The following is a 142,789-nucleotide window of genomic DNA, read 5'->3' as shown; positions in this document are numbered from 1 at the left end:
TACAATTCAGTGGTGTAAGTCCTTTTAGTTTTGGCAGCCTATCATGGCATTGCGGCTGTAGACTCCTACTCCAGAGTATGCACGGGTGTGCACGGATGCACATTTCAGGCGTATGTACACTGTGGCATAGTGTGATATCGGCGATATCAACAGTTCATGCACTCAAAGTCTCTCTCTCTAAACTACGATCACAATCAATGCTACGACACAGTCGCAGACTTTCACAGTTGAACTCGGGGTCGAGAGAGCCTAACTCTCGGGAACGTACTTCTCTTGGTCTGAATCACGGAAAGGCAAAGAATGATTGTGAACACTAGCAATTTATAGAGGAAGTTAGCTATCGGGGAGATCGATAAAACAGCGCAGCGGAGCAGGGAGAAGGATCGCTAGATCGACATGGACAGCGTAGAGTACGGAATAGCTAGCCGGAGAACAGCGGGCTTTGCGGCAGAAAGATCGAGACTACGGGAAAAGACAGCGAGAACTAGCGGAAAGAATATCGAAGAGAAACAATGGAAACGTTATGTTTAGGTAGCGAATGAAGAAAGAGAAAGAGACGCCAGCGGTGTAACGGAATCCATAACTAATTGCTAAAGCAAGGGAGACAGTGTAGGAAAAGTGATATCTATTATTATGTGTGTGGACCAGACAGAGTGGCGGCAGGAGGAAGAATAAAATCTGTGAAGCATTCAGGCTATTGACTGTGGTGTGCAAAAAGCGTGTCTATCAGGCCGGCGTACAGGTTTCTATAGATGACAGGTCATGCATGCAAAGTGTCACGTGCTCCTACGCTACGGTGCGCCAATACTACACCACACCTTGTTTTCTTGAGAACACGCCCTCGTGTTCAAAGTATACAGGTAGTAAACATGAAAGAAAAATGAAGCAGGGAAAACAATATAGATAAGGGTGTCTTACGATGACGTTTAAAATGATCTTACAATTTATGGTTGTCTATAGCGGTGAGGTCGCTGGAGTGCATTCCGAGGCCGGAGGTTATAGCGAGGCGGCGGGCCAGCCAGCGGTACGGGTAGGTCGTCATCGCAGGTCGGGTTAATCTGGGCCGTATACTGTGCAGGAGCGACTGGCACTTCAGGCGGCCGAATATACGGCTTGAGGCGGTTTACGTGGACCGTCAGCCGTTGGCCCTTGCTGGCGTCTTCGATGGTGGCAGTGACAGAGTCCAGCACCTTACGGACAACGAACGGGCCGGACCAGTAGCTGTGTAGTTTGGGCGACTTTCCTTTCGGGACGACGGGCGAGAAGACGGACACTTCAGCACCGACCTGGAGACGTGGCTTTGTGTGGACGGTGCCGTCATAACCAATGTGGGTAGCATGAACAGGCAGGGCATCCGCCGGGGCAGATGACTCGGGATCAACAGAGCAAGGGCTAACAGTAGCTACCCAAGTGCCTTTCTTAAGAGTGACAGAGGCCTGGTGTGTACTAGCAGCACGGAGCGGAACAGGCTCAGCGAGGGGACCCGAAACAACACTGTAAGTAGCGGATATGTCAAACACCTCATGAAGGTCAGGGCGGGGCTCAAGAAGAAAGTCACCGGTGGGAAGTGGTGCATCACAAGCAACAGGAAGAATGACTTGGGAAAAGGGCTGAATGCAAATACTCTCCGTTAAGCGGACACGACAGTTAGCGGGGAAGGGAGGTGGGGTATTGTTATCAAGGCGACAGGCATTGTTTGAAGCAGGCACAGGCTCAAAGGTAAGTCGACGGTTACTAGTGTCCAAGATACAGGCATGCAAATCAAGGAAATCCAACCCTAGGACAAGTTCTGGCTGGATATCAGCAACAAGGACGTCATGACGGAATGCACGGCCACCAACAGTAACAGACACAGACAGCTTACCCAACACAGAGACAGGGGAGCCATTAACGGATTGAAGTCGTGGAAGGGAAGACTTGCTCAAGGATAGGTGATCCGGCAGCCGAGAATACAACTGCATACTGACCATGGATACCGCAGAACCTGTGTCAATAAGAGCTACAGCAGACACATCCTCTGCAGAGGCAGGTACAGAGAATGAGGAGGCAGCATTGACAGAGGTAACAGGCACAGGTGGTTGTACAGTCGGCAAGGAACACAAACCAGAAATCTCAGAGACAAGAGTAGAAAAGGGAAGGCGGAAGGCCTGAGGATTCGACCGGTACACACACCACAGAACGGGAGGACAACACAACAGCCAAGGAAACAAAATGCAGAAATGGATGTAACCCAGTGCAAACAGAGCGATGGCAACGAAGTCAAGAATATATACAAAATCACATTGGTCACTAACCGGAGCCCAAAAGGAGAAGACGGCTGGCGAACGTGGGCTCACCGTCGCAGCTGGCGCCAGTTTAACGGCTGGGAAGCCTGGCGTTGAGGAGCAGAGCGGCAGTCCCGGGCCAAATGACCGTCTCGCCCGCAGTTCCAGCACGATGTAGAAGGGCGAGGGCTGGGCGGCATGCGGCGGGGTGATGGCTCGTCACGCCGATGGTAGCCCGTGTCCCTGGTAGATCGGCGGGCAAGCTCCGTCTGGACAGACTGCAGTGCGGCCACGGTCTCCGCCAGGGCCTTCACTTGGTCGGCTAGAGCGTCCCTGGTCGAAGATGGCTGCGCGGAACACGCGGGCAACGTTGGCGGGCGCTCCTCCGGGGCAGTCTCCGCGCGTTGGATTGCCTGATGTTGCATCGCGGCCCGAAGAGCGTCGTCTAGCGTGGCGGGGTTCAGCTCGCGGACCCGGATCCGCATGGCACGCGAATCCAGGCCCTGGACGAACTGGTCCTTTGCGAGGACATCCAAATCAGCAGGCTGCATGGCCGGGTAGGCAAGGCGTGCAGAGTGTCTTACGTTCTCGCAGAAGGAGCCCAGTGGTTGCTCCTTGGACTGGTGTGAGCCCTTGAAATTGGCGCGGTGTAGGTCCACGCGCTGGGCAGGCGCGAAACGGTCCTGGAGCGCCTGAATGAGAGCAGCGACTGGGCCCTGTCGGGTGGCCTGGGGCAGCGACTGGTAATAAAGCTGAGCCTCGTCGTTCAATGATATTGCCATGAACTGACTCTGCTCGGCGGGCGTCCAGGCATTGATGGTAGCCACTTGCTGAAAGTGGTTGAGCCACGTCGGCCAGCTGTCCGACAGCGAACCAGCAAATTTGTTTGGCATAATAGCGTGAGGAGGCACACGCGGGACGGCGGCAGGCGCAGCAGCAGCAGCACCAGCAGGAGCAGGTTGAGCCATGGTGACCGGAGCGCAGGTGGTGAACGAGATTCAGGACAAGAGGAACGAGGACCGCTAAGTGGACAGAGAAGCAAGCAAGTAGCGACCGAGACAGCAAGAGGACTAAAGAAGAAAGCACGTAGAGGACGAACCACCGCTGCCACCAGTGTGATATCGGCGATATCAACAGTTCATGCACTCAAAGTCTCTCTCTCTAAACTACGATCACAATCAATGCTACGACACAGTCGCAGACTTTCACAGTTGAACTCGGGGTCGAGAGAGCCTAACTCTCGGGAACGTACTTCTCTTGGTCTGAATCACGGAAAGGCAAAGAATGATTGTGAACACTAGCAATTTATAGAGGAAGTTAGCTATCGGGGAGATCGATAAAACAGCGCAGCGGAGCAGGGAGAAGGATCGCTAGATCGACATGGACAGCGTAGAGTACGGAATAGCTAGCCGGAGAACAGCGGGCTTTGCGGCAGAAAGATCGAGACTACGGGAAAAGACAGCGAGAACTAGCGGAAAGAATATCGAAGAGAAACAATGGAAACGTTATGTTTAGGTAGCGAATGAAGAAAGAGAAAGAGACGCCAGCGGTGTAACGGAATCCATAACTAATTGCTAAAGCAAGGGAGACAGTGTAGGAAAAGTGATATCTATTATTATGTGTGTGGACCAGACAGAGTGGCGGCAGGAGGAAGAATAAAATCTGTGAAGCATTCAGGCTATTGACTGTGGTGTGCAAAAAGCGTGTCTATCAGGCCGGCGTACAGGTTTCTATAGATGACAGGTCATGCATGCAAAGTGTCACGTGCTCCTACGCTACGGTGCGCCAATACTACAATAGTACTGGTTGTGGACCGTCAGACTCAAGGCTTGCAAGGTTTATAGTCACAGTAATAGAGAGATGTCAGATACACATAGCGTATCATGATTGGTAGTCGCGCGGTCGAGTGTAATTTTTGCGGGGAAATGCGATGACTACTCCCGGATTCCGGGATACGCCGTATTTTACCGGTTATAAGTCGACCTCGGTTAAACTTCAACTTTATCAAGACCACCAATGTTACCTCAATTCACAGGTTCAAGAGCAAAATGATCAATAGCAGTTGAATCCCAGTTGTAAGTCAACTACCCGGGTGCCCACTTTTAGACTCCCCTCAGTGTACAGTGTGAGTGTGTGTGTGGGGGGGGGGGGGGGGCGGGGCGGCCGGGGCCCAGTATACTTGGTGCATGACTGAGTACGATAAGGCTCATGCTCCTTCTCAATTCTTGGCTTTCAAGTCTTTGTATCATTTTAATTTATCAAGACAGTTCCCATGATCCCGTCTCTCGATCTCCCATCACTGACATCAGGGCCAGGGGAGTCGTGACGGACTCGTACTCCCTGATGCATCGATGTCTGATGATCATTCTACATGCATACGTCATGTTTGTTTCCAAAATCATTAATATTATTTTTACTTCTGACAAAAATGGATAAATCGGCAATATTTTGCCGCGAAATTCCGTGCCGTGAGTTCTTCAAATGTGTAGGAAAACACCGATCTTGAAACGTAACACATTGTGATCGTGAGAATATTACTTCTGCTTCGTTTGCCAAGACATTCGTTTCATGCAGTGCATTTCATATAACTGCAAGTAGCATAGTCTACCAGTTTTGGAGATGAGAGACGATGGATCTTGAATGCCACACGTGCAAGCAGCTGACTCCAGTCAGCGAAGTTCAGCATCTGTATGAGCCAAGTGACCATGGTTTGCTCAGTTTTCACCCTTATTTCACCAGAGGATTTCTGTTACTGTTTTCTGTTTCAACTAATTTGGTTGGTGTAGGTTCGTCAACTGGTCTTTCATTACTTATATGTCCAATTACCAGTTCCAATGCTCTGCGTGTGGCGGCGGTCTACCTAATGTTCGTCGATGTCCAGCTGGTATGTGTGTTATCATACATGTGGTGTGTGTATGGTACATAGTCAGGGTGCCCCGATGTTCGGTGTACTGTAGAACCTCTCTATTGCGGACACCCTGATAACCAGACATGCATTAAGTTAACATGTACAATTGTGGCCAAAGAAGTCCTACCCATGAGTCCAAAGTAGCGCCGCGTTTCCATGTCTATTACGTTATTGTAGTGTTCACGTGTACCTACACGCTGTGGCATTCCTTGGCCACTCCAGACATTCATGATGCATGTAGTAGTAGTAATACATCGTGATTTGTTATGCATGTAGCATGTGCCGTTTCCCGCGCGCGCGCGTGAAACGGACTTCGCGGCTTTTTGTCGCTGTGCATGTTTTGACTCGGGACTCTTGTTGTTTTGGACTGAAGAAGAAACAATACTACAGTTATGCACCGTCCAAAAGCCCAGCCTTGGGCCGCATGAGCCGCAGCACTGCTTTCGGCTCACAGGTCGCATTTCTTTGGCCACGACAGTACATAATCCTAGGAGGGGAGGTGTTCTGATTACCCAATGCCTTTTTACTCGAATGGGAATAGTAGCAACTCTTCCTCTCTACTGCATTTTTGACAGTTGTATTTTTCATCTTTTCTCCGAAGCTGCTAGAGGCACGGAAGTAAATTCTTTCCATGTTTTGTGTTACCAACAGTATGGGATGGTATTTTACTGACCACCGTAGCTAACTTGACAGCGGCTCAGCGGTCTGAGGATGAACCGAAGCAATTCTTTGACTTGAATCAGGTCAGTGTGAATGCTTTGGTGACCAGGTGCGAGCTTGTGCAATGCATCCGTGAATGTGTGTGTGTGTGTGTGTGTGTGTGTGTGTGTGTGTGTGTGTGTGTGTGTGTGTGTGTGTGTGTGTGCAAGCGTGTGTGTGTGTGTGTGTGAGGTGTGTGTGTGTGCGCGCAAGGGTGTGTGTGTGTGTGTGTGTGTGTGTGGCGTTACATACATGGTGTGTATGTGTGTGTATTTTGTGTCTTTCTGTCTCCCAGACTGCTACCGGTATGTGTATGTTCCTAATTTCACAGCTTAGAGCCAAGCCAGCTTCTTGTGGATGTCCTGATAAAGCACGAGGGACGAAAATTGATTCAAATATATCGAAACTTTCAGCAGCGTCAACCAGGAACACTATGGCAGTTGGTGCGTTTGGGAATGCTTTACGGCTTAAATTGATATAACATTGATACGTTTAAGGGGAAGTATACCCTATAATCAAATTTTCATCGGTTGTAGTCTTCGGGGTGCTGAGCCGAATGGTCTTGGTCCGGGGAAGCTGAGATGCTCCCTTCCTCCTTTATTCCCAATCGAACTCGCGCACTTCCACCGAAACTGGGTGACTGCGCCCTACTATATGGGGATTTGTATGCAAAATGTCACTAAAAGCGTCTCAGCTTCCTCGGACCAAGACCATTTCAACTCAGCACCCCGAAGACTACAACTGGTGAAAATTTGCTTTTATGCTTAACTTCCCCTTTAATGGGCACTGCTTGACAGGTGTATTCTCGTGTTGAACACTGCAGGATATCATTCCATTTATTCTAACCAACTGGGACTCTATCTGTACGAACCGCTCGCGTTCAAGTCACTGGTCGGCGCGTCTTGACATGCGCTTTGTAAGTTTGAAACTGTCACATTGTATTTGTCGTTGTATTTGTCGTTATATTTGTTGTTGTTGCTGTTGCTGTTGCTGTTGCTGTTGCTGTTGCTGTTGCTGTTGCTGTTGCTGTTGCTGTTGTTGTTGTTGTTGTTGTTGTTGTTGTTGTTGTTGTTGTTGTTGTTGTTGTTGTTGTTGTTGTTGTTGTTGTTGTTGTTGTTGTTGTTGTTGTTGTTGTTTGAAATCTTTTATTCTCACGATGGCCTGTGGCCAATATTGTTGTTGTTGTTGTTGTTGTTGTTGTTGTTGTTGTTGTTGTTGTTGTTGTTGTTGTTGTTGTTGTTGTTGTTGTTGTTGTTGTTGTTGTTGTTGTTGTTGTTGTTGTTGTTTTTGTTGTGGTTGTGGTTGTGGTTGTGGTTGTGGTTATTCCCATTGTTGCTGTTCTTGGAGCTGCTGTTGTTGCTGTGCATTGTTCAATTTCCCATTGCTCATACATGTATAATGTTTCTGGATACTCAAGCTCATTGTCAAAGTGTGTCATTTTTCAATGCCTGTACATGTATTTCTTTTTGTTGGTCGCTATTCCTTATGCAATTGTTGGGTTGTTCTTGACGAATTACCCTTCTGCAGAAGCAATATCCTGACATTTATGATATTGATGATTCAACGCCACCGCAATACTCCTTGACTGAGAAGGTAAGCTCTTCTTCAGGTGGTGATGATATGAGTACCTCTCATTGTGGACATTCACAGTGCGACTACCTTTGCTCCCTCTTCCTTCTATTGCCAGATGGCACTCCAGGAAAACACGTTTGAAATTCGGCCTGTGACTGGCATCATCTGTATTTACTATTTTTCATTTTTTCCGTCATTTAATTAATGATGGTGGTGTTTCAATTCTTAGTTCCCATTTTCTCACTACATGTATGATCTTGTAGGGCAAAGCTGGGTTATTCTCGTAGTGCTAACCAGCTCGTGTTGAATGCCATTAACCTCGTCACCAAGTCTGGCGGCTCACTTGTTAAGTTGTTATTAATTCAGTACATTGTAGTACTGTAAGACATGTATATATAACGAGGAAGCAAATCTAACGTTTTAACGGATGACATTTCTCCGTTATAATAAGATCCGTGGAGGCCGTACTGCTTCATTATGCTGTGTGTGGATATGGCAGAATACTGCAAGATCGTTAACATATCTTCTCGTTAACCTATGAATTTTGGACAATCGTTAAATTTGCGACTCGTTATAATAACATGTCTTACAGTACGTTGTGCACCGTAATCCTTATCACTATCTTGCGGTACATGTGCCACACAATACGCGTAAGGTACTGCGCACATAGATACATGTAATTCTGTAGTGTAGGCGCGAAAGATCATTGCGAACATAGAGTAACAGGTATACCTGATATTCCATGTCTGCAGTACCTTACGCGTACCTTATGCCGGTAGCTGCTATAACTCGGAGTTGTGTTGCTGGTGGGGTGAACAAGGTCGACAAGGTCGACCGGAGAGCGCATGTGTTGGGCAGTTTGGAGACTTCTAGTATCCAATTCTGTATCACTGTCGTGTAAATTAACCATTTGTGCATGTGTATGTTCTGTGCAGTATCAAGATTTGTCTGTATTGACACCATCGTTTGTTGACAACCTATTTAAAATTGAGAGAAAGGTTGTTGACCCCACACCCAAGCCTCTTCCACCGCAGGCTACCGTAAAGCTCCCAGGAACACGAGGACCGAAACGGAAAGGTGAAACTTTCCCCACTGCATCCAAGCGCACCAGAACGTAAGCACCATCCAATATACTACTTACCGACTATTTGCGCACGTGTGTGTGTGTGTACTGTTGTTTTCTGCTGCTGCTATCTATTGGTACGTATGTCGTGTTTCCGTGCCTTATGGTGACATAACGGGGTCTGCGGAAGTTGTGCGACTACTGCAGTTAGTAGTGGTGTCTAATATACCGACGTTGGTCTTGACTTGTATTCACCATGGTGGTGCTGTTGCTGCTACTCTGATCAATCAAAACAGTCTTGATGGTATTGCTGTAAAGTGTTGTGATGCTTTCGTTCCTTTCTCCATTGTCCTCCTGTTGTACTAGCACTACACCAAAGCTTCCCGTACACGGATACCCAACAGAGCATCCTCATAACAAGGTGGGTATGTCTGGTTTACAGAATGCCACGAGATGCAGTGTCAACGAATAAATACGGTGCCGTCCGTAAAATTCGAAAATCTGAATACAGTAGCGGTCAAATTTAGTCTGACCCACCCCCCCCCCCCCCCCCTATTTCTAACACTATAATTTTCGTCTTTCAACCATGACATGTAATATAATAACATGGTTATGATGTAATGTTAGACCATTTTCTCCTCTCATCAGCATGTGTGTATACATGGACACTTGACTAAAACTGTCTTATCCAAGATACCCCCAAACAAAGTCCTCGGTGCCATGGCCAAATCTGGATCCACTGCAGTATGTGACGAATGATTCAAGTACTGAAGAGGTTAAAAGGCTTGTGTGACCAACCCAAGAAATGTGAAGGTCTGCACCGCCATGCGCTCAACTTTGACGACTCCCTGCATGTCGACACGTCAGGCACCGAGAAGTCAAGTGTTGGTACGCGGCACCTGCGCGCGTACATAGTAGTGGGTGTTATACTGGCTTCTATGTTATGTCGCCTAAGTTAGATCATATTTTGTGTTTTTTTTGGTGATGGTTTCGTTGCAGGATGGGTATCGGTATATTTTGGCTGAGGTGGACCCGAGGACAACGGAGAAAGATCTTGATGCTTATGCCGGCAAGGCCGTACCAGGATTCCTGTACCGCGTTGTTGCTCCTCCACTCTCATTGCTAGCGTTGCATGATCGAGGTACAGTGTTCCTTGTGTCGATACAGCTACCACAATCGTTACACACGTACTCTGCCTACTGTCATCTCCGACACTAATCTGGTGATACAGTGCAACCTGTCTAAGCCGACCACTCGAGGGACCTTACGAATGCGACCACCGTGTACAGGTGGTCTTTTTATCCTGGGTCAGTTGACTGGAATTGCCATCCCTTGGTCCTAGTGTAGTGGTCACCTTGACTGGTTTTACTGGAGTTGTCAGCTCTGTATCTATAGTAATGTACTGCTGTACTGTTGCTACTGTTGCTACGGGGCCACACTGGTATAATCAGGCATGGTGTTGGCGTGGCATGAGCGAAACTTCTCTAAGCCGGTTGTGTTTCTCAACACAATTGTAAGCCGGTGGTAACGCGGATGTGCGAACTTTACTCTCTTTTTTTTACTGTACTGTTGGTGTTCTGTGCTCTGTGCTGTGCAGCTCCTCAATTGAAAGTGTCTGAAGACCGTCTCAATGTCACAGGGGACAAAGGTTATTGCATGATACGTGGCACTGTTGGTAAGGCTTGATTCGCATTCTCTTTTTTCTGCTTTCCTTTGCATTCTTCAATATTTAAAATAATAAACACAGTTCGCATGTAGCCCAAGTGAAACGTACGGGGTTAATGCATCTGTCTGCAGGAATAAGTCGAATCTGACGTACAATTGATAGTAGCTAGTAGTAGGGGCTAGCTGGACAGATTCAGGGGACATGGGAAGGTTAAGATCCAGTAAAATCAAAATTAAATTTCATGCGGAGTCAGTACATCTGTTTGCAATATCCAGCCAAACTTTCCGATCCCTGCCTAACTGTTCTACTTCTTGCGGGGACATGTTGATCAATTTTAGATTGCATGATTTTTTGCTTGTGTCTATATGCAGGCGTTTCACATGGACAGTGGTACTTTGAGGTTAGTCAAGCATCTAGATCTACCTTGTACATTGCATAGCAGTGTATCTCCATGTACATGTACATCGTACATGTATAGCAGGTTCTAAACAGTAAACAGCATGATTTATGGTTTACAGGCACTGGTCTGTGCCCAGTTATCACGGCTGTTAGCTGCACTTGGATCGCGGCAACTTAGTTTTCTGCACGTGAACCATGAAAAATCAATGCATGCTCATGCATGTTCATGCATAACCAGTCAGCTGGCCTGCTCGCCCACGCATTTGACAGGTAACAATTCCATCAAATTTTAGATATCGCTTCGTTCTAAGTCTCAAAACAGTCTGAAGTCACCAAACCACGCTGGTAATCGATGGCTATTCAATGTTAACATCTTCAGGAAGACTTCAGCCGTTTCCCGAGAGTTTGGGCATCGTTGCCGTTATTTTTGACGGTGTTCTTCTTCCTCCTGTCTGGAGCTGCAATTGCATCCTGGAATTATTTGAAAGGTATTTCGTGCGGGCTGTGGGGGGTTCCAACAGGCATAAACTGACATCGCTATAGGATAACTGGTAACTTTCACCCTTCAAGGAGGTAGAGCAATGAGAATTTTTTTGTGGCGGTCGTCCAATTTTTGTGGCGGTCGTGGCTGTATTTGTGCACTTCCAAGGCTTTCATTCTGCCTGATACTACTCTCTACTGTATGGAAATCGTTGTTTAGGCACATGTAGCTGTCTTATTTGGTAGATCTGCTGTTTTCAATCGCTTGGGACACTTTGTCTAGCCTATTTGTCTTTCGTTCGTGCCATCTATCAGTTTTGTGGGGTGCCTTGACCTGTATTTGTGAAGTTCTCGAGTAAAGACCCTAATTCTTGACTGGAGTCACGTCTTGAATTGAATTTGCTGGGCGAGCCCTCGTTCACGCAGGTGTCCTTATCGTAATAGTCAATATCTGCTTGCTGGACGGACTAGCGGCTAGAACAGGGATGACCAAATGGTCCAAGTGTGTACTAGTACACGATTATTGTTTCCATCATCGTGAAATGAGCGTTGTGGAATTGCAGTCGTCTGCCTTTGGCACTGAGGACATGAGGAGAGTTGATTGTTACTTCTGCTCAGCAATGAAGCGATCATCAGCTCTCTTTGTTCTAATTATTGAGAGGACATACCGGCATCGCAATCAAGTAAAATAGTCAAACCTCGCCAACCTCCAAAGAGAGTCGAAGGTATTTTCTCCAAATGCAAAGACGATCTTTGTGAGTTTGTGACTTGCATTTGCGTGCATACATGAGCAAGTCACGGACCACGGCACGTGCGCGGTTACCATGCCATCTCGAACCGACGCCATCTTTCTAAGTTGCCGCTTCTTGACAGCCGTGTTATGTGTATGTGGACCTTGGCTCATTTGTGGAATTTTTTTATTATTTCTGTGTACTGTAATGAAGTATGTTCAATTGTTGACACATTAGGGAGGTTCCGGAGTACGATTTTTCGTGCCAAAATCCGTAGAGGCGCTACGGATTTTTTATACGTCGTTTTCGAGCAGTGAAATGTTCCGGAGTACGGAACTTATGTGTTTGCCGTCATTGCCTAGGTTACGATCGCAAACACGTCACATTCCGGCGCTATGCCTTTTTATTTTGAAAATTTGTACCGAAATCAAAACTTCCCGCGGAAAATCGATGTTTCTCGTACCAAATTTGTACGCGAAAAATCTTTCTGCACCCGATGACGCAAAATCTCCATACGAAACATGGTTCGTATGAAAGCCAGTCCACACGGATTCTCCGTGCCGAAAAATCGTATGGAGCACGCCTCGAAAAAATCCGTGGCGCCCATACGGATTTTGGCACGGAAAATCGTACCCCGGAACCTCTCTATTATCTTAGTGTTACTGGCAACTTACTGCCCTACTCTTGTTTCAAATCTTTATTCTTACGATGACTGTTGTTGTTGTTGCTGTTGTTGTTGCTGTTGTTGTTGTTGTTGTTGTTGTTGTTGTTGTTGTTGTTGTTGTTGTTGTTGTTGTTGTTGTTGTTGTTGTTGTTGTTGTTGTTGTTGTTGTTGTTGTTGTTGTTTGACTGGCCTTGGTTCAGGTTCGTGTTGACAGTATGCCAGAGCCGTCAGCGTGTCGCATTGGTTGGGCGCAAAGCCTGGGTGAGTACAGCAGTGAGCAGTGAGCAGAGAGCAGTATTGCATGTACTGTAGAACCTGTCTTTACCCGACATACTTGGTGCAGCGGAGTCTTTCCGGAGATGACAGGATTCCTGTGGATACAGGTCTGTTGTCCAACCTTCAGTATGCATATCAAATTGGTCAGTACAGTCAGACCTCTTTAATCCGGCACCCTTGACTTTCGGCAGGACTTCTCAAGAAGCAGATCGTTGCCAGTTATTTTTACCACGTATATCTGGCACTTGTTATCCGTCTCTGACAGGACTTTCCCCCAAAAAATGGTCACAAGTGTGTGCGGTTGAGCTTGTTTGTCCAACATCAATGCATGTGCAATGTACAAGTTCACAACTTCACACCAGGGTGCCAACTTGTCCACTCTCTTTGACTGGTAGTAAGAGAACTCGTGCTGGTGGACTACTGCAGGGGCATAGTTGTGTGAGACTAGCACCCTCTCTGATAGTAGGAGCACGGAAAAATGATATGCATGTTAGGAAAAGTCATGAGTTGATATGCATGTTGTGATACTTTTCTAAGGGTGCTAAACTCTCCACTGTAACTTCTTCATCTTGCTGACATAATCATACCCAGTGCCATCATGGCGGATACCACCCAAAACGGTCTCTCGGCTACCATTGTTTTAAAATCATAACAAAACAGTGGACTCGCACTTTGACTGGGCTGGACTGTCCCTTCAAGTCTCTGTCAGGACCATTGCTGCTGGAAATGTTGTGTTTAGCCAAAGCAGAGAGCACTGTTGTGTATTTACCTACCTCATTTCTTGTTCAGGCCAGCTACAAGCTCCATGTGGTTATGATAAGTTCAGCTACTCATGGCGAAGTCGCAAAGGCACTTTCTTTCATCAGAGTGTTGGAAAGCACTACAGGTAAGAAGGTTGATACTGGTGTACTACACTACCTCTTGGCACTAGATTAGGGATGTGACAGGGCTCTCATGCTTTCTTGTGACTGCCGATGCATGTATATGTAGTCAAGCACGCTCTGGAGGTCATCTTGCCGGAGGATGCAGCCCAAGGGCCGCAGACCCCGATGGATGCGTTCAAGAGCAAGATAAGCCATCGTGACCGACAAAGAGCGTGCTTGATTTGATTCCTCACATGACTTGATGGTCAAAGGCCGAAAGGTCCAATTGTCGACCTCCCAAAGGCAGCACATTTTCCAAAGTGAAGTCAATCGGGCATGATCCACTGCTTATGCTCTTGGCGGTAAAAGCCGAGTACAGTATTGCCTATTGGTCATGGCTTGGGCAATGATGACATGTCATGTCAGAATGAGTTCCTATGTGCACTGTATACTGCATTTGTTCTATGCGTGCAGCGCTGGTGGCTTTGGAACTGGTGATGTTCTAGGGTTTCTCATTGACCTCCCAGACAACGCTGACTCCAGTAAGTGCAGCAAGGAAGTTCTGAGTCGAAGCAGGAATACCTGATTATACCAAGGAACTACAAACAGGTGTTGTTGGCCATTGCCATGCCTCCATGAACTACTGGCATAAATCGTGTGTGCAATGTGGCATGTTGTATTGGCCATGTACACTGTTGTATTGGCTGGGTGTACACTCGACGTTCGCGACAGGCTTCTATGTCTTGGCCAATCGGCCAAAGGAAATTAGTTATCACTGTAAATTAGACAATTTAGACCCTTTTCAGTAGTTCTGCAGGAATACCTTTGTTGTCCTGGTATCGTGTATGCCTTTCATGTGTTCTGTATGCTTGTTCTGCGTACCAGGTAAACATTTGCCACCTACACACAAGGACAAGGTCAGTGCATTGTACTCCTGTTGAAATGAACCTGCACTTGTAAACGAGGGCAAGGGCCGAGATGTTATTGGGTTGCCTCCTTTTTTAAACATGATCACGAAAAAAATTCTTGGGGAGGCTTTGACTATAATTATGATACTGCATCAAATGCTGCGTGGTGGTGACTGTGGGTGTGGTGTTGGGTTCTGTCAGTGCATGGAAGTAGAATTTTGCTTGCCATAGCTATAGCTTGTAATTTTTGTAAATATGGTGTGTCTGTCTCTCTGCAGGCTCTTATCCGCTTCAAAAACTTCCTCTACTATGAGGAGAAAGATTATGTCGAAAGAGAAGAAAAGGTTAGTGCTATGGTTGTGATAATGCTTGGTATCATCGGCGATCATTTCATGAGCAGTGCTTCTACGGCGTGGGTTTTCGTCGCAATAAAAGTGTTATTTTCCAAGCTGCGTGTGCTGCATTGGGCCTGGCCTCTGCAATACTAATATGTATGTGGAAGGTACCATTAGTTGTACTTTGGGGTGTATTTTGCAAGAACTGTGGCAATTGCTCAGGCAAATACTACCACCATCGCTAGTCGGTCACAGATGCTGCAAGAATTTGAAGAAGATACCTCAACGTTGTCTTATACATATGTAGTGTCTTATCTGTGTGGGGTTGGCTTGTATGAATTCGGTGATGTGTATGTATGTATGTATGTGTGTATGTGTGTATGTATGTATGATGAATTGGCCAGTAAAGCCTCTACAATGTGCTATGACATGTTTGGTAATTTCTAATTGTGTGCGTGCATATGCGTCTTTACCTCTGTACACTATCCAGGCCTTGATGAAGCTTCCTAGCAGCAGGGTAAGCTGATTGCAATGACTATGTGTTCTAGATTTCTCCTAAATGCTCTCTCTCTCTCTCTCTCTCTCTCTCTCTCTCTCTCTCTCTCTCTCTCTCTCTCTCTCTTTCTCTCTCTCTCTCTCTCTTAAGTTTCTTCTAGATTCCAGTGCCATGATGTAGATGTACTGTGCATGCTGTATGGAGGAGTGCTGTCATCCACAGACTGTGTTCTTTGCTGTGTACTTTTCAATGTAGCTGGTATGTTTCAAGAATGGAGTAAGCCAGGTAAGTCCAGCTCTCTGTGTTCCCTTTGCTTGTTCGGCCCACACAGGCTCCAACAGCTGAATAGAACTCGAGAAGTTGCTGGCTACCATTGTTGTCAAGACCAGGGTTGAAAATCCTGTTTTGACTGTTGTAAAGTGTGTCTGTGGGCATACATGCAGTCTTTGAACTTTGATGTGTCAATGATGACAAAATAGTTTGTTTTAGCTGACTGTGATGCGGTTGTGTGCTCTTCCAGGGAGTAGCATGTGAAGGTGTGTATGAAGGGCGCTATTACCCAGCAGTCTCCTTGTTCAAGAATGCAACCGTGAGTCCTGGTTACTGGTAGCTGATATCTGCTCGCCACACTCATACCCAAATTTTGGAGCTGAAGACTTCTCATGCTCCTCTTCCCATATACATGTAGTATTTTAACACCGTCTCCTTTGTATACTCTTGTCTGTTTAGCATTGCCATCATGGATGTTGCTATTATCCCGTCCCATCTCGGGTTTGGGGTCTTACATGCGATGTTGAAGCAGGTGTAGACCGCACGGCTTGTTTCAGTTGCCGTTCCTCATGGCATATTTACTATTGCCTGTTGACTGGTTCTGTGAACGCTCATCCATGTGTGTATGTTCTTTCTCTTTCTAGATAACGTGTAACTTTGGTCCCACGTTTGAATGTCCACCTGATGATGATACGCAGTACAGGCCGGTAAGTGTACGGCTAGTTGCACACTCTTGGGAGCTTTTAAAATACTCTTGCTGATAGCTCATACTGTGCTAATTTTCAACTACAGTCAAACCTCGTTAGGACGAACACTGATAAAGCGAACTTTCCATTAGTACAAACTAAAGCCAATCCTATGCTTGACCAGGCATCATATCAAGTCAAAATTATTTGTTTACGACGAACTCTGTTGGGTGAACTAATTCAAGCGTGATTTGAACAAAATCAGCACGTAGTACGAACTTTCGGTCCACTTGCGTGTACTGGCTGTAGTTTTTTTTCCGATAGTCGAGGCCTCTTGTACGGGCAAAACGAATTGACAGCATGGTACAAGGCGGAGGATATGCTATCATGAATTCATTGCACACGGTACTTACCTGTTGCTGGCTAATGCTAGGAATAAAATGCTTTACATGTGCCACAACATGTACCTTCACGTAAATACAATCCATATGATATGCATATCATTTTTTTGTCGGATCTGGATAAGAAGAACTCCGGATAAGACAAACAAATTTGTTCAGTCCCTTGAAGTTCGTCCTAACGAGGTTTGACTGTACTTACTACACTAGTATACAAACTGCTGAGTTGAACCACTGGGCGAATTGAAAGTACACATGCTGCTTGACAATGCTGCTTGGCAAAGGAACTTTCTGAGTGTAGTGTTCGACCGGTGGGTTCCACTCTTGAAGTTACTGATTGTGCAGGCTGCATTTCCACTGTGCGTGCGTGTGTGTTTGCGCAGATGAGTGAAGCTGCTGACCATAACATGATTGAGCAGGCAATGGCTGACATGCTCTTTCACGTGGAGAAGGACGTTGATGGAGAAGCTGAGATCTTGAAGAGAGCCGAGGAGGAGAATGGCACAACTACCAAATTACCTGCTGCTGGAAAGAGGTAGCACATACAGGCTTGTTTCTGTTGAATCGATTCGTGTTGCTTGAAAATCTCTCATGAAAATTTCTCATCAAATGCTCGTTTTACTATGAAATATTATGATAATCCATTGGCCACAGTGCAAGTGCCGAAGCCTGCATGAAGACATACCTCACATGAAACACATGTCAATGCAACATCACCATGGTAACTGGTCATATCTCATATTCCATGTCTACAGTACAGAGTACTACTGGTTGTGACCTCGGTGCACACGCTACAGATAATTATCATATCACACATCATCATCATTATGCTCTTTTCTTAGTCTTGTGCTCTTAGTTGCTTTCTGTTAGAAGTTTGTTAGGATGTGGCATGTGGATAGTGGACACCTGCTTAGTTTCTCGCGTACTTGCTTTTTGTATATTGCATCGCTGTCAGAAAACGAACACGGACGGTCTTCCGTGTCTTGAAATGCTTTCGGATCGATTGCAGCAGAAGTAGTCATCCCACCCTCTGCAACTACAAGTAGTTGGTGCTATTTGCTTTCGTTTTTCAGACGGCACCTTGGGACTATCCAGGAGTTGAAGTGAGAGAGGCCAAGTACTCATAGCCATGCAAATTAATTTTGGTAAAGTCAGAGACAAAGCAGGGCTGTAGCATCAGGATTTCAGGTGGTCCGACCAAATGGGATCAGTACTTGCAAGAGTACATAACCTGGGGGTTATGTATAATCCCAGGTTATGTATAATGTACTCTTGGTACTTGCTGCGGCCCTAGGATATCAATCCGCAGTTACTACTGTCGTCAGCAGATACAGAAGTGTAGACTAGTCCAGTGGCAAGTGAAATCCAGCCTCACCACACATACCAACTGAACTGAAGAATACCGGTATGTGACGTCTTGAAGCAGCAGAATTTCCGTAGCAGAAAAATGAAATGGTGCCTGGTTATAAAGGGGCCACTGTACCGCTATTGAGTGTGCATGGCCAGTTTGAGTTTCGAATATCAGACATAATCACATTGCTATGTGGTCCATTGTATTGAGTACTATTGACTGAAATTGGTCCCAGAAGAAAGTTGAAATTAAACCGTATTTATTATTAGGATTCCGCCTGTATTGATTGTGTCCACTGACTAACCTCGTAGGCACACCCATATCCATACACGCCTATCGCCGAAGCAATGGCGGTGCAAACATAGCAACTTCGGCTGGGTTTACACAGCTTACAAGGCTGAGGAATTCACCACCCTTGCTTTGGCCAGGTCTTACGCAGACACTACTTGTTGAAATGGTACATCCACCCACATGGATTCACACGTGTGCGCGCGTGCATAATAATAATTATACACATGCGCGCGCGTGAGCGCACACACATACACATACACAAGTAGAACATCACCGCACATAACCAACAGGCCCAGTACAACATAAATTGCCTAAATAAATTCCGGTTGAAGCAAAGGCTGTTACATGGCAACAGAAATAATAGGAAGCTAGTTTGACTACTAAAATGTAATAATTTCAAGAATAAAAACTAAAATCATAGCACAACACCTGTGGCAATATGACACTGATCGGATTTGGATCTCGGAAACCATCACCCGTTACAGAAAGTTACTGATAGACTGCTTGCTATCTGCTACAACTGGATGCAGAGCAAGGAGAAAGCTGATGGCCCCCATCACAATAAACAGGCACACTCATCAGCTAGCTAACTTTGTACTGCTGCTGCTGTACTTCGCTGGATGTAGCGAGAGTCGGGTGTAAAGTTTAGTTCACGAAAATGATTCTCCCATTTCTTACGAGTCAGTGAGGCCATGCGTCTTGATCAGGGCGTTGGCCTTTTCGATGTACGCCTGTTGAGCAGCTTCTTTGCTCATGCCCTTCCTGGAGTCCCAAGCATCCCATTTAGCTTTGCCAGTGAAGTCCAGAAATCCTGGTCGCTCCGTGTTGCAGTCACCGATCGTGGCTTGCTTGAAGTGCGAGTAAATGAATAACACGTCCTCGTCAGCTGGACGGCCAGCCAATTTCTTGACGTCCGCAGCTGCCTTCTCAAATGCCTCAGCCATTGTGAAGTCGAACAGAAGTGAAAGGTGAGCTACTTGGAAGGACAGTGGCAGGGGATTGACTAAACCGTGGATGAGACAAGTAAAGTTAGTTCAGAAACGAGTTACGTAAGTCGTTGATGCAACACGTAGATCTACACCGAAATAAAAGAGTGGAGGGAACTTTTTAGTTGTAGACGTGTGCACTGTAGTTCGCCGTATCGATCGACGGCGTATAGTCATGAATTCTTGACGTGACGCGACTTTTTCGATTTTTTTAGTACAAAACTGAAGTCCGGCGTGCACGTTCGGGCTCTCCGCCTAGCGCCTTCTCCGTGAAATAATAGACACCAGGGAGGTTCTGCTCTACGTTTTGGGAACGCGATGCAAAGAATCACGCGAACTTTCTTCGCGTTCCCGTACCGTAAAGAAATGCTGTTCTGCTCTACGTTTCACCTAGAGAAGGCACGTGGAATGTGTACTGGGAATTTACCCTTCCATATTTGGCAGTTTTCAGCATGCAGTTGATCGATACCCAGCAAATCCGTACGCATTTTCTCTGCGTGTGCCACAACGTAGAGAACCTCATCTCCGCGTAGAAATCTGGAGCCAAAACACGCGAAGCCGTAGACTCTAACCCAGGCACCTGCTCTCTATGTAATTTCTCTACGTTTCACGTTTAGCAGAACCTCTCTACCCTTAGCAAAAAACGTTATGTTGTAACGCCTACTAATGGTATTAGGCTGTGTTAACATGAGAAATTTCAACCCGGGTCGAGTTCAGCCCGGGTTGAAAGTTTGTACGATAGACAAAAGAGGTGAGCGTTTACATGAAGACAGTTGACCCGGGTCAAATACTGATATGCCGCCAAAAGTCCTCTTCTACAGTCCTGTATGGTCACGTGAATCCGTTCGCGCGAAATTTGCATCTGCAGTGCTGTTCAAACCTGGCGCGAGATACGCACAGAAGTACGTTTGTACGATTTTCTTGACCCGGGTTGATTTCAACCCTCCCCTTGGGGGGAGGGTTGAAATCAACCCCGGGGCGAAATTTCAACCCGGGTCAAGCGCAATGCGTTATGTAAACGTGCCATTCATTTTGTGCACATGGCGGGTTGAAATCTGACCCGGGTCGAACTCAACCCGGGTTGAAACGCTTCATGTAAACACAGCCTTAGGGGGTTTTGCTCTACGTAATTACGTATGAAAATCCGTATGTCGTACAGGGGGAAAATACCGTGATTTAGGTTCGACCTTTAGCAAGATGCACGCTGTTGCTACGAGAATAGCCGCTTTTTTATTTTGCGCTGTACAACCATTTATGTCACCATATACGCGATACAAGGTAGTAGAAGTAGTAGTAGTAGTAGTAGAATTTATTATTTTGATAGGGAAGACCCTACAGAAGGTGAAATGCATACGGACCGTATGCAATATTTGGCCAAAACCCGTACCGTTGGTCACAACGATAAATCAGCCCCCATAACGTTTTTCAAGTACGCCGCAGCTTCAACGCTATTTGGGTGATCAAGGTACGAGTACCGTAAAAAATAGCGTTACCGTTGTTTGCTAAGGGTGTCTAATATTTTTTTTTAAAGAAAAAAAGTTTTGCGTTCCGACTCTCCGCCTTCTCCGCGAACATCAGAAAACTAGAGGAAAACAAACAAACACAAGAAGCGAGAATGACAAGCTGAAAAGCAGATTTTTTTATTGTCTCAGGCTGTGTTTACATGAGAGGTTTCAACCCGGGTTGAGTTCGACCCAGGTCAGATTTCAACCCGCCTTGTACACACGAATGGCGCGTTTACAGGACGCATTGCGCTTGACCCGGGTTGAAATTTCGACCCGGGTTGATTTCAACCCTCCCCTGGGGGGGGGGGGGGGGGGGGGGTTTAAATCAACCCTGGGCGAGAAATCGTACTTCTGTGCGAATCTCGTGCCAGGTTTGAACTGCACCGCATATGCAAATTTCGCGCGAAAATATTCACGTGACCAAACAGGGCTCTAGAAGTGGACTCAGTTTTGGCGGCATATCAGTATTTGACCCGGGTCAACTGTCTTCATGTAAACGCTCACCTCTTTTGTTTGTCGTACAGACTTTCAACCCGGGCTGAACTCGACCCGGGTTGAAATTTCTCATGTAAACACAGCCTCGGTGTTGCCAACACATGGCACACTCTACAGTCATGGTCTACACCGTCTAGTCTATGGCGGCCCGGGAACAGTAAAAAAATGAAGAACATGAATAACCGTCACTGGTTTTGAGGGAAAGACGCCGCTGAAACGGGAAAATCTGAAGAAAAACTTACTGTCGCCACCAGGACTCGAACCAGGGACCCTCGCATGGGTACAACTAACTCTGTTCAGGGGTGTCGGAAGGTGTTTTAGTGTGGTGCGGTCAGCCATGCGAAGTACACTTTACTCGCGGGGGAGGGGCTCTGCTGAGCCGGCGACATTTTTGGAAATTTAGAATTAGAGTCCAGATCAGTGTATTGTATTGATTCACTGGGTAACTGGGGGCAACAAGTGGGGGTGTCAGCGTGTGTGTGTGTGTGTGTGTGTGTGTGTGTGTGTGTGTGTGTGTGTGTGTGTGTGTGTGTGTGTGTGTGTGTGTGTGTGTGTTGACGCCCGGTGGATGCCACAGTGCCACCTGGAGCTACCGGAACGTCGGCACCGGCGGAGGGATGTTGTGCCGCGCATTGTGGCAGGTGTGGTCACTGCTTTCGCGGTGTCCGGGGACGGGGCAGGCATCGCTGTTCAAGGGTGGCGCATAGACCAACAGCAGAGGAGTGCTCAGCCTTCCAGCACGTGTGCATATGCGGCAAGCGGATGCGACTACCCGTGCACCTGGAGCGTCATCGGGCGTCGTGTCCTCTCTCTCTCTTCTCAAGTTTCCCAGTGATGGGATCACGTGACCCTTTTGCGGCAGTGACTCTACAGGACAGGACAGGTATGTGTGTGTGTGTGTGGTGTATGTGTGTGTGTGTGTGTGTGTTTGTGTGTGTGTGTGTGTTTGTGTGTGTGTGTGTGTGTATGTGTGTGTGTGGGGGGGGGGAGCGTGTGTGTGCGTGTGTGGAACATTTCTTCCCATGCACATAGATTTCTACCAGGCAAGTTCTGGTGAAGAGCAATAACTTTGATTTTGGAAGGTACCATGGATGAATATCATCGTCATGCTTGATATTTGGAGAAAAAGTTAGAATTGTATTGAATGACTGAGAAACCAAAGAGAAAATTACAATGTCCATGAAGAGTCTATCCGCAATGCTCCAATAGTGAATTATATGTACCAAAATAACAAAATAACAAGCTGGGCCACATGTTGCATTCAAAAATTTGAGGAAAGAATATGCAAAGAAAACATATGACCGCGGCATGAAAAATCGATGACCTGTGAATAAAAATTAATGAGGTGATCACGCGGCAAAGCTGAATACAATGCAAAATATGCAGAATCGTCCTGTGTTAATTCACCCGCTGTGGCTGCCATGCTCAGGAGCGGCTCGGGAGTTAGAAAAACTCTGGGAAACGTTCTCGGGCAATTGCACTTCCAGCCACTGGTGGTTCATTCAAGTTGATCGCCAAGTTCAGTGTGGCGGTAGTTGCACTAACTTGCATGTGAACATGGCTATCGACTGGTGTGTTGAAATTCAAGTGATGCAGCTTCGCATGGCACTCCACACGGTGAATCTGGATATCACTTATCAGCACACCGGAAATAGCGCTCAGCCTGTTCTTGCGACCGAGCAGGTCATTGGCAAGGCCTGTTGTTGACTTACCAGCTACTTGGGCTGCCTCGCGCAGTGCTTCTTCAGCCGTCTTGACGGCCTCTTGCAAGCGCTGCTGGGCTGAATTCAACACTTTAAGAACCTCCTCTTCCAGTCTACTCAGGACAACCTGATCAAGAGAAGCATGTACTTTGAGATGTCTCCAGTTAATTACACGCCTCCCGTAGCTGTTGTATATATAGTTGGTCTGCAGGGTAAAAGTTGAAGCTGTAAAGAGCATGTTACCATTTCCGTTGGCATAGAAACCAGTTGAATTGAGATGTGCCATTGTAGAGTTTGAAGTGATCTTGTTAGTGATTTCCATAGCACCATGAAGATCAATAGGAACATCAGTTTGCTGGAGACTGGCAGAGATTCTGACAAGGAGCTGTCCCTGTGACATGGTGTCCGGTGCTTGCGGTGGGCTGAATGTCATCGGCCCAAGTCTGAAAGATCTTGTGTCCAATTCTGTTTGAACACCGGATGGCACACCATTTACTAGCGTTATGTCTGAAGAACTGTGTGCCATGTTCCCAAGGAGCCTCATATCTCCAGATGCTTTGATAAACATCGGGGCCTGGTCCAGGGCAGACACATTGAATGTTGGGCAGCTCTGATTTGCACTTGTATTGTAGTTGAGATTGAAGTTAAAGACAACAGTGTCTTCAATGTGTCCTATGCCCTTGCCAGAATTGATGCCAAATGAGCTCAGAACAACAGAATATGGCAGGAAGAGGGACAGCGGAACGTTAAATCCCAGCACTTCAGCACTTCCTGGCAGCAAATGCAACTGTGCGAAGCCAGACAAGCATGGCTGAAGGGAGTCCTTGCACCCACTGCCGATGCCCAGCTGTGTTTTGACCTTGAGTTCTTGTAGAACGCAATCTGGACATCTGTTGTCGACTAGAAGTTTGCCACTGATATCTCTGAGTTGTACGTCCTGGATGCCAAGGAAATCCTGTACAGTGTCGACGGTGTTGAAAACAACTGTGGAGCGCGGCATACCCCCGGTAATACGTTGTACTCCATGCAGCTGCAGAGGGGTCCTCCTACATGGTAAATGGAGAGCTGTGAGCATGTGCCCAATGTCCACATCATTGGCATCGGTGATTGGTACTTGCACATCACTCACCAGAATACCACCGAGGCGCTGACTGCTATTCATGTGACACCAGTGCTGTCAGGTCTATGGATTGATTGGGTAGCAACTGGCTGTGCAGCATTACATTCTTACCCGTGACCAGCTAGCTTGGACAGGAAGTGACAAGCATAGTTTGCAGCACAATCCTCCGGAAGTTGAGTTGTTACTACCAGATTACGGCCGTCATCAAATGGAGCACCTGCTGGATACGGTTGAGATACAGCAGCCGGTACACTATCCAATGAATCCACGGACGAAACAATAGTTGTCATAGAACATGGCCTTGTGCTTGTGCACAGCATGTCAGCCATTGGTGGTGGTCCACGTGCATTCGCTCCAAGCAAGTTTGCCAGACTGTAGTTCTGGTTCATTATCATTGCAATCACCTTCCTCTCATTGTTCTTGTTGCTTACGAATGCTCTCAGATGATGTGCACCTTCATCGGGATAGGCAGTTTGGCCAGAGATCTCTAGCTCAGTACCAGTAGTGTATCTATCAGTTATGGCTGCATCCTCCACAACCACTGCTGTACGTTGCCGTCTTCCCTGGAATTGAGAGCAACGACCACCTCGTCGTCCACCCTCCACCCCATTGCAGGCAGCCTGCAGAGAGAATTGCTGGACACGGGACTCAACCTTGAACGAGTAGCGCTGGTGTTCTTCACTATATGTTTGAGCAGCGGCTACAGGCCGGCCAAACATGGTTCCTTCCATTTCCAGAAAGATGTGAAGTTCCTCATTTCCAGAGTCGTGGTAGTTGTACAGAGTGGCAATGGCTTCACCACTACGCATGTTAAAGTGACGACCAGTGTACGTTTCATCATTCTGTAGCCTTGCAACAACAACATATCGGTTCAGCGTCTCCTCGTAGGCGATGTGCTTCAAGTCAGATGACATGACATCTGGGAAACGTGCCCGGAATGCTCTGAACTCGCCACTTTGGAGAGTCTTGGGCCCCGGAAACAAAGATGTGATAAAGGAACCAAAGCTTGGCCAATGATAGCTCTTTCGGCCACGGAAGCGGTCGTCGAGAATGAGGAAGAATGCAGATGGGTGGCCAGTGGATAGATGCACTGGGTGTTGTGGTTGCGCAGTGGATGATCCCAGGACACGAAGTAAAGTATTTAAAATGCAAACAATCCACCCGCAGTGCGAGGCGAGCTAGGAGTGTTTAAGACAAACTTTACGTCACCTGAAAGACCTTGATTTGTTCGCACTGGGAGATGAATACCATTGACCCTGTCCAATCGAGAACCTGCTAGTGACCCGGACACCTCAATATGGGCAATTGAAGTTGAAGAGCGTCTCTTCTCTGGAGCATCTGCATTGTCCTCAACCTTGACCACTACTCTTACTCCATTGCGATTTGTCCTGCGGTCAAACAACCTCACAACACGCATTATTCCAGTGTCGGGCTCAATGGAGAAGTAGACCCTGTCATGTCGCCGTGGTAATGAGAATGTCATCCATCCTGCATTGCCACCATCACCGTCCGTAGCGACGAACTTGTGAACAATGCGACCACGCGTGTCGCTATCGGTTAGGTCAATCTCATAACGAGACTCGTCGAAAGTGGGAGTGCGCCGATTGGCAGGAACAATGGTGACTGACACCAATGCTGGTTCTGATTGTAGTGAAGGTGACCCAGAGTCACTGGCTGTTATCACAAAGTTTATTGACTGGAGATTTCCCCACATGATCGTCCGTGAAGTGCGCATTACTCCTGTATCTTCTTCCAATTCAAAGTTCTGTGCCATGGCATCCACATTGTCTGCCGGTGAAACATGACTGCTCCAGTTTTCCCATCACTATTTCTGGAATGCAGTATTCAGCAACGTCCATGCTATACGTCACACTGCCACCACCACTTTCCAGTGAGTCTTTGTCAGTTGCCAGAACAGAACCAACTGTCAGCTCACGCTCACTGACGTGTCAATCTGATTGGGATTGGAGTGTTTGGGACAGTTGTCTACATTGTCGGGGTGACCATCACCATCCATATCACCTGCGCAGAGATGAAAAACAACAGTGATATCATATCACATAGTCAGAGAATCAAACCGTGCAACGCCTAGCAGTATACTGTAAGACATGTATATATAACGAGGAAGTAAATCTAACGTTTTAACGGATGACATTTCTTCGTTATAATAAGATCCGTTGAGGCCATACTGCTTCATATATGCTGTGTGGATATGGCAGAATACTGCAAGATCGTTAACATATCGTCGCAAATTTTGGACAATCGTTAAAATTGCGACTCGTTATAATAACATGTCTTACAGTATATATATACCGTATTTCCGCAAATAAAAGGCCGTCCTCGTATACAACGCCTTCCTCGTATACAAGGCCAGGGCAGGGGGCGATTGAAAAAATAAAAGACCGTCTCCGATTAGAAGACCGGGCCTACTAAATGAGTCTCAAACTTGTGTTAAAAATAGAAGACCGTGCTCAAACTGTGGGTAAAAGTAGAAGACCGTGCTCAAACTGTGTAGATGAAAATGGAAGAATGGGGGTAAAACTGCGTGGCGAAAAATAGAAGACCGGGGTCAAACTGGGTTGAAAGAATAAAAGACCGTCCTTGAATACAAGACCGTCCTCGATTACAAGGCCGGGTTAGGACGAGGTTGAAAAAATAGTAGACCGGCCTACTATTTGTGGAAATACGGTAATAACGTATTACAGTAAAACGTCCACACCTGGATTCAAGCTAGTAGTAGTATGACCTGTGTTTCAGGCCTGCCACCGCAGTCCAAGGGATGCAAGCTCCCTAGAGGTGTGGTAAGGCCTTCATAGCGATCACATGCTGAATCCTATGCATGATTGCATTTAAACATGCCTTCCTGGGTGTCAACAACGGCCAGGGACATGGTTACTAATCCTGTGAGAAATAATAGCCATATTGAGCCTTCTTCTGTCCCTACAGACAGGTGCCTTTCCGCGTTATAACTTTTCATCCACTCATAAAACCGTTGTAGTCCAAGAGAGTGTACAAGATTAAAATACTTGAAGATGAAAATGCAATACAATTTGTTTTACAGGTGGAATCCTGCTAATTCGAACATGGCTTGATTCGAACATACCGCTTAATTAGAAGTTTCTTCCAAGACCGATTTCCATCAATACAATTCCCGCACAACAATATCCAATAATTCAAATCTCGAACTGGGGATGTCCGGTTAGTTAGAATTTAGAAGTCCCATGGCAACTACTCACATAGAAAATGTGTGGGATTTGTGCTGATAATTCCATGTTGGCAGAGCATAATTCGAAGTTGGCTGCACATTATAGAAGTCAGTTCAGCGTGCATCACGGTCTGGGCTCTACTGTCCAGTTCAGTGTCTGCAAAATCTGTGTCTAAGGTACATAGCGCAACTCTGTGTGAAAATGCGGCTCCCTGCCAAGAATCCAGTTTGCCTGGTGGAAGGGCTGAAAATGAGAAGATGGTGTGTGAGATCTTCGGTGGTGGGTTTTGCAGTTGTAACCACAAGGAACCCTCTCCGCCATTGTCCGCGTGTCCCGTTAGTGTTTCTGAAGCCGCTCCAACAGCCCGCTCCCAATGATGCCCTCCTCGGTGAAAACTTGGATGAAATCGATTTTAATATTTTTGTTCATTGGTTTGAGGAAAAGAAGGAAACGGGGAAAGTCTGAAGAAAAAGGCAACCGCCTCCTGACGCACGCGCATGTGCGCGCGCACACACACACACACCGTTTGACCGTTAGACGCCCATCGCCAGAGGCGATGGTAGCGGCCATGGCAACTTATGCTGTGATTACACCATTCAACAGCTTGCAAGGCTGATGAATGGACCGCCACTAATTTTAGCCTGGTATCCACCACACAGCTGTTTGAAGTGGCTTTTTCTGGCCAGTGAATCCCTATTTTTTCATTTTTTTCACACACAAACACACACACACACACACACACACACACTATGTTACTAGTACATACACAAATAGGAGATCCCCCAGATAGGCGTTAGCCTTTGGGTAATCCTGAAACGAGAGAGCTTGGAAGCTCAGGGCCCTGCGCTATGCTTTGTTGTCTAGCTCCTCGTGCATGTTGTTAGAACTGATGGAAATGCTTTTTCCTTTGATTAGCTACATCATTGTATTACAAAAACGTTGAGATACTGAAGTAACGTCTTCTGCATAGCTATGGGACCGGCGCTGACTCTGCCGATCACGGGCGTTCTGGAGTCGACGGGATGTCTGTACTGACGTTTCCTGGGACCGGCGCTGACTCTGCCGATAAGGGCGTTCTTCTTCTCTTATTATTATACTGACGGCAACTAACATCCATTCTGATCGTCTCCCTACTTCGTATTTCTTTCCAGAAAATCTCCCCATACAGCAGGGAGTCGTTTACATAATATGACTCCCTGCTATACATCTATATGACTGTATAAACGTTATAATTATTATGCTATCCGCCTACATGCGATTCCTGGGCTGGTCGACAGGCGGCCCAGCCAGCCTGCTAGTGGGATCTCGGCCTCGCACACAAATCCACACAAAATGTTACTGCACTGAATGCATTCCCCCGATACACTTCGCATATATATACTCATTCTCTTGATGGTACCGTACTCTTGATGGTACGGGACATATACGGGATAGCGCCAGGCATGTCGATGGCACAAACAAACAAAAATATTGTGGCCAGCTGTCTTTGCTGGTACGGTACAGTACGGGACAGATACGGGATAGCGCCAGGCGTGACACAAACAAACAAACAAACAAACAAACACCAAATTAAAGCTGTGTGGACCCTGGCTAGCGCCAGACGTTACTGAAGTAACGTCTTCTGCATAGCTACGGGAATAAAGATTATTATACACACACACGCACACACAAAGATACGAAATAAAGCACCGTGGACCCTGGCTTGCACCAGACGCTACTAACCGCACCGTCTTTTGAATAGCTTCGGGGGAAAAAAGTAGGGCTGAAACGATCATTCAATAACTCCTAACGATCGACCAATATCATTAACGATCGATATATTGGTTTTATCGACTCTTGTCGGCTCTACCCGTGTACTTCGAACACCAGTTTATGAAGAAATTCCACGATACCTTTTGCTACAGTACAAATGTGTGGCTCCGCACTGTTGACATCTGGCTGGTTTATCAACATGAACTAGAAAATTTCATGTTGTTTCTAGAGCGAAGAATCTTGTCATCACTCGCTGGCAACTGCTCTCATCTCGGACCTCTCCAACAAATGAACCGAAAAGACAAAGTCTCCTCTCCCGATCTCTTTCAAAGCCACAAATCAATTTTACTGCGCTTAAAAGTACATGATTGTACTCGTCTTCACTATCGGATGGAGTGCAATGGCTAGAATACTGTCAGTGTCACTGATGTGCATGCATAAAAAAACCGTTAGCACTCGTTTTGAACATTAACGATTATCGATTGCACATTTAACGATCGATATGCGAGTTATGAAGTCGAAGACACCACTGCAGCTGTACTTATGGTTGATAAATATGGTGGTAAAGACACACCTGGCCTGGCAATATTATATGGCCGGCGGTAAACACACGCCTGCCCACACACGCTCTCTAGGCTGCAAAGTTCTGGCACAGAGCTCTCCTTCTCACCACCACCACCATCAGTTCGCGCCTGGTCGATGCATGGCTGGCGGTATCCGGCATAGCAGGCTGGTACATCAAGTAGCGCATGGCACATAGATGATGACACAGCAACGACATAGCTCGATTGCGACGTACGTTTTCTCAACGGAAGTGTCCTTGCTGGTGTCTGTATGGTTCGGCTGAAGAGCGCGTGGTTGTGATGAGTTGGGAATGCTATGAATGGTAATGGTGAAACATTTGGGTTGAAAACGGTGTTCCGTGCTATTTATGAATTCTCACAAAGCAGGTATGTAAAAAGAGTTTTAAAGGTGCGATGTTGGCATCATGTTGCTATGGAAATATTTGCAATACAAAAGAGCAAATACCAAGAAGTACCAATGGCAATGTGGGTCTTGGTCACAACTAGGTAATGCAAACAAATTGAATGTAGTGCAATTATCAATGTGGTAGTACCGTAATACTAGTTTCATAGTGTAATCTAGACCGAATTCCACATCCAGAATGCCAAAATTGGCAAAAATGTATCGGATGCCGGTAAAAACTGCTGTTTATGCTAGCATCGTGTGGAGTCACAAAAAGGCCCTTTTATGCTACTTTGGGTGCTAGCATTTGCCGCTTGGGCCTAGAGCTCACACATGTAAGCAGCTCAGGATGTCCACCCATGATGTGTGCAATAAGTAGAGCCGTAGTGAGGTAGTAGAGGTAGTACATGGTAATAGCAAGAGTATATACTTTGAAGTTTGAACTCTAGTAGTCCTCAAGTACATGTCATGTACATGTTGTTGCGAATACCATGTACATAGATCTATGTGGGTGTTGTCCTGTGTTTTATGACCTCCTGCCATTCCTCCATTGCAATGTCCTTTCTCCTCCCCCAAGGGACCAAAGGTCCATTTTTGGTTCTTTTATCACATGCGTTTAGATACTGTTGCTATGCCTTCATAGGCTTCACCAAGTTCTGTTTGGACGGACACAACATGCTGATGCCCTTTTTCCTGACTCATGCAGAACATCCTTCTTCCTTTTCTCGCCCTATGTCACTATGCATGGTCACAATTACATACAATTACAACTGTACATACACGTACAATCATTTACACTTTGTACATGTACATGTACCGGCATATGTAGGAGTGTGGGCTCGGGGGGGGGGGGGGGGGCATCGAGGTCGGATCTTGCCGGACCAACCAAAATGGGGCTGCTACGGGCCTGTGGCGGTAAACACACGCCTGCCCACACACGCTCTCTAGGCTGCAAAGTTCTGGCACAGAGCTCTCCTTCTCACCACCACCACCATCAGTTCGCGCCTGGTCGATGCATGGCTGGCGGTATCCGGCATAGCAGGCTGGTACATCAAGTAGCGCATGGCACATAGATGATGACACAGCAACGACATAGCTCGATTGCGACGTACGTTTCGTCCCCTCGACTTCATTCTCCCGAGTCAAGCTCCGTATGAAGACATCCAAGAAGAAGATTGCCTGATGAGTCCAGCGGGGACGAAACGTACGTCGCAATCGAGCTATGTCGTTGCTGTGTCATCGTCTATGTGCCATGCGCTACTTGATGTACCAGCCTGCTATGCCGGATACCGCCAGCCATGCATCGACCAGGCGCCAGGCGCGAACTGATGGTAGTGGTGGTGAGAAGGAGAGCTCTGTGCCAGAACTTTGCAGCCTAGAGAGCGTGTGTGGGCAGGCGTGTGTTTACCGCCATATTGCCAGGTGTGTCTTTACTACCATATTTATCAACCATAAGTACAGCTGCAGTGGTGTCTTCGACTTCATTCTCCCGAGTCAAGCTCCGTATGAAGACATCCAAGAAGAAGATTGCCTGATGAGTCCAGCGGGGACGAAACGTACGTCGCAATCGAGCTATGTCGTTGCTGTGTCATCATCTATGTGCCATGCGCTACTTGATGTACCAGCCTGCTATGCCGGATACCGCCAGCCATGCATCGACCAGGCGCCAGGCGCGAACTGATGGTGGTGGTGGTGAGAAGGAGAGCTCTGTGCCAGACCTTTGCAGCCTAGAGAGCGTGTGTGGGCAGGCGTGTGTTTACCGCCATATTGCCAGGGGTGTCTTTACCACCATATTTATCAACGATATGCGAGTTATCGGTATAATTGTTTCATCCCTAGAAAAAAGCATATTTACTACAGTCAACTTCGCTAATAACGACTGCGGATATAACGGCAATTTGCGAATAACGACAGAATGTCCATGCCCAGAGCAAAGTCCCATCCAACTGTAATACATAATAATGAGACTTCGGGTATAACGACACTTAGCGAATAAGGACACTTTTCTGATGCCCGGCCGAGTGTCGTTATAAGCGAAGTTGACTGTATTCATGTTGTTTGCAACTAACTGTGCAATACGATCCTGTATAAATATCAAGTTTTTCGCATCTATGCAGATTACCGGTATGAATAAAAAAGACAAGTTCACAAACTCCTCTTGCCAGGTGGGAATCCCAGTATAGCCTACTATCCTATAGCCTATCAATAGTATCTAGAGCGACACCTAGCGGTAGAGCTTTGGACAGGCAGGATACTTTAATGAAGAATGATAATTGTGGGTACTCTGCAATGTAAAATCACCAATACCACCCTCCCTGTGTAATGTCCTTTTTTCTTCAGTTGCAGGACCTTTCTCCTCTCTGAAAATGCCACTGCCTGAGTTTAATATCCTGTAGAGGTGAAGCTCAGGAGTTCCAGGCCAAACGGGAAATTTAGCTCCATGTGGGCTGGCCCTAGGGTTGACCTGAAGACACCTACAGGATAGACAGGCTTGTCAGAGTAGTCCACAGCAGCAGCACCTAATTGTTTTCTCCCAGGAATCGGTTTCCAGTATCAGGCTGCTAAGCCCGGGTGGTTCCCGCATATGTAGGCTCTACATGCCTATTTGGTATCAACCCACAGTGGTATAATTATCATTGTCAGGGTGTTGGTTGTGAATCTACAGAAGCAAGACTCATTGCGGTGGAAAAGTAAGCATGAATTGCTGCAAACACAATACGAGTTACAATCACTGAGCCTTGATGTGTCTGGGTATATAATAAATATCAACGCAGTACTGAATAAACGTCATTAAACGTCATTATAAAATACTTTGGGATCGTGTGACATTTTGTACCTCAAGTACGGACAAGTGACCTGCTCACATACACCATTTCAGGACACCAGGAGGTATTTCCATCTCCAGGGTTTGCTCAGATCAAGTTTGAGACTCACTTCATGGCCTTGCTCACTAACCACGACAGTATGTGTCTGTTGACAATGTCTGGCTCATCCTGCTGAACCCAGTGACTCGAGTTGGCTATCACATGCACGTTGACATCGTCAAACAATCCACTGTTCTTGTGCTCACCAGCCATGCGTGAGTCCAGGACGCCGTCATTCTCACCCCAGAGAATCAGCGTGGGCATTGGGTAGCAGTCCACGGCCCTTCTGTGAAATGGCTGAATGGGCGCGATCAATGACAGCACGTTGCGGTAGTAGTTGAGGGATCCATTCAGGGCTTCTGGCCTACTTATAGCCCACTTGTACACATGCATGTCTTCATCTGAGATACGATCAGCATTAGTAACGCCCAGTGCTTTCCCTCTGAACACGGCGTTTACCGCTTCATAGTCATAGATAGAAAACATGAACTCCGGTAGCACGGGCAACTGAAAGAATGCTATGTACAGACTTCTGATTATCTGCGATGGGTTGAACAGAATGAACGGCAGCATGACTCGTTCCTCCGGCAAGTCGAGAACGATCAGTCTGTCCACGCTCTCTGGGAAATGCCGCGCCAGTGAGTATGCAACATGCCCGCCCCAGTCATGTGCGGCGACAACGCATGAGTCGTATCCCAGTGCTCTGATGAAATGGTGCATGTCTTCGGCAACCAGCTGGCTGTGATAGGCTCCTGGGAAATAGCTGGGCTTACTGCTACGCCCGTAGCCGCGCATGTCCACCGCCACAAGGCGGTACTTAGCTTGAAGCTCTGGACACTGCAGCTGATGCCTCCACGAGTACCAGCACTCCGGGAAACCATGCAATAGCAGCATCAGTGGCTTGTCTGCATCGCCCGACCACACGTAGTAGATCTCCACGCCATTGACCGTGGCTGTAGCATGCTTACCAAGGGAAGGGTCGAAGTACACAGAAGGTGGATCAGACCGTGCACGCCGCCTGCTAGGTAGCAGAGCAGCCCTTGGTTGTCGTCTGAATCCGGCTAGGAATATTGACAGGGACAGTGGTACGATGGAGATCAGAGCAAGGACTAGCGCAATAGCCGTCACCAAAGCCCTCAAGAATAGGCGAGTAGGCAAACTGTACGACAGAATCATTGCGAATAGAGCGGGCGAAAACAGCGCGGAATTTCGACACTTGAAAGGAGCTTCTGTGCTCAGGTCAGAGATTCACGAACGGTACCGACTACGTAGTCCGGAATGTCAACAGCTACCTTGGCGCGCCAGCCCCACCAGCGGAACACCGGAGAAGACAGAGGGACAACAGATTGCGTCGACCTCATCAGCTCAGCGATCGATCGTCGGAATATTTCACCTTTTTTCGATCAAAGGATTCATGGTACCGGTAGCTACAGTAGTACTAAAAAAGTCCCACTTCTTGAACCAGCATCCTCCTGCAAAGTCTACTGGCGCCATAGCCATGGTGGCTGCATGCACACCTCCACTGCCACTGGACCACCTGGCCTGGTCTAGCTAGCACATACACATAATCATTACAATCATGTACATACCGTAAACCCGTCAAAACGTGACAACTGGGCCAGTTATCCGGAGATTTAGGCTGCGTTTACACGACAACGCACGGCCAGTTTTCCGTTTTCAGTCCCGCATTTCTTTTTTCGTTTTCGTACGTTTACACGATCAAAGCCGATCCGAGGTGGTCTCCGTTTGTACCGTTTTCAAGCGTCTACATGTATACACGAGAGCAAAGGATCCGCCAAAGTTCGTCATGTGCCAAGTGTTGCCGTGGAAGCACCAATCACACTCAAGTAATGGTTGAAAACAGGCACACGACAACACACGTCACATGACGAAAATTGTAAAAACAATTTTTTGGATTGTCGGATCCGTGTAAACGGCCGAAAACGAAACAAACGTGACGGAAAACGAGGCCAGCACACCGTTTCGACTGTTTACACACCCAAATTTATCCGGCAGAACATTTCCGTTTTCAAATTCTTCCACCTTGGCCAGCGTTTTGGTTTTCTTCCGTTTTGGTGTACAACTTTTACGTTTTGCTCCGCGTACCGATGAACCATGGATCCGAAAGGATTTCGTTGCGTTTTCGCCCCCAGCGTTGTCGTGTAAACGCAGCCTTAGCATCTAGTGTTACTGACTGCATGTACAAAAAGATCTACTACAGTACTACTACATGTAGTACATTTGTACTCCTTCCATGAACACTCAGAACAGTCCCTGAATAATCGCCTTTGATTCTTTTGATGGTGGAACATGCGTTGAAAGAGGAATCATGGAAAAATACTGACATTTCAACAACTAGGCACAAAACTGGTAGAGTACTGAAGTCGTATCGATATGTTCTTTTCCGGCTTTCTCTATTAATTTCGGTTCAACATCTGAGTGTCATATTGTTTCCTGAAAAACCGAGGAAAATCCAGGAATTTTGCCCTGCTGGTCCAGGAAAAGAACTCTCAGTACTTGGCAGGCATAACGTTAGTACAGGTAATATCATGAAGGCGGCGCGGGAATTAGCAAAAGAACGACACCAGACTCAAAGAAACAAAACAAAAACATGGGAAAAACAATTCCTTTTGCATCAATCTGCTTTCAAATGCATCCGAACACATTTCTCCGCTTTGAGATTCTAGCATGAAACACCGATTGTACTAGTAACCATAAAGGCATACATGTACTTCAAGAAGTAGTAATTTAGGAATTTGTAGTAGGTTAGTAAATCTTCCTGATGATAGTTATTTTATGACCGAAACGTTGAGTTGAAATATTTTTCTGAAATGAATTTGTGAAAAGCAGTGATTGAGTGCGAGCCAGTGTTGCTCACAAGCCAAATTTTACTTATGAAGCTGCGTGATGCGTCCTACAAGATTTTAAATGGTTAGTAAATCGTTGACGGGAAACTGTTGAACTGCTGAGCTGAGTCTTAGTTTGTAAAACATGCTCTGTGAAACATTCTGAAAGACAAGGCGACTCAGGACATGTATTCCATGTAAGGGTTGTCAACGTGCACCCATTGCTGCCAGGAAGGCTGTCATTATCGAAGACCACACGCTATCTTGCTGACCTCCCAGAGCCGACCTGCCACATCATCATTATACGCAGCCGGAGCACACCTTTTCGGTCTACAGTCACTGAAGTAGTCGCCACTGTTCAAGCCCTCATGTGGCTTCAGTGCGAGGTGGATGCTGGTCTGTGCAGCGTACCAGGGCGACTTGAACAGAAGCAGAGCGAGCGGTACGACAACAAAAATCCAGTACAACATGCTGAAGTCCTTTTGCATGTGCCTGCCCAGCTCAGTGCAGGCGACACCCGGGTGAAGACTGTATGCCACAACAGCACGGTCCCTGCAGCGCAGCGCAAGCTCACGTGTGAACAGGATGTTCATTAGCTTGGAGTTGCAGTATGCCTGCCGCGGTGTGTACGCTCTGTCACAGTTGAGATCATCAAAGTCGATTAAACCAGACTTATGGCCAAGTGATGACACGTTGATGACTCGACTTGGCTTTTCCTTGCTCGCACTTCTCTCCAAAACGGGCAGCAGCAAGTAAGTTAGAAGGAAATGACCAAGATGATTAACAGCATAGTGGGTTTCATAGCCCTGCTTTGTCTGTGACTTTGGGCAGCGCATAACGCCAGCATTGTTAATGAGAATGTCCAGCCGCTCTTCAGTGTCTATGATGTACTGGGCAAACTTACGCACACTGTCCATGTCGGCCAAATCCAACTTCTTGACCACCAGTTGAGCAGTGTTAGCTCCGGGGCAACCAATTTGACGGATCCAATCAACTGCTTTGTGTCCGGCCTCAACATTGCGGCAAGCCAGGATAATGCGTGCGCCACGGGACGCAAGTAGGCGCGCCGTGATCTTTCCAATTCCAGTATTAGCACCAGTCACAATGACTGTCCTGCCATCTAGACGTCCCCGACAGTAGCACACGCCACCGTTCATGTATATGCGTAGCAGCACCTGACCAATTGCAAGAAGGGGCGTTATAATAAATATTAATACTAAACTAGACACCAACATGGTTCACAGACCTAGCTCAAGCCAGCTATTCGCCTCCCTGACGCTGTGAAGCAGAGGTGGGCTACACGTAGAATATACGCACTGCTCTACTAGAAAGACTTATCCCGTACACATAGTGTACAACAACAGTACTCTCATAGTCTTCAACTTGTTTCTCAAACACTCCGAGGTCTGGCTTCCTGAACTGAATATCACCGATTCACGGTACTGCACTCGTACCTACCAACTACTCAGTAGATACGAGTCTGAGCTAGCTACTTGTACTTGCGTCTCACTAGCTGCACTGGAAGTCACAACCAAGGAAACACTTTTCACTATGTTCATCAACTTTACTTCACGGTACGTTTTCCGAGACAGTCCAGCAAAATAAAGATTATACGTTCGGTTTACGTCGCGACGACCACGCAAGCGGTTTCTTTCCCAGCAAGACAAAACAGGAATATGGCACTTTCATAATCTCGCTACAACTGTGTAGGTAATTCACGATCAATCCCATTCTATCACTTTACTTGAATAATAATAATTATTATTATGGGATAGGGGCAAAGAATGCCAAAGAATTATTTGAAAGATGTTTACCACACACCATGCATATGCATGTGCATCAGGGAGTCGTCAAATATATTTGACGACTCCCTGATGTGCATGCATGTGCCAGATCAGAATAATCTGATTTTTTCGCGGGTCTACGCGCGTCATGTGTAGATCTACGTACTAACGTAGGTCTAGACGTCTACGTGTCGTCATGTCACAGCCCAGGACCAGGTCATAAAAAAATGATGATAATCAATCACCTTGGAAACACGTCGACATGGCAGCTGTTTACTGTTGTTCCTCCAAACAAACCAAACAAACTAGCAACCAGGGAGTCATAGTCTATGACTCCCTGCTAGCAACCCACTACTGTAGTGTTGCACTGGCAGTGGCACTGGTCCGTACAGGATAGTGACAATGGTACAGTCGACTAGTTCGTAGTTGTGCCTAGTCTGGTCCGAAATCAAGGCAAAATACATGTACAATGTACATTGTAAAAGGCTCCAGGGTATCAAAAGTCATCAGTCGAGTCCATTCAAACGCATCTGGCCTGCCTGTTCAAACAACTGGTTACTCAATACAATCATAGTACTCCTCTTGTTCATTCCAGTAAATTTTAGTTCAGACTGAGACACATGACGTCATGACGTTAGTTGTAACCTTGTTACAGTACTTGTGTCTTCACTGCTCTTTTCGCGCACTGGGAGTGGGACAGCGCTCTCTCGTCCGCTGCTTCACGATTCAGCAAAGTAGACCACTGCACTGCCCCCGAGTTACCTAAGTCCTTGATAAGTTGATTACTAGCTGCACTGGGTGTGGTACCACAGGACTTGGCGTACGACGATTGACGGTGTGTAGACGTGGTGTGTGTGTGTGTGTGTGTGTGTTACGGCCCTAGTTTCGTCCCCGTTTGCCAGTCGCAACATCATTCTACAGTGTGTGTAAAGACTTTTTAGTCTAAACAAAAGGAAGGGCACATTCCACACATGGTGACGAAGGGTTACCGCTCACATTTTGGCTCAGTATCGGTATACGACACCTGGCCGGTGTCACATTATTGCCGACTGGGTGTAGTATTTGCTGCAGTTGTATCAATGAATGCTAGCTGCTACGTCTTTACCCAGTAACAGTGGCCTATCCAGGCAAGCATGTTCCAAGACGCTGATGGCGACTCTGTCCACATCAACTCCACGTGGAAAATTGAAGAGTAAGCGTTTTGAAAAGGCAACTATTCATATTCGAATGTGAACTGTAACTGTGTAATAAGGGAAATTAGGTGTAAGAGAAGTGTTGCTTGGTGAATATCAAGGCCCTCCTGACTCAGTCCTTGGTAGAAGTTTGGACTGGTTTTATTTCCGTTGCAGTTGACTTCCGTCAAAGTTTACATTCATGCATAAGAAAGAGTTTTGCCAATTGCACACACACTGAGTCATGTACACGTACATGCACTCATCAGAACAGGATCTACATGTCATTGCGTAATTCCGAGTCTGCTCTAGGATTTCAAACCAACCGTGTACACAACGTGTGCCTGGCACAACTCTTGCAACCGGGTCAGTCCCGGGTACATTTAAACATCCGGGAGTCTTAGGATTCCCTGATTGAGTCCAACCGAGTCACAAGTGACCCGTGTTCTTTTTCCAAGCGGGTCCAAGTACCCCCCCCCCCCCCCCCCACCACGACCCGGCTAACCCGGCTCTGGAGCAGACACTGTAATTATGATACATGTACAAATGTAGATGTCTAGTAAGCTGCCCAGTGTAATGAGTTATACCATCCACTTTCTCAGACTGGCCCTGGGATTGATGTCATGTGTGCAATGTGCATGAGTCATCCTGGTTTTAACCATGCACCTACATACACCTACATGCGGAAAGTTGGGTGTGGTGTGGTGTGTGGTGTGGTGTGGTGTGGTGTGGTGTGGTGTGGTGTGGTGTGGTGTGGTGTGGTCACAGCCAACCAAGCTCCGTATCCCATTCTTTTTTGTTTTTTTATACATGTACATGTATGCTCAGAGACTATGATGCCGGGCCGGCTGGCCAGCCCCATGAGTGGTGTCATAGTGCCTATGTGCGTATCTTGTGTATCACTGGCATGGCCTTGCTGGCCGGAAAGTGTCGATATGTATCTCGTGTCTCCGGCATCACTGGTATTGCAGGCTGAAAAGTGTCTATGTGTGTATGACTGACATCATTGGTTTGCATCGCAGGCCGGAAAGTTGCAGTGCCGGTACTCAGACTAGTGTGATCTTGGCTGATGACAAGGCCACGGAGCCTGTCGAGAAGAAGCATGTGGAGGTGCAGACTGATGATGCGGCCGATGTGCAGCTGAATGTGAATGAGCAGCCGTTCGACAAACAGGTAATGTTCTGCAAATCGTTTTGAAGATGGACCCAGCTAGCCTGGCTGATATTACGGTTAATAGTAGAGCCAGTCACACACCAATACTACAGCCAGTCACACACCAGACGATTATGTTTTCCTATCTTTACCCTATCGCTCTCAACGCCCTGGTCTGTCAGAGCGACACTGAGGAGTGTGTGACACTAGTACTAGAGGTTCTCCTGTTGCATTTCAACATTGAACTTACTTAGTTATGAGCCATGGTAAGACTTTCAACAGTACCCCTCTCATCTGACATTGTCCCACTTGGACCGGGATAGGATCATCAAAATCATCTCTTTATGTATTTTTTTTAGATAATTGGATTCCAAAACAGACAGATGCCTAGTTACAACGGACAGTGACACGTTTTCCGTCTCTCACCTGCCGGCTGTGTATACGTCTCTCACCTGCCGGCTGTGTATACGTCTCTCACCTGCCGGCTGTGTATACTATGTACTTCATTGTATACATGTATGTGTATGTGTGTATGCGCAGAAAGTTCTTGCATTCCTGAAGCGTGTCTATCCACTTGTCAGGTCACAGTTGACGGAAAATATCAGCAGCCATGCCTTTCATGGTTAGTCAGTTTATGCAATGGCATAGCAGTTTGTCAAAGTACGGAGGTTGCAGTAAATCACACTTTGAAACACTCATGACCACTTACAATGCAGTGCATTAGTGTAATTGTCTGAGCTTTGGAATTCATACAGCTACTACCCACAATGCGATAATATCCCACTGTACAATCATCTGCGTATGGATCCCTGTATAGGGGGCAGATCCCTGTGTACGGGTAGATCCCCATAGCCAGTCAGCTCCCTATATCAGGGCAGGTGTTCGAATACACTACTTGTATGCAGCTTGTACCTGTCAGCCTTTCTCTATGGACTATCTTGCTGTACAAGTATGCGGGTGTGACTACCGGTATGCCTATGCTATCCACTCCAGGCTATGATGTGGACTGGAGCGAAGACTACGGCGGACTGGATTGTATGCATACACTGACTGAACCATATCTCTCATCGGAGGTAAGTGTTCCTTATATGCCAGGGACTGACATTGGCATTGAACACAGGCTATGTCGAGCATGTTGCAGGTAGTTGAAGCGCACACAGATTTGCTGGTACAGTTCGAAAGGATAGGTCATGGCTGAAGTCAATGTGTGTGCCTGTGCTTGTGTGTGCGTGTGTGGTGGTGTGTGGGTATGTGTGTGTGTGTGTATGTGTGTGTGCGCATGTGTGTATGTGTGTGTGTGTATGTGTGTGTGTGTGTGTGTGTGTGTGTGTGTGTGTGTGTGTGTGTGTGTGTGTGTGTGTGTGTGTACATGCATGTGTGTGTGTGTGTGTGTGTGTGTGTGTGTGTGTGTGTGTGTGTGTGTGTGTACATTATGTGTGTATGTGTGTGTGCATCTGTGCATGATTTGTTAGATTGGAGTTAGTGGCGTCAGCTGGAGTGCAACCGGATCTACTGTTGCAGTTTCGTATCCTCCAATTCCTCAGCTATATATTGTTTGTACAGCACAGGGTCGGGTCTGTAGCACTGATAACTCTCAAGTGAATAGTTGAATTATATACTTGAATGCAAAAACAATGTAGCCCAGGACCGCAGAAGCAATTTTTTGATTGGTTCGGTCCTACCACAGTCTTTCATTATTTGTGCATGATATGGTGGGTAAGCATGACCTCCTCAGCAGTAAACATGCGTTGGTTCGGTTATGACCTGACTAACCGGACCGGTTTCGGCGGGCCTGTCACGTATTACCAACATCACATTGTCAACAGAATATTGAAGTGAAGGCTCTGTTCTGGGAAATTTAATGACGGGTGTGAGAAAGGGATCCTGTGTTGATAAGGTGCAATATGCCACCATTATTCCTATTCCCTAACTTGGCGTGTTGATAGGTTTGGTAGACTGGACCATGAACACTTATGCACACACAAGGTAAGTTGACGCATGGTATCAGCAGTGTGCCCGATGCTCTCATGCATGCAGATAGGAAGGCGTATGCCCTTTAAAAAGGCACTGGCAGGACAAGCATCCTGCGTTGACAAGGGGTACCAGTACTGGGAATAGTTGCCTTTTGTATCCTCCTAGGCTAGGCCTCTCTCTCTACTACACAGAGAGCTCCCCCCCCCCCCCCCCCCGCTGCGAGAAAACAGCTCGTACACGCCAAGATGTAGTAACAATGTCAGTGTATGACTAATTGCACTACACGCAGTACACAGTCACAAGGCTCAAGGTCGCCTCTGGTCAAGCGGGGCCCAGCTTCTGTAAAATAGTTCGAACAGACACTGACTGGCCCTCTGCAATGTTGGTTTTGCCTTGCACAGAATAGGTTTCAGCAATGCACCCATAAATTTGTTTGTGTTGTTACCATTGGTAACACTCCATTTTGATCATTTTCTGAACACTGCTTGTTTCATCAAAGTAATCCTTGGTCGAATGCATGCTGTGGCAATGTTGCTTTATTGTGTTTGACTTTAGGCAGGTGTTTGTACCTGGAATATTGATCGCCAGTCGTTAGACGCCAACAAAGCTGATGTCATGCTCGACTGTATGGTAAGTAAACTGTAACCTTGACTTTTGCAGTACCCCTTCGATGAACACATGTTGTTGTTGTTGTTGTTGTTGTTGTTGTTGTTGTTGTTGTTGTTGTTGTTGTTGTTGTTGTTGTTGTTGTTGTTGTTGTTGTTTCAAATCTTTATTCTCGCGATAGCCAGAGGCCAATAAGAGATAATAGTGTGAGAGAGGAGAAATGGTGAGGAAGAATTGGGTGTTGTTGTTGTTGTTGTTGTTGTTGTTGTTGTTGTTGTTGTTGTTGTTGTTGTTGTTGTTGTTGTTGTTGTTGTTGTTGTTGTTGTTGTTGTTGTTGTTGTTGTTGAACAACCATGTACTTCCAAGTATCTGTGTTCCTTTTGATCAGAGGTGGTACGAGTCGTCGTATTCTGGCTACTGATGCACCGCTAGACTGATATCCTGTTTGTAGATTGAACCTTTCTACTCTCCGTTGGTCTGTTTGAACGTTTCTCTTCTCCAGTCATGTGTGATGTGTGTGGCTTTCCATCCCAGTACCCCAGGCGTACTTTGCGCGGGAACCTACAATGGTAAGCTTCTCATGCAGTTGCACCCATCCCTTCTAAGAGGAGTTCGTTTTTGGGAACTCAATGTACATGGACCATGTTGCTATTGTACCGTAGCATTTCTATATTTGCATGCTTTGATGACCTTGTCCATACTGTAGCTCTTATGCCATCGTGGGCCACAGTAATGGAGAACGAGTCTCAAGCAGTATGATGGAGTACTATCGCTTGCAGGGGCGTCGGAAGGTATTTTAGTGTGGTACGGTCAGCCATCTGAAGTACAATTGACTCGTGGGGGAGTGGTGGCTGAGCCGAAAATTTTGGAATTTTAGATCCCAGATCAGTGTATTTTGTTGACTCACGGGTATCTGGGGCAAAAAGTGGTACGGTCAATACTGTAGTGACCGTACCGTGTGCGACGCCTCTGACTTGTGCAATGCATGGTGGTAGCTGGCACCAGCCAGTGATGCTTCTCATCCATACAACTGTTTCAACAGTGACTGTACATGTACGTTCTATGGACCTTTCTTCGTCTTCTTAGGTGACGTGCTTGTGTGGGATTTATCCAAGACTGATGCAAAGCCAATACATGCCAGCCCTTCAGAAAACTCACACCAAGATCCAGTAACAAGTGTAAGCCAGTTTTGTTTGAAACTTGCGTTTAACTTTTGAGCTTACAAACTGAACTGTATGCCTTCACATGGGCCACCATTGGCCAACATGTATAATATACATACTTGTGGCTAATTTGATGTCCACATAATGTTAGCTGCATGCTCCACACATACATAATTGAAATACTTGTAGACCATAACAACTGCCTGGGTACGTGGTTGACAACATGATTACCTTTTGAAGGCAAAGTTGCCGCTTCATTCCCAACATGGAGAAATCCTCCTTCCCCGTCTGGGCCAGGTACTAGCCCCAAAGCTCAGCTAAGAAGGCAGAGGTGGCGAGGGATAATTATAAGACAAGCAGTACTTCCACACCCTCACTGTGAACATCTCATTGACTTGAAAGAGCAGCCTCTTACACTCCCTCACTGTCCGTGCATCAACTGTACAGTAATCATGCCTTGTAAAGTGCAGTGTGTGCCAATCGTGATCACAATGTCACGGTACTACATGTATATGCTATATGCCTGTACAGGTTGTCTGGACTATAGATGTTGCTAGTCGTGGCAAGAAGTATCAGGTAAGATAGGCAAACTCCAGGTTCTACCGTGACATTTTTTGATCAACCATGTACTCTCGCACTGAGGGACGGTTGCATTTTGCTTCATAAAAGGTACTAGATGCCAGATTTGATAGATTAAGAAGGCAGTTAACTGCCAGATCTGCCTAACAAATTGAGCTATCCAATCATCGGTCAGCTCCTACAAGATTAGTGTTGTTGTGCAATAGCTGACCCTAGATCCATAAGTTTGGTGGTATCACTATGGCACTCTGAGTCGGCATTGGTCAGTGGACTTTCCATGCTGCAGTATCTGCATGGGTTCCTGGTTCTCTTTCCTCCCTCTGTGCCATGGCTGATGTGGATATTTAAAACCCCCATGGTGACCTCACCTCCTCACTCCTACTCTCAACTTTGAGATCTTGGTGAACTCCCATGGGACCCCCCCCCCCCCCCAAGTGCTCTCATCCACTATTTCCTATGACCAGCTCAAGCTCTAGAGATGATTTGACTTACCTCCCGAAACGCTGTGTACGACTGATGGGGGTTGGAAATCCTCTATGATATCATAATGATGTGTATCATGCGTGACCAACATTGCATGCAATGATAGCATGATACAGGGGTGGAGTGGAACAAGTTATAGTGTGTATGCAGTTGGCTGTTGATTGCCGATCAACTGTCAAAGTCTGACCATATTATCCCTGCTGTACCTTTGTGTTTTGTCTGCCTCTAACTCAAGATCCAAAGTGTTGGTTCTGATGGCAAAGTGTTGACGTGGGCCTTACCTAATCAAACAGCGGCGATGTTGGATTTAGTTGCAGGGTATGTATCAGTTATCACATCGATCCTTGGTCTCTCTCTCTCACACTCTCTCTCTCTCTCACTCTCTCAGTCTCTCACTTTCTATTTCAATGATGCTCAGGAGTTTTAATGATTATTAGAATATGCAACTGGATTACCTGGATTACTTGGAAGTTAACACAAACATGGCGTTCTTTGCTGCGTATGTTGTATGCAGGCATGTCCTTCGCACAGGCAATGTAGTGAAGAGTTTGAAAGGTGGCTCAACGGCAGCCAGTGGTCAATTTGGTGGTAGGTATTAACCAGCAACCGATGGCTAAGAGAACAAAACACTGTTATAGTAACGTATGCCGGGCAGGGGCTTCGGAACCTGTGAGGCAGGTGCGGCCAGAGCCGCAACAATAATGTTATCCTGCGATTCTCGAAGCAATGGAACATGGGTTATTTGGGACCTATTACCTAAATTTCTCCGGAGAAGGCACCACCCCCCCCCCTTCATAGCCACACCAATGTTGATTGCCTTCCGACGGCCCTGTACGGGCAATGCATTCAACCAGCTTTTCGGTCGCCGTCAAGTCACAGACTCCTTTCATGATCTCAGTAGGCGCGTGCCCCGTATGGGTTCCTGGGCGCCCGGAACCCCCCTTTTTTTCGCTCAAAATGCAGGATTTTGCTTCATTTTTTGAAAATTTTCTCGGGGGAGGTTCCCCCCAACCCCCCCCCCCCCCCTTGAAGGGCACCGGCGCACGCGCCTAACTACCACCAAATGATTGTGCATAAAGTTACGTAGCCTCACTGGATGCATGCAGCAATGCCGGATAGCACAGGATAGTATTACAATCTGAATGTGAAATCAGCATCCGCATTCAACGGTCACTATTTTCATTAGAGCTGGTATAGCCTGAAGTGCACTGCAGTCTTGACTGGGTGAAGATTACATTTATAATAATACAATTACTGGTATACATTTCACAGCACTAGCTATGAGCATGCAGCCGTGTCAGTCCAATGTGTCATCTCTGTTTGTTCAGCATCAAGTGTGTCGTTCTCAACGTTTGACCGGCGGCAGTTTGTTGTCGGTTGTGACAGTGGAAACGTCTTCAAGTGTAACCTGGGACACCAGACTACATCAGGGAACAAAGGACTGCGTACGTTTCCACTTTGTTTTACATAGAGGCAGGGCTACAGCCGACAGTACTCAATGCCTGTTATGGGTGGAGTACGGTACCTCTTGGGTCAATTTTCTTTTGCATGTATTGCCGTTAGAGTGTGCTTGGTAATGCAGAGGGCACTAGTAGTTTCATCGTGCTACTATGGTTCGAAGCTCTTCTTAGGAATTGCATGGCTAGATATAGGATGCCGTAGGATATGCTGATATATTGTCGAAGGTCCTTGCTTCGAGTCAGGGTCATGACAGACAAATGTATCTTCGGACTTTTACCCTTTCCCACTGCCCCCCCCCCACTACAGAATCTACATTGTCTATTTCTGCTTGTTAACATGCTACTCGGATACTGTAGGATCACCTGATGCATCCGCTGGCAAGCCTACAGGTGGGAGCATTGGTAACGAGTCGCAGATGAAGTCGCCAATCACCTTCCCATTTGTTCCTCTGAAGGGTCCCGTGTACGGTATCGACTGCTCACCATTTCATCGCAATGTGTTTCTATCATGCGGCACAGATGGATGTATTCACTTCTGCTCCGTTCTGCAGGTTAGTGAGCCGGTGATAATTATGTACTAAAAAAAAAGATTAAGAATGTGACGGTGTGTTATTATATGCACTGACATTGATTGTATTTTCTGTCTGTAGCAAATTTACTTTGTTTGCATTGTGTCATAATACAATTATGGCACGAAACGGCCTACCACATCAAGGGCATCGGAAGGTTTTCGACATTGGTTCCGGCCATGCCTTGAAGAGGCAGGGGGGGGGGGGGGGGGGGGGGGGAGGGGATTGGGCCCAAACAACCCATATTTTATTGCTTCAAAAAGCACAATATTAAATTATTGGTGCTGCTTTTTTCGCACCTACCCCACAGGTTCTGACGCCCCTGTGTTGTGTTAGGTCTGCATTCACAAGGCTGGCTGTTGATCTAAGTGTACTTTGTCTTTTCCGGTGAGCAGAATCGTCCTCTTTTCTCGGCTGATGCTGGACATGGCTATCTGTACAGCATCCGATGGTCGCCAGTTCGTCCATTAGTGTGTGCTGTAGGCTCTGCCGATGGCCATCTTCTACTGTATGATTTCAAGGTAAGAATGATGGGGGGGGGGGTACAACAAGGTTAGTGATGTGTGATGTGAACAGACCTGCGGCATCCAGGTTAAGTAGTCAGGTGCGCACCTGCGTTGGGTACACTGTCCTTATACCTACAGACCTGCCAGGAGCCAAAACAACAGTGCATTGAAGAACGAACAGGCTGTAGGATGTCACCCAACACAGTACTATATAGCGGTGTCTCAACTACACAGAGACTCCAGTAAAAAAAAGAAGAAGAAAGATGTTGTGTCTCTAACCAAGAGACTGTGGGTTCACACGTAGAGTTTACATACAAGTTTATTCTACGGTTGCAAAGCAATAAGAAGCGTTGAGGTATGATTGTGCTAGAGGATATAGGAGTTGTATCCCGGGTGCGGGATGCGTTGGGTGTTGGGTGGCAGTACAATGAATTGCTATAGAGAGTTCATGCCTAAGCGGTTGTGGTTTTAGGGTGGATCAATAGTACTTGCAATTAGATGAATACATGTCTGGTACATACACTACATTCCTCCCCTAAATGTTATGGTACATGTTGAGCTGCGAGGTATTCCTATACGGCATAACATTTAATGCACAAGAAGAAGAAGCGGATGAGCTGAGAGCACGGGACAGCAATTGTGTGAGCAAGAAGCAATTCAGTCTCTCAGGCGAGCCGGCAGGACTCGGGCTCTCGGCGGGTTACGGCGGGGTTCAGTCGTATCTTGTGCCAGCGGCGACTGGACCTGCTGCGTTGCCGTAGTTGCTGCTACTGGTGTTTGCGCAGGCGGAGGTGTTGGAGTAGCCGCGGCTTGGACACTGGGTGGTGTCGGAACACTAGCTGGCAAATGAGCAGTCGGAAAGCACAAACTGTGATCCGGTTCTGCCACGGACGGCAAAGGCGCTGTGTTCATCGGTACGGATGATTGCGGAGCGGAGTCGGCTGACCGGAGCTGTTCAACATGGCGCCTCCATTGCTGGTCCGGGCCAACTTCCACTGTATAGTGGCGGGATCCGTGTACCGCTTGTACTGTGCCCTGAATCCACGGGTGTGGTGCGTTGGTGCGGTAGTCACGTACCATGACGGTGTCATCCACAGCAAACGTGCGCTCACGGTTCGCTGCTCTTGCACTACGCTGAGCTGTCTGTTTCTTAGCAACAGATGCCTGGACACTGGGTTGAACCAGCGACAGCCGAGTGCGTAGCTCCCGGTGCATTAGCAGGGATGCTGGTGTGGCATTCGTTGTAGCATGGGGTGTGGTGCGATAGGCCAACAGGAAGCGAGGCAAGAACTCAAGCGGTGCTGTGGCAGAATGGGACCTGAGCGCCTGCTTCATTGTACGCACAAATCGTTCAGCCAACCCGTTGGTCGCTGGGTGGTACGGTGCTGAGAACGTGTGCGTTATGCCGTTGGCTTCTGTGAAACGGCGGAACTCATCTGCAGTAAACTGCGGGCCGTTGTCACTCACGATCTGGTCCGGTAGGCCATGTTGAGCAAACACTTCTCGGAGACGGCGTATGGTAGCTGGGGCAGTGGTGCTGCTCATTGGGAGCACTTCTGGCCACTTACTGTGGGCGTCCACCACAATCAGCCACATGTGCCCTTGGAACGGCCCGGCAAAATCAATGTGGAGACGCTGCCATGGCTTGGACGGCCACTCCCAGGGATGTAACGGTGACTTCGGTGGCGCCGCCTGGTGTGTCTGACAGCCAAGGCAGGCCTTGCCGGTCTGCTCGATGTCTGTGTCGATGCCTGGCCACCATACAAAGCTGCGGGCTAGTGCTTTCATCCGAACCAGCCCAGGATGGCCACTGTGCAGCTCCTCCAGTACTCGGTGGCGCAGTGGGGAAGGAATGACGACACGGATTCCCCACATGACACACCCTTGGTGTAGGCCCAGCTCATCTTTGCGTCGTACAAACGGTTGCATGTCACCGTCGGTTGTGGACAGGGCCCGTCCGGTGCTGACACTGGTTAGGACCTTGGCGAGAACTGGGTCACGGTTTGTGTGACGCGCTATTTCAGCTGCCGTGACTGGAAGCGGGTCGATCTGGGCCATGTTGAACACGTCTGCCCAGTCTAGGCTCTCATCCTGTGGTGAGTGTGGCAACGGTAGGCGTGACAGGCCGTCAGCGTTTGCATGATCGGCTGATTTGCGGTACTTGATCTCATAATTCATGCTTGCTAGGAAGATAGCATACCGCTGTAGGCGGGCCGTCGTCATGGCTGGCAATCCCTTGCTAGGACTGAAGATGGCTGTCAGCGGCTCATGGTCCGTCAGCAGGACGAACGGTCGACCAAACAGGTACGTGTGGAATTTGCGGACGCCCCAGACAATAGAGAGCGCCTCCTTATCGATCTGGGCGTACCGCTTCTCGGTGTCCGTCAGGGACCGTGACACGAAGGCAATCGGCCTTTCCGTACCATCCGGCATGATGTGCGAGAGCACCGCCCCCAGGCCATATGGTGATGCGTCGGTTGCCAACTGCACGGGCAGGTCGGCATCAAAGTGCATGAGGACCTGATCCGAGGCGATGGCTGCCTTGATAGCCTTGAATGCAGCCGCGCATTTCGCTGTCCAGCGCCAGGACTGACCCTTCCGGAGCAGGTTGTTGAGTGGATGCAGGGTCGTGGAGCAGTCTTTGAGGAAGCGCTGGTAGTAGCACACCATGCCCAAGAAGCTCCGTAGCTGGGACACGTTCTGCGGTGCTGGGGCTTCGTTGATAGCCTTGACCTTGCCATCAGTCTTGCGCAAGCCGTGGCGACTGACAATGTGTCCACAGTACTCGACTTGGTCTGCAAAGAACGTGCACTTGGCCGGGTTGACTCTCAGGCCGTGGTCCGACAGACGACTCAGGATGCTTTCCACATTGTCCAGGTGGTCATCGTCGTTGCGGCCGGTGACAATAATGTCGTCCAGTAGGCAGGCCTGGCTTGGGACGCCGTGCAAGATGCGGTCAATAGCCTGTTGCCAGAGCGCTGGGGCAGAGGCAACACCGAACCCGAGTCGGTTGAGCTGATACAGGCCCTTGTGCGTCGTGAGTGTGAGGAGTGGTTTGGATGCGTCATCCATCTCCATTTGGAGGTATGCCTGCTTTAGGTCGATTTTGGTGAATCGCTGGCCTCCAGCCAGGGTGGCGAAGACATCTTCCACGCGTGGTAGCGGGTGCTGGTCCACCTTCAGGTGTGGATTCAATGTGGCTTTGAAATCTCCACAGAGACGAACTGAGCCGTTGGGCTTCATCACAGGCACAATTGGTGTCGCCCACTCACTCCACTGTACCTTACTCACGATACCCAGACTTTCCAGCCTGTCCAGTTCAGCTTCCACCTTTGGCCGCATGGCGTAGGGCAATGGGCGCGCCTTGAGGAAGCGAGGGCTTGCATCGTCCTTCAGTTGGAGACGAGCCTTGGCGTCCTTGAGCTTGCCAAAGTCGTCGCTGAACACATCGGAGAATTTCTCCTTGAGCTGCTCAAGACGCGTACCTGCTGATCCTGGATGCTGCTGGCCAGGGGACACGGTTGCGGAGGGGACGTCAGCCATCTCGACCTGGAACAAGCGCTGCCAGTCGAGAGCGATGTGGGCAAGCAGGTCCCGGCCACAGAGCGCTGGCCCCTGCGTGTCCACCACATGCAGTGGTAGCTCCGCGGATTGATGGTAGTATTCCACGCGTGCTACGAACGTTCCGCGAGGATGCACGGGCTCGCCGGTGTACGTACGCAACTTCAGTTTGCTCGCGGTGAGAGGCGAGGCAGACAGCGACTTTCGATAAATCGCACTCGGAATGATTGACACCGCAGCTCCAGTGTCGACCTGCATGCGGACCGACTGGCCATTGACGATAGCATCAATCCAAAGTGCCTTCCGCACGGTCGTGGGTGTCGTTTCATCCGTGGCGACTGCTGGCGCTTGAAGGACGTCTGCGGCTAGAAGAGAAAGTGAATTGAACTCGTCGTCGTCCGCGACATCGACAGCCAAGCTGTGGCAGGCGCTGCTACCACTTGAGCGTTTCGCTGAATCTGTGAGTGTCGATCTTTCCGCGAGGCGCTTCTTGCAAACCTTGCGGAGGTGCCCAGTCTTCCTGCAGTGGCGGCATTCATATGCCTTGAAGGGACATTCACTTGCGCCGTGTGCCGTCGAGCCACAGCGGAAGCATGCTGAATAGCTCGTACGGGATTGACCTGAGTTCGCGGACTTCGCACCTCCGAACGATGGTCTGCCAGCACGACGATGTTGCGATGTGCCCAGGACGTGTACACCAGCAGCAGTGGCACTGCCCGCGAGCTCGGATGCATCGCGAGTAGCTACCTCCAGGCTGTTGGCTTTCTCGATGGCGGTCTTCAGAGTGAGGTCCTTCTCTGCCAACAGAACTTTGCAGAGAGCTTGACTCCTGATACCACACACGAACCGATCCCGCAGCGTGGTATCCAGGACATCGCCAAACTCACAGAATCGTGCCAACCGTCGGAGCTCCGCGAGGTAGGCATTTACTGACTCTCCTTGGCGTTGATCCCGCTTGTGGAAACGGTATCGTTCCGCGATCACCAAGGGCTTCGGAGCACAATGCGCAGCCAGCGCGTCGGACAGCTCCTTCAGCGTCTTGTCCTTCGGTTTGTCCGGGCTGACCAGGTCAGCCAACAGTTTGTAGGTCAAGCCACCAATCAGGGTCAGGAAGGTGGCTACTTGCCTGTCTTCGGCCACATTGTTGGCAGCGAAGTACTGCTCGACGCGGTCATAGTACGTAGACCAATCCGTCGTTCCAACCGAAAATGGTTCCATGGCTCCAATTGCAACGGCCATCTTCGTCGCCAGTTGTTGTGTCTCTAACCAAGAGACTGTGGGTTCACACGTAGAGTTTACATACAAGTTTATTCTACGGTTGCAAAGCAATAAGAAGCGTTGAGGTATGATTGTGCTAGAGGATATAGGAGTTGTATCCCGGGTGCGGGATGCGTTGGGTGTTGGGTGGCAGTACAATGAATTGCTATAGAGAGTTCATGCCTAAGCGGTTGTGGTTTTAGGGTGGATCAATAGTACTTGCAATTAGATGAATACATGTCTGGTACATACACTACAAAAGAGCGGTCTGGGCTACAATTCTCCCCCCCCCCCCCCCCCCCACACACACACTCTACTTTGGCACCCAACAGTGCTGTTTTTCTTTACAAAACTTTTATTCCTAGGGTAATGGCATGTGATGTAGACAGTGCTCTGAACAGCTCTTGCTGTGTATTGAAATGTGGATATCATGGGGTTACAGGTCAAACGTCATGTGACCAGAATCAACACAATCTGATGTCAAATTTCAAGATTTAGTGCAGGGTAGCAAGTTCTATCTAAAGACTTGAAAGGAGAATTCTAAACTGCTGTGTGGATGTGTCACGCTTGCCTTTGTTCTATTATGTAGTCAAGTCAGAGCCATCCGGTTCTATCTCTGGAGGGTGATTCTACGAAGAGAGCTATTGTTGCAGTGGAATTCAACTGCAAGAGGTGAGTATGTTGGTACGCAGCATACACAGTTACAAATGTAGTTTTTTAAAACTTTTAAATCAGGACATTGACTGTGCTCCAGACAATGTATCACATTGACTGTGCTCCAGACAATGTATCACATTGACTGTGCTCCAGACAATGTATCCGTACTGGGGTCGTTACAAAAGTGTTCCTTCATCCCTGAAACAAACATCGTTCATGGGGAGGTCAGAGTATGACATGGAAGGTGTTCATTTCAGGGCCGACCAAAAACTTTTCCAACCGTGCCCCCCTAAGCAAGAATATGTCTTGTCACAGTATCTACAGTGCTGCGCAATGAAATCTGATATTGGGTGATTGGGTGAGCTGAGTTGCACCCTGCACCTTGTTCACATTACAATATCTGCAGGGCTGCAAAGTACCCGGCGTGGTATTGACTCGCTTGAATTCTGTAGCGCTGTACTAAGCGAGTTCCACTATACTTCAGGGCGCGAAATAACGGTCGGACATCGGATTTCCGACCGTTTACGGTCAGTTTCCGGATGTTTTGTACACATCCGGACAAAGTGTCCGCGCACTTTTTTGCAAAGTACAAAAAAGAAAAGGCACGTCAATCCTTTGTCTCATAGTCATTAGTGATGTCGTCTGGCAAGAGAAAGCCAAGCACCGCTGATGCGGGTGCTCCACTTGGAAAGAAGCCCAGAGGAGTCAAGACGACCACTTGTGACAAGTGGGTCGCCGAGTATGATAGGGAGCTTTCAACTTCTGTTTGGCTGAGCTATGAGCGCAGTCCCTCAGATCGTAGCGTTGTCGAAAAATTTGAAGTGTAAGATGTGTTCCCGTTTTGTTGATAAAATTCGCAGCAGCAAGAATTTTTCTGACTCCTTCGTCGTAAACAGCAACTACAACAATTCTAATAATGCTCTTTTCATGTCGTGATAACATTTCGATGGTATTAATTCTACATTGAACATTGTGTGATTTGATGTGAAATTTGCATGTCCGGACATGTCCGGCCATTTTTGCAACTGGCAGGACATTGTGTCAGAGCACATTTTAATCCTTAGCGCATGCCCTGTACTTAGTTTAAAAGACGGATGCTGGTCCGGACACACTATTCACTTGACCGTGTGTCTGTTTGCTTCTATTGCAGACCTCAGTATGTAGCATGTGGAGGAGTGAACGGCAGCGTCAAGGTCTATCGCTTATCTCATGACCTGTCCCATGCTGCTGCCAACGAGACACGGTTGCTGAAGGACCTAATTGAAGCATGACATGAACTCTTGCTTCCCTCCATCGTGTGTATCGTGAGCAATTACGAACCTCGCACAGATAATGAACATGTACAAACCAAAAAAGACAAAGAATAGTCATTGCAAAACAACTCATTCGAGTGAACCCCCGCATCACAACAGGCATGTTTTTTCAATTTGATCACTTTAAAAATAAATTTTGTGCACAGTCGTTTTGTGATTTTATAATAATTATTTACACACGAAAATCCGTGGAACAAAAAAGTGATTTTAAATGTCTCTACTCACGAGTTTCATGCTGAAAAGCAATCATCAGGAGACATTATAATTATTTATATTGGTGTAGACATTTTACTTGCCTGTGACAACTGTTTTTTTTAAATATAGCAGTGGAGTAACTTAGTTACCTTGAGTTCTACAATTGGTTTCGTCAATTTCTTTCACCACACACTCCCGCAGCAACGAAAAAGAAGGAAAGCAATGCTGATTGCACTTGTCAGCATGGATTTGTGTTTTTGCCAGGATACTGCAGATAAGATGCATGTGTAGCAGCAAGCGAGGCATTTCTATTATTCAATGCGTGAAGAGACTTGAGAACACCAGCTTGGACTCGGACCTAAACGGAACAAATCCAAATTGTACAAAAGCCATGTAGCCTAACGTTACTCGTGTACAATGCATGACATAGCCAAGAAGAAGAATGTTACTCGTGTACAACAATGCATGACATAGCCAAGAAGAAGAATGTTACTCGTGTACAATGCATGACATAGCCAAGAAGAAGAATGACAATGAAGCGTGTACATGTCATAAACATGGCATTTTTTGTGACAACATGCAGTCCAGTGCTGTGACAGGTCTGTTAGTTGTGCCCAACAAACATGATCATGCCATGGGTCACGAGTACTGACAGTCTGTGATACCCATTGCAATATTGATGACAGTACATGTACACACAGCACATGTATGGATACAAAAACAGCATTGATTGGCAAAGGCATGCACCATACATGTGTCAATTATCAAACATAGTCACACGTGAATACACACACACATGCACACACATGCACACACAGTGCGCACACACCAGGGATACGATACACACCTCTACCCCGGATTTCGAAGATCTACATGGTCTGCGGTCTACAACACAACTCACAATCACGGCCTTGTCCTGCTGACCTTGAGCGTGGCCCAGACAAGTGATGCCTTTTCACGAGCGCGTATAAATCAGCTCTGCCCCAAGGGTGACTACCAGGCAGCCTGGGGTCGAAAAGACTCGAAACTCACATCATTTAGAGTAACAGTCACCAGTATCGTCTTCCTGTACGCTACGAATCCTGTACCTGAGTATGAGTACCTGCAGCACCACACGTCAAAGCACCGCTATGCTGCTTATTATGCAGCAGCCTGGCAAAGACATCATAGTCCTCACGAGTGCATTGATACAGTCGTCCCTCTCTAATCCGGCACTTTATAATCCAGCACCCTCGATAAACCGGCACAATTTTCAGTAGCCAAATGTCCTCTTCATGCACATTGCAGCAGTAGATCAGATTTGTTAATCCAGCACCCTCCCTAATCCAGCAGATTTTCGTGGCACAAATGGTGCCGGATTATAGAGGGACCACTGTACAAGTAAACGCAACACAACACAACACAACGAGTAAGACTACTAAGAATTGCGATAGTGTTTTTCTGTGGCAAAAAGCATGGACAACATGGTTGACAATGAGATGGCAACGTTTCGAGGGCGTTTTCACGAGGCAAATAGCTGCTAGCACGTGCAGGGATAATCCGATATGAAGTATTTCTGGAATGAGCGGAGACAACATACTCACACTAATAAGTCATAACAGAAATATAAACTATGGCAATATATCAGGAGAGAGAGAGAGAGAGAGAGAGAGAGAGAGAAAGAGAGAGAGAATAAGCAAAATAGGACACAAATAAGCATGGGACAAAGGCAGCACAGGTCTATTTTCTAAAGCTTCTACGGGTCACTGATCTCATAAATATGTTGCGAGTACCAGTACTAAGTGTTTTACATTGACGTTTGGTAAAAAGCCGCACTGCAGATGATCAAGTGGATCCAAAGAGCAAAGTAGCGTAGGTAGCGGTAGTACTAAAAAGACACAAACATGCCTGCTGGTATAAAGAGTCGAAGACATCTCATAGCATCAACACCAAAGAGATTAATTTTGGTCATTATCAGAAAGCACATAGAATGAAAGGCATTTCATGTTTTTCTAGAGTGAGTCTTGTATGATTTGCAGGAACTGGCAAAGCGACAGGCTAATATTCACATCCCAAAATCAAATGGCAAGTGGAACAGTATACTTTCGCAGGGCCCCCAAGTAAAGTTTGATAGATGCTGGTGTCAAGTGGATGAAAATAGAATAGAATAACATCATAAGTTCGGGCCTACTCCAGAATGATGGCCCAGTTGGTCCAAAATGCCAAACGAGTCCTGAACGAAAACTTACCCAAACTCTCCGAGACGGGAGAGGAGAATTTTCTGCAGGCATCAGAAGCGATGGCATAGGACGTGGCTGACTATAGAGTCATGGCATGCCAGTGGATTCAGAGCCGGCTTCCCCAGACATGAGCTCCAGAGGGCATAGACAGAAACAGTGCTGCCGTGATGCAATAGCACAGGGTACTGTAGACTTGCAAATCAAAGCTCAACAGAGAGCAGTGCACATGTCGCAGCATAGCACCATGGATGGTTCAGTCTCCTTCTTGCTGATCTGTTGCTGGCTCACCTGCAATAAGATACGCAGCCTCCGGGTCAGGAGCAATGCCTGCTTTCGGCTTGACGCACTGAAAGTCAACGTGGCGCGACCGTGCTTCCTCCACTTCCCAGCCGCAGTGCACAAACGGCCGCTGAACGTAGTTGTAGACAACCTCGGTACGGTCACTGTTCGGACGGCGGCGTAACTTTTCCATATGAGTAGGATAGCCTTCAATTCCAAAGCGAATTTTCTTCAAGGACCTCTCACGCAACACATCTTTGGCCACATCACGGTTCTCCACGTATTTGAAGAAGCGGTAGAGCTTGGTCGAGCGTATGACTTCATAGTATTCTTCTCCTGTAGTGGGTGGGTATTCAGTATCCCACTCAACGACATCATCCTCGCACAGGAAAACGATATGACACTCCCTGTCGCCACGCTTGGCACACTGGACCATGACGGGAAGAATCTGCTCCGAGAGGTAGGACTCAAACAGCAGCTTTGCACCATCATTGGACAGCTCATGCAGCAGGGCACAGAAATCACTGCAGCGAACAGTTCTTTCGTTGAACGGTAGCAGCAAATAGTCACATGCCTCTCTCAGATCTCGAATGTGTACATGAGGCGGGCAGTACATCACGCCAGACTTGTAATACTCCAGGATACAGCGAAACACGTCCAGTGAAACACCCTTTAGCGTGTAATCGCCGTCATCGTTAGGCCTAGTCAAACGACCCTCAACACAGGAGAGAGAAAACATTTTACCAAGCATCGTGTCAGGGCGAGAAGCAAGCAGACTGGCTTCCACCGTTACACGGGAATTCTCCACCAAGAACGTAATCTTTTCTGGTCCAGGATTCTGTGCCATTGTTGCGCAGTTTCGCTTGGTCTTGCTTGCAAGCGATCTCCCAGGAGAACTTGGTATTCTCTTCAGCTCATATTCTTCTCCGAGAGAGGAAGGTGACAAACTTCGAGGTGGCTGGTCCTCTGCAAATTCCAGCTCGCTCATCCTTAGAATATGGCCGTCGCGTTCTTATGAGAGCTTCGTCGCTCCACAGCCGCTCACCTATGGCTATGAAACAAAATGAAGCCTCCAAGAACAAAGAAGCAGATCCAAGATCAAAGTTTCGCCATCACGATTCGATTCAAGATCATTCAGCTTTCCAACGCCACAGCACAGTCATGAGTCAGTCAAAGTGTGCCACTGTGTGGTACGTAGATCTACGTGGTGCATGGCTCTTCAAAACACAAAAGAAAAAAAGTACTGAACCGATGCAATAAAAAACGTGTCGAGTCTCGATGCTGATGTGACGTGATGCAGGAGCTTGGTTGACGTCATGCATGATGACAGATATATTGACACTTTTCATTGTCGTTTTGAGAGTGGAACTCGCTGACGAAAACAAAATTCACGTTTCTGCAAGTGGCTTCTTGAGCATTTCTTCTCTCTATAATTAATTTTTGTAGTAGTTCTATGAACCCACGTCACCCTCCCCCTCCATTTTGTGATTGACATTCAATACGTAACTCAGAGGAATCTAAGACTAGTAAGAGTATCTTTCGCGCTGACAGAAATATGGGCAAGTAAGTGTTCAAACTAATTACTTTCCACGTGTGTTACATGTATGTACCAATCCCAACTATCCCAGAACAGTCTAGAAAAATTAGCACCTACAAGTACTAAGTAGGCAGGTAATTAAATTTCTTCCGTCACGTTTAAAGATCATCGAAGATGCACCCTGCATCCATGATAACAAAAAATTATTAATAATACTGACCGTCTGTAGAGGTTGACCCGAATGAAGCTTGTCTGCCTAGATTTGAACATGTCTGCAATGTGTTCAAATAGGTTTGATCTGTGACTTGCATAATTAAGGTATAATTATTTTATATAAATCCATGTAAAACCAAAGTCCATTCAGTGATTGCTGTACTAGTGTTGACAGCAATCCCAAGGGACCATGCTGAAACCCTTTCTTGTTTATGTCCTCCAATTCATTGGTAATTCCCGCTGCCGGTATGGTAAAATGCCATTGATTGTGTGGTTGTACATTGTACTGCTCTTGTTCTGATTCACCTTGATAATTCCTATCCCTGCTGTAAAACCAGCTAGGAAGCGACACAGCTGGGGGAAGGGGTGATCACACTTTCGACAGTACGGTATATCATTCGCATCTGCCACCCCTTCATTACAGTCATGATACCTGTAATTATATCCGACAACACGACAAGACAAGCAAGAGGCTCCAGGGTGGTGGGTTTTCAGGATTTTGGCATCTGAAGATCACGGTTGACAAAACGTGCTACTGAGCAAGTGCAAATGTCACGTAGTCACTTTCAGCAAGGTTCCAACCCAGACTCGCACATTCTCTAACTGTTAGCTCATATCACAGTGTTGCACCGTATTTCCGTATCGAATTTGCTCATCTGATGCCAGTACTTGTTCCAACTATGTACATGAGCCTTTCTAGGGTGCTGGTCCACAGCTGCGTGACGAGATAATCTGCCACTCGATCAAGGGATTTGTTAAGGCTGGCAGTCCTAGATTCAGGTTTCGATTTATGGCTGAAACTTGGGCCAACTCAACTTCCATGCTTTGTGTATTGTGCTGATGTGCTTGTGTACTAGACATAAGAAACGTCGCCATTCAGAGACTGAGTCTGGTGACGAATCTGAAGATAGTAGTGCAAGTGAATCCATGTCAGGTATGTATAGCAGTGTATTGTCCATGTCAGGTATGTATAGCAGTGTATTGTCCATGTCAGGTATGTATAGCAGTGTATTGTCCATGTCAGGTATGTATAGCAGTGTATTGTCCATGTCAGGTATATCACACAGTGTATTGTACTTGAGCAGCAGGGGAGGAAGGGATGCACCAACTTATTGGCGGTCACCCCCCCCCCCCCCCCCCCCCCCCATCGGTATGACAGGAACAGCGCGGGGGGAAAAGAGGGAATCCCAGAGCAGGCCCCTGTGTCCCGGTGTTTGAGGGCCTAACTAACTTGGACATACACAGGCGACGTATCTGCCTGCTTCCTGTTTTTCTTCTTCTAATGTTTAATGAAGACACATGCTGACCTGTGTTGACTGGCTTTTCAAAGAAAGCCAAGGCTCTCAGTCTGTAGTTCCCCTGGTACTTGCTAACTGTTTGTTGACAAATGTCTTCATCTTGTCCGCTGTTCGGCTTCCCTATAACCTTGGAACCCTTATAGCTCACACCTTCGTCTCCACACATTTCAAACACTCTCACACAGACCGACCAGCATTAGCTTTTCTTATACTTCTACTACCGGCACGCACACATTTTAGTCCATTTTAGTCCACACCGAACCAAAGGTGATAGCTTGCCTTCTTATACTTTTTCCTTTCTAATGTTTGGGCCCCCACTACATGTATACCTGAACACCAGTTACCTTCTAGGATATTAACTGGTAAAAGATTGCCCAGAGTGTGAAACTCAGAGGTGTAACTATAACTTCCCTCTCTCCCTACATGTACTGTGTACTGACTGCTGTATGCATGGGCACAGGGAGTACATATCTGGAGCAGTAACTGTTATGCTGCTTTGTTTGTCAGGCTCATCAGTATCTGTGTATTTGATTTTTCAGATTCAGAGTCTAGCAGTGAGGAGGAGAAAAAGCGCAGTCACAAGAAGAAGCACAAGAAGGAGAAGAAGAAAAAGAAAAGAAAGAAGTCCAAAAAGAGTAGAAGGCGTTCAGTAGATGGTATGTGTGATTGGTTATTTCAACTTATTTGTGCTACGTGTCCCACCCCATGTTGTATCGGTATGTGCCTATCGTCTTGTACTGTAGGAATTTTTAAACAGTACCGTCCACAGATGATTTTTTTAAACTAAGATATTTCCTGCAGATCAGCTCGAGTTGTGCTGTAGTAGTGTTGTAGTCCGGCGGCCCGGGGTTAAGCCCTGGGGCTGCGGAATGACATGATTAACCAAAAACTACTACATAACAAGGCCGGGCTGTGGTGGCTGTAACTATAATTACATTATCAGATGTTCCGACACCACGTATACTCGCATTACATTACTTCGAAGTACAAGTACTTTATGTCATTCAATGGTGTTCATGTTGCTAATTCTCCTTTGTGTCCATGTTTCTTTTGCCATCCTCTATTATCCTTCTGGTGCGAAGGTGCTGCCATGTGTGGTTGGTGTGCATGTATGTGTGGGCTGTCGTCATCGTCGTCGTCGTGCATGTTGCTGTCGTCTGCTCTTGTTCACGCGCTGTTTGGCCATGCGGTGCTGGCGACAATGGCGTCGCTGCTTGTGCTGGTGCATGCTTGTTTTGAGTCTTTGCCACCTTGGCTTGTCAATGCTCACTCCATCCTGATCCGACTGCCTGCCTCTGGCTGCCTGCCTTCGACTGCCTGCCCCCAACTGCCTGCCTCCGACTGCCTGTCCTCGTGGAGTAACTTTGTACGTATGCAGAGCGGCTCACATCCAAGGACTACTTTCTGAAAAACCGCGAGCTGCGCTTGTGGCTCCAGGAAGAGGTAAGAGTTTAGGACCACCAGGAGACCCATCTCACCTCTGTTGATCGGGAAAAAACAACATTGCTGCCAGGGATGATTTTCACTGTCTTTTAATGCTACAAATGTCATGTTATTCCTTCAGTTCTCACTGGTGTTGATAGATATTATTATTGCTCAAGTTGACATGCCATGCCATGTTTGTGTTTCTGTTTCGCCACAGAAAACTGTCTTTTTCGAGGACTTGACAAGTGAAAAAGCTAGATCCTACTTCAACGATTTTGTGAAACTCTGGAATAAGGGAAAGCTGGATGAGGTATGTGTATGGCCATAGTATGTATACAAGTATGTTGTTGATGCTCTGTAGCTGGTTTTAAATCGTGTGTACAAGTCTAATGGCTGTGTTTAAGCCATTGGCCAAGTGATATTGTAATGCCATACGAGAATGTGGGATATTAAAGGGGAAGTTAAGGCAAAAATTAAAATTTCACCAGTTGTAGTCTTCGGGGTGCTGAGTCGAATGGTCTTGGTCCGAGAAAGCTGAGACGCTCCCTTCCTACTTGAATCCCAATCGAACTCGCGCACTTCCACCGAAACTGGGTGACTGCGCCCTACTAGATGGGGATTTGTATGCAAAATGTCACTAAAAGCGCCATTTCGTTCTTATAAAAGCACGGATGGCCGCGATTGGCCCATATGTTGTACTCTTTTGGACGCTGAGTCGACTGGTTTTGGTCCGAAAAGGCTGCGATGCAGCATTCCTCCTTTATTCCCAATCGAACATGGTTGAACAAGCGGTCACGTGCTCCTGGGTGCCCAAATCACCTGGTCACCACGCCAGCAGGCGACAACTTTCACACCAAGGTTCAACTCGAGTGACAGGACTGCACCCAAAAAAGGTCAAACAGGCTAGTAAGTTGTACCCTGCAGGCACGGTGACCAGGTGACTGGTGTACGCAGGAGCACGTGACCGCTTGTTCAACCATGTTCGATTGGGAATAAAGGAGGAACACTGAATCGCAGCCTTTTCGGACCAAAACCAGTCGACTCAGCGTTCAAAAGACTACAACATATGGGCCAATCGCGGTCATCCGTGCTTTTATAAGAACGAAATGGCGCTTTTAGTGACATTTTGCATACAAATCCCCATTTAGTAGGGCGCAGTCACCCAGTTTCGGTGGAAGTGCGCGAGTTCGATTGGGATTCAAGTAGGAAGGGAGCGTCTCAGCTTCCTTGGACCAAGACCATTCGACTCAGCACCCCGAAGACTACAACTGGTGAAATTTTAATTTTTGCCTTAACTTCCCCTTTAATGGACCACTTGTCTTTTTATGTCTATTCCTGTATACCTTTGGTGTGCTGCAGAAATACTACAAAGGTCAGACGTCTGGTGTGCGGAGTCAACAGGATCGTACACGGCACTCATGGAATGTATGTAATTTTAGCGTGTAGATAAAACTAAAAACACAAAGAATAACAACATCAGATGGTGTTTGGCTGTTGACTGTTGACATGCTAGCAGACAGCACCACCGCATTTACTGGAGCCGTGTTTTGTTGTTTCTCCGTTAGTTGCTGTGGTACGCTGTCTGTTTGTCCATACAAGAGGCTTCATACTCTCCTAAACAACATGTCAATCAGTTGTACATGTATGTAGACTGTGTTTGTTCTTTGTGTTGCATCACTTCTATCTATCCACAGCCCTATCCTCTTGTTCCGGCGGGATAGCCCCACTAGGAACCAACTCTCCCTTCCTCTAGCCCACTCTTCTGCATTGCTACACCCCCCCCCCCCCCCACCCTTTCAATGGCTATTTGCAGTGGCTTTTGCTGCACCAGGAGACAAAGGGCCTTTCTACTTTAACAGCATTCAGGAACGCCTTGCTTTACCGGTAGACCACAATTTTAGTCCTTGCTTCTTTCTTCTTTTCCTTTTCTTTTTGACTTCTTAGTTCTTACTCTTTTCCTTGTCAGCCGTGGTTGGCTATAAACCCTGCAATCGCCATGCAAAGTGGTCATTGGCTACCCCAGCCATGTATTGCTTGGAATAAAATAAAATAACTACAGCGTCTGGTCATCTTCATCTTGTTGATATCTGCTTCAGATCTCTGGCATTAACAAGAGGACGCTGGGTTCGGTTGTTAGTGAGGTAACATCTCTAACCGATGACCAGTCTGGCTTTGGACCCCCTGTGCCTGCTACTGGCTCAACCGCTGTCTCTGCTTCCAAACCATCTGCTGCTGGTCCTTCAAAGCCCGCAAGTGTGCGCACTGCACCCGTCAAGGCATTGGTTGGACCAATGCTGCCACCGGTGAGTTCTGCCGGTGCAGAATCAAGGATATCTATGCATTCACCGGTTTATGGCCTGCATAAGATTAGGAGCAGCGTTCTGGTCCTGCGAATCACTGCTCTGCCGCAGTTGAAATTCCTGAGTATTCAATTGAGTGTGGAATGGAGGCGAGGAGGCAGTGCCTCTCGATTCCAACTACCCGTATATCCAAACCCACATGCTTGTGGGTGCACTGCTTTGATTCTCCATCTCCAGCTCAGACGATGCTGATGTTGAGGCTTGTTTTGTTGATTCTTGTCTAGGGCTGCAACGAATATTCTATTTCACAAAAGAACGAATACTCACCCATAACGAACGAATAACGAATAGGCTCTCAAAATGCTGAATTATTTTTAGGGGTGAAACGCATATTTTAAATCATAACAAATCGATTTTTTCTAAACGATTAAATAGAGTTTGGCTAGTCCCCGGTTGTTCTAGACCAAGTAGACAATGGAGTCATGTTCACTACTCTTGTGAGTCATAGTTCCCATTGTGAACATGTACATATCACTCCATCCATTTTAGAATTACTACGATAGATCGACATTAGAGCAGAGTGTGCGCATTTGTCACAACGAACGAATATTCCAAAGGGGAAAATATTCCTTCCATCGGGTTCCAAACGAATATCAGTCGAATATTCGAATATTCCTTGCAACCCTATTCTTGTCACCATCGGCCATTTCTTACATTGCAAAGCACCTGGTGAAGGCTAACGTCTGCTTGAAACAGAGTACAACATTCTCTGGTTGTTTTTTTCTCAAGTGAGACAAAAATGAAGACATCAAGGAGAACATTGACAAAAAAACCACTAGGTTTGAAATGGGGGTGGAACCAGCCCAGATCAAACACCTTTGCAGCTGGAACCTTCAGATTGTAATCCCATTATTAGGAGATGGAGCCAAGTGATAAAACACCACTACCGGTCTGTACCCGTGTGATTAGTGCGCCGGAGGTACTAGACAGGCTTTAACACAAGAGACTACGGTAAGTTTGCACCCTACATATTTCTGTTGGCAATGACATCTGTTTGAAGTGCTTCTAGTATTTCCTCTTCCATCTTCATGCTTTATGCGCTCAGGGTTTCCAGCCACAACGTGAAGATGCGGAAGAGGAGAGAGCTGAGAAGCATCGGAGTGTTGCTGAGGAAAGGCGGCGAAGGGCAGAGTTTCACAGAGAGGTAGGTTGAAGCCGAGAGAAGTAATACACAGACACCATTTGTGTATGTCAATAGAAATGCTTTCCCTACTTTCCCAGGACATAGACATTCAAATTAGTGGTAGCGACATTAGGGAGGTTTCGCTTTACGTGTTACGTATGAAAATAACGTAGGAACTGCATGTAATTTTCATACGAAAAAATCAGCACTGTTGAGTTTCGCTCTACGTGATTTCTCCACGACTGCTAAGCATGCCTTGTTGCTTTGGAGACGCGCTGGCTGCATGCGCCCACCGCATGCACCACGAACCGAAACCGCATTTTCCATTTGTTTTCCATGCGGTGTGTACCTTGTGTTTCGTGCGGCTTGAACGTTGCCATGGATAAATCCGGAAAATGCGAAAAATATTTCAAAACGTCCTGCTGAGGACCTAACGTAGGAAAGCGCTTTCCTACGGAAATCCGTGGAGAGATTTACGTATGAAAGTTGCCCTCGCTCCCAAGTGCGTACGACATGCGGATTTTTATACGTAATTACGCAGAGTGAAACCTCCCTAATGTTGATACAGTAGGTATCGGTTATAGCGTGGGTGTTTGAAAAACGACTTTCTATTCTTAATTCAGATATTTCTTACACACGATACATCAAGTGTGACATATCATGTGCATGTACGCAGAGGCAGGAAGATGATCGTACATGCAATGTATTATGTAGTGTTACTGTGCATGCGACTGGCCATAGTCACATAGGCTTACCATGTGGCTATGCAACATGACTCATGAGTTACATGACCGCAACAGTTGAACCTGCAGCACTACGGCCAACGCGAGTCAGATCGGAACTGCATTGGACACATGTTATTACTAAAGGCGATATACTTTGTACTAATCTGGTATGTTTTGCTACACAAAGTCCATTCTTAGGACCGATATATTCTACTGTACGATAAAATTGCTTGTAAGAATAAAAGTGCACTTGAAATCCATGTTATGATTATGAAAACATGAGAGTTCATTCTTGTAGGCAGTATATTCTTTTACACGACCACGCTATAACCGATACGCACTGTACTTACGTGTCAAGTCGCGTTGGCAGGAAAACTCAAAATTCAAAGAAAGGAATACCGGTATTCATGAAGTTGTGAGCTCATTTACTTCAGCGCATGCCGTGCAACTGATATTTTAAATTGTCATATATTACACTCGTAGATCAGTTACAAGTCTAACCTTGCATAACCCAACACCAAGACTACGTAAGAGTGTGCCGTGTGCTGTGTGTACCATGTGCTGTTTAATCTTACTGAAGGCTATTGAAACTATGCTACCCAAGGCAAGTGGTCATGAGGCCAAGGTCGAGAAACGGAAGGCGGCCGCTGAGAGGCGCCGTGCACGAGGCGATAGCCCCGGTGAGTAGCATAGAGCACCCCCTGCCATTGTGACATGATTCTGTGTTGGTGTAGCGTACAGTACCCTGGCCATTGTGACATGATTCTGTGTTGGTGTAGCATAGTGTACCCTGGCCATTGTGGCATGATTCTGTGTTGGTGTAGCGTACAGCGCCCTAGTCTTTGTGACATTATTCTGTGTTGGTGGCGTACATCAGGCATACGCACATAACTTTGTTAGTCAGCTTGAGTGCAGTCAGCCAGATATCACTGATTTGATCTTGCAGTCTTGTTTATCATACTACTGATGGACCTATGTCTTTGGGAAAGGGGAACAAATCCTCACCCGTAGTAGTGAGAAGGCTTGCACGTGTACGGGCTTGACAGAGGACCTGAGGCCTGCTCACTTCCCATTCTGCAGCTGCACTACATTCCGAAGCTTGACATGTAGCGATAAATCGATGAATGCATTGGCTCATTGCCCCTTCTCTCTTTCCCCCTGTGCTGTCTGCTGTGTATTTACAGATGTGGATTATGCTCGAGTACAGAGAGGGGGGTAAGGAAGTGAACTTACTTGTACCACATGTGCTTGATTAAAATAGTAGGGAGGTTTCGCTCTACGTAATTACGTATGAAAATAGAGAGGTTCCCCACTACGTAAAGTTGAGCAACTTTACGTTAGTGGGCGGAAAAAACCCGTGAATTCGCGACTTTGCACTCCACTTACGGAAAGTTGTCTACGTAGAGTGCGTAGATAGAGCTCTGATAACATAGGTGCTTCGTAGGTGGATTGGGGTACGAATTTATGACTCTTCCCAGGCCTATCCGGTCGTACACTGTCGCGTTCGGAGTTGCCAGCTACGTGATTTGAAAACTCCGTATGGCGGAACACAGATCCGCATGCAGTTTATGTAAGACTGTCCGTAGATCGACTACGGTTTTTAGTAACGTAATTACATTATGCGGAACCTCTATTTCTCCACGACTGCTATTATTATTAAAGCATGCTTTGTTGCGTTGGAGACGCGTTGGCTGCATACACCCACCGCATGCACCACGAACTTAACTTAAACCACGTACTCCATTTAGTTTTCCATGTGCTGTGGACCTTGTGTTTCGCGCGGCTTGAACGTTGCCATGGATAAATCCGGAAAATGCGAAACACATTTCATAACGTCCTACTGAGGACCCAACGTAGGAAAGCGCTTTTCTACGGAAATCTGTAGAGAAATTTATGTATGAAAGTTGCCCTCGCTCCCCGGCGCATGCGACATACGGATTGTTTTGATTTTTTTCTCCCAGGGGTGCTGTGGGAACTGTTAGCCTATTCAGAAATTGTTGGTGATCCATGGACAACTGAGCGCTGGAGGCTTTTTTTGGATATTCCTACTGGCCTATGCAACACGAAGTCTTGTAAAGCACTACTAGAGTGTAATTGTTCAACCGTGTTCCACTGATGGTAGCCTCTGACTGTGGGGTTTGGTGCTTGCGGGTGTTTGCCTTGCTTCTAACTTGTGCCGTTGCGTTTCCTTTGTGTGGTGGTTTGATTGTGTAGAGGTAACATTGAGAAAGTGATAGCTGCAAGGAAGCATGCCAGGGAGACCAGGTTGTAAGTTGGTTGCCATGAGCAAGACTGTAGTCCAGCGACACCCGGATGTAACGTACCCTGCCGGGGAACAGAAAAGTACTTTGAAAAGTATTTTGTATGCAGGGTTTGCCTCGCGAACCTTGAAACCAGCTCAAAGTCATTTCGAGCATGACTGTAATGCTGAACTGTGCCATGAAATTTGTATTTAAAGTACAGTCCGCAGTCCGCAGATTAAGTATTTAAAGTACACAATAATCAGGTGTGTATCGTGATCCAAGTCTGTACTGAGTGATGTCACTATACTGTGCTAGGTACTAAGTGTATTCTATCTCACTCTTTCCTGGCCACAATAATTATTCATTGTACAATGTAGGTCCAATATGGCCTTTTGTTGATGCCCTAGTCTACTGTTGTGGTGATCCATGCTCACCAGTGACTGCACATTTCCAGATGTGCTCATGTTAGCTACCTATGTCCTGTTTCTACAGGGAGCAGAAGCAGCATCTAGCAGCTGAGAAGCTGAGGGAGTATGAAGAAAAGGAGAGAGATCGGATGGCTGTAAGTGTTTTCATGCAAACTACAGGTGTTTAATGTTGGCCCGCCATGTGACCCGCCATGTGACCCGCCATGTGTGCTTTTGTCACCGATGTGGGTATGTCCACACAGTGTGTCGTATTTCTTCCCTGCATTGTTCCCGTCCCTTTTACAATCTGTCCCAAGCTGTCGTGATCGAGATACGTGTCCCTTTATCTCGTCTCTGAGCTCTTAAACACACTTCTCATCAGCCTTACACGTTTGCAGTTTTAATACCTTATTCCACGGTCAACACTGCGCCTGCATCGAAATGGGTAATAGCTATTCTCACTCCAGCAATAGCATAGCTGACAAAGAGACACTACGGTGTGTTAGAGTGCTGGAAAGCAATGTACCACAAACACAATACTTGTGACCGGTCACCACAGAAGTACACATGTAGCCTTCTTTCATGTTAGTGATGGAAGTTGAGGCGGGAATGTCCTTAGCCATTGCCCAAAGCAAAGCGTTGGGTCGGGAATGTCGCTAGCTGTAGTCCAAAGCGAAGAGTTGGGTCGGGAATGTCGCTAACCGTAGTCCAGAGTGAAGAGTTGCGTCTGGAATGTTGCTAGCTATAGTCCAAAGCGAAGAGTTAGGACAGAAACTGAGGCTGGTTGTTCCCCAGAGATCTTCTCTTCTGCACCCAAGTACTGAGCTTGATAATTTTTGGTCGACGGTACCGATAGTGATGACGTTGTCTGCATGGCACGTTATATGAGGATGGCTGCTGGCTTCTTCTTTCACTCTTTTCCATAGGAAATCCTTCAGATGGCAAAGTCTAACCAGAGTCGTGGTGCCCTTTGGCAGCCAAAAGGAACATAGCCTGCAGAACTTCTCCTGGTCACCAGCAGCTGCTGAGAGGTGGCAAGATCTCAACATGCACTTCTCTAGCGATCGGTCTTTTATTGACTTGCCAACTTCTAAGAAGAGTAAGCATACCTTTTACAAGCGTGCCGGTTTCTTGTGTCGCTCTACATGTTCAAGCCTGTGATGTATATATATACACGATGGATTCATATTGCATCATTCTTAGCACCACAGTCAGACACTACGAAATCAAGGTGCCGCTACGATAGCCAACAAACGCTGCCTAAAGTTGTATTGAAGGCATCGTATTTACACATCTACGTTTTCTGAAACCAAGCCACATGAATAAAAATGTACATACTCATAACATGTATTTTGCCAGTTAGTTTCTGACTTTTAAATAGTATGGTACCAGTTTGTACCAGCATACATTGCAATAATTTTCATCATGAAATAGCTCCGAATCAACAGACACTGAGAGAAACACTGGTATAATAGTATGGTGTGTATGTGTATGAGGACTGCTACGTGGTGCACGAAGGAGTGATATACTAATATGCATATGTACTTTGTATTTAGAAGTGATAACGTTGTATTTCCGCTCAGCAATCTGTCAAGTATTGTTACTTACACAATCTGGTGGTGTATATATTTTTAATAACATGGCGGGGAAACGAGGAGGGGTGGTGAAAGAAAACGGTTTGTTCCCTATAACATTTAGCTTGGAATGTTTCCAGCTCAGGTATCAATCAGCCTGAGATCGTAATCTGGCATTGGTTTTCACCCGTAGAGTACAGTCTGGAGAGAAATAGCCCTGTCTCGAGGTGTTGCTTGCATCCGCACGTTCGAGTCATTGGCACGCTGCCACTGACAGCAACGGCTGCCAAGTCGCCATTCTCAACATCATGGTTTGATCAGCACACCAGCGTTGCACCGTTTCACCATCGACTACTTCACTTCGCACCTGGGATTGGCACAGTTTGCGGGCCGAACGGATTGATGAAAGTTGTGCCTTCTGTATTGTCATACTGCACAGCTGTACTCTGCGGAGATTAGCAACAGTGGAAACACACAACGATGAAGAAAGAGTTCCATACAGGAGCAGTTGTGCATGATTGAGATTTAGTATTTAAGCAGCACTATACGTGCGGATGAGAATGATGTCCAAAAATTGAAGGAAACCTTTTGTTGTGTTTGTTCTCAATATCGCTCTTACTGCTTCAAATCCGTTGATCCCCGAGCTGCAGAGGGTGCTCAATATGTCATAGTACAGAGCATAGACCATAGCAGACTTAGCAGAGGACGTTCACTCAGTTGTCTAATGATTGCCTTACAACATGAAACTCGTAGTTACAAGTTACAACAAACCTGACCGTCCTCTGTTGAGTCTGCTATAGCCTTTACATCGTACGTATCTTTTTACATCGTACGTATCTTCTATAGCCTTTACATCGTACATATCTTAGTGACCCTACTGTTTAGTTTCTTCTCTGCCTGTATCCACCTGACGAGACGGTGATGAAAACATAATAAAGTGGAAATTTTGGAAATGTTGCTCGTGAGGAGAGCCTGAAGGTAGTTCTGTTCTTCAGTCGAAAAGGAAAGTTATGTCAACTTGCTTGCCATGTGCACCTGAATTCAAGTGCGAGGAAATTCAATGTGACGGAACTTTCCCATTCTTTATTTTTAGAGGTGAGAGATGATACGAGGTGATACAGGTGTAGCTTACATGACGCTGTGTACCGGAGAGTAGCAACTTCTTACGACGATCCGCTCGCCAGTTCTGCAGGAGCATCAGCAGATAGGCGTAGAACACACAGATAACTTACATTGTGAAGCAGTTGTATGCCTGTGCCTCTCCAAACCGGATACACGGTATAGTGGAATCTGTTCACTTCTTCGCCATACCTCTAGAGGAAGTGATCCTTCTCTTTTCTACTGAACTCGCCCAAGTAGCTGCTTTAACATGTACAAGTACCTGATCTGAAGAAAACGACTAGTAAAAAGTAATTATGCTACTCAAATAGATGACAACAGCCCAGGAGGAGTACAACCGACACATGCATGGCACCGCACAACTTTCCACATCCTGGCCTGTGTAAAGCTCATTCCACAAACAAACACAGTGCAAAACAATAGCCAGCACCGTCTTACTCATAGTCCACACAGATGTCAACTGTATTACAGTCAAGTGGGTCAATTTAGCGATCTGTTTATACGATACTTGGAATACACCCAAACAGTGCTGCCATCAATCACTCCTACGTTTTGGCACTGTCTTCAGCTTGTGCTACCGCTACGAGGTTCTGAACCTATTTTGGGACGGCTAAAACTCATCTGCATTGCACTTGTACACTTCATACAGTATCAATTCATGGCCAACCTACCACAAACGCGATGATACTCAGGATCAGGACGAGCACAACCAGACCGATCACAGCCACAACAATGGCTACCACCTGTCGCCGCTTGTGAGTTGTGGGGTTTCCTTTTCCGATGGAAAGAATTCCGACAGATCTCAGGCGGTAGAAGCTATTTGTCTTCTTGTCCTCGTGTGTTAGCCATAGCTGGCCATCGCGGGTCTATTTGATACACACAATGTTGACAACGCAGCAGAACAATGCACTGTTGCAGGGGTGTGATTGACCAATTCAGTGGACACGTGTAAGTTGTATTATCATCGCTCCGTACTTTCTTCCCAAGCACGGCTCCCTGTTAGAAGGGTGCAGAACACAAGCAGATGGCAGATACGGGACTTGAAGCACACCAGCACAATATTTCCGGGCCCGGTAGTTGGTCATGTAGCAGATATATTATCTACAGCACATGTAGCACGGAGTATGTCACCTAATCTGAGGTATTGTGGCTGTCAGCACTACATCTAGGAAGATCTCTTGCAGTGCATGGGGCAAGAAGGTGAGAAAGTGGACATACCCGCTGTCCTATGAGGTTGATTTTCTCGTCCACAATGGCGGTGCTTGTCCCGTTGTACTCCATCAGTATCATTGACACTAGCAGATGATCTGCTGTGGCAGCAGCCTGCAAGGACATAGAAAGGGGACACGAGATTGATTGAACACGTAGGTCAATTCTGATATGTACTTTCTGTTGAAGAGATACGAGTACATACTTGTACTGAGAGTAGTAGTTAGTATGGTGAGTTGAGAATTGAGAACTGTTTGACCAGGACAGTGTTTGTACTGTTTTAAAACTGACTTGTAAAGCAGCACACTCTGGTATGGTACATCGTGTGGTCCTGCTTGATATTCTGGCTTTAGGAGTGTTAGTTTCGTTGTCAGCAGATGTTCAGCCCCATGTCTATGTGCTATTAAAGCTGGTCGATGAGTCCACAAAGGATTTTTTAAACTGCATCATGGCAGATTTCAGGCCATTCTTTCCTGGCTTATAGGCGATTCACACGACAGGCAAATCCACGTTTGTTAGGGGCCCGCAGGAAGTGAAACGTGAGTCCGCAGTTCACACGGCCTCGGGTGGCGGCCAGAGCTCCCACGAGTATTCAGTGAGTATACGGCGTTACTGTGGTGATCCTCACTGGCTCATAACTGTAAAAGTGCCTGCAGATGAGTGCATCCGCGGGCAAAATGCTCAAGGATACTTTTGATTCCCGCGGACAAATTTTGGTCGCATGCAGGAATATCTCCATGGTGATTTCCCTGTAAACGTGGATTTGCCTGTCGTGTGAATAGCCTATTATACCTGGGAGAATACAGACGAATACTTGGCTGTCCATCAGCGTAGGTCAGTGTCAGTGTAACAGCCATCTCCTCTTACCCTGACTTTAGTGACTTGTAATTGTCCAGGGAATAAGCCAAGCTGACTCTGTAGTTGCTGCCTCAGTGACCTACATGATGAGAGAAAGGTAGAGCACATCAATTTCAATGTTCAACGGCAACTTTTCTTTGTGTGAGTTTCTACTTGTGTGTTCAAGGCGTGCAGCTGCATAGTGCTTGTTTTGTAAGTTTCTTGTTAGTGCGTGGCCATGATGGTACTCACTACATCATGATAATATAGGGTGCCTTGAGAGTGGAACATCCACAGCATGTGCCTATCACACTGCAGTCGCAATCGAATTCTTACATGTGGCCATGGTGTTCTTATACCTGTATTAGAATTATTATTATTATTATGATCGCTACAGGCTTGCAGAAATCCCTGACACTTACTCTTTGATATCAGGTGCCTCACTCAACAGCTGCGCCACATCAACATCACCGTCTGGATTGGTTCCATGGATCTCAAGCTCCATCTTAACATGACGACCAATTAGACTAGATAGCAGGCAAGGAACAAACAGAAAATGGACGGATCGCTCGACTCTATGATAGAGTGCCTGTCAAGCCAAGTGATTGTTTAGTAAGGGAAGCACTACGAAAATCAGTGTTCCATTTTCTTTGGTACGTTAGACAATTGCTATCTTTGCTAGAACTATTAGGCAGCTTGCCTGACGAAATCATACGACATGCTTAGAGTCACTGCCACCAGAAATTCCCACACCGGTCAGATGTTCCTGACGAGAATGGACCAGTAAGTTTGTTTGAGTGTACAGAGCAGGCAATGCTGTGCAGTTCTGAGTGTCATGCCACACTTACTCGTCGGTACGGTTTGGTGATGCAATGTCCTGTCCGGCTGTTGTTGTTGCGGTTGCCAGTTCACCGGTGGCGTTAGTCGTGATGGCCGGGTAGGAGGTGACTGCATTCATACAGACATGTACATAGCATACCAGTAAACGAACCGCTCAAGAAGCTAAGGAGAAATTTTAAAGCCTCTGCTCTGCACATAAAAATTGCACAGTCGTGATGTGCTACAATGCAATCCAACTCGGTCTTTGTTTTATGCTACATCGCTATGCTACATCTACATGACTGTATGTCTTGTTGAAAAGGAGCCTGTTGAAGAGAACAGCGTAGGACAAGGGCACATTCTAAACATAAAATGAAATAATTATGAAACCATATTTTTTAAACAAGGGAGTGGTAACAGACACAGCTATAGCTTCTATTTGCAATTTTACCTTGATTCTGCATGGTGCTCGCGTCTTCACGGCACTCACAGGTAGCGCAGTTGTCACTGCCAGCCTTGTAACCAAACTTGCATGGCACACTGCAGTCGGGCTCGTAGCAAGGCGATGTGCAGGACCTTCCACAGCCGCTGCGACAGCACTTGCTTTGACCAGGGCAATAAGTATCGTATACACATCTCTCCACCACCATGTCCGTGGTGCACAAGCCTATTGTCGCCTGGAACTCCGGACATGTTCCATTGCGAGCTGTAGTCACATAAAACAAACTTACTTCATTTTGAAACTCGGATGGAGAGTTACTCTTAACTCGTATCCATATGTCCTTTTTCTTTCTACATTTTAAATATAATACCTACGTTCTAAGTATTTAGAAACTTGGACCACCAGGCGCAAGGCTTCTTTGGATTGGTGGCTGAGACACAGCAAGGGATGCTGTCAGTAGGCGCAGTAACAATATGTCAGGCAGGATACATTGGATAACATTGCACTCCGTCAAATGTGCACCCCTATAGAAGTGCAAACTTTCGTTACAACCCAAATTTCAACCACTCGTTAGGAACGTTTTACAGTTGGTAGTACCAGCCCGGGTTTCTCGGCACTTGTGCCAGCGGTTGTGAGACTTATCCACTCACCTCCACCGTTAGGCGCTGCATCTGCCACTGGGTTTACCGGGTGTTAGCGGCCGTCGTGAGTTCCCTTCGGGATCGGACACCATAATTTGCTTCTCTTTTTTTTAGTGCCAGAAGAAGGTGTTAGGAACATTTACTTTTTAAAACTGTTGTGTCCGAAGAAAGACTAAGAGAGCTGACAAGTACTATCCCTGCTTCGAGATGAATGTACGGTCTTCGAGATGAATGTACGGTATTCGAGATAAATGTACGGTCTTTGAGATGAATGTACGCTCTTCGAGATGAATGTACGGTCTTTGAGATGAATGTACGGTTTTGAGATGAATGTACGGTATTCGAGATGAATGTACGGTATTCGAGATGAATGTACGGTATTCGAGATGAATGTACGGTATTCGAGATGAATGTACGGTCTTCGAGATGAATGTACGGTATTCGAGATGAATGTACGGTCTTTGAGATGAATGTATGGTACACTTCAGCATACATTTTGCATCGCTACACTTGCAGCTCTCTATCTGAGAAGTAGTGCCATTTGTACTTACGCTTGTGGTAAGATGCATGGCTAGAATCCACTGGTGGAGCAGGTGTAGCTGTAAAGTTGATACAACACATCCATACGTGCAAGTTAGATACTGAAGCAACACCGTATCAGAGATGCATGCACTGCAATGAAGGTACAACCAGCAAACACATCGCTGCTGAGACCCACTTGGATGTGAAGTGCTTTAAACAAATTCTTTTACAAGTATTCCACGATGGCGAGATGCCAATACATGCTTCAGGTAGTTGAAGAACTATCAGCAGTATGCTGCATAATCTAGGCAGTGCAAGTCAACCTGTATCTGTACTATGCATTCTTGCACACACTCAGAAGAATACTTTTCTCGCTTTAGGCCACATAAGAAAGTGTGTGTGTGTGTGTGTGTGTGTTTTGTATCTTCTGACCAACATTGTTTCCGGTGTCTCTGAAAACAATGTCGGTCGTACCCTGCAGCCCAGGCTGTATGCACCACCTGTAGGACAATTACTGCACTAGCTGCAGTGCATCGCAGTGTGACATGAGTCACCGGTGTCCACTGTCGCAGGCCCGACGGAACCGGTCCGGTTGGTCAGGCCATGACCGGACCAAGTTTTGGCCACCAACATGTGTTAGCCCACATGCATGCACCTGCCACCGCACACCCAGGTGTGTGTGCACACACCCGCTAGGCCCTGTGGCCAAGCATAATAATATTATGTAGACACGCAGGTATTCCACATTGCAATATGCTTGCAAAACTTGCTCGCACCAGCACAGCAAGCATAGAACCTAGTTGTGGGGGTTTGCCATTATCTTTTTTTTCACATTTGTCACTCTTTGAAATATCACCAATGATAGCAAATTGCCGTGTTAGCAAGAGCCATTGGCATTGGGCACAGCAAGCCAATGCATGGCTCATAATTCTTATCACCTCATAACGCGCACAGCACGGCAATTTGTAACAAGCACAATTGGCAAATATGTCACCCGGCAACAGCAAACGGGTACATCGTTACAAACATGGTGCCCCGGCAAACTCAACGGGAACGCACCAACACAAACACGGCCCCGGCAACAGCAAACGGGTACGCCGTTACAAACATGGTGCCCCGGCAACAGCAAACGGGAACGCACCAGTACAAACACGGCCCCGGCAACATCAAACGGGTACGCCGTTACAAACATGGTGCCCGGCAACAGCAAACGGGAACGCACCAGTACAAACACGGCCCCGGCAACAGCAAACGGGTACGCCGTGACAAACATGGTGTCCCGGCAACAGCAAACGGGAACGCACCAATACAAGCTGGCCTGGCAACTTCAAACAGGCACAACTGACAAACTACGGTACCCAGCAACAGCAAATGGGTACACTGTTACAACATCAGTCCATCACATCAAGATGCCGCTGCCACAACATTGCAGCAGCAACACAGCAGCCATGTATACGTGGCCCTCCCGGCACAGGAAGTGATTGCAAAATGGGGGGGGGGGGGGGGGGAGGGAGGGAGAGAAATTACCAGCCTGACAAGGAAAGCACTTCTTGTCCAAAGGAAAAGACAACCAAACTGCATTCGACTAGCTACTGCAGCGCACATAAAGGCAACAGTAGCAGCAGTGCAAAAAAATGCAAATTACAGACCATGCTTGGCACAGAATAATAATTAATGATATGCATCAGGAGACCATCACTACGCATGTGCCCGCGTGGGCTAACTTGGGTTTGATACTCAAAGCCGGCATTTTACTGCTGAGGAGGTCATGTGTATACCCGCCATATCATAAACAAAGTATGAAAGACTAGGGTATGGCTGGACCAATCAAAAACTGCTTCCGCCGGTCCTGTCCAGTCGGTACATGTTCTGCAGTCCGCACCACGTTCTCATCAATGTATGGCTTAGGTGTGCACAGTAGAGTAAGTCCTCTCTTCACACCGTGCTCAATGGTGCAGGTTTGTGTACGTGTTGAGTGGGATGGGTTGGGTTGGGCACCTTTAAACAATCATCATGCTATTCATAAGTTTGAGGGAGTTGCAATTACAGGATGTTTCACTAGAATGCAAGTTTGAGGGAGTTGCAATTACAGGATGTTTCACCAGAATGCAAGCAGACAAAGAGACCGTCATATCCTATGAGGAAAATGAAAGTCGCTGACCGACCAACCCATTTTTTCGGGAGCAGGAGGATATGAAGCAATCTTTTTTATGCTGTGAGTCAGACATTGAGGAAATTGTATTTTGGATAGTTCTATTAAATCACCGAATACTATTAAATTGTTTGAATAGTATTTCACACCGGATGTACTGGCGCTTTACCTTTGCAGGAGCATGTCGTGCAGTTGAATCTATCCAGCGCAAATCCAGACAGACAAGTCTGCTCACACGTATCCTGCGGCAAACAGCCCACTACACACTCCCCACCGCATCCTTTGCGGCAGCATATCCTGCCTTCACCACAGGTAGCATCTGAGGAGCAAGATTCATTTGTTATGGGACAAAATCCGACCTCGGCATTCCCAAATGTTGGACATACCAGTCCTGTGAGGGAGAGGAAGAGAGGGAGAGAGAGACAAAGAGAGAGAGAGAGAGAGAGAGAGAGAGAGAGAGAGAGAGAGAGAGAGAGAGAGAGAGAGAGAGAGAGAGAGAGAGAGAGAGAGAGAGAGAGAGAGAGAGAGAGAGAGAGAGAGAGAGAGAGAGAGAGAGAGAGAGAGAGACAGAGAGACAGAGAGACAGAGAGACAGAGAGACAGAGAGACAGAGAGACAGAGAGACAGAGAGACAGAGAGACAGAGAGACAGAGAGACAGAGAGACAGAGAGAGAGAGAGAGAGAGAGAGAGAGAGAGAGAGAGAGAGAGAGAGAGAGAGAGAGAGAGAGAGAGAGAGAGAGATTGAGAGAGAGAGAGAGTGAGAGAGTGAGAGAGTGAGAGAGTGAGAGAGACAGACACAGAGACAGAGAGAGAGAGAGAGAGAGAGAGAGAGAGAGAGAGAGAGAGAGAGAGAGAGAGAGAGAGAGAGAGAGAGAGAGAGAGAGAGAGAGAGAGAGAGAGAGAGAGAGAGAGAGAGAGAGAGAGAGAGAGAGAGAGAGAGAGACAGACAGACAGACAAAGAGAGAGAGAGAGAAAGATAGAGGGGGCACCTGTCAGACATGATAATTTACACCACATATTTGTTACGGTGCACAGTTTGCACCTCCGAAAGAGCTGGTTGGTGGCAAGAGTGTAGATATCCTGGTTTGACAACTTTTGTATTTGTTCACTTCACATTGCATGCATCTCAAACATACAAACATTGTCTTTTGTCCATTTCCCTGCATACCCAACATCAGCCTTGGTATTCCGTTGCACTGCGCTACACAGTCGCCGTGTACCCAGCTTATACATGTGGTGTCCAATCTATGTCATCTCCCATCACACACACACCGCAGATATCAGTGAGCACTAGTAAGCAGTGGTAAGACCACAAGAACTACTTCTTGAAGTAGCTGCACTGCAACCATTTGCCTTATGGCACGGAAGTGGAGTTTGGCGAGTGGAATAGCTTGTGTGGTTTGTTGATAGTTGTCAAAATAATACAAGTAGCAATTCCATGACTAGTTGTAAGGGCAACTTCACTGTATCCAATGTTTAGTACTGGCAAAAAAGGTTGTCCGGATGTGGCCACTGAATTTGTACATACAGGTACTTCTAAACTTTTGAAGAAGACAAGAGGACCAAAGAGCTACAAGTCACGCTATAATCAACTAACACCACCGGTTACTTTACAATCAGCTCATGCGATAGCATTGCACGACACTGGCCAACGGTACTGACGGTCTACGCCTAACAGCGTAACTGGTAGCTCTTTGGTCCTCTTTTCTTCTTAGAAATTATTCCTTGGCTCCCCACCCGAGTGCTTCTGCACCGATTTTTACAATAGCATGTTGTGTTTACTTACCCGAAGCCAATGTGGGTTTATTCCCAATCATCACCATGTTACTATCCGTAGTTGAATTGCCAGGTTTCTCAGTTGGTTCAAAAGCAGTTGTTGTGGTGTTTACTTTGCTCTCTGTAGCTGTTGCTGACTCTGTTGGGGCCGAGGCTTCAGGGTCCCCCGCGAGTATTGGCCCCATATCTGTCTGTGCTTGATCGACAGTCACTTGTCCTGTTTCTGTTTGAATATCTAGTGGATCTATAGTAGCAGCAGTCTGAGCATCTATGCAGTCCAGAAATCAGAAAACAATGAATACTATAGCAATTCAAGAAGTCCAAAGAGTACATGCTATAATTGTTATCACCTCTACAGCATAAGTATATCAATTTGAAAGGCGGCACTAAACGAAACACCGTCCAGTTCACCCCAGCCTAGGGTTTGTGTGCGTGTGTGTGTGTGCATGTGTGTGTGTGTGCGCGCGCGTGCGCGCGGTGCTTGCATTAAATATTCCGGCACTGCTGTGCCCGGCGAGGACGATTCCGTATTCCATTGACCGCTATTGTACAACATCTTGTCTACATCATCACAGTTCATCTTGCTGTAACAGTAAGGTGACCACACCAGCTACTTGCAGTATGCAGTAAAGCGATCCTCATCGGCCTAGCTTGCATTACACTATGAGTATGAAGATGACGATGTCAGCAGGTGTGCTGAGAGTCTTGAGGCATACCACACATATCCTAGATGCAATTTCAGCATATTCTCTATGGTCACTTTTGTGGCTATCTCAGCATATGATCTACAGGCTGCCAGTATGGCCGGCTGACTGAGTAGTTCACAAACATAGGTCAATGTAGTCCGCTGCTGATGTGCATCAAGCAACTTATACTTGTAACCGTGAGCAAATGGATATAATTAGTCTTGAATCGAGGACAACTAGCCCTATAAGTGTAAGTATTGCTTCACAAAATGAAGCTAAGTGGATCAATATAGTGGGGCACTGAGAAAGTGACGAGTTCTTTACCATGTTTGCCCCACCGACCGAACTGAAATACTGTACTCACTATCTGTGCCAGCAGCGGAAACCGTCGTCGCTGTGCTAGTGCTTGCAGTCGTCACAGCAGAAGCAGTCGGTGACAACGTTCCCACCAACAAAACAACGCATAGCCACATTCCTGTCGAAACCTCCCGCAGATTGTTTCTAGCCAACATTATGATATCATTCGACTTCCTGTTTCTAGACACGTCTTGTGCCTCCCTCGAACACGCCAAATGCCCCGAAAGATACAAATAATTCGGAGCCACTTCCACAGGTTTGCGGCCTCAAAGGTGGACTGTGTTACAAACGATGAAAGACGGCTTCAGTGCGTGGTTGAAATCCTTAGTGCCTCTAAAGTGCAAGGGATGACTGTGCCTCTCTCGTCATAGCAAGTGCAAGTATCGCTTTAGCACCCATATCACCTGCCACGACTCGTACAGATCTACCATGTAACACCAAACACTGCGATCTCACCATCTACATCAACATAATCATTGTGTGATGCATCGATGGTCAGCGTACATCTACATCGCAATACACCAGCATTGCCGTCGGGAGGTCTCCCTGTCCAGTTCCACTTGGCTGAACGTCGTAGGTGACCAAGCGCGTGTGCCTCGTTACCCCGTGCGGTAACTAAAATGCAGCTCACACTGTCGCCACGCTCGCTTTACTCGCCGCTCTAGGTACATAAATAACCCCTCCATGATCCACAGAGAAATCTCGGCTTAGCTTGGCTAAGTCACAGCAACTTTGTGGCCCATGAGAATGATATTATGGGAATAGGCAAAATGGAAACAGCGATGGTCCGCTCCTGTTACGTGCCGTTTGGTACAATGTATGTACTTGTGCTTTGTAGCCGAGGAACACTCTCTTTCACTCAACATCTCAAGTTTCAGTTTCTGTCCCCTCCCAATTGGCCAAGGCTATCTTCATCCTGCACAAGCAGTGTGCGTCTTTCCCACTGCGAATGTAGGGAAGATGCCATGAAACACAGAGGAGTGTAGACCAGGTAGACTGTAGGTTCAGCCGGCAGTCAAGTCTGCGTATCCCCGCCCCATAACTAATCGTTACTTTGCATAAATAAATATTATTAGTTAGCTTCGTTGGAAGCGAGAGGGCTGTGTGGTGTGTTCATGTATTAGTTAGTTTCTGACTTTTCTGGTTCAGGTGCACTTGCATTGAGCTTGCTTTACTGGCTTACGAAGTAGTTACGTCGCAGTGTGTGATCATCATGATTATGCGACACTATAATTATTAGTCATGTATGTCTACATAATCATTGGACAGAGTCAGGGGCCTACAACTGTAACCATGGTAACTAATTACTTGTTGCAGCCGGCGGCTTACAACTGAACACCTTTACAGCGGACACCTACCCAAGACGGCAAGAGGTACACAAAACGTCAAAAGGAAGCAAGATAGTGCTGTTTCGTTGTTACTCAGCAGGGCCGGAGGAAGGAGTTTGGGAGTGGTCCGGCGAACTTTTGAGGGGGGTCCGGGGGACGTCCCCCGGGAGAAATATTTAAAATTTACGTGAAATAGAGCGAATTTGGGCATCTCTAAGGCTCCAGAAAATTATAGTGAAAGAACACAAACACAACTTTTTTTTATCCATATCAGCCATACAGTGCCGGTCACGGAGTCCTGAGCTACTTCGAAGCACATCACACGTCGGCAATACAGTCGAGTCATGTACCTCTGGATTTTTTTACACCGGTTTTGCACGAATCACATGGACCATCCAGCTGGGAAAGTGGTCCAATCCAGCTGGGAAAGTGGTCCGGCCATGGCCGGACCAGCCTGACCGGTTCCGCCGGCCCTGCTCAGAGTTTCGCTTTCAGGGCAAAAACCAATCATCAGACGACATAAGGACACCTACAACCCTAGCACCCAACAGCTCAGCTGCCACTCACAGGGTCTGGAGTGAAATGGAGAAAGATGCCCATGCCATGGTTTTCGGTCCAATCCAGGGACGGGATCCCCGGGAGTGAGAGGGAGAAAGATAATCGTGGGTCAGCATACAGAGGCGTTTCTCCTCCAGTCCACGTGCAGGTCCAACCTTGCTTCAACTTCAGCCCACGCTTGTTGGTCCAACCTCGGCCTACCCTTGGCCCGGTCCAACCTCGGTCCCCCCCCCCCCCCCCCCTCAGTCCACCCTTGGTCCCACTTTGGTCCACTGGTGCGGCGTGGTGCCCGCGAATAGAATACACAAATGCACATAATACTTCATGCCGGGTCCGCATTACATGGCAGTGCATAGGCCCATGATAGGGTCCTCAGTTATTCACTTGATTACTGTTCATGAAGCTCCGGTGAAAATACTGTAGTCTGTTTGTTGAGTCGTTCACCGGAGCTTTACAGCACCCATTGATTTCTCTACTTGGCTGAATACCTGGTCTGAGATACCAATAGTAAATACTGCACCAGATAGATGGAGATAGAGACTGCGGGGAGTCAGACTGCGTATTCTTTGGGATTATGAAGCTGAAGCACAAGCTGCGGGCTAGCAGTGTTGGCAGGAGCGGCAGCAACAACGGTATTAGTATCATGCTCATTGTACAATAATGGCTGCTGTTACTTCAAGGTTCAAATATGAAGATTCTAGGTCAGGCTATAATAGAAGTCGCTTGAAATTAGCAGGGGCTGACCAAACTTGATAACTGGATATCCAGTCCTGTAACTGACTCACATCATAGTTTGACTTCAAAGTAAACACTAGTCTGAGTGCAGGTGAAAAGCTGACTACTGAGTACAGCTGTGGAAATGAGAGCCAGGTTGGAAATTTCCATGTAAGCCAGATTATACTCAATCTGCGCCAGATTATAGATAGCATGTTTTTAATAAATGTAATCGCGAGAAAAAGAAATGGGAGACTATTGCATTTGCACTAAAGTATGCGAGTGAGTGAGAAAAACTAATGTCCGCATACACATCATCTAGGCTACGAACTAATTACGGGGCCATGCAGAACTCAGCGATGTTGTTCTGTGCTGTTGACTGGAGGCGCATGCCATCAGACGCTGCCTGTGTGGGTATCTGTGCCTTGTTGAACGCTCTGATGGATGAGTACAAGACCTGTCCAGGCCTAGTGTTGTTTAGAACAACAGTACCACTGGTCTGTGAGCCAACATTAGTCCAGTCCTGGATATCAGCAGTGAATGGCTGCGACCCAATAGCCCAGTGGTAGATTGCTATGCCACTTTGCCTATCCTCAAATCCATGCCATGATGCACTCACTGGCTGATCATAGAGTTGACAGTCAAGATCATCATTAGTTTCGCCGTCCACCACCACACCAGGCCGAGGTGGGGTATTGTCGATGATCAGTTTCCATGACGTTACTGTGCCTGTCAGCAAGGCAGCGTTCTCTGCCATGACAACCACATAGACTGCTGTGTTGCTGGACAATTGTGGTACAGTCAGACTAGCTTTGGTAACCATGCCGACCGACTCCGCTGGTCCAAGACTGCACGTGTCCTCTACCTCACTAAGGCACAGTGAGTATGCGATGATGGGACTTTCATAGTCTACTGTGCTGTTTCCCCAACTGACCTGCAGTACTTGATCGGTGGAGATGAACTGTGTTGAGGTATCACCATTCATAGATATCCTAGTATCAGATGGTGCTGTAGTATCCACTGTTACTCCATCTGATATGAACCATGATTTCAAATTGGCCCCGTTCGTTGCACGAACAGTTGCATAATACTTTACACCGGGCTTGATTTGACATTGCGTGTTGGGACATGTAGCAGATGTGCTAGTGCCAACATTCGTGTAGGACAGGGTTTGAGTTCCACCGGGTGTTGTACCGATAGCATAGTCAAAATGAGATATTCCACTCTCACTATCAGTGATGCTGGCCCAGTTAGCAGACAGAGAAGACACGTGACTGGTGTAGTCAATATCCAGACCAATACCGTCATTTACGCTGCCTTCGGACGGTGCTGTCGAGTCGAAGATGAACTGATCACTTTCTGCCGTGGTTCTCCATCCACTACGGTCACGCAATGTCACTCGAATGAAATACTGTCCGCCTTGTGTCAGGTTGGCACCGGAGATGGCAAAGTAGCTGGAGAAATCCATTTGATTGACAGAGTACACAGGCTCTGTCGTGCTGACATCGATAAGAAAGGCACTGATGGTTTCGACACCACTCTCGCTATCCTCTACTCCATCCAGCCAAACCTGAACTTCCGGCTGCACTCCACTTTCATAGTCGACTTGAAGGCGAATGCTTGACAATGATATGCGCGATGAGTCCACCACCACACCATCTGATACATTGAAAGAAGTGAGTCCAGCCTGGTTCCAACACGTCACATGGGTAATCAGCTTCTGACCGGTGGGCAGCATATCGGCATTTAGGCTAACTGATGTTTGAGGATCCAACACGGTTGCAGACCATACCTTGTTATCACCCTGAGAAGTGCGCAGCTCAAAGTCGCATCTGCTGATGCCGGATTCAGCATCGGCAAAGCCAAGGCGTTGAAGATTCAGCATAGATGTAGATTTTATGTAGTCAATGTCATCGCCACCCCGCATGCCCTCGTACACCGCGCCAACAATGGGTGGACTTCTATCTAGTGTGACAGCATTGGATGTTGCCATGGTGATCAGTCCTGCTGCATTTGTTGCTGTCACTTGTACAGTGTAGGCAACACCAGACACAACAGGACAATCTCTACAATGCGCTGTCGTCATCTCACTTCCCACTGTCTTGCAAAAGATTCGGCTAGACTGTTGGCCTGGAGTTGATAGACACCACTCATACCGCATTATACCGCTTTCGTCATCCTGGAAGCCGCTCCATTCTATTGCCAGCGTGTCCATACTGGAGACATAGGTCTGGCCAGCTGCAAATTGAACAGTGCCTTCTGCAGGCGGCGATGAGTCCACTTCGAAGATACATGTTGCACGAATGGAAAGGCCCTGCTCGTTTATAGCCTGCACAGTAGCATTGTACGATACTCCTTCCTTTAGATTCAGCTCAGTGGCATGCAGAATAGATGCTGATGAAGAAATGCCACCGCTTCGCCATGGCAGAGATGTTGTCAGGCTGTCTGTTTCCACAATTGACCAGCGGAATTGCAGATTGGGAGATTGGAGATCAAAAAAGCCTGCCAATTGTAGTGTCAATTCATTGGCAGTGGCAATGTAGGGCTTGCACGTAAGCTGGCCAGCGGCAGGGGAACTGAAATCTACCTGGACACCATGCGAAACCGAGTGATTTCCGGCATCTGTACAAACGACTTGCAGTGAGGCAGTCGGCAGAGGCACTAAGAGCGGAGATGTACTGAAAGTGCAGTTAGAACACAAACAGGGTATTTGTCCACGGGAGACCTCCACTTGATTGTCAGCTATAATCCACTCACAGCCTACGATAGCAGTTTGGTAGTCAATAAAAGATTGGCATAGGGCAGTAACTTCACCCGTCTTGGAGTTTACATTGAGTAATTCTACCTGGCCAGGCCGCGGTGGTCTCTTGTCAACAGTCACTGGCGATGAAACTGACGTCATTGTCTCACCAGCCATATTCACCGTTTCAACAGTTACATAGTATGACTCACCATGTTGTAGCGAGCAGCTACTGCAAACAAACATTTGATCTGGCGACACTGAGGAGAATTCAGCTACCTGACATCCACCAGGAGAGACGCCCACTGCCCAGCGATATCCAAGCACACCACTTTCGTTATCACGGGATGCACGCCATTTTGCCGATAGATGCATATTGGGATTAGAGCCAGTCATGGATTCACTTGCTGCTGGCTGAATAGCTGCCGATACTGAACTAACACTGGGCTGTGTTAGATCCACTAAGAATGTTGGTGATGTCCAGTTAGTTTCAAGGCCAGCAGAGTTGGAACATTGCATATACACAGCATAGGTTTGACCATGTTCAAATTGCACACCGTCAATTTCACTTCTCTGAGCAATCCCACTTTCTGTCTTCATTCCAATCTTTTCATCAGTAGCGGTGTTCACCAGCCACCACTTATACTCAGTGATTACAGACTCGCTATCTGTACATGGCGTCCAGCTTAGTGTAAACTGGTTAGGTTTGGCCCAGAAGTCAGGTACATTGGCTGAGCCTGGTGAAGGTGGCATGTTATCCAGGATTACAGTTGCAGACATTGTTGATGAAGACAGTCCAGCCAGGTTTGAGCACTGCAGCTGGCATTGGATTTGATCACTAGCACCAGCAAGAGCAGAGTGTGGTATAGCATAGCTGACCTGCTCTGGGCTTACTCCAGAACTATGAAGGATAGTGTTCTCTGATTCTCCAAGAACGTTCACAGCGCAGTCAGTTACCATCGACTCATGGTCTACTGGTAGTGCCCAATTGCAGGATAGATCAGATGTAGATGAAGCAATAGTAACCTTTATTCCTAATGTTGAATCCACAATGTCCAAGTCCCTCAGCACTGGTGGACTGCCATCAAACACCACAGATAGAGAGCAGTGGTTCTCATATGTCCAGAGACCAGCTCTGTTTCTGCCAATCACAGTTGCATAGTACACCTGGCCTGTCACGAAGGTGCTGTGCATCTCTGCCATGTTGCTAAGGTTACCGGCCATGTTGTATCCCGTGATCTGGTTGCCGAAGGGCTCGACGCCGATTGCCCACTTGTAGTACCAGACAAAGCTCTCGTCATCTTTGAATGGCTCCCATGATACTGAGGCTGTGTTACCATTGAACTGCAGCACTGGCTTCTTAGCGTTAACAGCCGGAGTTGTATCGATAGTAATGGCTTCACTCTCACTCATCACTACACCGCCGGCATTGTTTTCAGCTTCTACCACAACAACGTACTGCTCACCACTGTTCAGCTGCAGGTTGTTTGCAGTTGCTTCCATACGATATCCAACATTTTCTTTGGCTCTCACCACCGAACCATCTTTAGCAGACTCGACAGACCAAGAGAAGGAGGCAATATCACTCTGACGGTCTATGAAGCTATGCCAGCGTGCAGTAAGGCTTGAGTTGGATGCTTGATACCTCTTTCCCTTAGTTGTTGTACCAGTGAATACCAGTCCTTTCGTAGGTGCAGTTACATCTATCAGCACACCGTCCGATGCTGCACAGCGCTCCAGTCCAGCATAGTTGACCGCACATACTTCAATGATGTATGTCTCTAGATCAGTGAGCTGAAGATCATTTATAACATAATTGGTTGTGGTGTTGGGCAGGCGTATCATAGAAGAAATTGCCAATGCTGGGGTTCGACTGCTCTGCTTGGCAATGATTGTTTGGTACAGCACAGCGCTCTGCTTGTCCACAGGTGAATCCCACACAGCATGCATCGCTGTGACGTCTTTCTGATGATCTGTATCACTACCTACTACGGCGCCATCGGTCACTGTAAACACCCGCGGTGCTGTGATGTCGACAAGAAACCCATCAGACCATATAGACGAGATCAGGCCGGCATTGTTCATGGCCCGTACGACGATGCAATAGCGAACATTAGTATCAAGTGCGCCTTTGGGGAAGCTGTTAAATTCTGTGTTGAGTGATGCTGGCTTGTCGGTGTCGAAAAGTGGCACTTTGCTTGAGCAGTCCGCATAATTCCAGCTGTAGTGTTTGACTCCACTTTGTTCATCCGTGAAACCAAACCAACGGGCTCTAAGCTTGTCATTCACAGAGGTATAGTCAATATCATTCGAAGACTCGCATGGCTCTGTATCGGTGCAGAGATCAATTACCATGCCCCCATCTGGTGGCGATGTATCCACTAGCACACCATCTGAACTGACCAAACTTGTCAGGCCTGATCGACTGGTACACCATACATTTGCGAAGTACGTCCGTCCTGATTGTAAGTTACGATTTCCTGTAGATTGCATTGTCTGCAAGCCAACAGCACGCTTGGACAGCACATCGGAACTGCCTGCAGTCGTACCAATTGACCAAGAGTAAGATTGGATTCCACTCAATGCTTGAAAGCCCATCCACTTGGTCTTCATGGATTTTGTAGATATTTGGAAGTCAATTTCAGCCAGGCTTGATCCTGATGGGTCGATGTCCAGCACTGTACCACCTACTGGGAGCATGCTATCAATTAGTAAACCATTTGAACACACTCTGTTGCTATTGTCACCATTGTCGGTGGCATCAACACACATCCTGTATGTGACGCCGTGAGTTAAGCGGGTCTGTATTGTGAGTGACAGACCTGTGGTTGTTTTTGTAGCCAGGGTTGTGTCCGATTCATCAACAACTGATACAACATAGTTCTTGATGCCTGACTCCGAATCTACAAATCCATTCCAGTTAGCAGAGAGTTGATCAGTGTTGCTTTGATACATGATATCAACTCCAGTAGTTGAGCCATCAAACACAGCTCCACCTGTAGGGGGTACACGATCTACTAAGACTCGCTCAGACTGGATGTCTGATGTAAGACCAGCATTGTTCTCAACTCTTGCTACAAGAGAATATACATGGTTGTTGAGAAAGCTGCCCTGTGATACGAGACGATCATTGGGGTGATCTACTTGCACTGTACATGGTTGGCTGGTACAAGAAAAGGTGGTATAACCTTGTTCTGTGCATAGATTTGTTCCCTGGTCGCACACAACTTGACTGAACTTAATCAGACCACTCTCTGGATCGGAAACCCCAGACAGAGTTGCAGTCAGCCTCTTGCCGTCAGCTGAAGAGATGTATTCATAGTTATCAGCTTGTGCCGGAAGTAGCCCCATCAAGTTTAACATGCCACCTGTTGGGGGTGTATCATCCAAGGTGACACCATCAGTTGAAAATATGCCACTTGTACCCAGAACATTGTCGACAGAGAGAAAGGCATAGTAACGGACTCCTCTTTGCAGCTGCAGGCCCTCTAACATACAGTATCCACTATCTCGTTGACTCCTTGGACAGTCCACAAATGGATGTTGAGCCGATGTGGGCGATGTTCCATATGACATTTTGATTGATGACCTGGAAATACCGCTCTCTGCATCCTGCAGGTTATCAGTTTTCCAATTAACTGTGAGGGCAGATAAGCTGGATTGGTAGTCAATATCCTTGTTGAATGGGACTGACACTGACAGAGGACCATCCTGGAGACCATCTGTGAGGGTAGGAGCACTTGTGTCTACGAGAAGAGGTAGAGATGTCATGCTGACGGTATTGGAGCGGATGTTTGCAGCCATGACGTGTACTCTGTACATTGAACCATGCTGCATTGCCACTGGTATGCTTACTGTCAATGCGTCTCCACTATTTCCAGTTGTCCGAACTGATCCCAACTGACTTGATCCAGTATTCGGATAGGCACGGACTTCAGTAGTATACTGCACATTTCCACATGGCACAGTAAAACCTTCCAGCTTGATAGTTACACGCCCAGTATCTTTTGTTAGTGCAATTTCCTCTCCTCCTTTTGTTGTTGATTTCGGTAATACAGTCTGCTGATGATCAGTCAGTGTCACGGTACCAAGACTAATTGGAGGTACTCCACCAGGCAATTGCTTGATAGTGGTAACACTGCAAACAGCATGTCTACCTGTGCAGTATGTGGTGGGATGGTCACATGCATCTTGCCTCTCATAGCATCTCTTCTCTGATCCAAAGAAAGATGGATCACAGCCTCCTTTGCCATCGCAGTTGTTGCTTCTCATGCACACGTCCTCTTTCCTGACACTACATTGATATGCTGTACCCGAGCATCTACCTCCAACACATCGATCTGTGTGGGTGCATATGTTATTGTCATTGCAATTGAATCCGTTCTCTTTGTTCGTCCAGGCACTTGGATTTTCTTGCAGCTTACAATACTGGCACTGTGTGGAGGGGTTGGTTTGTCGCTCTGCATAGCACCTTCCACCAATGCTGCATCCACATCTCCTGTTGCTGGCAATGCAGCCCTTTGTCTGCTGACACTTGCCGGAGGAGCTGCAGCGTTGACACTCCGTCTGGCACTCATGCCGGTAGTCTTCACCCACGCACTGGCCATTACTGTTACATTTGCTGTTGCGGATACACACATCCGGGTTGCTGCATCGCGTACCCACCGGCCTGTTACTCCATTGGATAGGGTTTGAGCCATGGGTGCACAACTGCATGTGGTCAGTGCATGATAGAAAGAAAGAAGCATAAATACTATACATTGCCATTGATCTGCAACAAGCTCAACAACACGTCAAGTACACACGAAGAACACATTGGCAACTCTAGTGCTGATTACTTGCAAACCAAGGAAAGACTGATTTTTGTGTTGTGTGACTAACCTGTAAAGCATCAGCACTGTTCATTGCAATTCAGATCAGTTATTGTGCCCATAGGGCCATAGCACAGCTTGACGTCCATAACATAATCCCGTAGCTGGAAGACTATGATTTACTCTAATAGCCCTGTGGCTCTGAGAGCGCTCGATTTTGGAAGAATTCTGGCATGGAATCAAAGCCTGATTTTCTTTTTCAGTTTGGGTTTCGACATGAAAATCCACATGCATGTACATGAATTATGGTCCCAGACCATAATTCATAAACCATAATTGAGTGATTTATAACCCGCTGTTTATATTATGGAAAGCCTGGAATGTATACTTCCTCCGTTAACAAAAACTTCGTGATGGGTTTTGATGGATATGAGAACGCTTAGAACAGGGCAAGAACAGTTTGTATCCACTGTAAATCACTGGGCGATTGTAGTTCAGCCTATGTACAGCGCCTTTCCGAGAGAAACTGTTGGCGGAATGAGCAGAGAGTTCAGTTTGCGTCGCTCGACACATTTTTGACCCTGCGTCGCTGTCGTCATCTGCTGCACGCGAATCATCATCGCTCTTGAGTCGTTGTTCAGCTCGTTTCAGCCTTGGCTCGGCTTCTTTGATCATACTCCGCTGAACGTTCGTGATGTCGCCGTCGTTCAAGTTGGCTTTCAAGATGCGTGATCCGCCACGGTGGCAATTACTCGTTTCCACCAGGGAGTCGTAAACATATTTCATGACTTGCTGGTTTCATCTCCACTCTCCAGAACTCCGCAAAACGAGAAGTAAAGGCACAGCCAAACTGATTCCATTTCTCTGATGGATGCTCCTGCCAGCACTGAACGGCAGCGGCTAGCAAGTCCCGTCGATTTTCCTTAGCCACGAGACTCACGTCGGACTGCAGACTTCTAAAGAATGCATGGTCAGCATTTGAATCTGGGCTTTACGCAGGTTGAACAAGAACTTGAATTCAGAATCATTTCATAGCACCGTGCGATCGGAGCTGCTGCTTGTTCACTCGCTCATTGTGTGAGATCGCTACTCCGTTCCATTGCTCTTTATCACTCTCAAACCCAGTGTTAGAGAGGCCAAGCAGCGCATTATGCCCTCCGAAAAGTGGTATTTCAGTTTCGTTCGCCATGGCTGCCATCACCCATGTTGCCACAGTGCAACCATTGATTCCGTTCGGTTTCTTGTGAAAGGTCGCTTTCCTTGCATCGCATCTCTGTCGTGGCAAGGCCGCGAAAGTGATCACGACTCCTTTCACGCCAGTTTGTGAGCAAACCAGTCCCTCAAAAATCAATCACGAAGTTTTTGTTAACGGAGGAAGTACCAGGCACTCAGCTGCGCATGCATGATCATTTAAAGCACCAGGCACTCAGCTGCGCATGCATGATCATTTGGTCCTGTGATACATGTATAATCATATAATTTTATATGTAAACTGGCCCATCCAAAGATAAGCATTAAAGTCCGCTGGATATTCGCTTCGCGGGGCATACCGGTACTACATTTAGTAACTCCAGAGTACTGTAAAAGCCATATATATCACGAAGTGCTAACTCTAACGAGTTAACGAGGAGAAATCTGTCGTTAAAATAGAAATCGTTATACTGAAATCGACACATATACGGTCCTATTGAGCGTTGAGCATTGAGAAGAAGTGAGAATCGTTTCCTTTGGTACACGTAAACCAGTCAATTTCGGGAAATCGTTATATGCGCCTCGTTAGAATAATGGCTTTTACAGTAATAAGAAAGTAAGCAGCAGCTTTGTTGAAAACTCTAGAGTAGTAAATTATACTAGTAATAGCTGTCCTGCAGCGTGACATTTACATGAATGTGTGCATGTAACCGGTACCAGCATGCCATGCTTATACTGCTTACCTGGCATTGTGGAGAGTCGGGATTCGTTGCACCTTCACTATAGCATCGCTTCCCGGTGGACGTATCGATTAGACAAAAACCTCTGTTTGGGTTGCACCCACCAACACCATTACAGGACGTGCAGCTAAACGGGCATGAGTACCGCGTGCCAGTGCATCGGCCAGAGCGGCATGCATCATCCTTAGTGCATGCATTGTTGTCATTGCATCTTGACCCAGAGTGTGCTTGCCAGGCGGTTTTGCTCGATGTAAACAAGCATTGCTGCAGATATCATACAGCACATAGTACAGAGGAACAGAGTTTACGGCTATGTCACGTGACAGTTGCCATGGTTGTGTCCAATCAATAGCAGCATACAGTGTGTGGTACAGTGCTCAAAGCTGTAGGCAGCAAGCTGTTTCGGCCATATTGGCCTCATCAGTACAGCTACGTGTGTGGTACAGTATTACGTGTGTGTGTGTGTTTGCGAGAACAAATGTCTAGTGTCTTGGCCTCAAGCAGTGCTCTATGGGCGTATACATGTACCCTTGCTAGGGTAGGGAGTACAGCACACACTGGCCTAAACAAGACCTTACCTGGCAGATAGTCGATGTGGTGCGAACATAGGCGTTATTCCAGCACCTCCTTTCAATGTTGCACTGCCTTCGTCCTCGGTTACAGTGTGTCGTTTGTGATGTGGTTGGGCAGCCCCTGCCACCGTTACTAGCACTGCGTGAGATACCTCTAGTTCTTCTCCTTGTACCTTCATAGCAGGACTGCGTGCAGCCACCCCAGCGTCCCCAGTTTGCAACACTGCAGTCGACTGACGGAGCACACACCACAAAGAGTGCACATGACAAAGGGCACTGAGAGCCGCAGTCACAGCACACACATGTACATAATGATCATCACCCGACTCATTGTCATAATATGGCAGGTTATCCCATAGTAGACTCATTGTCACAACAGGTTATGGCAGGTTATCCCATATTAGGCATACTCGTATAACTATCTGTAGAAGCACTTGCCTAGTGTACACTAGTGGACGGATCCTGGCTGGATACAAGATTGCAAATATGGTGCGCTGATTTTATAATAGATCTCCCTACACTGCTATAGAAACATGCAAAACGTGGATCCCGCTCTGGATCCCGCTCTGGATCCCGCTATACATATGAAGTACTTGTACACATGTCAACAAACAATGGATCACTCGTAGTGTTTTGCTACTCTGAGTTTCATTCCCTGTGTGCAATCACCAGGCGAACAATATTCAATGCAGACTGGTCACAGTATAATGGGAATTTAAGAGGTAGATACAGGCGGAAACAATTGCACGGCTTAGCGGGATCCCTGACATGGAATCTTTGGGCCAACTTGCGAATTGAGAAGCACCTAGCGCCTTACCAATTGCACACACTGCCTCCACTATGCTACAGGCATCTAGCACTCAGCTTCACACAATTCTCGATTCGCAAGTTGGTATCAACTTATCAATTATATGTGCATGAAGGCCATTGAAAAATTGTACTTTCTGGAACTTTACACTAAAAAGTTCATGGACTTCACTGGACATTTGATGTGCAAGTCTTTTTGAGCGATTTGCAGAGACCGTAATTGACAATTGCCAAGCTGTAAACAGATCAAGAGTGTCTAGCAGGGACACTGGTTACACAATGTGCCAATAGCTCCTCCGAAGATGTTGCCAAGATGAAGCATTTCACAATACGTCCACATGCTCCGGCTTACCTCTGCAGACATTTCCATCCTTTCTGGCAAAACTTCTGCACCTGAAACGCGCAACTCGGCTGTACGTAGTACTAACCTGATATGAAGACACCGTTCTGTGATAATAGTGTAAAGAAATCACCACACACTGAGATTGGTTAACTGATGAACACTATGATTATAAGATCCCCATAGATACATGTCTCAGTGTGCAAAACACTATGATTATAAGATCCCATAGATACATGTCTCAGTGTGCAAAGACTCCACCGTGTGCCCATCCATTCTATCCATACGAGTACATCTTCACAACGCTCCGAATGGTCTCCCGGCTACACCAATCTCTGAAAGAAAAATCTGAATCACATTTGTCACATTATAATCTCTGTTTTGTCTGCAGTGACTGCATTCCTGAAAATGGGCTTTGGCCGAAAATTTGGATGATCATATATTTTTTTCTTTCAAGTGATTGGTGTAGCCCAGAGACCCTTAGATAATACACACAGTGTACAATGAATTTACTCACACTGGTAACTCAGGGAATGGGGTGATTGTGAGACTAAGAATTCATCATGCTTTGGATATCAGTATCTATCCATGATGTCATTTGTAAAATAGCAATGAAAAATATCAATTGTGCACTCATAACCATGTATAAACAATTAAAATGAAACAATTCCAGAACGTTTTCGTGTGACCATCATCAGTGGAACATCGTCACATAGTAAGAATCACTAAAACAACCCGTTATATAGCTAGAGTAATATGAAAAGAAGCGTGAGAATGCAGCACAGCTAGCGGTTATGCATAACGCGTGTAGTGTGAACCTTTGCAGTGTATCTGAGAATGGTAGCAGTAGATGAATGTGGCAGCTGTGAGTGCGTGTGGACAAAAACTGGTGAGTGCGTATTATTTAAAAAGTGTGAGTGCTACAACATTTTCTTTTTGCTTGCATAGAACAGGGTCACGTGTGCGAATATTTATCACTCTCTTATTATTGACCCCCACAGAAACTTGTGATCTCTAAGCGGTCAAATATCAGCATATATTGACCGCTTAGGGAGCATCTCATAAGTTCGCATTTTGTTTCTAAACGTAACGCATTTCGAAACGGGGGTAGGGGGGTAGCGCCCATTTCGGATAGAAAATGGACAGTTCGCACATTTTCTGGATGTGTACAATACAGTGCTGTGCATGTGCTAGACCGCTTCAGACAGCAGGGTAGATCTACCGGGTGTGTTTTAGGTGTAGATCTAACCCTTGCACTACAATACACGCATGCAGGCTACTCAGAGGTGTCAAATGTCACACCAGCCTGATCAAACAGTGTACCTGGCCAGCTTTGACAGTACAGTCGTTGTGGAGGAACTCTGTTTATGTGTGTGTACATGTCATTGATTGAACTAAGCATGTAACTTACTTGTACTCAGTAGATGCCGTACTACTGTATGTACTTCGACACTAGCAAAACATTCATGTTCATGTCCATGTACATGAACATTGTACATGATTGTGTATACCATGGCATGGATATGTACAGTACAGTAGATCTACACTGAAAATGTGCGATAAGACTTTCAAATAGTGGGGGGAGGTAGGGGGGTAAAGTCTATTCGAAATGCGTTACGTTCACAAAAAAAGTGCGAACTTATGAGATGCTCCCTTATATTGACGTATAGGATATTACCCAAGTACGAGGGTGTTACCTCCCGAATATCATCCCGACTGCGTAGCAGGAGGGATGATATGAGGGTACGGTAACACCCGAGTACGCGGGTCAATATCCTACTTATCCCAGGTACATCTACGCATTTTGGGGATCGACGCAACTGCGTTCTCAATACAATTACCAAGGTACAGCTATACCAAAAACAAGATGCTGCCTTTCTTTTCAATCCAGTCAAGGTTTGAGAGCGATGGAGCTCGGGAGACAAGTTGCATTTTAGTAGTTGGACTAGAGAATTGACGGAGATTGCACTGTTATGATACATAGTCATTTGGTTCAAAGTAAGGGCCATACTTCAAGTCACGGCGAGATACCACGTCATTATGGAGGCTGGTGCTAACTTCCTTGTCATTGGATCGGCGTGGAACTTTCAACGGTTTGGGATCCTTGCTGAACACTGTCCGTGCAGGCAGTAACCACAGTGTACATATCGTCGGACATTGGCACCAGTGAGTAAAGTGCATTTCGTTGTATCAAGACTCTTCGTTGTATCACTATCGGCCACTATGCAATCGGAAGAACGTTGATCTTGTTATCATGGTTATATTATAGGCATACTGGATTTGTAGCAGCATCTACGTTTTAGATTGTTCTTGTGGTAATCGTACTGGATACAGTGTCATGATAATCATTGCAGGTCGCATCTTGCATCCATATCTTATCTACATCACACATGGATTGCTGAGCTCTTCTTCTTTCACACTGTGGAATATTCGGCTCACTTTCACGTCTTGTACTTTTCGTGTTGTTACGGTATCTCTCCTTGCAATTAGAAATTTTCACTCGGATGGTGATACTTTGTGTAGTTTTCGAGTTTACAAAGAGTGAATGAGAACAGATGCACTTCGAAGTCTCCTTTGTGTCGTAGTGTTGAGTTGAATAGTGATTGGAGTTCGTTGTTTGTTTGTGTGGAATCTGGTTTTGGACGTTGTCGCGGAGGTAAGTTCTCTCCGTTCACTTTTACTGTACCGACGGTGCACTCTGCATTGGCATGCTCCCACCCTCTCACGGTTCTGTGTAGTGCATTTTGTCCCTGGGTTTCTGATTGAAAGGACTCCAGTGGCAAGATACATTGCATCGAATCGAGAGGGGGTGGGGGCATGCCAATGCAGGGTGCACCGTAGGTACGGTAAAAGTGAACCCAGTTAATAATGAATATCATCCCGCGCGGGATTGTATTGGCTATTATTTCCCGGTCAGCAAGGCTCCTGATTGGCTGAAACAGGCCTATAGTACCGTACCATGGGATAACGCTTATTATTGACCACTTACTTGTGACTTAGCCCGAGGACTTAGAACTTTTTCCTCAACTTAGAAAAAAATCAGAACTGAAAGAAGAAAAATCTGAAGCCAAATGCTGGGCTTTGAACCCAAACTGTCAGATTCTCAGTCAAAGAACTTGGGGAACATACTACAAGAGACAACTGAAAACTTCGGTTTACACAGAAGTAATGTCCAATGTAAACGGCATATATACATACTATTATACTATTACAATAGTATTCCTTTCTTCCTATAGCAAAGCAAAACCAGTTTTAGGTATGCTATTTCGTGATAAATCTATTATTGCCCTCATAATCGGTCAATATATGAAATATAGACCTCGGTCTTTTACTCGTTCTATATTTCATATATTGACCTCTTTAATCGTGCAATAATAGATACATACAGCTTCCAACACCTGCAACTGCTTAAAGAAACGTGCGCAACAATACGCACTCACCAGTTTTTGTCCACACGCACACCCATTCTCAGATACACTGCAAAGGTTCACACTACACGCGTTATGCATAACCGCTAGCTGTGCTGCATTCTCACGCTTCTTTTCATATTACTCTAGCTATATAACGGGTTGATGGTCACACGAAAACGTTCTGGAATTGTTTCATTTTAATTGTTTATACATGGTTATGAGTGCACAATTGATATTTTTCATTGCTATTTTACGACTGTTGTCTCCTCGTCGGTTATTTAGATGTCATTTGTATCCAAGTTATGATGTCATTGTGGCATATACTCCATGATACTACTATGTATCTGGCCTTCTAGATAATCCGGGCTGTGCTCGCTGTATGATCAGAAGAATTGCAATTGAACGTAGCCAGCGATTTACTGAAAGATTGGAACAGAGTGCTTGATATGCATACAGCACATTGAAAACACTTAGCAGTCCACACAATACCTGTATCTTCTGCAGCGACCGAGATTGAGGAATCCACAACCCGTGTTGTAGCTCTGCTGCCTGTTGACTTTAATCTTGTTGGTGTGCCGCTGGCTCCTGTACGCAAATACTTCTGTGTTTGGTCTACGAAACACCATAGACCAAACATCAGGGCCCACGTGCAGGATATGAACAGAGAAGACAGTGATAATAATTATTGATATTGTCAGACGTAGGCTTGTACTGCATATCACTCCATCTGTTTAACAATCCCTGCATTAATGTTATCATTTCATGTACAGTAAAACCTGTAATGGCGACCACTCGGATATGGCGACCACTCGACCATGGCGACCACTTTTCCTTGTCACGGACGCATTCACATTCAAAACAGATTGGATAAGGCGACCACTTGCTCAACGCGACCGACGACCACCCACCCGCGACCGCTTTGCGTGTTCTTTATCGTCGTTTCTTTTCCTGACTTCTTCAGTCAGTTTTGAGTCTCACCAGTGTCCCTGCCCTCCCACCCTTCATTTCTGTGCATCTTATTATTGCTTTTTTGTAAATATGTTTTTGCCGTGATGTGCTTGCCATGCCTACATGATGCCAAATCACCTTTGGGGATATACACCCGTTTTTTCCCTCTCTACTGCGTCCATTGGCTCGAGGGTTTTTTCCCCCGGCTGGCTCGGTCCAGGAAAATTAATCTGACGGTCCTAAGTGGTTCTGCATCATCCGGGCTTATTTCTGCTATCCGCTTGCACACCTATTGCACCTGAGATTCTCGGTCCCCAGTCCTTGCTTCCATGCCTCACACGTTATCCGGTTCACATCTGGCTGCGGCCAACTACCCTTCACTGTGTGTGTTGTTTCTATTGCTGTCTATGTCTCTGTGTGTGCCAGTATATGTGGAGCGAGAATTGGCCTTTTTTGTGTTTTTTTAGAACTTTGAGTTTATTTTGCCTGTATCACTTTAAAAGGAGGCTGTAATCGGAGTAATAGTGCAGTAGGACTCCCTTTATCCAGGCAAAGTGGGACCAACCGTATACGCGTACCGGCCATTTCAAAATAATAAGCAAACAGGCTTGTCAAGAAAATTGCATGAAGTTACAGGAAAATCGAAAATCAAAATAGGTTGAAGGGCTTGTTTGGGCACGGAAAATTGTTCTGGAGAGGTTTCGGAACAATTGGCGCTGCCGTTTAAGAGTTAGAGATCCGGTCCTGTTTTAGGCCATTTCCGATGATTTAGAAATTTCCCAGGAAATCATTGCCGAATTTTCACAAAACGTATGATTTGATTGCATTTTTTTGCTGATCAGCGGTGTAGTACCGGTACTCATACTTCTGCACTATGGCTATGCTGGGTTGGGTCAGTTGTGTTTGCGTGGGGGGGGGGGGGTGCATGGGTGTGTGTGTGTTTGTGTGTGCGTGTGTGTGTGTGTGCGTGAGCGCGTGCGCTCGGGGGTGCATGCGTTTCAGGGCTCACATATTTTCTATTTGAAGTCTACATACCTGTTAACCATGGGCTGTTTCTGGCTAGATTAACTCTTGTGTAATCAATGGTGCTAGTGAAGCTTATATCAGATCCACTCTGATTTAGCCACCCGCACTATTAGCAAGTATTACCTTCACTGGGGCAGGAGTAACTGCAGTTGGATCCCGGGACGTATACCCTGATGCCGTCAATCCTTTTTCTGCACCCTGTCCTCACCCATTTACTGAGGCGTGGTGAGCCCATAAGTGGGATCATTTCCAAGTCCACCCATAGTTTGGGGATTTCAGGGGGTGTCGGCCGTTGGGCGGTTCAATGGCCAATTGAGTCATCCTTCCAAGATTCCTTTTGAATCTCTCCTCTCTCCCGGGGAGACCCACGTGACCAGTTTTGGCAGTGAGCAAGTACACATACAAGTACTTCAAAAGTACAAGGGTGCACGTGCGTGTGCGTGCAGGTATGCAGTTGTGATTCCATCGAGGAAGATATATCTTTGTTGTGAGCCAAACGTGAGTTGGACGTATTCAATCACCATGAGTTTCAAAGTCATACTTCTGTGCGGAATATTTCTTCAATTTGACAGCTAATTTTCCATGCAGCTCCTATGCTAAAGCCATGAACTCAGTGCGCGACCAGCAGGGTTGAGTACATGAAATGCGGATACTGAGCCAGCAATAGATGTAAAACAGAAGAAAAACACATGGGACCGAGTTATGAAGCAACATCCACGACGGCCGTTGAATGTCTCAGTAACATGTCAGTTTCGCGCCCGGTTATCGCACTTTTTTGACTGCTTATTATCTTGTTACAGTCGTGGATAGTTGCTTCATAACTCGTTCCCATGTGTTTTTTCCTCTTTTACACGTGAAATGAATCATTTTGGACAATATCCGAAAAAAATGTTGAAATGCGCATGTCACGCTGTGTAATCAAACTCCTCAGGCATGTAGTACTAGCATACATGTAAATATCAATAAAAATGGCTCACCCGCTTGGCACTTCATTTGGATCTCTCGGTGGGAGCGTGATGACTGGTAGGCGGATATTTATTGGAAGGATTGGAAACCTGTCTCCGATATCAACAAGGTCCCCAATATTACCAAACTGTCCATTAACCTCCCACAATACAGCAGCAAGGAGGATTATGCGAAGGGCATAGAGACGCTGATGAGTTGCCATGGCAACAAAGCAATTCTTTGGCCGCGTCAAGCCGAGCCGACCACCTCCACGGCGTGCCCTAGACAAAAAGAAACAAATTGGCAGTCAATTCTTGGTTTGGGGCTGAACGCCCAATATGCAATGAAAATGGGAGAGCTTCGAAGCTGTGCACTCATACCGGTTGGGTTATCATTTTTTGGGGAGCTGCTGTACTCATGGGCATGCACGGTGAATTTTGCATAATATTATCATCTTGTTCGGCTAGTTCTAGGATACTGTGTGTACATGATAGGAAAATGTCAAGTGGCCACAGGGCCAGGGACTGTAACTCAGTCACCAGGCGCGTAGCTAGCTCGTGTATAGTCGACGTACATGTAGTGCGGTGGTCACTACCTGACCAGAAAATGCCTGATTCCACCTGTACTACATACTGTATAGCAGGAAATTTTCGGACGGAATTTATTTTCGGACAATTTCGTACACGGCTTCTTTTGTACTAAAATTAATTCCGTACTAAAATTTGTTCATGTGAAATTATGCACACTATAGCATGCATACTGCTTGCGAACACGTGTATTTAGCATGCATGCAGCATAGCTAGTACTGTGCGAAAATATAATCCGTACCAAAGGTCAAAATTCGGCTTTGTCCGAAAATATTTCCGTCCGAAAATTTCCTGCTATACAGTAGGCAAAATAGGCAAAATGAGGTTGCCGGTGGTACTCACTACTACTTGGTCACCGCACCACAGATGTGCGAGCTACGTCCTTGGTCATGTTATTCATGGCGCACTGCAATGCAGTAGGCTTGAAAGCCTAAGGCTGCGTTCTGAGTCTTCTGACCAAGCCATGTTTCCTGTACTGGCTGTAACCAGTCTTGCAGCAAGGTGCATCCAGTACTAGGATATGGGAATTAGTATGCTTTTTCAGTAGTAAAGTTACTGATGCTCAGCCTTCGGCACACGTGGTCACTTGGGACGAGTGTTGAGTTTTTATCGTCCGACATAGCGCTTCAGCAAAGTTCAGGTCTGACACAGATCTCACTACACTGTGCATTTGTAGGGGGGGGGGGGGGGGCAATGCTGACTAGAGTTCTCCCCGCTTTAAAAAAATCTGTATCCTTCACAAGCAGCCGAAACATTCCCTCTTGGCTTCACCTACTTGAGTCGCTTTACTTGATCTTCACACACGTGAAGATACCTTACCTCACACTAGGTCCGGGATTTCAGCCGAGGTGAAAATTTGACTCAGTCGTTGCTTCGTTGGCTGGTACTTCATCCACTGGTAGGTTGGCGTTGTAAGTTATAGTAAATTGCTGTTGTTTATCTTCATCGGGATGCGTGCTGTTGACTGGCACCTTTCGAGGTCTTCAAATGCTTTTGTTCGGTAAAATGGAAGCGTCGCCAGTTTGTCACCAGGCAAATTGAGAAAGAAAATTTTCATCCGGCTGTAATCCTTGCAAATGGGCTATACAGGAGAGTTACTATTCACCTTGAGTACATACACCACTGACAACGAAACGTTCAGCTTGGTACTGCAGAGCCTTCTAGTCGATAAATACGGCGCTGACCAAATTATTGAAGCGCTAATAATGCTTGCTGCTCATTCATTGCCGATCGACAGCTAGCTATGTATCTCGGGCGCATCCAAGCCGCAAAGCCTGTTGACACTGACACTTTAGTGACAGTCGCGTGCGCCAAGCAGTAGTCGCCAGTAGTCCGCATAACCAAGATAACCATGAGAACAGAGTCAACACAGTCAGGATTTGACGCGTGATATTCAATCTATGCATAAACAAAAGCAATGCGATTGTTCCCACATGGGGTCGGGTGATGGGCATTCTCTCTCTGCCGCATAGGACAGCTAGCAACGGACGGTCTTGACGCAATCCTGGAGTCCAGAGAAGGGGCGAGATGACAGGCAGATGGTTGGTAGGTGCAACTAACTACTTAGTAGTACTTTGCTAGGCGGCCAGAAGACATGGCATGTCATACTCATACAAAGTCATAGGTCAGTAATCATAGTAGTTGAGTAACATCTGAACATACCGGGCTATCGTGTCAGCCAGTCCGAGGCTCAGATGTTGACCTCGCAGTCGCAGTGCAGTCCATACAAATCATGGGGATGGGGGCGGCAGTATTGTTCCTGATTCATTTTCATGGCGTTCGTCTCTTTTCTTGCCAATAAGGTCATCATGGTCATGGAGCTATTCAGCCGTTGAAGTTAGTTCAACGAAATGGTCACCATGACAGGCTCCAGATTGTGGCATTGTCATCTTGTCACCGAAGTTCTGAACGCTCTGCATCAATACAAGCACGACATGCGCGCAGCTACTAGCTCATGAAAAACATGGTCATGCAGGATAGTGAGCAGATACAAAAGTCACTGGTCACAGTGGTGGTCGAAAAAACCGCTGATCCACCTCATACTGCTTTTCGCACGATTCCGTATTCATTGGCATACGTACGTGCTATTCTCCCGGCTTGTTGCAAGTCTCCAATTTGCCACCTAACGTCACTCGACTCGCAGGAGACACGACCTTGACGCCAATGTCCTTGGGGTACATTTTTACTTGTTTCAAATATTGAAGACTGAAGTATTGAATTTTGTTGCACACAATCATGTAATCAGAGAGATTGTGCACGATGATTTCTATGCGGGGCCGGGCAAAGATCAGTAATAATACAATGGTTTGTCAACATACAATGCCATTGGCTGGGCAAGCTTGCATGCACGACCAGCGATAACGACATGCAATGACAACATTTAGCAGACCACAATGTGTTGCCAAGCTGCACTCGCAAAAGAATGGCTAACAATACGTTCTGACGTACTCTTCCTGACTGATTGACATTGTAGGCATTGGAAGAAAATCTGTCTGCCCGATCGAGCTTCATGTTCAAGTTCGCAATCATCAGGAGTCTACTATGCGAACAATTTCCTCGGAGACAAGAATTAGAACCTCTTGTAAGTTTTCTGTTATGCCCAAGAGATTACACATTACACAGTGGACTTTTTCCTGCAAAGAATGTACCAGTACTACACTAGACTACACCGGCCGGTGGGAAAGTGGTGCATGCCGGAATGGTCAGCGCAATGATGTCTGCCTTCATCATCCATTGTCCTATTCGGCAGCAGTTCGTCAAGAGGATAGCAAGCGTAGGAAAGGGAAATGCTTTGAAAAGACAAATTCACAAGGGACCTTTGTGAAGCATTCAATAAAGCACACCTTACACACTGACCGGTGTGCCTGTGAGTGGGTCGATTCTTCTCGGCGCCACAATCCCAGAGGACCGGATTACTGGGGTGAATGACTATGTGAATGAAAGAGTCGTATTATGTTTAAAAATGGTTGACGTTCATAGTCAATTCGTACTTCAGCGCCATCATTTGAATACTGGGACTAACAAGGACGTGACGGGTATATGTGGCACCTGTACTGTAGCCTGAGCAAATCCCTTGGGCCTTGTGACTCCTGTCGCCGAGATGACACAAGACTACACCAGCCCGTGTACATGAATGCATGTCAAGTAACCGGAGAGGACAGACAGAAGGAGTATATCGGAGCCAGAATTCAACAAGAGACACGGCACCCCCCACCACACCACCACCATCATTCAGACATGAGAAGAGCACGGAACTATCAAAGTGTGTCTGGAACCTGAAGCGTCAAAATAGCGAGTACAATCTTGGTTGGTCAGTTATTGCCCAGACCCCAGGTCCCAGTAACATAACCAAGCGCTGTCCTCTGTGACTAAGACTAGTAAGAGGGAAGCTAGAGATCCTTCAGGCGGACAAGCTCGTCAGTATCAACAAAACTCAAAAGATCGGAGCTATTGTAGTCAGCAAGTGCAGACATGAAAATAAGTACTACCTCTCAAAATTCTCACTATCAGCCATCACATAACCTTTTCACTACTCGCAGGTGAGGTGCTGCTCATACTTACCCCACTGTTCTTCTCCTCGCCTCCCTCATAAGAACATATGGTTGCATGAGCCTAGGCCTAAAGTGTATTTTTTGCGCCTATTTTTGCACCCCATCACCCAAATCATTTTCATATCACACTATCATTCATTCGCGGCATGATCCAAGCTTGCAGCCTATCTCAATCATAATAATTATTATCTTCTGAAAATTGTAGTCAAGTTGCTGTCTGATGATCGGTTAAGGGGGGACGGGAGGTTCGCTGGCCATATTGCAGTGCCCGTTATAAATTCGCTTGAATCTCAGCACTCAAACATCAGAATTCCTTCAAATTTTCAGTATAATTATGTTCCTTGACATCCACTGACGACATTGCAACCAAGAACTGTGGAAAGTATACTGGTATCATGGAGAAATGCAGGAAAGCAATTTTGGAAAAAATGCGATAGCCGGGCATGATTTCTGCGCAGTTTTTCTCAAACACGGTCACTTGAAGATAAACACATAACACTGCAAAATGATCAGGTACCAAGGGGCTAGGGCTGTTGCCTAAGCACAATGCGATTACAGTTCCCATGGTGTGCCACTGCAGCCTTGAAATAACAATGCACGTGCGCAAGATAACTTGACTGAAGTTCAAGGTCCATTATTTTGTTTCTAACAGAAGATCTTGTGTCCTAAGAAGGCAACGGATCTAGAATGGACCGTACAGAACCAGAAAATATATACTTTTACATACAAGATATGTACAGCATTTCTAAAAAACTGCGCGGAGTGCCCATAATACCCCTAAAATCAGTGAAAAATGCACCTAAAAATTACATAAAAAGGACTGATAGTGGAGTGCTACTGAAATATTTTCACATATCTGACCTGAAGTTGCCATTCAGAAACCACCTTTGTCATATGTAGTGCCCTCTTTCTCAATAGTGGTCTCCTCCCAGCCTTTCCTCTGCCTCCTTCTCCTTTTCCTGCTCTCCTTTTCCAGTGCTGATGACTTGCGGAGGGACTTCTTCACACGCCATTGGTCTTCTAGCTCAAGCGCTGCCTTCGTGTGATTGCCATCAATGCATCCACACTCTTTCAGCACACTGAGCAAGGTGATAGCGCCGTTGTTGAAGTTGAGCACTGCCAAACTACTTGCCAGCTGAACGGTGTCGACGGAGCAGAAGCCTTCCTTCGGACGCATTCTCCAAATGACGTTGTTGAACGACTCGTTCGCATTCTGCGTTGCACCCATCTGGCAGCGCTCCAGCAGACTTCGTTCGGACAGCTGCATGTAGATGGGCTTCACGACTTCGAACACAGCCTTTGGGAGAGGGTTCTTATGAGGCCTCCGCGTGTGCCCACAGACCGCTGCCAAATATCGCACGCAGCTTCACTCTCCATACCGGGTGCAGATGCCGCTGTGTTTATGCTGCACTTGTGATTATCCAGCCAGGTTGAAAAGGCTTCCTCCGTGATTGCACCACTTCGCTTCTTCTCAGTCCAGATCTTACATTCGTGACAGTATCGACCCTTCACTGTGATGTCCAGTACACGGCCGCTCTGGAAGGAGATGCACGCGAACACACCATACAGCGACGAATATCCCCTGCGCATCCAAGTGCCGTCGAACGTCACTGCGACGTGGGTGGAATCTGTCATGGCACGCAACTCAGCTGCGGATTGAACCATGTCAGTTTCAGCTAGCTTTACGGCTGCAGCAAGGACAACTTCCTGGTGGCTGCGGTACGCTTTCTCCGTTACAGGAGCAGGAAAATTCATTACGCCGCAAAACTTTCGGAGTCCACCATGGCCACGTCCAATGCATCGCATCGCCAGTACAGATCGTCAATTCAGATCATAGCTCCTGCAAATTTTCTTGCTCAGAGACGTACTTCCACTGTGTCCACACAAAGCGCATTGAAGTCGCAGGGTCGATCCAAGTCCAGTGTCATGACAGTTACTGACGATCATGTCTCCCTTCGTGCACTTCCTACAGACAGTAAATTGATCCATCAGTTCCTGGAGACACTGTAAATCCACGATCTTGTAGCCAGAGACAGACTCCTCAACATCAGGATAGAATGCATCATCATCATACTCCTGGCAGCTATCACCATGATCACTGGACGACTCGTCTGAATCACTGTCACTCGAGCACACAAGCTCAGATTCAAATTCCATGACCATAATTATCACTAAGCCATTTTGGCCTCGACGAAATCTTCCGAGAGGAAGCGCTCTGCGCCGCTTCAACGGTGCCTTCTTCCACAACTGGTACAGAGCTTGACTGCTTTGGGGCGTAGTATCTCCCTTTCTTCCTCCTATGGCCACTTCCAGAGCTGCTGGTGCTTCTCTTTCGGTTCCCCATGTAAAATAATTTAATTGTTCACTTTCACGATCACAAACAAAAAAACAAAGATTTTTTCCTTCGCGTGGGCGTCGTGGCGCTGCAGAACGTCATACGCGATCAAGGAAGCACGTGGCAGCTCTCCATGACTACAAAAACAGAAGCCAGGGTCGCTTACCTGGCGAAGTTGAATCAAAAACGCTTGATTTTGGACTAAACCAAAGTCACAAAATTAGGCAATTGTAAACATTTTGAGTACACTCAAACGCCTCTTATCCGGACGCCTCAGATACGGGCACGTCTCTCTACCGGGCACCTTCAGCTTGAGGGCCTATAGCACAAATGAGTCGAATTTGGGGTTTTTGAACTTTTTTCCGTATGTGGAAGTGCTTATGTTTCATTGCCAACCTATGTAATCCACACATTTTTATCAATGGGTTCCTTTTGTATCCTCAACATGTGCAATACGTGCCAAATAAACTTCTTCAAAAAATGATATCATACATGGTAGGTGAGTTATCCTGAGACACGGGCAAATCTGAGATGCGGGCAGTGCCCGGTCCCAAGGTGCCCGGATAAGAGACGTTCGAGTGTATGTACATTTGAAATTTATCTCGACATACTTTAGCTCATAACTCCACTTCTACTAAACCGATTACGCTCAAATTTGAAATTCTGGCGCTTCAAATATCCTAAGACAAGATTCCATAGCAAAAAGTTCAAAACTCAGAAATTCATTTTTTGACCCTCTGAACCTCCCGTCCCCCCTTAAGGTGGCAGTCTGGGTTCGCGGCCCGACCGCATGAACACAGCCGTAACTTCCATAATAATTGATGAATTTTGCTCAAATCTTGACCACATACCCAGTGTATTTCACTAAGTCCAATGAAGTATAAATCAAGCTCACACATGGGAATCCGCAGACACAATAGTCAAATCTGCGATTATGCCGTACCACCAATACCTTAGACGCAATATGCAAACGCAGAAAGAAGCTGGGTAGAAACTGAGTGCTCCACAGGATTTCCTTCACATATACCTAGGTGCTAAGTGGAGCGGAATTTTGAAATCATATTCAGAACAAAGTACTCAAGCTGTCAAACAAAAATCATGCAATCGCGCAAAATTTAGGTCCTCGATCAGTAGCACTTTACTCAAAGCTACTAGACAAATATAAAAATCCATGACACTTAGCACCTTGATAAATGCTCACAGTTTCCAAAAATGTATGGTTTATGGGGTCTGTGACTTACAGGTTCTTCGCTACGCTGTCTAAGAGGTACGGGACTCAGTGGAAAATGGAGAAAAAAAGTGCTCTGTGCAAGTACAGATGGAGGTATGTCTGTCCAACTAGAACTTACTAGAACTTAGTCGAAGCCACCAGCTTCATATGTCAAACCTTCTTCCTCTTGCTGCTCATCCTGGATGCCTTTCCTGATCCTCCTTCGCTTCTTTCGTGACCTCTTCCCTTCTTCTGACTTCTTTCTGGCAGCATGTGCCTGTCTCTCACGGTCTAGCAGCTTGATGAGACGTGTCGTATGGTGTCCAGTAGGGAGGCCCATCTCGTCCAGAACGCGTTTCACTGCCACACCTCCATCATTGAACCAGGCCACGGCCAGGTAGACGCACATCTGGACAGTGGGAGCGGATGCAAAGCCTGTCTTTGGACACAACTGCCACACGAGTCCATTGAACGCTTCGTTGCGATTCTGCGTAGCACCCTTCTGGCAGCGCTCGAGCAAACTCCGGTCGGACAACCGAATGTAGACCGGCTTCAGTTCCTTCCATACTGCCTCTGGCAGGATATTGTGGTGGGCGTAGACATCACCACCTGCCTGTTGCTGCTGCCATCTACACCAGCTGTTAATTCCAGGCGGACAATACTGGTGCTGAGGTTTACTGTCGCTGGATGCACGATGCATGAGGGATGCCCATATGGCCCTGGCCATGGCTTGCAAGTCTCCGCTGTTGTTCCGCACAGCCATGCCATAGTAGGCTTGCAGCTTGTCGATCATGGCATCCGTGAGGCGACCACGTCCGCCTATAGTGCGCCCATCAGCAAGCTTCTTGCCCGCAAGGTTTTTCTTCAGCTTTCTTAGGCTGGTACCGATGCGTTTTTGAACGTGGCCGACACATTCCTCCTTGACTACAGGCACCTCGGGCCCATACGGACAAGCGTCACGCACAGCCTTAAAACTCTTGGTATCTCCATCACCAATGTAGGTGGTGTACCTCAGCTTGCGGCTCTCAAAGGACCTGGCCCACAGAGTCTTGGCGGCTGCACTCTCCATGGCAGGAGCTGATACAGTGGTGTTGACTGAGCAATCGTGTTCGGCAATCTGTCGATCATAGTCATCTTTGGTTAGCTCTCCCTTCTCTTTTCTAGACGCCAAGTGCGTGCACTTGTGGCAAAACTTTGAAAGCACTTCGCAGTCCACCACTTTGCCGACATCATATGCAATTATAGTGAAGGCTCCGAAGAGCGATGCGAATCCTCGGCGCATCCAGGTACCGTCATAGGAAGCAGCGATATCGCTACCCCCATCTGCTGCGGACACTGCTTTCTCAGCTGCCTCAGTCATGCTACGCTCAGCGACGCTCTTGGACGCGGAATGCAGGCCTTTAGCATGGCTGTAAAATGTCGACCGACTCATAGGTGATGGCATATTCAGTGCACCCGCCAGCTTTACCATTGATTGACGTCCACGGCCAATCAGTCGCATTCCGAATACTGCTCGTCTGTTCACCTCCCAGACCCGATTGAATTTCTTGGACATAAATTCGCTTGCTATGTCGCCGCAGTTAACACAGGAAAGCTCCAGGCATGATGCAAGGCCTCCCCGTTGCGATTCGCTGATCGTGACTGCGCCATTACAGCCACTGCAACAAACTGCAGCTGACAAAAGCTGCTGAAGGCACTCGAGATCAATCAGGCGAAATCCATGCGCCCCTTCCTCACACTCTTCATCCAAGTCACTGTCGGAGGAACTGCTGTCGACTTCACCGCCACTTCCATCACTATCGCTGTTTGAAGACGTGGCTTCAGCTGACACTTCAAGGTCGTCATCAGACAGTGGCAAGTCAGGAATTTGTTTTGCAGGCGAAATTTCACCAGAGGGAGCCTTCGGCGCCTGAGACACTCCATAGAACGTTCTTTTCCTTTTCTTAGATCGTCCGGGCTTTCCCTTGGCTCTAGACTTCCCCATAGTAGCCAACGAAGGGGTTAGCTCCAAGAAACAATTACTCCAAAACAATTACTCCAAAAGTAACTAGTTTCAACAGCAGAGCGATCAGCTGAGATCATGAGAGTCGAAATTTGAATTTTTTTGAATTTGCGCATGCGCAAAAGTTATCTTGGTTGCCATGGTGACAAAGATCGTGCGCGGCTGTCAGTCTGCAGCGCAGAGGAGTACCAGGAGTCGCTCCAGAAAATTTTAATGAAATCGCTCAAAGATTGACGGTAAAAATCGGAATAGTGTGCAAACCTAAATTTTGTAGAAAATTGCTGATATTTCAGTATTTCAAAAACAATTGTGCAGACTTTGCGCGGCTATATCTCCGGAAGGAAGCACCCGATTACGCTCAAATTTTCAGGATAAACCCTTTGGACCATACACAAGACGCTGCCAGTGAAAAAATACAGAAAATCGAAACTTTGTTTTTTGACCCTCTGAACCCAGACTGCCACCTTAATTAAAACCGTGAAACTCAGAGTTACAGCAGAGACGCTTTTGATTCCTGTCAAGTGTGTGAATGCATGACTATGTACCATTCCTACTGTGCATGCACTTGTACTTCTTGTACATGTACATCCAGTCAACTGTCTGTAGGAGCGATTGTGGCGTAAGTGAGAATAGATACAGCATATGGGACCACCGGGCTTAGAACTTTTTTTCATTTTTGAGCAATAACCGGCTGGTGATAATGAAGAACATCATTATTATGTTGAACTGTACACGGGACCACGTTACAATATGCATTCACATCAGCACTCATATTGCGGTGGGCTGAGATTATTGCATTATTGCACGTCTTCATTGCACTTGCCCACGTCCTGTGTGTCCATGTCCCTGGGGAATAACGATACGATTTAATTAACGTTATTCTGGAAGCAATCGTCAACAATCTTTAAACATACTAGACTGGCAAGAAAGTTCGACGTTACAACCTCCTTACTATGATTTTCCTTGGTCGCTTATCTACCCTACAATCAATCTTCAGTAGAGACAACTACATGATGTCCATATTACGTCATTGTCAATCTACTATGTCATAATGTAATATTCAATAGGTTGAGGCAGTTGAAAAGAGAAGTTCATTGTATTAGCAGATCGACTATGTTTTTGTAGTAGAATCTGCACTACTCGCTGTGCTACTCTGTACCACTCTAATCTTCTGTCATGCAGCTGTTGGTGTTCTTGCAACTAATAGTCGTTGTGACTTTGTTTCAGGCGTGAATGTATGAATGTGCGTGGTAGGACTTCGCACCATCAACTAACTAATTACTTGTCATCAGTCAGCTCCAGCCAAATCAACATCTACTTATCAGTATGCCATGATGCAAACATCGCCACATACATGTATACCGTATACCGGTACATGTACTTCAAGTCTTGCTATACATGTATCTACTGCAGCAAAATTGTTTGCTTCTCCGCCATCTCTGACTCAAGACATTCTCGAAGCGTTGTGGCTGCGAAGGTGTCGTACATGACCATTGTGTAATTATGATAGCAGCAGTCACCCTCACTCCGGCCTCAGCATTCCAAATTGCACACTGTAACCGACGAACTCCCGACGGCCATTTCCAGGACCTTCACGGACCAGTAGACCATGAGTGACCAGATTACTAGTACTGGTAATGCTACCTACAGTGTATCACCATGTTTTGATCACTGGATGGTACTGAAGTAGATTAAATTTTATTACGGGAACACATCACTGCTGTTAACTACATTGTACAATGATGTACTTGCGCAACCATGCATCACGCACCACACCGTGCTTGTTAGAATCTTATCATACTGCACTTTTTATTTACTGACGCACTGTACTACTTCGTAGCATTTTCCAGAAATCAGCATATCAGTGTTTTCAATGCCTTCAATGCCACCCACGCACGTGATCTGGACGACTGTAGCCCGTGCTTTAGGTGGGGATGAAAGGCGCCGTGTGCTGCACGAACCTGTCAAGATGTCAAACTGACTGACAACTGCACTGTCTTGGTCTACTGCCACAGTACTGGTGTAGCCTGATCTAGAGCCGTAGAGGTTCTAGAGGTTATGTATGGTGTGTGGGCACCCACTCATGCTGACGCCTAGCCTGTCGCAGTGTCGGCTCTGAAGAACTGTGCTAGGTCTGCAGAGCATATTGACGAGGCTTGTTCATGCCATGCCCTGTCAGACACCGTGCTCTACATGCCCAGACAGCTATCCACTCATGCTGGGGATAATAATACACGACTAAGACTGGAGCTGATGCTTGGCATGGCCTCAGACTCGGAGCGCCGAACCGGCATGAGTCAAATGAAACATGTTCGCTACTGCTAGCAAAGCTTCAACCATTCCGAAGAAATCGGATCGACAGTCGGTTTGCAATTTTCGATCCTGATAGGAAAGCATACTTCGAGTACAACTTTCTCTTCTTGTTGTTTTCATTTGTAATATTTGAGCAGAAAGGCGAAAAGAACACAATATCAACACCAAAGAATAGAGTAAATCAATGAAAATGAGGCAATGTTGCCTCGGTCACAGAGCGTGGCTAGTACAAGCGGCTTGCCTACTGAGCGTTCTAGCGCTCGCTGCACAGTATGCAGTCGCAGTTAACCACCAGCAGCAGCAGCGGTACAGCCCAGCCAGGCTGGTTCTACACCCGGGTCAATGTCTACCATATCATTACAGTATGAAGTTCGGTATCCGCAGTACCGGCGGACAAGGCAAGACCATCATGGGAGTCGACGCAGAGGTAAACATTATGACATCATGGACACACACAACAGTGGGAATTTCCAGATTGCTAGAGTGCTCAACACCTCAAAAGATGGAGCAATACCACACACTAACAAGGCAGAAGGGAATGGTGACAACAGGTTAAATTATAGTTGTAAAGCTGCGTTTCATTCACATGGCAAGGCTAAGCTTTAAAGCAATATTAGCGCACTATTCAGAATTCAACATTCGTACCTCCCATCCCCCCCCCCCCCCCCCCCCTATCTCGAGCAAAGGAAAACCCGATTTCGGGTTGGTATACACTGTTATATCGAAGCTCGAAGCTCCGATATGCAATCGTAACCAGCGGAAGAGCTGCATTGTAGATCTACTTGAAGTATGTCTTTTGCAGCAAGGGAAATCATGGAAATGGGCTCCAGATGAGCGCCATCAAGACTAGACCATGGACTATGCGATTTGCAATCGTAACCAGCGGAAGAGCTGCATCATGTGTGTAGATCTACTTGAAGTACGTCTTTTGCAGCAAGGGAAATCATGGAAATGGGCTCCAGATGAGCGCCATCAAGACTAGACCATGGACTATGGTGGTTGGCTGCTGCCAGTACCGGTACTGCGGTAGTCATGTTGTGTGTTGTGTGTTCTCCAATGGCAGTGTTGGTCCGATTCAAACCGGGAATTGGTAGTCTCGATGGTGATGACGGCATATGGCAGAATGCCGCAGCTGAGCCGTAGCAGTCTCGGTGGCTAAACTCCATTACCATGATTACCAGATTACCAGGGCTAGGGAGTAGTCTTGGTATACTAATAATTATGGTTAGTTAGCCTTAGGCCATTCCTGGCAACTATATTTAGAACAGGTAGATTTACTCTCTGTAACCTGTACAATAGGCAGGCACAGTGGGTTGGTCAAAGACCATGATTGAGATACGAGAGGTACCTGGTTCAAGTCCTGCCTGGGAGCGGTTTTTCCAGCCGTGCTGCTACACACAGTCAACTGGGAACTTGTGGCCAGGCCCAAGGGGTACATGGATGCAGCTAATGGGGTCGCTTTCGGCACTTGTGCCAGTGGTTGTGAGACTTACCCACTCACCCCCACCGTTAGGCGCTGCATCTGCCGCTAGGGTTTATCGGGTGTTAGCGGCCGTCGTGAGTTCCCTTCGGGAACGGATACGATAATTTACTTTACTTTTAACCTGTACAATCCGCTGATTGGCTATTTTATCTGACGACTGACTGACTGAGTGACCATGGTGACGTATTGATTCTGAGCGCCTTTTTCAGTCATGATTCTGCTGTGTTATCATGGTTATTTCTCGCCTCACAATCTCAGGTTGAAGTGAGCGTTCTTCAAGAGCTTGACAGGAGACCACAGTCATGGCTCTTGAAGCTGGTTATCGACAATCCCCGGCCTCATGCAGAGCACCGTCATGCGTCGACAGACGCCAGGCTGCTGCACAAACTAGGCAGCGATTGTTTGTTCGAGCAGGACAGCGCCGGACACATCAACTCCGTGTATTTCCCACACAATGAAACAGATGATGTCATCATATTCAAGAAAGGTGAGATGAAGAGACAGTTAGCCCACACTTTGCCCGCAGTGTCCTTGTTTTTGTTTGAATATCCTTGCACTGAGTCTTCTATGACTGACATTGATACCGTTTTTTAACGGACAGCTTGTGGGAACACCGTTAGAACACCGTTAGTGCTCGATCCGATGGGAACAATCATAGTCATAGTCGGCGGTCGTAAAACAAACCAGCAGTAGTGGTGCTCAGCAATACATGTACTATGAGATTTGGCATCCCAAAAATGGCGTGCCGAAAAACAGCGAGGCTGGGACTCTCCCCGGAATGAAAATGGATCCAAGCACAATCATGATTGCAATATTCCTTGGGATGGCATGGGCGTAGCGTAGCCCTTCTCAGTCTGCTTTGGAAGGTCATGTGGCGTGACATAGCGTACACATTTCACCCTATTTTCATTTTTGCAGCCAAGGATCCTGGCTCAGCCAGCTCCTTTGTTTGGACTGTTTACGGTACACTGCATTCATCAAAACCTATGGCGCTTCTCACGAGAATTCAACGAGTCTGATTTAGCAGACTATACATCATTACCCTTTGATCTTGAACTTCATGTACCATCGACTGCTTCTTGCAAACGTTTTGCTGGAGGCTCCGACATCTGGACTTGCAAACAAACATGCTACTTTTCCTCTAATGGCAGGGAGCAGCAAAGGAACAATAACTTCACCGTGTAGTCACTTCACAACAGGGAGCAGTAAAACACTGGTATTTACTACTCCCTGCTTCACACTGCGCTGAGCCACATGCAGTCCAGTCGACACATCCACACATGCATTGAATGAACGTTGAACGCAGACACTTTGCGATACTTTTTTTTATCATGTTTTGGGCGTTTTTGCGGACAGGGTTCGGCAAACTCTAGCTGCTTTGTTTGCGAATTTTGCGATACGGCGCTATGTGCCTGGAATGGTATGGAATAGGAACATACCGGAGTTGACTGGCCCATCCGCTACTGTAAATCATATTATTGAATATTCTAACGACCCGCAAAGTTAACGATTTTCTGATTTTCGAAGGTTAACGGTTTGAAAAGTTAACGATTTTCTCAGACAGACGCAGTAATACTAGGAATGCTCGTCAAAGACGTTTATTGTTGTCCATCACAGTATACCAGGACGGGCGCTGCGACATGGTCTTGAGAAGCAAGACACCGATCTCAGGAGAATAAAGAAAATGAAATTTATCCAGCGTATTAAAGAGCGTAAAAAATTCAAATTTTTCGATCTCCTGCCGCTTCTTCAAAATTCATCTGAGAGACTTCGGAGTTGTTCGAGCCGACTGCTGAGCGTCTCTGCTATCATATAGATCTTTCGATTGCTGAATTCCGTTGAGAATTGACCGAGTTACGATCTGTTGAACACGCGCTGCATGCAATAATGTGAAATGATCGATTTCGATCGTGCGAGGCCTGAAAGCATACGACTTTTGCTAACAAATTTTAAAATGACGACAAATCTTTGCTCGTTAACTCGTTAGATTTACTTGTTCGTTACATATTCTTACAGTATTTTTCATGGAGCGAGATTACTGTAGGAGATATGAGCAATAATCCACTGCACACTGAGTCCTGAGACTGTGTGCGTGACGACGGCTTTGACTTGAGCCGCAGCAGTCTTTAATAGACGATTATTGCTGCCGCTCGCCATGGATTAGTGCTCGGGCATCACCATCGAGACTAGCAGCCATGGGCGATGCATACGCTTTGTGTGCTAGTATGTGCTTGAAATACAATTCTGGCATATCAATTTTCTATAGCAGATCGGCAGCCGCATATGTAGCATGTGATCTGGAGCTGGACTTTGGTGGTCTGTCCGTTTTGTTTTCAACAGCAGGTCACCAGCAACCTTATGAGGTTCTTTGTGTTCTGTTTTAACTCTTTTTTCTATTTCAATGTAGGTATTCTGGCCTCGCTGCAACGTAACTTGACGGATTTCAACTCTGGAAAATCACAGTTCACATCACACGAGACACTGGAGCAGGGTCGATTCAAGGTGCACTACAGCGTTGATGGTCATGGGCCGAGAGGAATGAGGCTGAAGCGCACAGCTCACGGCCAGCACATCCAATACTATGCCGATGAGCACATGGAAAAGTCTGCGCCCACCAGCAAACTGCAGAATGATTTGCTCATCGTGGACGGACATCTGGAGAAGAATGACTTTGCCTACACCAACTTCTTTAATGGCCGCGGTGCCACCAAGCTTTCTCAACGAGCAAAGTCATATGAAGGAGACTCCACCATACTGATCAGCCGAGGACGACTGTGGAAGAGTGATGATGACTGTGAACAAGATAATCGACACAAGAGATCATTGGAGGCATTTCTGGATGGTGCCTCTGCAACATTCAGCAATGGCAGTTTGATGAATGGAGTCGATCTAACCAAAATCCAGTATTCCAGAGCAGAAGGTCTTCACCCTGAGCCTAAGAAGCAGATGTCAGCCGAGGAAAGACTTTATGACGTTCTGTATCCATGCGTTGAGACAATTGCATCGTCCAAGTCACTGAAATGTCTTCATGACATTCTCATCCATGCACGCAACGATGCTGAAATGGTAGCAGTGGCCGTGGAAAAGATATGCGCCGGCCATTTCACATCCAACAATGAATTCTATGGTCTGACAGCAGTAGGTATGGTCTCCCAAGACTCACACCCGTGTTTGAGTAACTTGCTGATGAATTCCAGCGTAACACATGACATCATCAGCCACATCCTGATTGATTCACACTTTGTCGAAGACCCGCATCTTCAACTCGTCAACACCGTCCGTCACATGGCTGAAAACCATGGCAGCAATTCAATCCGCCACTATGCATCACTGGCACTTGGGTCTTTGTCGCAAGTTGTCAGTGAGAAAGAGCCTGAGCTGGCGGAGAAACTTCTATCATGGCTGGAAAAGCAGCTTCATAGCTGTCCTAAGCATGGTGAGCAGACAGATGACGAAGTGGAACTGCACACGCGAGTCCACCTTGCAGCCATTGGTAACGCTGGCAATTGTGCAAGCATTGAAAAGGTCATCGGACATCTACAAGATCATCGCAAGCAAGTTCGTCTTATTGCCTATGGTGCAATGCGACACATGAACTGTTCCATTGCTGAGCATCACTATCTTGAACACCTGAAGAATGGAACAGCATCTCACCAGGAGAAGGCTAATGTTGTTGATCAACTGCGAGTGCGTCACATGAAGATGGGACTGAAAGGTGAAACCATTGCAGCAATACGTGAGCATGCAATGGCAGAAATTGGCTTTGGCAATGACTTGGATATTGCCATCCACAATTTCTTTGAACAAAACACCAACATTGCTGAGGAAGATGAGACATTCTGGAACGGTTTACAGAAGCTGAGGGAAGATCGACGGGCTTCCAAGGATCGGCTGAAGAGAGCACTGACTGCTCGTGATTTCCTAAAGCCTCTCCTTGACATCACAGCTGGTGTAGATGATGGCTGGGAGAAGAAGATTGGCAATAGCTGGGTCGGCGCAGAGATGAAATTCACTTTGCGCAACCTCCTGCAGCTGTATGTGTCTCTATTTGACGGCAACATGGAAATCGACGTCTTCAACGAGGGTATTATCAAGGCAAAGGCATTCGGTGGCGATATTGACATTCTTCATGGGAAAATTGCCTTCCGTGCTCGACTTGCCTACAAGAGTCTTATTCCAACAGATCTCCTGGACACTGTGTGGGATAGCATCAACAACTTGGCTGCTTCAGCATCTTCCGTCATCAGCAAAGTGGTCGGTGCGGTCTTCAAGTTCCTAAACCTGATGAGATCCTATGTCCGGCCATTGCAGGGATTGCTAGACACACCTCTGGTGGAACTTGCCGCACCTGTTGGCAGATTCTTTGTAATGGCTGACAGAGCTCTGGAAGTTGCCAGCCGTGCCGAGACATTCATCGAGAAAGGGGTTGAGCTATTGCAAGAAACCAAGGCTTTCAAAGTTATTGTCAAGGCAACAAATGAGCTAGTCACCATTGGAAACTTCGTCAAAACATCTCTGGGTAAAATTCGTGAGCTGAATGACTTCATCCGTGAGAAGGGACTCAAAGCACGTGACCTCATCGAGACGAATCTCAACCGTGCCAACGACTTTCTCCGCAACTTCGTGGAGAAGTACAAGCTGAAAACCATCACTGCTGTCAGAGAATCTGTGACGTATGCGACCAACCTGGCCAACCGCACTATCACAGCTGTGGCTAGCTCACAAAAACTGACGTCATTCCTCTCCAACGTTGTGTCGTTCTTGAATGGTGTCACCACATTCATTGACCAACTTCAATTTTACAGTGGGAAGATCCTGTCAATTGACATGATTTTTATCGAACTGAATGGCCTCGTCACGGATGTACAACAATCAATCGAAGCATTTGTCTCCAGGGCATTCCAGAAAGCTACAAGCAGACCAGAAGCCCGTGCCCTGTTTGAAAGCCTCGTGCGGGCAGTCAAGCTGCTGGATGCTGCTATGGCAAAGGCTGAGCCAGTCTTTGAGAATGCCATCGGGGTTGTCGACTCAGTTGAAAGGTTCTCTCTGCAGGTGACGGATACGGCAACCCAGCGCATCAACTCGTTCTTCACCTCTATGGATGGTGTAGTGCAGAGTGTGCTGGACAGTGATGTGGTTGTCAATGCCCTAGCCAAGTACGAAGGTATCCTAGACACGGCAACAACAGCTGTTCAGACCATCGACATGAAGGTGGATGAAATATCTGGCCTGGTCAGAAATGTCATCCAGAATTTCACCACTGGCATTGATGGTCTCATTGACAAGGCCGGCGATGTCCTATTGGGTGCACTGACGAAAAACAAGGTGGCGTCAACTTTCCAGGACTTGGTCGGCAAAGCTAGAGATAAGCTGCTATTTATGGTACAAAAACTCACTGCCAAGGCTAACGATGTCATCATCTCCAAGGTGAAACCTGTCGTCGAGGAAATGATTCAGAAAATAGAACGTTTCCTATTGACCGGAGTTCACAACGTCACAGAGGTAGTCTTAACGAACCTGGAGAACTTGAAGGACTGGGCAACCAATGGAACCAAGTTTGGAGTCATCCTGCGCAGCTCCAGAGATCTCATTGATGCGGCGGCCATGTTTGCCAAGACGATTCCTGACATTGGTCCCTTGGCAACTAAGGTGGCAGACGTTGTGCTGTTAACCAACAGGATTCTTCTAGATGATGGTGGATTCAACATCGTCACCGACACTGTCAATGGTCTTGCAGACAAAGCGAATGAAATCATTACGACATTGCCCGGGAAGTACCTAAACGAGGGCTTGGCACTAACAACTGGTTGGATAAAGGAGCAGGAGGACAAGTTCACCAACCTGATCAACAATGCTGCTGAGAGCCTGGATGTAACGAGGATCGCTTCATCGCTCCTTGCTCAGCTGAAAGAGAGGAGTAAAGAAGCGGTGAGAAGCGTCATTGAACCCATCTACTCCATCCTGGACAGGTACACACTTAGAATCAAGGAGTTTGTTGCTTCGGTGGGAGCCATTATTCCACAACTGAGAGCACAAACTGGATTCTTAACCGACACCAGATCGTTGGCTGACAAATTCTTGACCATGACAGGCGTCAAGGATCAGTACAACAGCTACCGCCAGACATTCCAATCTGCCCTCGACGAAGCTAGGTCAACAGTCAAGCAATTCCACGGTCAGTTCCGAGTGACACGGGCTGCCACACAGCGTTTGCTGAAGGATCACCTTGCAAACATCGAGCTCTACCTTGACCTTGAGTGCGTTCCAGGTGCCGTGTGCATCACAGATATCCTTGTCCAGGACCTGAAAGAGATGGCATCCGGTATGTCCATTCTGCAACCACTCATCGAACCTGCAAAGGCCTTTCTGTCCGGAACACTCTCGCAGCTATCTTCTGCAACAACTGCCATGCAGACTCAACTGGAGCCCCTCAGGACAATTCAACCGCAACTGGCTCAACTGAAGGATGCCAGCCAGTTCATTGCCGGTATTATTGACAAATTTGAGGTCAGCAGCCTTCTGTCCAAGCTGGAGTTGCTTCAAGATGTCACGGACGTCGTGGAGACAAACATCGCAGTGTGGGAACCGAGGATAAATGACATTGTGGGTGATACAGGTATCCTGCAGCGCATCAAGTCCTTCAGTGACAGAATGTTTGGTGTATTGGACTTCTGCGAGAAGTTAGATCAAGTTCTGCCAACTGATAGCGAGATTGATACGTTTGTGAGGGGCCTCAATCTGACAACTTTGCTGACTAAGTTCCTTGAGGGTCCCGTTGGCGGTGTTCTGAAGCAGGTGACTACGCAAGTTCAGAATGCAAGACAGCTTTTGACCCAGCTGAAGAAGGTTTCTGGTGCAGATGTTCTGGGCCAAGCCGGTGACCAGATCAGGCTCATCACCACCCTCCCGGACAAGCTAATTGACAAGATCAATGTCTACCTTGCCAGACTTCAATGGCAAAGTAGAACTCTGGACCCAAGTGAGCTGGAAGACTACACAACATTACAACACTGCTCCGAAACGCTATGCCTGAACAAGAAGAAGCGCTCCAGTGATGCCTACCGAGATTGGGTCCTGCCGCTCAAATATCCGCATTTCCAGACACTGAGCAGGGATCTCACTGTGATTCCCGGCCTTTATGAAGACTGGCAAGCTCAAGGTGTCACCATTCTCAATGATGACGAGAATGGCAAAGACATTGATGGAATCTTCCTCATCAGCATGTTTGGCACCGGCCTGAATGCTGACAAGAACCCACTGGTTGTGGCCATGAATCAGAAAACAGACGAGGTTCTCAGAATATTTGAGATCAATACCGGTCTGGAGAAACACTATTCATACCGTCTGGGAATAGGTCGAGCAAAGGACTACGTCTACCTGTTTGGAGTGGAGAAGGCCCATAAATCCTCTGAGAGCATTGTGTTGTTTTCCCTGAAGAAGAGCTTGTTCGACCTGTCGTCACCAGAGCCTCTCACCATCAATATCACCGCCAGGTATGCGCCAGATGCAGCCGGCTACGGTGTGTTCTATGAAAGCGCCGCAAACCTGCTGTGGCTAGCTGACTCCTATGACAACAGCAAGACTGGCACGGCCAAGCTTCCTGTTCCTTCGTCACACGTGAAAGGCAAATACGGTGGTGCGGCCATAGGTATCAAACTAGACTCGTCCGGAAAGATTAGGTCATTGACACCAACCAAAGCCCTTGTCATTGGGCCCTATGTTCAGGACATGATAATGAAGGTCGTCGGCAGTCACACCTATGTTGGCTTGTTGGCATGTGGTGACAAGATTGGATTCCCATGCCGTGTGGATTTCAGAGTCATCCCACAAGCATCCAGTCCTTTCAAGCTTGGCACGGCCCCTTTCATCAACTTGCTCACCAAGGATCCATCGCGCTCCGTCCGAGTTCCCAATGGAGCAAGTGGTCTGGCTTACACAAACAGCCAGGACGATTCTCTCATAGTCACATTTGCCAGTGCTTCACAAGGCCATCAGCCAAAGGCTCTTTTGTCTCTGAATGATGTTGAAGACAGCACCTGGTACTTTAAATACCCAGTTATGGAGGCCAATCTCAAGATCAAAGAAGCTATCACTGACAATGAGGTCTTCCTGAGGCTATTGGGACGAGACGTTATCTCGCCGAGAGAAGTGATCCCAACAGGGAACACTACGGAAGTCACTGCAACAAGAGCGAACAAGCGACGACCTGCCCCCAAAGTGAAGGCCAAGGCCGTTCAGAAGGTTGATTCCACTGACCAGGATTTGCTTGACTTTGCTGAGCCGGAGGAAGAGAACACTGAGTTTGATGACATTGCTAACACGGGAGAGGGTTATAGTGGCTGTTTGTCTGGCGGTGGACCACTACTATCACCCAGGACGAAGATCATCTGGGAATTCCGTCAGATCTACCTCATTGTGCCCCTCCTGCCAATCGAGTTCAGAATGGAGTTGAGTGCATCTTACGGAATGGACTTCGCTGGAGCCCTGTGCATGGCAGACCGCTCTGTGAAGGCTGCCATAATCCCGTATGTGTTTGCTGAGTTTAGAGCTGAGGCGGGTGTGTTCCTGTTGATTGCTCGCGGTGGCATTGCGCTGACTGCTACCATCTTCAACACCAGGTTCATCCCCGAGATAACGATGAAACTGACACCGAGCAATGCGCTCCAACTGTGCTTGAAGACAACTCTGGAAGTCATTCCAATCTCGCTGCGACTCTCAGCATACTACCAGCTGCTCCTGTGCCCGGCGTTGAAGTGTGCCAGTGGCTGGCTATCCTGGGTATGCATACCGTGGATTGATTGGTGTGATCGAGAGGACATCACTATCTGGCATTTGCCGGGAACCGTCTTGTCATCAGTGGTGCTGGACACATGCGGCGCTGCTCCTGATACCACGCCACCCATCTACAACACTGGTGGTTCGGTCAAGGCAGACCAGGTTGGAGTGAATGACATTTCCTGCTCTTGGAATGGATTCAAAGATGACGAGTCGTCCGTAGTGGAGTACAGCTTGACTGTTGGAACATCAGCAGGTGCTGATGATATCGTTGGAGACACAGACATGGCCACAGCTACTTCGTTCACTCTGGAAGGTGTTCAGATGCCACACAACAAGCAGGTATTTGTTACAGTGAATGCAAGGAACGACGAGAATCTAAAAACAAGTCAGACAGCACGAGCGTTTGTTGCTGACACAACGCCTCCCCAGATTGTGCTCCGCGATGGAAACACGTCATTCCCACAGGACTTTGATTACCAATGGAGTAGAAACACAGTGCAAGCTGTTCTTTCAGTTACAGAGGATGTCTCTCGGCTTGTTGCAACAACTTGGGCTATTGGTACAATACCAAATGGTACCGACTTGCAGGAATTCACTGATGTTGGTTACTCTACAAGTCTGCAGAATAACAATCTTGACCTGCAGCATAATCATCGCTACTATGTCTCTGCCTATGCCCTAAACGACAAGACGATCGAAACGTGGGTCTCCACTGATGGTTTTCTTGTTGACACGACCAACCCTGTGTGTGGACAAATTGTAGATGATTCGTTTGACATCACAAAGGACAAAGACTATGTAGTATCAACAATCAACTTTAAAACAGCCTGGTCTGGATTCTCAGATCCAGAAAGCCCAATCTCACATTATGAATGGTCCATAGTCGATGCCTCCGGTGCTAGACAATTCTCGCTGAGGAATATCAACCTTCGACTGAATGCTTTCACCGATGGGCTCAACCTGCTGCTAGGTGGAACATACCGCACAGAAATCCGTGTTTGGAACAAGGCTGGGCTATTTACGGACTGCTATTCCGACGGCTTCCTTGTGGATTACACCTCACCAGTGTGCACAGAGGTGATCGACATTGAGGATGGTGTGTTGGAAGATATTGACTATTCATCAACACTGAAGGTAATGGGTGCCAACTGGGATTGCTACGACCCAGAGAGTGGAGTCATAATGCAGGAAGCTGGTATCGGTTCTTTCCAAGGTGGATCTGACATCGTCCCAATGCAAATGTTCTCTGAACAAACTGGGGAGGTGAACGCCAGCTTCACGTCATACACAATTTCTGCAGGAAGTCCACACTTTGTCATCAGCCGTGCCTGGAATCGTGCTGGCCTCCGCAGAACGGTGGTATCGGACGGTATACTAGTGGACAAGACTGCACCACATTTGGCTGATATCTACCTGTACGACAATTTGCCCCTGCAGTACAGCCAGTTTGATCAAGATTTCCAAACAACTCTTCAGGCTGCATCACCGTCATGGCAGTATGCCTTCCTTGACTCTGAAAGTCCGGTGAGAAGATACGATGTTTCACTTGTGAGCAGGAATGGCACCGTTGTAGATACCATTGACCTGAATGGTGATACCACATCTACTCTACTGACTAATCTACAGTTGGAAAATGGCGGTATTTACACAGTCTCTATCAATTGCAGTAATGCCGCTGGCTTGGTGCAGTCTGCTTCCACCGATGGCTTCATGGTGGATGTGACACCGCCAGAGATTGGCAAAGTATTCGACAGTCAGGTACTGCGTGAAGATCTCGCTTACTGGGACTTTGCAACTTCTATGTTCGGTAACTACCCTCTGTGCTTAGCTACGCATACATCTGATGCATGGCCTCCAAAGACTGCTGTGAAGACTCCGGATATTTCAACATGCTTGAACGATACCTGGTATGACTGGGAGTCAGGCCTCTCACATGTGGAGACTGCTGTCTTTGCTGAAGATGGTACCATGGTCATACCGTGGCAATTTGCACGAGTGGACTTTGAAGTGACCGGTCGATCAGGCATTCTGACACAAGGACAAAAATACTACTATGCAGTCCGGGCACACAATCGAGCTGGATTGACAGCTGAGAGTCGTAGTGATGGTGTGCTTATCGATGAGACACCACCGCAACTGAAGAACATTGTGCAGAAGATTGCGGAGACAAATGAAGATCTCACAGTGACTAGCCGCGACACATTCAACATCAGTGTCTCCTATGAATCGCAAGACAACGAGTCCGGTATCACTGAAAGTGAGTGGTCCCTCGGTACTTACCCAGGTGGCTTTGACGTTGTACCTGTGACTAAATCCCAACAGAATGATGGCAAGTACACTGTGCAGCTGGGACCTTTGTTTGATGGTCAGCGCTACTTCTTAACAGTCAAGGCTAGGAATGGTGCAAGACGCCGGGTAGCCATAACAAGCAATGGATTTGTGGTGGATAAATCTCCTCCACACACAGGCCTGGTGCTGGATGGATGGAGTGACATTGACAGTGTGTATCAGTCTATCAACACTACACTCTGGGCTAACTGGAGATGGACAGGTGATGATGTTGGTCTTGCGTCTCGCCAGGTTGGCGTCGGAACTGGCAATATGAATGCTGACTATGCTCCGTTCAGTAATGTTGATCTTTCCACAGTGCGATCCTCGGTTAGCCCGAATGGTGGATTCCCGAATGGTGTTCGTCTGCATTTCCTTGTGAAGGAAACTGATCTAGCTGGATCGGAGACTGTGTCTGCATCCAATGGTGTGGTGGTTGACTCAAGTCCACCAACATGTCCAGGGCAAGTTCGCCCTGGTCTTCAAGGTCAGCTGACCTGGGCAAGATATACACACTATTACACAGCTAACTGGGATGCTTGTTTCGACGATGATACAGATATTCAGCAGTACTTTGTGGGCTTGTCCAATTCCAGTGATAACCTGTATGATGCAGTTATTCCGTACCAGTCTGCAGCTTCAGCAGATCAAGTCATTGTCCGCAACGTTGCACTGGAAGAAGGCAAAGATTACTATGTGGTGCTGAAGGCAGTCAACAGAGCTGGAGTTGGAGCTGTAATAATCAGCAATGCATTTGCGGCTGACAGCACACCACCAAACTGCACATCTATCTCCGATGGTGGAGTGGTAGATATTACGTGGACAAGCTCTCAGCCAGTACTTTCAGTTCACTTTCAGTGCATGGATCCAGGCAGTGGAATACACCGCCAGGAATGGGCTGTGGGTACCGTGCCAGGAGCTCAAGACGTGCAAGCATTCACAGTCATCCCTTCATCCGCTAATCAAGCTAGTGATGCATCCATCAATATGCTAGAAGGACAACGCTACTATAGTACCGTTCGTGTAACTAACGGTGTGGGCACACGTACTACAATCTCCTCGGATGGTATCGCATTCGATCAATCACCGCCACAGTTTACCTATGTGAATGATGGTTCAGATCACCTTGCTGACATGCAGTTTTCATCCAGCGCCACTGAACTACAAGCAGCATGGATGGTCAATGATCCACACAGCGGTTTGATGAGTGTCAAGATTGGAATTGGTAAGCAACCAGACCTGGACGATGTTGTCGCTTTCACTGATGTTTCATCCGTCACCAGCACAACACTGTCAGGAAGTTTTGAACACGGTGTGAAATACTATGTGACCATCAGTGCCACTAATCAAGCTGGTCTGGAAAACAGGGCTTCATCTAATGGCGTAACGGTTGATTTGACTGCACCAACGTGTACGTTTGTGAACGATGGCAATGTTCTTGGCCAGGATCGGGTCTACCAGACTTCACAGTCTTCATTGGCTGTGAACTGGGAATGTGCAGATGCGGAGTCAGGCCTTCACACAATCCAGCGCGTAGACCCAACCGGTCGTCTCATTGAGCTGCCTGTCACAGGAAGTACATCACTGTTCAGTGGATTCCGCCTGGCAGCAGACACAACACATTTCGTCAATCTCACACTGACTAACAAGGCAGGTCTTTCAGCTACCAAGTCTACTAATGGTGTGATTATCGACCTATCACCTCCAACCTTCCTGCTTTCTCGCTTCACATTCGATCCAACAAGCAAAAGTGTGGATGGAGAATGGCAAGCAGAAGACACAGGAAGTGGTCTGAAGGAGTTTGTTCTGAGCATTGGAACTACCCATGGTGGAAGTGATATTCTTCCACTGACTAATGTTGCATTGTCCACAAGCTATTCCACCAGCAGTGCTTCTCCAGCTGTTGCCATACCGGAAAACTCGCAAGTGTTTGTCACTCTGTTTGCCTATGACAATATTGGTCTCAGATCACTGTCCAGTGCACGTGTCGTGACTGACACATCACCACCTGTACTCAATGGTGACTTGACGGTGTCAGTCGTATACCCAGAAATCACCAGTGATACAGCAACAGCCAATGTATCCTTGGATGTAGCTTGGTTTGGATTGACTGACCCAGAGACTGGTATTGCTGCAATGGACTGGTTGCTGAAAGAGGCTGGCTCTCCAACTGGAACTGGATTCCAACGTCTGTGTGACTGTGCGCCCGCACCAAACAAAGCTCAGCTTGATAATGTCCTGGTCACGAACAACAGGACTTATGTGATTGTGTTGCGGTTGACAAATGGTGCTGGTCTTCAATCTGACGTCGAGTCTTCTCCGTTTACTGCACTGTTTGGCCCTTTCTCTGCTGGTGTGGTGTTGGATGGGCCAAATGTGAACGACAGCCAACAGCAGAAGTTTATTCGTAGCTATTGGTGTTCATGGTCTGGCTACACCGATCCTACACACGGTATTGTATCTTACACAGCACAGCTTTTTGAAGCTGCTACTCCTGAAGTCATGATCAGCAAAAAAACGTATGAGTCTGACCATCAGAATGCGTTTTTCAATGGCTTGTCACTGGAGCAAGGAAAGTCCTATTTCTGCAGAGTGTGTGCAACCAATGCCATCGACCGACAAGTCTGTGCTCAGTCGAATGGAGCCATCATCGATAGCACACCTCCCGACATCAGTTCTGTCAACTTCAATCTCCCACAGCGGTACATTACATCGCAAGATGAAGTGTGGGTGGAATGGGATGCCAGTGACCTGGAGAGTGGTATCTCACATGCAACAGTTGCTCTTGGTGTCTGCTGCCATGTCACCAACCTTCTACCATTCACGTTTGTTGCAGAAGGAACGCAACAGTTTGACATTCCACAGCATCTGCTAAGGGAGAACACATCTCCAATTGTGGCAACAGTTAGAATCTACAACAAGGTTGGTCTGTTTACCGAGAGGTGCAGCAGCACATCATTGACTATTGATGAAACACCACCGACTGCTGGTACTGTGCAGTTGTCCAAGACACAAGACGGCTTTACTCTGCATTGGTTTGGTTTCACGGATGCCAGCAGTGGCATTGAGAACTTCCATTGGGCTCTGGGCACTACGCCAGGTGACAATTCCATTAAGGATTGGTTCAACGCAGAACAAGCTACATCCGCAGCTACTCCTAAGTTGCCAATTGCCCACGGCGAGTCCGTATATGCCACTGTAATCGCAACGGACAAAGCCAGTCTTCGCACTGAGGCTTACTCTACGGGAATTGTCTTTGACACAACGTCTCCAGAACGTGGTGTGGTTATTGACGGACCGGGACCAGAGGATCTTGACTACCAGACCGAGAGCAGTATTTCTGCCTCTTGGTCCGAGTTCAGAGAGGATGTCTCGACTATCGTTGAATACCAGTGGTGCATTGGTACATCGGCTGGTCAGTGCAACACCATGGCATACACATCTACTGGCTTAGAGCGAACTGCATCAACTGTGATCCCCAGCTCGGCTGTAGCCGTCAAATATTACGTGTCTGTGAAGGCAGTCAACTGCTTTGGCCTGGAGAGTGTTCAGACTAGTGACGGTGTGGTTGTCGATAAAACAGAGCCAGCTGTGGCAACCGTCCGCATTGGTGATCTCTCTTCGAAAGCTCATAAGAAATTTATTGGTTCTGATGAGCTCCAGATTAGCTGGGATAACTTTGTTGACGCAGACTCTTCAATCAAATCATACGAATGGGCTCTGTGTTATGCCAAGGACAGTCGCTGCATCCGGGACTTCACAAATGTTGGCCTTGTAACAAGCGTTGTCACTCCTAATGTGCAACTCCCTACTGGTGAGTGCCTGGTGGCTAAAGTACGTGCTACAAACAATGCTGGTCTCTCTGTCATCGGAATATCTTCAAGTACAACGTTTGACTTCAGTGAGCCAGAGGATGGTGTGGTTTCAGCTAACAGTGCTTACCAGAGTGACAAGAGCCGTGTAAGTGCATGGTGGACACCATTCAAAGACACGGACAGTGGTATCTTGAGCTATGAGTGGTGCATTGGCAGTCTTGTCACTACATGTGATATTCTACATTGGACAGATGCTGGTGGAGATTTGTCTGCAACAGCCACTGGCCTGACACTGGAGGATGGGAAGAGCTACTTCATAGCTGTCCGTGCAACCAACCAGGCTGGCTTGACCTCGGAGGTTCAGTCAAGCCCATTCGTCGTTGACTCTACTCCACCGACCTGCGGAGCTATTCGTGATGGCAGCGAAAGAGTAGATGTCAGCTATAAATCAGGCAGTGAAGGCTATGTTGGATCATGGGATGCTTGTGAGGATGATGTCAGCTCTATTGTTGGATACCGATGGGCTCTTGGAACATTGCCCGGTCTCACCGACATTCAAAACTGGGTCTTCACAACGTCAGCCTCTGTTGATGCGAGAATCGCCTATCGGGATGACGGAACTGCTGTCTATCTAACTGTTATGGCTGAGAATGGTGCTGGTCTGACACAGATGATTAAATCCGACGGAGTTATCATTGACAACTCACCTCCCTCCACACCGCAGGTCTCCTTCGGAACACCATCATCTCCTTGGAGCAAGCACCAGCAGGCAGTGTCTGATATACCTCTGTTTTGGTCTTCCTCTGACGAACATAGTGATGGACTGGTCTTTGATCTCTCACTCTGCTACTATGCAGCTGATGATGTTGAGGTATGTACAGTCAGTGACTTGAGGGTGATCGGTATGGACAGCTTCACTGTATCATTGGCTGATGCACTCACTGGTGTCTGCTACTTTGCAAAGATCACAGCTAGAAACTCTGCCGGACTGGCATCACCTGGCACATCAAGCTGTCTTGTGCTCGACGATACACCACCGGAAGGTGGCGTTTTCTCCAACGCCAACAGCGGTACAACATTCAGCAGTGTCAAGAAAGTATCTGCTCGCTGGAGCCAGTTCTTTGATCAACAGAGTGAGATAAGCTTGGTGGAATGGTGCGTCGGATCATCAGAGATGGCAATTGATGATGCCATGGCTTGTCGGGAAATAAGCAAACTTTCCACCACTCAATCTTTCGAGTCGGACTCTCTCCAGGAAGGCGGCACATACTACACAACTGTGAGAGCAACTAACAAGGCAGGTCTTACCCGAACACGTGTCTCTCCTGGACTAACCCTGGACTTCTCAGCACCACGCGGTGGTATTGTGCGTGACGGTCGTTCACAGTATGATCTTCAATTCTCTGGTACGACATCATCATTGTCCTGTGCCTGGGCTCTGTTTGCAGATAATGTCAGTAGTATTGATCACTATCAGGTGGCGTTTGGAAACCTGCCTGGACAGACTGACATTGCACCTTGGCAGAGTACTGGTACTGCTACAGAAGTGACCGTGCCAGCTGTGCTGCAGATCGGACAGACAACATACTGCAGCGTGCGTGCTTTCAACAGAGCTGGTCTACACGCAGAGAAGAGTACTGATGGAGTGTTGAGTGACAATTCACCACCAACAGAGGGAACAGTGCAGATTAGCTCTAGCAGTGGATTCCAGAATGATGCCGACTTGATCGCTGCAGAATGGAGTGGCTTCTCTGATGGTGAGAGTGGAATTTCCCACTACGAGTGGAGAATCTGCCAAGTCTCTGGAAGCGCTTGTGCAACTAGTTTCACTAGTGTACATCAACTGCAGAAAGCTACCACCCAATCAGCAGGCCTCACGGACGGTCTAACATATGTAGTACAGGTCAAGGCTGTGAACAATGCTGGCTTGAGTACTATTGTTACATCAATGTCAACTATCACTGTTGATGAATCCAGTCCAGACGTAGGCCCAGTCTTCGATGGTAGCCAGCGTGGAGTAGATGTTCAATACCAGACCAACACCACTCATCTTTCAGCTTCTTGGGAAGGCTTCCATGACTTTGGAAGTCCACTGACTGAGTTCCGAGTATGTGCGCATCAGTCACCCAATCTCAATGAATCTCTGGTCTGTTATAGGTTATCACCAGCCATGACTGCCTTCACAATTCCACTTCAACTCGAGTCAGGATCAACATACGCTGTTGAGGTGGAAGCCACCAACGCTGCTGGCAGTTCTGAGTCAGCATTCACTGATGGTGTGTTGGTTGATGTTTCACCACCCAAATCCGGCAATGTCTCAGATGGTCTTCTGGTGACTATGGACATTGACTTCCAATACAATACCGCAGGCATTGGTGCAACGTGGAGTGGTTTTTCTGATGATGAGAGTGGCATTGCAGACTTTGCTTGGTCAGCTGGCACTTCACCAGAAGCAGGAGATATCTTCCCTCTGACCTCTGTCGGAATGGCAACTGAAGCTCTCTCCACGGGCTATGCACTGAGTAATGGTATGAATGTCTTCATCACTGTAGTTGCCACCAATGGAGCTGGCCTCACAACCAAGTCAACATCCGATGGCTTCATGATTGATAGAACACATCCACTAGCTGGAAAGGTTCTGGATGGGTTGTCCAGCGATGCTCGTGATGATCTTGATTACCAATGGAGCACATCATTCATACAGGCAACGTGGAGTGGATTTGTGGATGCTGAAAGTGGTATTGCTGAGTATCAATTTGCTCTCATGGAAGAAACATTTGATGAGAATGTAGATGATTGGCTTGATCGCAGCGTTGTCGTGGAATTCAACTCAGTCGGACTTTTAACATCACTAAATGTATCGGTGACACTAATTGCGGGTCGACGTTACACTGTTGTTGTGCGTGCTATCAATGGAGCTGGTCTGGATATTGCAGCGGAATCAGATGGCTTCGTTGTGGATAGAGAGCCAATCGAGGTTGCTGTGGACACGTGGACGGGAGGTAATGTCTATGGAAGTTCGTTCATTGGTGACAGAACTCAGATTGGAGCCACTATCAACCTGCAGAAAAACACTACGATTCGTTCCTCAACTCAATTCCCATGGGTATTCACTGATCCACGAGCTGAGTTCTTCCTGTCAGTTCCCAGTGTTCTTGTGGAAGACAACAGCAGTATCACAAACACGTTGAGTAATCAAGAATCATTTACATTGACTGGCTACTACGCAACTCAAAACCAAAGTCTGGGTGTCTATGATGACATTCCTAGTCCATGTTGCAGTGAGACACGTCAATTTGCTGAATCATCGCACATGGAAATGTCATTCCAAACAACTGAAAAACTCGTTGACTTTGCATCATCTGCTGCTGTCTCACCTTCCGGTCACTTGGCGATTGTGTCCTCTGAACTCATCTTTATTGTTCATGTTGACCAACCCTCCAACCCAGTGTTCAGTTATCAGTCAATGCCAGGAGAGAACTACAAGGTGTCTGTGTCTGCTGGTCTGGTCGTATTCTCAGCGCAAAGCAAGGTGATCATTGTGAATGCGACAATGAAAGCGGTTACACTGGATATCAGTGCACTTGCTTTGTCTTCAGTACTAGCAACAACAATATCACCAGATAACATTGTGTATGTACTTGGCAGCAGTGCAAGTAATGCCATTCAACTGATATCCTTGGACAAGACGGGAAGGGTTCTATCAAGAGTGTCAGTGGATGCATCATTCGGTAGCTTGCTACTTCCAATGTACGCACTCACAGCATCTGATTCCTACATTGTAATCACTGATGGTATGCAGGTGCTGTCCTTCACAACTAATCAAGGAGTACTGAACATGCAATCTGGGACTGTGTTGACGTCCGACACTATCCAGTCCATTCAGCTTATTCAACTGGGTTCAAGTCATCAGTGTATTGTACGACACACTGACCCTGCATCATCTTCTAATAGCAAGGTGGTAATCTTTACTTTAGAAGCAGATGGCAGTAGCAGCAGTGCAGCTGAATGTACTGCCACTGATGCTATACCATCTGGTGATGCAATGGCCTGGCAGGTTAGGGATGACGCTGGTGGACTGCTAGCAGTTTCCACCTCAAACAGCATGCTACTGGTGTTTGACATTGAGATATCTGCTGGCAGTGTTTCTTGCAGTCGCTTCGGTGCAGTCAGCATGTCCGCCGGTCAGCAGAACAGTGCCACTGCCCCATTGTCACTTTCATTCAACTACCAGTTATTGACAGTGTCTACGTCCGACAACAAGCTCTACATCACTCCATTCTGTCATCAGAACTACAGTCGGCAAGCAACAACCGAACCATCCAGCTTACCAAGCATGTGTCAGAAGTGCCCATCAGGAACGATATCCAGTGGTGGTGCTCTGGATAACTGCTGGTTCTGTGATGATGTGACTGGCTGTGTACAACCAGACCAAGAGCGTATCAATATCATGGCACCAGTTGCCGCACCTGGCCTTACAGAAGACAATCTGTTCCTATTGGAAGTGAACGCTAGGACACCATCCGGCAAGATAGCCAGTGCCAGGTCTAGGACATTCACTGTGGATAGCACGCCACCAGTTGCTGGCAAAGTCTCAGATGGATCTGGCAGTCAGGACGTAGATTTCTATGGCTCTCTTTCGTTCCCGTTCGAGGTGACATACAATGGCTTCAGTGATCTAGAAAGTGACATCAACAACTACATGTGGTGCGTAGGTACCAAGCCGGGCATGTGCGATCTCATTGATCTCATCACTTCCGTCAATGGCTCAGGCCAGGCAGAATGCAATGGGTGTAATATCCAGCCGTTCACTATGTACTACACAACTGTCGTGGCTACAAACTGGGCTGGTCTCAAGGTCAACCAGTCATCCGATGGGTTCTTAGTGGACCTGAGTCCACCGGATGTGCTGTATGTTAATGATGGGTATGATGCACCTGACCAGGAGAGGCTAGTCTTCACAGATGCTGTACCCATCAACTGGAATGCATCAGATGCTGAAAGTGGCATTGCCAACTACCTGATCTCCCTGGGAACGACACCTGGTGGAAGTGACATTGTTAAAGCAGCCCGTGGTGGAGTTAGATTCCAGTATATCCTACCAAACGTAAATTTGCAAGTTGGCGTTCGCTACTTTGTCACTGTCATTGCAATCAACAATGCTGGCTTGATGACCAATGTGTCATCCAATGGATTTGAGGTTGGTGGCAGCTTGGTTGATGTTCCAAAGGATGTGGATATGCCAACTGTGCTCTACTTTGACAATGCAGAACTCAGTGCTAGCGTGGACCCGAACCGAACTGTTGACCCCAACGACAAATTCCCAGCCAATCGCGAGGAGACAATCGGCGCAATGAGAATGTACCCTAGCACTGCAGGTGATACTGTTCAAATGAGATCTGAGAGACTGTTCCCATCGGGTGGCGGTGCTCAAGCAGTGGGTAGGAAGAGACGTGCGACTGTGCCGCGACTGGAGCAACAAGGCACTATCCAGTATGTAGCTCCTGACTCCAATCCTCCGGAGGTAAGGGGTCAAGTGATTAGTTGTGTATATTCTCACACAGGGACTTATTACCCTCTTTTCTGCCAATGCAGCTCTAGTCCAAACCTGAATGCCAATGGAGACTTTCTGGTACTTTACAATGGTAGAGGCTAACCGTCAGTAGCTAGATGTTCAAAATAACTTACTCCAGATGAAGATCCTTTCTTTTCCCAGGCATGTACTTCTTTAGCTTCATTACTTGGTGAAACGTTGCGAGTGTTATACCATGCCACATGATTCTCCTGGTCTAATTATTTTCATTTCGTTTTCTCTGTGTTTGTTTCAGGGCTGGATGGATGGAAACTATACATTCTCGGTACGCATTATGTGGCTGAATGGCACTATTGTGGATGAGCTTGTCAGCAAAGCAGAGCCTAATGAAGTCCTCGTGCTGTACAGAGCTGCCACACTTCTACAAGCCAATAAGGATATTGTCGACCTTTCCATTCCTCATGATGAGCTTGAAGTCATCATAAGATACTGGGACACTGTTAGTAAAGAATGGTTAGAACCATCGTGCCCAGATTGTGCTGTCAAGTCCATCTTCAACAAGACAGACTCATCAGTCACCAACTTCGTCAAGTCTGTCATCAGTCCTGCACAGTACGCTACTTTCTTCAGGTACCCGCGTCAATCGGGTGTCTTCACTCTTCCAACTCCATCTTCCTGCTTGGTCACACGGAACACTGGCACTGCAGCAGTTGACCTGAAGAGAAACTACGGAGCCTATGGTGATGTGAGTGTATCGTGGACTGCAGAGCCATTGCACAGCTTTACAGGTAGCCTGCAGAGTGAAGGATCGCACAGTGTGGCGCAAGGTGTTTGGGATTCCACAATTCAGCTCCCTGTTCCGGCGCCTACTGGTAGTCTGGGTCAGATCAGGCTACGACTTAAGTCTGCTGAGCCGAATGCGTTTGTAGATGACTCAACCACCATAGTTAATGTCCTGAAGACTCAGGCACAGGGTGGGGTAGTGGAGTTCGACCAAACAGAGATGGTTGTAAGTGAATCAGCTGGAACACTTTCCCTGAAGATCGTGAGGGCATGCGGCACGCGAGCAACAACTGTTCGATTTTCAGTAGCATTCCAAGCCAGTCTGGATGAAGCACCATTGAGTTTATCATCTTTTGAGACTGGAGATTTCCGCACGGTCTCCGGTGTTGTGGATATTGCCAGTGGTGAATCATCTGCTATGTTGACAGTAGATATCAAGGACGATGTTGTTCCAGAGTTGAATGAAACAATTGTCCTCACACTGGTCTCAGCAGATCAAGCACATATTGGTGTACGCTCTGCAATGCAGATAACCATACTGGAGAATGACAACCCATATGGAGTACTGGAGATGGTGCAAACCAATATTGTAGTCAGAGAGGGCTTTGACAGTTTTGCACTCGTTGATGTCTCAAGACAGCAAGGCTCATTTGGATCTATCATCGTGCACTACACAGCTTCATCCGATTCAGTTGCCATGGGTGATGTGAAGGCATTGGTCGGCCAGGACTATGTCGGTGGGGATTCTATGCTTGTAATGCAGCAAGGAGAAGTGTCGGGAACAATCCGCGTGTCGATCATTGATGATGCCATTGTTGAGCAGGATGAGATGCTTATTGTTAGTCTCACTGGAGCAGATGGAGGTGCTGTCCTGTCTGCTAGCACCGATACCAAGGTAACCAAGGTAACCATTCTACCAAAGAATGATAACACTCCAACATTCATGGACACCGTAATGAGCTTCACACTTGAAGAAAAAGACATTGCGGCGCCTGGCTTCAGCGTTGGAATAACTACAGCAACCGATCCTGATCTAGGTGACAGAGGAAAGATATCGTACGGCTTGACGGGTGGCTTCTGCAACTGTACTTGGTTGCAGATCAACAGCACAAGTGGAGAGTTGATTGGTGGTCAGGCACTCATGCCATGGAATACTAAGGATTTCTGCGTTTGCTCGGTGACCGCTAGTGATAGTGGTGTTCCAGAACGATCCTCTTCAGTCATGGTCAACATCAACATTGTTTTTACTGAGAGATGCCGAGTTGGTACAGTGTCCGCGGATGGCAGGCTGCCATGCACGCCGTGTCCAGTGCCTACCTACCAGGATGAACTTGGTCAGCAAACATGCAAGATGTGCCCGGATGGTTTGTCAACTGTGATGAATGCCAGCTCCAGTGCAGCACTATGTCTTGGTAAGAATACCAGTCTTGTGCACATTACTGACTGTGGAATATTCTGTACGGGCAGCAAATTATGGTGTAATGCGTTGACTTGTATACCGTGATGAGACTCAATTTATGGTTGAGCACTACAGTATAATAATGCTGTGTGTGAATCACTAAATCTATATGTACTCAGGTGATATCTAGCAAATAGTCAATACTGGCAAGATGATGGTGTCAGTGGGATATCATAGACTTCAACATTCCATTGGTGTCCATTTACATGGTATATTATGATTGCTCTTGGGATCTTCAGATTAGTGCAGGACCGGGGTATACTTGGTCATTGTACAGCAAATCTGACTAAATGCATTGCTTCTGCCCGTGTGTACTGTGGTGTGTTGTGTCGGTGTACAGCACCATGTGAGAAAGGCCAGTATTCAAGCGGTGGTCATGGACACACTCCATGTACTCCATGTCCACTAGGCATGTATCAGAGTTCCACAGGGCAAAGCAAGTGTGACCAATGTCCACAGGGAATGTCAACAGCAATGCCTGGAGCGTCCAGTGCAAGTGACTGTGCTGGTAAGTCATAACTACATGCCGTGACTTCAAAGTAACAACTAACACAGGAACCTGAAAACTGGGGACTGCCGAAAGGTGTCCTCAATTCCCAGGTCATGGTCCTATTCTCGGGTTGTCCTCAATTCCCATGTGACACAGTGTCCTTTAGAGTTGAGTGAAAAATAATGAAAAACAAGTTCTCCTGTGTGGCCCTGCTGACATAAATACGCCTGTGGGGCACACATTTTGCAAGTTACTCATTTCCTTTCTTTTTCCAATTTCATTTTTAAGACTTTTTAAATGACGGCCGTGCAGCTTCATTCCCTTTCTTTTTACTCCACCAACATAGCCCTGCTGAGAAGCGAGTGGTGAACAGTAACATGGTACCAGCACTCAGGATACATCCTGCAATTGTATTGCTTGGCTTTGCTTAGTTTGATTCTCCCTGATTATGTGATATGATACCGTTGCTGTTTTTCATCACTGTGCAGGTGATACGGATGGTGATGGTCACCCCGACAATGTGGACAACTGTCCCAAACACTCCAATCCCAATCAGATCGACACAGACGGCGATGGCAATGGTGATGTATGCGACTGCTCCACGGCTGGCATGTGCTTGAACAGTGCCGTGTGTGTCGGAGCTGTGAAGGACTTCACTTGCGAGTGTCGTGTTGGTTTCACCGGTATGCACTGTGAGGAGGACGTTGATGAATGTCAGTCTAATCCCTGTCATGCCGGTGCCATGTGTCTCAACAATCTGGGTCGCTACGTTTGCATGTGCAACATGACGAGCATGTGGGGTTTCCGCTGCCAGCTGAACAATCCAAAGGAAATTCCGGTGTTGGAAAACACAGCAGCAAACACCACTATTGGCCAAGTCACTGCATCAGACCATGAAGAGTTTGAGGCCATCGATTTGCTCTACGCCATAATCTCAACCGACACTTCACTTCCTGTCAGAATCGAAGCAATGACAGGAACGCTCATCCTTGATCGGCCAATCAACTTTGAAACACAGCCTGAGTACAGCTTCCAAGTTCAGGCAACAGAACAAGACATCGTCTTCCCTCTTGTGGCGGCAACGGCGACTATTGATATCATTCTCAAGGTGCAAGACGTCAATGATAACCCTCCAGTGTTTGGTCAGAGAGATGTACAGATGACGGTCAGTGAGCGTGAGCTGACAGTTGGTTCTATTCTTACAACACTGCTGGCAACTGACAAAGACTCACTGGAAAGTGGTGGTGGCAGTGTGACATATGGCATGGACGTTGCTGAATACTGTATTCCAGAAATAGTGATGGGAAAACTGGAGCAGTCATGTTTCACAGACAATGTGGATGCCATGGCACAGAACTTTGAATTGGAAGAAGACACAGGAGTACTGCGTACTGCACGGACAATCATGTGGGAAAATCTCCAGTCAATAAACTTTGTGATAACAGCCAGTGACTCTGGGTCACCTTCACTACAATCAGAACCAGCATTAGTGTCAGTCACCATTGTTCCTGCCAATCGGCGCACTCCCACTTTCGATGAGTCACGTTATGAGATCGACCTGATCGATAGTGACACGCGTGGTCGCATTGTTCACAAGTTTGTCGCTACGGACGGTGATGGTGGCAATGCAGGACGGATGACATTCTCATTACCACGGCGACATGACAGGGTCTACTTCTCCATTGAGCCCGACACTGGAATAATGCGTGTCGTGAGGTTGTTTGACCGCAGGACAAATCGCAATGGAGTAAGAGTAGTGGTCAAGGTTGAGGACAATGCAGATGCTCCAGAGAAGAGGCGCTCTTCAACTTCAACTGCTCATATTGAGGTGTCAAGGTCATTGGCGGGATCCCGATTGGACAGGGTCAACGGCATTCATCTCTCAGTCAGACCTAACCAAGCTCTTTCAGGTGACATTAAGTTTGTCTTCAACACTCCTAGCTCGCCTCGCACTGCTGGTGGATTGTTTGCATCAACAACATTACTCCGGGCCCTGGGATCATTCACTCCGCCAAGCACCCGACCACTGCGTCTACCGTCCACTGTTCGCCCGTCTGCATTCTTCCTCGTTCTCGATGACCGCTTCCGTGGCCGAAGGAACTATCGCTGGCCAAGCTTTGGTTCCTTTATCACATCTTTGTTTCCCAAGACTCTCCGAAATGGGGAGTTCAGAGCATTCCGGACACGTTTCCCAGATGTCATGTCGTCTGACTTGAAGCATATCGCCTATGAGGAGACGCTGAACCGATTTGTTGTTGTTGCTAGGCTGCAGGATGATGAAACGTACACTGGTCGTCACTTTAACATGCGTAGTGGTGAGGCCATTGCCACTCTGTACAACTACCATGACTCTGGAAATGAGGAACTTCACATATTTCTGGAGATGGAAGGTACCATGTTTGGCCGGCCTGTAGCCGCTGCTCAAACATATAGTGAAGAACACCAGCGTTACTCGTTCAAGGTTGAGTCCCGTGTCCAGCAATTCTCTCTGCAGACTGTCTGCAATGGGGTGGAGGGCGGACGGCGAGGCCGTTGCTCTCAATTCCAGGGAAGACGGCAACGTACAGCAGTGGTTGTGGAGGATGCAGCCATAACTGATGGGTACACCACTGGTACTGAGCTAGAGATCTCTGGCCAAACTGCCTATCCCGATGAAGGTGCACATCAGCTGAGAGCATTCGTAAGCAACAAGAACAATGAGAGGAAGGTGATTGCAATGATAATGAACCAGAACTACAGTCTGGCAAACTTGCTTGGAGCAAATGCACGTGGACCACCATCAATGGCTGACATGCTGTGCACAAGCACAAGACCATGTTCTATGACAACTATTGTTTCGTCCGTGGATTCATTGGATAGTCTACCGGCTGTTGTATCTCAACAGTATCCAGCAGGTGCTCCATTCGATGACGGTCGTAATCTGGTAGTTACAACTCAACTCCCGGAGGATTGTGCTGCAAACTATGCTTGTCACTTCCTGTCCAAGCTAGCTGGTGGTAAGAACGTAATGCTGCACAGCCGATTGTTACCTAACCAGCCCATGGAGTTGACAGCACTGGTGAGTACAAATCAACGCATCGGTGGTATCATGATGAGCGATGTGGAGGTCTTGATTACTGGCTCCGATAATGTGGACGTTGGCTACATGCTGATGAATCTTCACCTACCGTGCCAGAGAAATCTAGTTGAGCTGCAAGGAGGACAGACTATAAATGCACGAAGTCCACGCTCTACTGCCTACTTCACGTCTGGGCAATTGGTGGATAATTTCTTCGGCATCAAAAACTTGCACTTAGAAGACATTGGCGGCGAGGTTGTTGTTGAGAACAGTTGTCCCGAATGTGCAGCACACACATTCAACATCAATGTACTAACTAGCTATGGTACTGGGTGTGCACGCTTCCGTAGACCGTTAGCGTGTCTCGTTGGCTTGGGCAAACTCCACACAGTGCCTGAGAGCAATACGGTGCTTGGCTTTGAGGCAACATTTGAAGACCTGACGTACACGGATGTGCTGAATGCACTTGGTGTCCGTGCAGGCCGTGGCATTGTTCATATTGACGACTCTGCTGTCCGCAGCCTCACCCTGAACTACACAACCAGTCCAGGCCAGGTCTGTACTGTTGGTAATGCATCACATCCACTGCAAGACAGCATTGCCGCTTCCGGAAGCCTGAACCTGTTCAGAAACAGGGCCGATTTTACTTCAGACATAATGCTAGTGAATGGTGTGCCATCCAGTGTTCAGACGGAATTGGACACAATATCTTTCAGACTTGGGCCAATGACATTCAGCCCACCGCAAGCACCGGATACCATGTCACAGGGACAGCTCCTTGTCAGAATCTCTGCCAGTCTCCAGCAAACTGATGTTCCTATTGATCTTCATGGTGCTATGGAAATCACTAACAAAATCACTTCAAACTCTACAATGGCACATCTCAATGCAACTGGTTTCTACGCCAACGGCCATGGTAACGTACTCTTTACAGCTTCAACATTCACACTGCACACCAACTATACACAAAACCGACGCCGAGAGAGCATTGTCAACTGGGCACATCTCAAACTACAGGCTTCTCTTGATCAGACCGTCCTCACTAGGCTGGAAGAGGAGACGCTCAAGGTGCTGAATGCCGCTCAACAGCGCCTGCAAGATGCTATCAAGATGGCGGAAGACCTTCTGGAGGCAGCGCGTACAGCTGGCACATCAACAACGGACCTATCACGTGACCTGCTCAGTCTCAGAAATAGGCTCAGTGCTATCAATAGTCTACTGGAGCAGGGTGGCAGTGTTGTGAAGATACACAATGTAGACTACCATTCCAAGCTAACTCACCTTGTGTTTGACACTGACGTCAACAGCCATATCCACCTGACAATTGGTGGTACTACGTCCATGCTCAGCCTGGCTATCAACTTGAATGAGCTACCAGCAACCGCAGATGCCATAACTCGCCAGGTCTACCCAGAATTTTTCTAATTCGGACTCTCTCTCTCTTTCATGCATGTTTTTCAGGAACGAATTCTCTCGTTCAGCTCAGATTTCAACGCACAATTAACCTGACCGCCTTCTGTTTCTCTTATGCGTGCGTGAACTATGTCACAGTATCTTGCAGAGTTTGATGTGTGTGCGCGTATCGTGATGACGAACTGATCAACATCACTACTACCATTTATTTTCATCAAGATCAAAACATTCACAAGATTTCCCTTTTCCTATTTCCTCTTCTTCAATACTCCCCGCAATCACCGTCCACTGACAACAATGTGGTACTGATTTGATTGTGCTGTGTCCTGTTGCGTGGAGCTCTAAAATTCTAAATGCCAGTTGCATGCTGTCCATGACACAGATAGGGTCATGTCCGACAAAGTTACAGCCGAATTGGAAAGGCTGGCCTGGCACTGATAAAGGAGCTAGTGAGAGACTGTCCATGATTCAAGGGAAGTGAGGCGCTGACGGAAGTACACAGGGCTCTGGTATTCATGGTGTGGGGCTCAGAGGAAAAGGCCGGGAAGACACAGACAGACAGACAGAGAGGAGATAGAGGAGGTAGGGATAGATAGATAGATAGATAGATAGAGAGAGAGAGGAGGGAGGGATGGGGGGGGGGGGGAGCAAATCAATCATTGGCGATGTAATAGTACCGGTGCTACCAAGGGGTTCGTTTTCTTTCTCCGTACATCTACGATGGTATGCCTCAGAATGTTCTGAATGTGTATGGAATAACGCCACGCACCCAGAAACGGAAATGACAAATATGCTTGCCTACTAGTACCTTAGGTTTAGAACTTGGCACGGGTTCTACATGTATTTTGATCTTCATCCGGAAACTGACACCACAACCGAGCAGAGCAGTCCGATACAACCAGCTACGTTGTCTGTATTGTAGTCCGTATTTTCACGACTTTTTTTCTTTCTACAAAATCCACATATCTCCAGACACTGGGCCGGGTGAATAATGGAGTGTGGTGGTGGGTACTTCCTGCAAGTAGCAAAGTACAGTGCTGGCAACTGAAATCCAACCCCCTGATCAGCTGAGCGCACCGCTCAGGGGGTCGGATTTCAGTTGCCAGCACTGTACAATCGTGCACATGTACTATGGTAGTATGGACAAGTATGGTTTCGTGCACTGAGTTACCATGTTACGGTACACCAAGGAGTCGTGAAGAACGGGTTTCACAGGTTTTTGACAGGTTTTTGACAGGGTTTTCACGATTCTCCCCATCATTCCACATGACATTGAATGTGACATTGCCATTGTATGCACCGTTTACCACTAGCGCAAACACATGTACTACCAGCTAGGACCGATTGGACTGTTGTGTTGATGA

The 142,789-nt window shown here is 47.0% G+C and overlaps 9 protein-coding genes across 9 annotated transcripts; 4 read left to right on the top strand and 5 right to left on the bottom strand.

Annotated features, from left to right (window-relative positions):
• Nucleotides 1-4,765: 4,765 nt before the first annotated feature.
• LOC135806083 (set1/Ash2 histone methyltransferase complex subunit ASH2-like) lies at nucleotides 4,766-17,763 on the top strand. The gene is made up of 20 exons (XM_065320229.1): nucleotides 4,766-4,952; nucleotides 5,051-5,148; nucleotides 5,824-5,915; nucleotides 6,695-6,787; nucleotides 7,399-7,464; nucleotides 8,379-8,557; nucleotides 8,873-8,927; nucleotides 9,506-9,647; nucleotides 10,104-10,181; nucleotides 10,544-10,572; nucleotides 12,647-12,707; nucleotides 13,512-13,608; nucleotides 14,060-14,127; nucleotides 14,471-14,502; nucleotides 14,772-14,837; nucleotides 15,319-15,345; nucleotides 15,580-15,609; nucleotides 15,845-15,913; nucleotides 16,239-16,301; nucleotides 17,062-17,763. The coding sequence occupies exons 1-20, from the start codon at nucleotides 4,894-4,896 to the stop codon at nucleotides 17,215-17,217; spliced, it is 1,560 nt and encodes a 519-aa protein (XP_065176301.1). The 5' UTR covers nucleotides 4,766-4,893; the 3' UTR covers nucleotides 17,218-17,763.
• A 14,915-nt stretch (nucleotides 17,764-32,678) lies between these two features.
• On the bottom strand, nucleotides 32,679-34,310 carry LOC135806082 (epoxide hydrolase 4-like). Its single transcript, XM_065320227.1, has one exon. It carries the CDS (start codon nucleotides 34,091-34,093, stop codon nucleotides 32,984-32,986), a length of 1,110 nt encoding a protein of 369 aa, XP_065176299.1. The 5' UTR covers nucleotides 34,094-34,310; the 3' UTR covers nucleotides 32,679-32,983.
• Nucleotides 34,311-35,288: 978 nt separating this feature from the next.
• Nucleotides 35,289-37,536, bottom strand: LOC135806081 (retinol dehydrogenase 12-like). The gene has a single exon (XM_065320226.1). It carries the CDS (start codon nucleotides 36,996-36,998, stop codon nucleotides 36,006-36,008), a length of 993 nt encoding a protein of 330 aa, XP_065176298.1. The 5' UTR covers nucleotides 36,999-37,536; the 3' UTR covers nucleotides 35,289-36,005.
• Nucleotides 37,537-37,985: 449 nt separating this feature from the next.
• On the top strand, nucleotides 37,986-54,442 carry LOC135806080 (cytoplasmic dynein 2 intermediate chain 2-like). The gene is made up of 17 exons (XM_065320225.1): nucleotides 37,986-38,739; nucleotides 39,742-39,892; nucleotides 40,412-40,493; nucleotides 40,865-40,944; nucleotides 41,344-41,396; nucleotides 41,818-41,857; nucleotides 42,401-42,475; nucleotides 42,954-43,020; nucleotides 43,538-43,629; nucleotides 44,146-44,190; nucleotides 44,912-44,994; nucleotides 45,191-45,264; nucleotides 46,005-46,121; nucleotides 46,494-46,687; nucleotides 47,101-47,226; nucleotides 52,619-52,701; nucleotides 53,837-54,442. Exons 1-17 carry the CDS (start codon nucleotides 38,681-38,683, stop codon nucleotides 53,955-53,957), a joined length of 1,542 nt encoding a protein of 513 aa, XP_065176297.1. The 5' UTR covers nucleotides 37,986-38,680; the 3' UTR covers nucleotides 53,958-54,442.
• A 1,161-nt stretch (nucleotides 54,443-55,603) lies between these two features.
• On the bottom strand, nucleotides 55,604-57,865 carry LOC135806077 (BTB/POZ domain-containing protein 10-like). Its single transcript, XM_065320224.1, has one exon. It carries the CDS (start codon nucleotides 57,678-57,680, stop codon nucleotides 56,667-56,669), a length of 1,014 nt encoding a protein of 337 aa, XP_065176296.1. The 5' UTR covers nucleotides 57,681-57,865; the 3' UTR covers nucleotides 55,604-56,666.
• Nucleotides 57,866-58,093: 228 nt separating this feature from the next.
• Nucleotides 58,094-69,498, top strand: LOC135806076 (caldesmon-like). Its single transcript, XM_065320223.1, has 13 exons — nucleotides 58,094-58,255; nucleotides 59,300-59,376; nucleotides 60,280-60,396; nucleotides 61,119-61,183; nucleotides 61,383-61,475; nucleotides 62,525-62,590; nucleotides 63,262-63,468; nucleotides 64,571-64,669; nucleotides 65,954-66,053; nucleotides 66,558-66,588; nucleotides 67,588-67,641; nucleotides 68,109-68,178; nucleotides 68,950-69,498. Exons 1-13 carry the CDS (start codon nucleotides 58,248-58,250, stop codon nucleotides 69,013-69,015), a joined length of 1,053 nt encoding a protein of 350 aa, XP_065176295.1. The 5' UTR covers nucleotides 58,094-58,247; the 3' UTR covers nucleotides 69,016-69,498.
• Nucleotides 69,343-80,610, bottom strand: LOC135806075 (uncharacterized). The gene is made up of 12 exons (XM_065320222.1): nucleotides 80,165-80,610; nucleotides 79,125-79,382; nucleotides 77,508-77,729; nucleotides 75,216-75,263; nucleotides 74,033-74,287; nucleotides 73,611-73,710; nucleotides 73,185-73,289; nucleotides 72,793-72,862; nucleotides 71,935-72,039; nucleotides 71,388-71,582; nucleotides 70,730-70,783; nucleotides 69,343-70,043 (listed from the first exon to the last, which is right to left on the bottom strand). The coding sequence occupies exons 1-12, from the start codon at nucleotides 80,310-80,312 to the stop codon at nucleotides 69,954-69,956; spliced, it is 1,650 nt and encodes a 549-aa protein (XP_065176294.1). The 5' UTR covers nucleotides 80,313-80,610; the 3' UTR covers nucleotides 69,343-69,953.
• A 1,961-nt stretch (nucleotides 80,611-82,571) lies between these two features.
• Nucleotides 82,572-102,013, bottom strand: LOC135806074 (uncharacterized). The gene is made up of 7 exons (XM_065320221.1): nucleotides 101,694-102,013; nucleotides 100,320-100,568; nucleotides 97,858-97,980; nucleotides 93,971-94,065; nucleotides 92,818-93,044; nucleotides 92,243-92,503; nucleotides 82,572-90,207 (listed from the first exon to the last, which is right to left on the bottom strand). The coding sequence occupies exons 2-7, from the start codon at nucleotides 100,508-100,510 to the stop codon at nucleotides 83,092-83,094; spliced, it is 8,013 nt and encodes a 2,670-aa protein (XP_065176293.1). The 5' UTR covers nucleotides 100,511-100,568; nucleotides 101,694-102,013; the 3' UTR covers nucleotides 82,572-83,091.
• Nucleotides 102,014-112,301: 10,288 nt separating this feature from the next.
• On the top strand, nucleotides 112,302-141,739 carry LOC135806073 (uncharacterized). The gene is made up of 6 exons (XM_065320220.1): nucleotides 112,302-112,712; nucleotides 114,027-114,255; nucleotides 116,176-134,213; nucleotides 134,518-136,417; nucleotides 136,805-136,972; nucleotides 137,443-141,739. The coding sequence occupies exons 1-6, from the start codon at nucleotides 112,470-112,472 to the stop codon at nucleotides 141,435-141,437; spliced, it is 24,573 nt and encodes an 8,190-aa protein (XP_065176292.1). The 5' UTR covers nucleotides 112,302-112,469; the 3' UTR covers nucleotides 141,438-141,739.
• The last annotated feature ends 1,050 nt before the right edge of the window (nucleotides 141,740-142,789 follow it).

Source organism: Sycon ciliatum, chromosome 1 (assembly GCF_964019385.1).
Source record: "Sycon ciliatum chromosome 1, ocSycCili1.1, whole genome shotgun sequence".
NCBI lineage: Eukaryota > Metazoa > Porifera > Calcarea > Leucosolenida > Sycettidae > Sycon > Sycon ciliatum.
Note: the sequence above shows the minus strand (reverse complement) of the source record. Positions and strands in the feature narration are given on the sequence as shown.

What these genes read in the sequence shown, in the direction of transcription:
- LOC135806083 (XM_065320229.1), top strand. Translation starts at nt 4,894, where the DNA reads ATGGATCTTGAATGCCACACGTGCAAGCAGCTGACTCCAGTCAGCGAA. An exon ending in GCATCCAAGCGCACCAGAAC is followed by an intron (nt 8,558 to 8,872) that starts GTAAGCACCATC and finishes CTGTTGTACTAG; the next exon opens with CACTACACCAAAGCTTCCCG. An exon ending in CCTTGTTCAAGAATGCAACC is followed by an intron (nt 15,914 to 16,238) that starts GTGAGTCCTGGT and finishes TTCTCTTTCTAG; the next exon opens with ATAACGTGTAACTTTGGTCC.
- LOC135806082 (XM_065320227.1), bottom strand. Translation starts at nt 34,093, where the DNA reads ATGATTCTGTCGTACAGTTTGCCTACTCGCCTATTCTTGAGGGCTTTG.
- LOC135806081 (XM_065320226.1), bottom strand. Translation starts at nt 36,998, where the DNA reads ATGTTGGTGTCTAGTTTAGTATTAATATTTATTATAACGCCCCTTCTT.
- LOC135806080 (XM_065320225.1), top strand. Translation starts at nt 38,681, where the DNA reads ATGTTCCAAGACGCTGATGGCGACTCTGTCCACATCAACTCCACGTGG. An exon ending in AACCATATCTCTCATCGGAG is followed by an intron (nt 40,945 to 41,343) that starts GTAAGTGTTCCT and finishes ATGATTTGTTAG; the next exon opens with ATTGGAGTTAGTGGCGTCAG. An exon ending in GTCGTGGCAAGAAGTATCAG is followed by an intron (nt 44,191 to 44,911) that starts GTAAGATAGGCA and finishes CTCTAACTCAAG; the next exon opens with ATCCAAAGTGTTGGTTCTGA.
- LOC135806077 (XM_065320224.1), bottom strand. Translation starts at nt 57,680, where the DNA reads ATGAGCGAGCTGGAATTTGCAGAGGACCAGCCACCTCGAAGTTTGTCA.
- LOC135806076 (XM_065320223.1), top strand. An exon ending in GCTTGTGGCTCCAGGAAGAG is followed by an intron (nt 61,184 to 61,382) that starts GTAAGAGTTTAG and finishes GTTTCGCCACAG; the next exon opens with AAAACTGTCTTTTTCGAGGA. An exon ending in ATAAGGGAAAGCTGGATGAG is followed by an intron (nt 61,476 to 62,524) that starts GTATGTGTATGG and finishes GGTGTGCTGCAG; the next exon opens with AAATACTACAAAGGTCAGAC.
- LOC135806075 (XM_065320222.1), bottom strand. Translation starts at nt 80,312, where the DNA reads ATGTTGGCTAGAAACAATCTGCGGGAGGTTTCGACAGGAATGTGGCTA. An exon ending in CACGACATGCTCCTGCAAAG is followed by an intron (nt 75,264 to 77,507) that starts GTAAAGCGCCAG and finishes TCAACTTTACAG; the next exon opens with CTACACCTGCTCCACCAGTG. An exon ending in GAGCACCATGCAGAATCAAG is followed by an intron (nt 73,711 to 74,032) that starts GTAAAATTGCAA and finishes GTATGAATGCAG; the next exon opens with TCACCTCCTACCCGGCCATC.
- LOC135806074 (XM_065320221.1), bottom strand. Translation starts at nt 100,510, where the DNA reads ATGGCAACTCATCAGCGTCTCTATGCCCTTCGCATAATCCTCCTTGCT. An exon ending in GGTCGCTGCAGAAGATACAG is followed by an intron (nt 94,066 to 97,857) that starts GTATTGTGTGGA and finishes CTATTATCACAG; the next exon opens with AACGGTGTCTTCATATCAGG. An exon ending in CCGACTCTCCACAATGCCAG is followed by an intron (nt 90,208 to 92,242) that starts GTAAGCAGTATA and finishes GACCACATGCAG; the next exon opens with TTGTGCACCCATGGCTCAAA.
- LOC135806073 (XM_065320220.1), top strand. Translation starts at nt 112,470, where the DNA reads ATGAAAATGAGGCAATGTTGCCTCGGTCACAGAGCGTGGCTAGTACAA. An exon ending in TCATGGGAGTCGACGCAGAG is followed by an intron (nt 112,713 to 114,026) that starts GTAAACATTATG and finishes TCACAATCTCAG; the next exon opens with GTTGAAGTGAGCGTTCTTCA. An exon ending in CAGTGCAGCACTATGTCTTG is followed by an intron (nt 136,418 to 136,804) that starts GTAAGAATACCA and finishes GTCGGTGTACAG; the next exon opens with CACCATGTGAGAAAGGCCAG.